This window comes from Carassius carassius, chromosome 19 (assembly GCF_963082965.1).
Source record: "Carassius carassius chromosome 19, fCarCar2.1, whole genome shotgun sequence".
NCBI lineage: Eukaryota > Metazoa > Chordata > Actinopteri > Cypriniformes > Cyprinidae > Carassius > Carassius carassius.
The window spans coordinates 11,347,301-11,462,923 of record NC_081773.1 but is presented as its reverse complement, the minus strand read 5'-3'; the positions used below and the strand labels follow the sequence as shown (position 1 = coordinate 11,462,923).

Genomic DNA, 115,623 nt, shown 5'->3' with positions numbered 1-115,623 from the left:
AATGCATTTAGGTGTGTGTTTTCACGCACAACCATTTCTAGGGTTTACAAAGAATAGTGTGAAAAGGGAAAAACATCCAGTATGTGGCAGTCCTGTGGGCGAAAATGCCTTGTTGATGCTAGAGGTCAGAGGAGAATGGGCCGACTGATTCAAGCTGATAGAAGAGCAACTTTGACTGAAATAACCACTGGTTACAACCGAGGTATGCAGCAAAGCATTTGTGAAGCCACAACACGCCCATTCTCACAACACGACATATGACATCAAAGAGAGTAGACGCTCCTTATGCTTTTGAATCGCTCTCGCAGTACTTTGATGTCATAAACCGATCGGTCTTGCAGTGTGCAGTGCCGGTTCAAGTCGAACAAGCCTAATTTCTTTTCTCTCACAATCTTTATAAAATATATATAGGCTATATAGCACAAAAAAAAAACTGAAAAAAACAGAAACAAGACCATCTATTGGCAATGTGAAAGGAGTGTATCTACTAATGTCAGAGGGGTTAACCACAGTTTAAAAAACAAAACAGCATGTCCCAATATAATAATACCCTACTAAAGCATGTTAGCAATATCATCTTATATAACTAGTAGCTAATGTTAGCATCTTACCTGCTGCACTGTCTGCTGCTTTCTCGTCGTCAGACCACTCCTTTAGCACTCCTTTCACTGGTGACTTTGTGTTTGAGGCCACAAATGTTACAAAGTTGTCATTAAGTTGAAGTTATCACACTGTCCTCGCTCAAGCCACTCACTCGCTCTGTTTCATTACAGAAACAGAATTACATTACAATTACATTACTTTCATTACAGTGTGCTCCTTAGCACTGGGAACTCCCTCTGCTGTCCATAAGGTGCCTCTGCCCACCAGCCATTTCAAACCCAGCCTCCAGTATTTGGGTCACGCCTCCTAATTTGCATACACTCCTCAATCCTCAAATGCCCAATCCTAAATCCCCAAATCCCCAATCCTAAATCCCCAAATGCCCAATCCTAAATCCTAAATGGCTAAATGACCAAATGCCCAACCCTAAATAGAAAATGCCCAATCCTAAATACAAAATGCCCTATCCTAAATACCAAATGAATTTTCGACTTGGACTTTTCAAATTTAGATTTTTAGTTTTGGTTTAAGACTTTTAGTTTTAGACTTTTAGTTTATAATCTGACCAAATAATCCCTCTATATAAAACAGAATATGGCGTTATCCAATAGAAGAAAAAAAAAATCCTTACATCTTGAATACATATGTGTTCACATCTTAATTGTTATTTTCAAACAAAATTAGTTTAAACTTTATAAATTATATATGGTTTATAAACATTTGCATTGTAAACATTATGCATTTTTGTTTTTTTTAAAGATTGTTGTGTTACTGTATTACTCTTCGAAGAAACGTGCATAATATTTTGCGCAATGCGCCCTCATGTGGCCTCAAGAGAGAAGCCAAAAGCTTTTTACCCCATAACTGAAATTATGTCTTTTAAATTTGAATATAATTCGAATTTTGATCATATTTAAGTACAAAATTCAAATTTATTTTTATCATTCATTTTGACAGTCCAAATCAGTCCTAACACATTTTCTCTCAATTAATTTTTTTTAATTAGGCTTTTTCTTCACAATTATATTGGGACAGTTTTTAGTTCTCTTCCCCAAAGAAACTTCAGTGTTTTTTTTAAATGAAATTAAACATGTATATTCAAGTCATTGTAAAGCAAAGACACAAAATGGCAATAATCTGGCTCAAGTATTCTATAAAGTACTGCTTTAGTCAAAAGCTCATCGAAGTTCATTTTCATTGTGAATTTTATGGTATTACTCACACACTTCTTGTGGTTATAAAGTCTTACAGCACCATATAACAGGGTATAAAACAGTTTGACCTTTAATTGCAAAACTTTCAAGACGAGAAATCATCCTTTTAGTGAAGCTGACATTTTTAAATACCGAGTGTCCTTCTGAATTGCTTTTTGTTGCCATCGCTCTATTGCCTGGTCTCACTGTATCAGTCCATTAGTTCAGAACCGTAAGCACCGGCGCTCGCTCATGACAGGGCCATAGAAGTAAACAATGCTGTGGGGTTTTAGCGTCACCCATGTATGTAGAGGACAAAACAGTTACCCGGGGCTCATGACCGAACCTATCAGTCAGAGTGGAGATGGAAGGAACCGATAAAGATGGTAGTCTCCTCTGGCCCTCTGTTTGTGCACCCTGGACAAGAAATCAATATCGGTGGCTTCAGAGACTGTTTTACAGTCAAGGCACCTCTCGGCTTAAATGTTTGTCTGTTTTGGTCAATGACACTTCTCTGCAAACTATTACCCAACGGGAATGAAGAACAAACGCGAAACAAATAAACTAGGCGGAGACCCATCTTGCCATTGTTTGCGCTTACAGATGGAATCCTGATAGCGTGGAAATTTTCCTTACGTGCCTTCAAAGAAAAATCTATCACAGCTGAGATCCAGCCCATTATACTACTGCCACGGAGGAAATATTGCATTGCACTCTGGCTTGTTTTATCCTGATCTGTTTTGTACGCCCATCATGAGATGGATCTGAAGGCAGCTCAAGAAAGCCATTGCTTTCTTTGTGCTGTGATAAAGGAGGATTTCCTGACCGCTATGTATAGAAGGTTATCGTTGCCTGTGTAATACCTCAAAACTGTCGAGCAACAACAACCAAAACAGCACCACTGCTCATCCTTGAAACAAAAAGATTACATTTACTTCTCTTAACTGATGTGATCGTAATTCTATTACAGCCTCATTTTTATGATACAGTTCATTCTCATTTTAATGGACACCCAGAGAGATTCTTCCAGAAGGACTGCTTTTATGGTAAAGACGTGGATTTAAATAATTAGTGACCCTTTGTATGTGTGAATGACGAAAAAAGGCTTTCTCGCTTCAGTCAAACAATGCATGTAATTGTTTGTTTGTTAAATTGGCTGCTCTAGCTGAAAGGTGTCCCACAGTTCCCGCATTCTCATTGTTGCAGATTCGATGTTGTACTGGCAATGGCACTGTTAACCTTTTTCTTCAGTCAGCCACATTAGATTTGAATTGGTTGCAATTGTATTCTCGCTTCAGAGTGTGCCCTACAAACCAAAATGCTCCTGCAGCTTTTAAGCAAATTATTTTTGCTTGTGGAACTTCCGTAACAAAGCTTCTTGTTCCTGACAAAAGATCACATTTGTCAGTTCAGTGTTTGAGAGTGGCAATGAAAAAAGGAAAGCCGAGTTTGACGTTTACTTGAACAGACATGCTACAGCTACACATCGCTCAGCCGATTTTAGTCAGGACGGAAATAGAAAAGAAAGCAGTCGCTCTCTCTTTGTAAATGTTGCTTTGTTCCCCCACCCCCCCACCATTACCTCCATAACTCTAAACCCACCGCCTGTCTCTCAAGGGAATACTCCAGTCATGGACAGATGTATCTTCCCATTCAATTGGGGCAGCCTGTGAGATTGGGATTGGTTTTTGCATACACCAAAAAGTGCTAAGTTAACTGGCTGTCAATCAACATCTTTCAGTGTCACTTTGAATACAACTAAGTATTTTATTTTCTGGCATTTACCCTGCAGGCTTGTGAACACAGAACATTTATTTAGGCTAGATTATCTTTTTGTGTTTCATAAAAAAAAAAAAAATTAGTAATAATCATTGTATTTTTTGTTTCTTTGCAAAAAATCTTGTACTGCTCTGTTCCTAAATCAAGTGAGCTGAAATATTTTCTAAAAGGTCTAAAAGGCGTCTTTCTTTTTAAGTAAATGATGAGAAAATTTGTATCAGCTATGCCTGCCCCCCCCCCCCCATCCCCTCCCCCCCACCCAATTTAATGACATGAAATGATATTATATTATATGATATTATGTTGTGACTATTTCCAGTGAGTGATGCTAAAATGATTTAAATGTAAATCTAGTTGTAGGTATTGTGGCAGTAGGTGAGTGGCATTAAAAAGTTAATGCTCCATCGCATTTGGAAATAACATGCCACCTTCACTAAACCCTACCATAAACCTAACCAATGAATGAGCAAAAGTTAACATGCAATGAGAATGTGTTTACTGACGCAGCCATGCTTTTATAGTGACTCATGTTTCACAGGACTCATACAAGTGCAGTGTTGTACCAGGTGAGCTATTGAGCAAGTTAACATACCTGCTTACAGTCGCTATGTGAGGCAAACATCAAAATGTATTACTTTACAATCCATTCAATATTGTAAAAGTTTATGGAGATTATAACATATTGTGAAAGGAACAGTGTGAAAAAGGTCTTTATTAGTTGCTAATCTGCCCCGTAGTCATAAATTTTGTAAAAAGGAATAAAAGCTGTTGGTGTTTTACTGCCACTAGTATTCATTTCAACTGGAAAACTGCACTGATGTTTTTTTTTATTGTATGTATTGGTGTGTTTTTGGAGTTTTGCTCTAACGTTTTATTAGGTAGAGGTAAAAATGTTTCCAGTAAGCTTAGTTGCATTAGCTTAGCAACATGCTAACATCAAACTCTTTGGCTATTAATCGTGCAAATCAGACATGAGGGTGTGTGAGGTTTCTGCCTTAGAAAGCAGCTGCTTAAGTAGACAGTAGGCAACGAATAAGCTCACTAGCGCAGAGCTCTTACACTGTCTGGCTAGTATGACACTAAGCAGGAGATGAGTAAACTGAGAAACCTCCCATCATGAGAGGTTGTTCCTCTGCAGGAGATTGATTGATTGGCCATTCACAGGATCTCACATGTCCTTCAGACTTGAGCAGTGAAGGACAGGCTGTGAAATACAGGGCTAGGCTCTTGACTGGATTGCTCTACCTGTAAAAAAAAAAAGAAAAAAAAGTTGTCTGAAACAAATCGAGTCTTTAGGAGACATGAAGTTATGATACAGAGTTTGTGCCACAATGCAATACAGACCTGATGCCACAGGAAAATCTCCATAGACAAATTGATGAAAGTATAAACCTTTAGAGACGGACCCACCATGAGCTTTGAGGTTGTTAAATTAAGCTACTAGTAGTTCCAACTGTAAATTCTGATTGGATGAGTCACGTTCAAAGCCAAGCTGTAAAATGACTATAAACTCACACCTGTGACTGCATATTCTATATTAATGTACCAAGTTGTTGTGTTGCTTGGCAACTGCGAATGGCTTAGAGCTGTAGAATAATTAATATGGAAGAACTGTTTATTCCAATAACTATGAATAATATTAATACATTTAAATCAATAAAAATTAAATCAATGACGTGTTTATTGAACATTGGTGTATTTTAAGGTAAAATCAATATAACCTCAAGTGGCTTATTGATATAACCCTCAGGTTGTGTCCAAAACACTATAACACTTGTGGAGTGTTTCTTTTCTATTTGTTCTTTTTTTTTATTTAAATAAATAATTTTCATATAAAATTGTAATGAAATAATATTTAAAATATATTTTTTAAATATCTATTTACTTTGCAAAACATATTCCATTAGCAACAGCAATGCCAGCAAAGCTACACTGTAAAAAGTTTAACTATTATTTACTCAATTTTATTGGTGAAACATTTTTACACTCAAAAAAATTGAGTAACTTTTAAAGCTGTGAAATCAATGAAATATACTGTATGAATTGAGTAAATGCAAGTAAAAAAATTAAGTAAATCTGAGTAACTTCATCTGGTACATTAACAAATAAAATTGAGTAGAAATAATTGAACATTTAAACATTTAAAAACAATATTAATGAGTAATATTAACTGTTTTTATTAATGAGTAATATTAACTTTTTATTTTCTCTAAACCTTTGTAAAATAGTACTCCACACAACCACCAGTATACATGACATTGGCCTTTTTTTGTCAATGAGTAACGTTACAGCAATACAGCACATTTTACACTGTATAAAATATTGCCTACATTTAAACTCATTTAACAAACATTTTATAAGTAAAAATTAAATATTTAAAAATTCAGGTAGCCTAATTCAAGTGTAATCAAATCAACCCAATATCCACCAGGTCAACGCTGGTCCTCGTGCCGGAGAGGAACTCGCCTCTGCGGGTGAACTTTGAACTTCATACCGCCGTCCTGCGTTTCACTCACAGCCGATAGATACTGCGAGTGACTGACATAACCTGCCAATAAACAAACAGTGACAGTTCTGAGGACATTTTATCATCCAAATGATAATAATTATATTTATTATCATTAGGAATGAAGTCATGTGTTTATGCAAAGCATTACAATCATGCAAAAAGACAGGCGCTACTCTCGTTTAGGTGTCGAATTACGCCTCTGTATGTTGTTTTGCATTAAATATGATTTAAAGCACAGTAAAGATTTTATAGATAAAATAAAACATACACAAACCTGAATTTCACAGAGGAAATGCACCAAATCTGCGACGCTGAGAAGAGAGCTGTTGTCTGGAGACTGGAGAGTTCAAACTGCCTGCGCTCACTGACTCAACCAACCGTCGAGTTGTCGTCACGTCAGAGGGTGGGGGAGGGGTGCATTGTTTTAATTGAGTAAACTTACTCAAATTTTAAGAGTGTGTTAAATATATTAATAATATTGATTTGAATTAAGTAATATTTTTGTTTCTTGAAACAGATCAGTTTAATTCAACATTTTCAAATATTTTGATAGAAATTTCACAAATATATTAAGTATATTATAAAGAAATAATTGGTTAGTGAAATACTAAATAATTTTATTGAAAACAACTTAAATATATCTGTAAATTTTAGATAAAATGAACTGTTGGATTTTTACTCAATTATTTTGGTATGTTTAACTCAAACAATCAAGTACACGATATTCAGAGATTTTATTAAGTTAATAAAGTTAAAAATTTCTGTAATATTTACTAAGCCACGGAATTATTTTTAACAGTGTACTCTCATAAGTGTCGTTGACCTTTATTTTTTTATTGATTTTTTTTTTTGATTTTCTATTGAAGATTTTGCTTCCAATGTTGTAATGTGATTCATCCCAGGGGGGTTTGGTTTGATTCAAGGTTCAGAGCTCTCTTCTGAAACACCAATGGTAAATGGGTAGCAAGTTTAAAAAATGCTGTAATCTATTTTAATGTCCTTAACACCATTGCGTTAAAGAATATCCAAAATCATAAATTGTATCAATTATTGTGAGAACACAGCTGTGGATTTTCTGTACTTGTTTGTACTATTTGCAGTGTCCCTTTTAGTTTCTCTGTAATCTACATTCTGCTTGTTGGAATGAAATGTGTAGCAGACAGTACAGGACAAGGCCGAACAGCATGAGTGCATTATCTCACAAACTGTTACGCAAATCTTATCCTCTCTCAGATGGACGCACTTCACACAGACTTTGTTTAGGGACCTTCAGACAGAGTGACTGAAATTTCAAATGTTAAATGTAAAAATGAATGCACAGTGTGCCCGTAGAGACAACAGGACATTCCTGACTCTCCCTTTCATTCTTATTGTCCAGAATTTGTCAAATATTTGCTAAGTCTCACAGCACACAGGGGCTTGTGGCATCACTGCCATCTCCAATGAGCTGATTCTCATTTTAAATGTTAATTGCCTTCCCTGAGCCTTCTCATTACACCCCCAGTAAATGATATGCTGCAGCCTCACTGAAAGAGTTCTCATTTATCCTCAGAATGTGATAAAAGACCCATGCAGGTTTACCCTGATCTCCAATTTGGCTATGGAATAAATGCAAATGCTCTGCATAATTGTCAAATCTATGCATATACGTATATATATAACTAGTACAATGGGTTTCATATAACGACCGATTAAAAATACTATTTGTAGGATTTGTTTTCTGAGCGATGATTGCATTTCATTTATTAATGTAGGATGTCTATTATTTGATCTATTGATTCAGATAGGATAAGGATTGCTGTATTAAAGGGATTGTTCACCCAGATTTTAAAATTATGTCATTAATGACTGTTCGTCTGTTTTTGAAAATGTAACTATGAACTCCTGTATTCCTGCATTTGGTGTCTTGATTTACCCGGTATATTTTAGGTCACTTAAACTCCTGCAGTGACTTTGGAGACAGATTTGTTCTTCGCTCTGTGTGTTGTTATATAAGCATGTTTCTGTGCAGATCTGTTTGGGGTGAGGAAGGGGCATAATGTCAAACTCATTGCATGGAGAGAGATGAGTATGCCAATCGTCAGAGCCTGAGGCTGTGTACCTCCATCGTCAGCTTGGCTCCGAACACCACACACTGTAATGCCATCTGGCAGAAAGGTCAAAATAGACTGATCCTGAATCAGCGCTCTGGCTTTACAAAGCTGAGCTCGGGCCTTACGTAAATTCACAGCGCTATATCTCTCAGACTTACAGACGAAGTGTTAAAGAGTTCCTCAAAGTCTCTGTGTACAGCATGCTGAGAGTTCTACAAGAATCAGGACCATTTAGTTGTGCATGAGCACTGTAAAAACAGACAAAATGTCACTTTTTTTAAATCAGGATTTTAATTTTAGGTGATAGTGTTGGCATGAAACCCTTATTATGTCTCATGGAAAAAGAATGAGATGTAATGTGATTATTATTGTTGTTGTTGTTATTATTATAGTAAATATAGTGAATTGTTACCGTCTGAACATAGCTATAAAAATATTAATATTCAAATTGTGATATAACTACAATATCAAAATGTTAATACATAAAAAAGAGTAATAATGGAAAATTATTATTATTATTATTATTATTATTATTATTTTATTATGAGTACTGCTACTACTAATGAAGTTAAAACCAATAATAATAATCATAGTAGCATTAGTACTAATAATATTTAATAATAATTGCAAATTTTTTAATTTTTTATATACAAGTTGTGTAAGTTGTACATAAGTTGTGTACATTCAAGTTGTGATATTAACAACTATATTGTTAATATATTTATTATTATTTGTATAATAATCATTAATAATTATTTCCTATTATTATTACAGTGGATATTAAAATGTTAATAAAATGAATGTAATGTTAATATTAACATTCTATTGTTCATTTTATAAACATAATAATGTGTTGTAATTATTATATTGCAGTAAAAATTATATTTATCTATGTTATTATTATTATTGTAGTGATTATGCTTATGATTATGCTGAATTGCTAATAACTAATAAATTGCTATTAAAATCGTGATATGTATAATAATAACTACTGCTTCTACAGTAAAAAAGGAAGAAAAAACTAATAATAATAATAATAATAATGACGATAATAACTACTTTATAATTATAATAATAAGTGAATATTAAAATGTTATTAATAAAATGAAAAAAATAAATGTTGATTAATAATTGTACTATTATTATAGTTAGTACAATCTAATATTCAAATTGTGATGCTACTAATAATTATGACATTTATTTTTTACTTATTATTATTAATACAGTTAATAGTACAGTTTGTTATACAAAAAATGTTAATCCCTTAAATCTTAAACTGAAGGAATTTTACTCCCAAAACTTGTTTTTTTTCCCTCTGTTTTCATGCTGCTACCATTAATGGGCAAAATACCGTGACACTGGCAGTATTTCGAGACTTGAGTACTACATTCTATGCCACACAACACTAGTAGGCACTGCATATTGTTTGAACTTGACATCTGCGCCTCCGTAACTCTCACTCAGCTTCTCTGTGTTTGGATGCATTTGATTCTCTTGCACATTATTCCTCCATTTTGCATCATACAACATTTCTCGGTCTTTTTGGAATGAGAGGGCTGTTACTTTCTCAAATGCCTGAAGGTGAACCGTGTGACACCCCACCAAAGTGACAAAAAAGGAATTGTGTCACTGAGTGGCGCCTTTTTAAGATCCCAAGTGTGCTGCAACACCAGACCTCAAAGAGTTCATTGTTAGCAAGATAGTGTATAAAGTGGCTTAGTTTTATTTACAGCAAACAGTGTCATGTGTATTAGTCTGTGATATGAGCTGGAGATGCAAAAGAATAATGAGCCGTATTTGCATTCGCCCTCTATATGCACCGTGTCTTATGCGTAGATAAGGGGCGTCAAGTACTTTACCTGTGATTGGTTATTAACCTGGTTGAAGAACTGGTGTTGTGATGCTGAACTAGTGGCTGGTTGCCTTGGAAACCTGGGATTTCAAGCACAGTGCACTGAACTAAGTTGATGTTCGAAGGGGTATCGGTACAAGAGGGCAGCAAGAAAAAGTTAATTGCTTTTGGATATTCAACCATAACAGCACCAGGAAGAGCTTTCGCAGAGGCTGGAGAGACGGAAAACATTTGAAAAGTTTCCTAATCCCTCCCTCGCCCAGAATAGCAGGTCTTTCACGATGTTCCTGGGAATATGCTCCTCTGCTGTTGCATGGACGCCTGGGATTGGAGCTTAAGTCTGCTTCAATATGATCACACAATAGATGGATCTTAGGTGTTGGATCGGGGGATCTAGAGTGAAAAAGCACTTACGAAACAGAAATCCCCGCTACAAAGGAACGGGGTGAAAAGCCAGTAATTTAACCAGATGCCCCACTCAGCAGAGGAGGGATTAAAATGCACTGCGGCTTATCTTGCCCCTAAGACCTTGACTGTTGAATCGCAGGTTTCGCAAAAACACTGCCAAGGTCACACCTTCATTAAGGTTCTTTTATGTGTTAATGAGAACGCCAGGCGACTCGAAGAAAGGTATTTAGGTTCTCACCCTCTGTCCCTCCTTCAGGTTTTACTGTACTAATAAAAGGAGGAACAGAAATGTGATGGGCATGTCCTGTTTGACAATACGCAGAGGTGAAGTGAGCGAGGACTTTAATGTGTCAGCATCTTAGAAAGGTGAAAGCTGAGCACATGTCCAAGGCAGCCTGAATGTCCAGGGGGAGATTGGTAAGTGATTTTTTTTCTGCACATTTAACAGAACTTTTCCTGTAATCCTGGACAGACTGGAGACTGAAGTTCTGTTATAGTTCGTTTCGGACCTTTTTTCTGATTGGGCAAGCGGGACTCCTGAAATCATATTTAGTATGACTAGTTGTTGTATTACTGGTATGATGATACTCCTCATATAGCTGGGGCTGTTCTGTTGTCTGTTGAATTAGTTCTTTACAATTAGTTTATTTAGCCCAATTATGTCATTAGTTACTCTCTCATATATATATATATATATATATATATATATATATATATATATATATATATATATATATATATATATTTGTTTTGTTGAATACTAAGACAGACTTTTAGCAAAATTACTATGCTCTTTTCCATATGATGAATATGAATGGTAATTCAAACACCTAATAGGGCAAAAAACTGAAAAAATAAAATAATAAAATTTTTGAACAATAGATTAACAATCTAGTAGATTATTTTAACTCGTTGGACAAGCAACAATTCAAATATCATAATTTGTTTGACTAGTTGTTGTATTACTTGTTTTATTATGATTCCCATATAGCTGGTGTTGTTTCTGTTTTATGGAATTACATTTGGTTCAATAAAAATGAACGTAACTTTATAAAACTGAACGTAACTTTTTCAGAAACTATCAAAAATATGCCATTAAAAAAGAAGAAAAACACAATGAAAGAAATTTACTTAGTCGCACAAATTTAACAGGCTCTTCAAATATGCTTCATTCTTTGTTAATGTTTTTCAAAGATTCGTTTTCGCTAATCGTGGATTCTGAATGCATTGCCACAGATTTTGCTTATGCTTCGCAGTTTTTCGTTTGGTTGTTTTGACACAAACCTCTTGTGGGGGCGGGCTTAACAGTGATCTACTCTGATTGGATAATGAGCTTTTGATGGACAGGTGCTCTTTGACCGGGAAGTACAGATGTCACTCAGTGGCGCGCATATTGGAAAGCTCTCGCGGTGATTAAATCTGGTCTCTACAGCAAAAATTCATTTACACAGACAAAGTGAAAGACATTTATTTTAAGCTCATACACAGGTTCTACCCGGTAAAGAAGTTTATACAAAGATTTAAATCTGACATTGATCTTACATGCTCTTTTTGTTCGAGTTCTGAAGAAACTGTACACTTATTTTGGTGATGTCACTACACTCAGAAACTTTGGGATGATATTAGTGTGTTTGTCAAGTGTAAGATTTTGCCAGGCTTCTCAGTACATATGAAAAACATTATATTTGGGTATTATGACTCTGACCCCACAAACGAAAATATCAGTTTTGTTATTAATTAAACATTTTTCCTAAACTAATTTCAAATTCACAAATGCAAATTCTCCAACTGTAAACATGTCTTCTCTGTTTTCCTAAAAGAAATGGAAAACTATTTGAATGTCATCTCAGTATCTACTAATAAGAAAGCTATAAGGATTGTTAGAATTTGCTCTGCCTTTGATCTCCTTGTGTAATTTTGTTTTGATTTTGGCCCTCTTTTCTTTAGTTCTATTTTATTCTTTTTTTTTGTGGTGGATATTATGTGATGTATCATACTTTTGTGTGTTTTTGTTCTCTGCATTAATAAAAAAAAAAAAGCTTTCGCCGTGATTTGTATGAAATACGTCGTGCCTTGTATTACTAAATATGTAAATAATATTTGACCTTCGATCGTGTCAGTCTGTAAAGATGAGCTCTCAGGAGAGACACGGAGCGGCATCGTCTTCCTCCTCCATTGTCCTTCAAGGCAGCCTGAAGTAAGCTTGTGTTACTGAAGTAACCAATAACATCGTTACAAGTTTTTCATACAGTGTGCAACGGTTTGTTGCGGGTTATTATTGTCATTCAGTAACACAAGCTTACTTCAAGCTGCCTTGAAGGACAAGAGCACATCTTTACAGACTGAGACGATCGAAGGTCAAATGTTATTTACATATTTAGTAATACAATTTATACAAATCACCGCGAGAGCTTTCCAATATGTGCGCCACTCAGTGACGTCTGTACTTGCTCACTATCCAATCAGAGTAGATCACTGTTAAGCCCGCCCCCATGAGAAGTTTGTGTCAAAACACCAAACAAAAAACTGCGAAGCATAAGCGAAATCTGTGGCAATGCATTCAGAACTTGATTAGCGAAAATTAATCTTTGAAAAGCATTAACAAAGAATGAAGCATATTTGAAGAGCCTGTTAAATTTTTGCGACTAAGTAAATTTCTTTAATATTTTTGATAGCTTCTGAAAAAGTTACGTTCAGTTTTATAAAGTTTCGTTCATTTTTATTGAACCAAATGAAATTCCATACTGTTTGTATTAATTCTTTACATTTTACAAAAATTATGGCCAGGTACGGCCATTTCAATGAATGTATCTGGCTTCCGGTCTCATCTGCTTCCAGCTATTTTTAGCTGCACTAAACAGCTTGTTTGCTGGCTATTTTTGGAAAAACTGGTTAGTCTTACCATATTATTTGAATGTATTATCTTAATTATGAACAGACTAGTTTGTTATGGAAACAGTTTTACCGTTTACTGCACTTTGTTCTTCTTCTCGTTATTCACCTAATAGTGAATAGTAATAGTTTTTTAAAAATGTCAATCACAACCATGCCGATGATTAATGCGCATCTTGTCAGTAAAGCCGGTTATCTTATCAGCGGTAAATACCATCAGGTGTGTGATTTCACATAGAGCAGCTGTTACTACACGGAGCCGTTGTTAACTGACAAGCTGCGCAAATCAATGCTGATAATGAACGTGGATTTGCGTAGCTTGTCACTTAACAAAGGCTCCGTGTAGTAACAGGTGCTCTATGTGAAATCACACACCTGATGGTATTTACCGCTGATTAGATAACCGGCTTTACTGATGAGATGCGTTAGAAGCATTAATCATCAGCCGATATATGTATATCGTGCACCCCTATGAATAACTGAATGATTGTGAGTGTGATTGAGGGTTATTATAGTTATTATAATATACTTTTTTTTTTTTTTGTTTGTTTGTCAGTTTTTTCCACATTTGAGTTTTTTTAGTTTAGTATTTGTTAGGTTTCATTTCATAATTTAGTTTACAGTTTGGTTTTTAGAGATCTTGCCTAACTAGTGTATTAGTATAAATAGCTGGATTCAAATTGAAGTTGAATTATTATAAATTTTAAACACTGTTATGCCAGTCTATAGACATTATGATAAGTTATAATTCGTACTATAACATTGGCAGTTCTTATATGTGACACCATTTGACTTGACTGTTTCTTAAATTAATTTATCAGTGGCTTCATGTCTGTGGCTCGTCATTCTCCATATGACAACAAAGAGGCAACCCTCTAATTTTGTGCCATGTAGGGTTTAAGTTCAATATTGACTGCTTAGAAGCATCAAATTCCATGCATTTCAGAGGAATCTTTTAGCTCAGTACACTGGCAGATTGGGGGGCTTGTGACCCATGTTCCTGTTTCATGTGTACATGTGTGTTCCAAATTGTGGCCTTTTCCTTTCTGCCACTCCATCTGTTCCCTCTGTTCTTTGCTCTGTAGTTAAAGTACCTTTAGGTCTCTATTGTCGGGGAGGATATCTATGGTGACTGAATTTCCTGCAGTGTAATGGGGCCTGTACCTACTGTCTAACTATATGGAGGCTGATTAGAGTCCTATGGACATGGAGTATCAAATCAGAGCTCCATTCATATCACTGCCATGATGCAATTCCATGGTTTTCTCCCCAAACTCAAGTCCATGTTCTATTTAGATTTAAGGTCCCTGTCACTGCACCTAGACTGCTGTAGGACCATAATGAAATTCACTAAGATTTATTAGCTGATTGGGATGTCACCATATTCTAATTTGTTGAGATAGTGAATTGGTGGGTTTTTGTTAAATGTGAGCCAAAATCATCACAATTAAGGCCCCATTTACACGTACATGGCTATTTAGAAAAACGGAGAATTCCCTTCGTTTGCGCCCTTCCTTTACACGCAAATGGAAAATTCGCCTCTGAAACCAATTCTTTCTTAAAACTCCGGCCAGAGTGGAGATTTTGAAAATCTTCATTTGCATGTTTGTATGTAAACTGAGACAAATGAGTGTTTAGGCAGCCAACGTCACAGTATGCGCCAGAGCTCGCACGTACGTCAAAAGTGCGACCTGTTTACATGTGATTTTCGGGATTCTGATTGGCTTATGTGGGCTTGAGCTTCTCGTTACACCCCCACCTACAGGTTTGGCATGCTCTTAACAGCATATATACATGGGTACGTGTAAATGAACACTTTTCTGAAAACTGACATGTGTGGACGATGTTATTTTTGAAACTGGAGAGGTTGAAATGTCATTTTATGAAAATAGCCGCCCACGTGTAAACGTAGCCTAAAAGAACCAAAGACATAAACTACTTCTGTCTGTGTGCATTAAATTGATTTAATACACGAGTTTCACAATTTGAGTGGAATTACTAAAATAAACGAACTTTTCCACAACATTCTAATTTATTGAGATGCACCTGTATTTATTTTGCTTGTAAAGTGTCCTTGTGTGTCATTCAAGGCACCAATAAACAGTGTTTTTATTTTTAATAGTATAACTAGATCTAAACTAAATCTACTCACCCTTATTTCATTCAAAAACATTTTAGCTGATTACAAACTATGAGCAATTAACACTGTGAACACCCAGCCTTGACCAATGAGGGAGAAAGTGATGATGTTCTTTCTTTTAAAAGACCTTATCATTTATACTTGTTAATTTGTTACTTTCATGTGTGTATCCTATGGTTTCCAGCAAAGGTCTAGCGCACACAGACACTCTAAGCACAAGGACAGCACAAACATCAAAGCTTTACTGCGGTACTAAGAGAAATTAGTATTCTCTCCACTCATGCAATTGGTTGTAAGCAATAGGCTCTGAATTATGGGCAAGGTTTATGCTCTAGGTAAAACCGGGAACCACATTTATCTTTCATGTTCTGTCAATATGTTCTGATAGAGGAAGGCCAAAACAGGTGCTTGTTAACAGCAGAGAAACTAAAAGCATGAAAGATTTTGACATTCCAATTGATTTGGATGACAAAAAAGTAGATTCATTTGTCATCAAATATGTCATCCAAATCAACTGGAATGTCAAAATATTCTACGCTTTTAATTTCAAGTGGGTAAAAGAAAACAGTCTCAAAAATATCTATGCATGTAGTAGATTGTCAAGAAGTTGTCAGTAAGGGATGAAAACCCTTTGGCTTAATGAATTGAAATATAGAAATATTGCTTGAGTCCAGTTTATTGCTGAATAGTGATAAAGTAATAAGTAAAAACACTGGTCAGATCACTTCTCACTATACTTCAGAAATTAGGAGACCGTAAGATGTGGAGTGCATTCAGGTTTCACCAGAAGAAATGAACTTTAAATATCATTTGGGCTTTTGAACCAAGACAGTAATCAGTATGGAAGAAAAGGGAAAAGCACTCTCTCAATTAATATCAAAGTACATTAGTCATTTTTTCAAACTCTACTTCTTCAAGCATTTTTTTTAAATTCTCAAAGGCCTGAAAGTGTTTCAGTTGAGTGGGAGGTGAGAGAGTGGGTTGTTTTCATGAAGCCATCAAAGAGAGTGATTGGTAAAATAATCCACAATTACAGTGTTTCCATCCTGCAAAACAGAGCAAAAATGAATGCAGTCTTTCAGTGGAGGGAAAAAAAAATAAATTGGTGTAATGTTGAAGCCAGCCTTGCTAAAATGCTCCTGACTTGCTTTTTAAATGCTACTGTCTCTGAAGTCTCATTGCAAACTGGCTGTCAGCCTTCCCAGAGAGTGTCAGGACTGTTTTTGGAGTGTTTTGTTAACAACTCAGTGCACCATTCTCTTCTGTGACCTCGGGAGGTAGGGTGTCTGGCTAGTGGAGGGACACATTTTCTTGTTCATTGTCTTGACAAGATGAAAGTCGGTAAGAAAATCTTGATATTGTGGGACAGAGGCACATACAGGATATGTTATTCTGTTTTGGTCTACATGTAAAGTTATTTTATATGTATTTTTTGCCGGTTTATAGAACACAATATTTGAATTAATAAAAATAAAGGTTCTTGAATGGTTTCATCTTGAAAGGCTTAATCAATACCATTGATTTGACAGAAATCATAATAATTACCAAGAACCATCTTTCTGTGCAAGGTTTTTAAAGGGATGGCACATGAAAATTAACATCATAATTTAGTTTGTTCCAAACATGTATGAACACATACAATTATTTTTGAAAATATTTTTTTTATTTGAAAAATAAATGGGTTCCAACATTGTTCAGACCCCAATGTTCTTCAGAATATCTTCTTTTATGTTCATACAAGTCATACAAGTTTGCAATGACATTAAGGTGAGTGAATTCATTTTTGGGGGTGAATTATGTCATTTTTGTATGTCATTTTGGGCTTTTATGTATGTGTGTGTGAAATTTAGGTTTTTATTGTTATATTTATATTAGTCTCAGCCTCAGACGTCACGCCCAAGAACCGCTTTTTAAACAAAGTTTTAAACAATGTTCTGTTATTGTAGGAACATTACACGCCCCTAAACATGACGTGGCACAAAGCGAAATGTGAATGGTTTAAAAACGCCAGTGCCCCCCTCCACATCTCCGAACCACTTAAGACTGCTGAATTCCCACATCACATTTAAATCCAAGAACACTCATTCAGCCCGAGCGTTTCCTTCCGTTTTTCAAGCCCACTGCACAGGAGGGAGTCCATGCAGAAGGGATTTATTAAATTCGGCTATTGTACCTGCTGTAAGTGATAGATTTGGAGAGAACTAGCAAAACTGCACAAAAATAATAATCTCCCAAGCATGAGACATGACAAGTGAACAGCCATGAAAAAAAAGAAAGGGGGCCAAGAGAAAATTGGATTTTCAAGAATGCCTTGTTTCACAAAAAAAAGGAAAAAATGACCAGTCAGAAGGTGTTAGTGAAGCAGACTGACTTTCATTAGTTGAGTCATTTAGCACTATTGAACCATGAAGATGGCTCAGTGATATTATGTTAACCTCCTGTTTCGCATGCAGGCCGAAGATTAAATGTAATTAAAGGGCTTTTGTACATTCAGCACGGCTTCCGGATAATTGATGAGTGGCAGGAATTATTCTGTGTTGTGCGTGTGACATTCAGAGCTCTGCGTCTGAGGGTGTCTCTGAGCCTTACAGTATTTCGGATAGTCGATACTATAGGCCATCTCTTTGTGATGGCCATGTCATCCACTTTGCTTTGGGATTGTGGAAGAAATAGCCATTGGTATGTGACATTCGTAATAGCGTGTATTTTGGACTGTCATGCTCTACATTTTCTTTTGCTTTGTGCTTTTAGATCAATAAGGCTGGTGCTGTAAATGAAATGGAAAGGAAAGGGGAATAAAAAAAAGAGGCCTGGTGACAGATGTCATCCCAAGTGTATTTGATTGATGAATGATCATGTTTGTTGCTCCATCCGAGAGCCAGGCCTACTGATCTGTTCATCAGGGGTTCACCGCCTGGTGCATTCACAGCACGCCTGGAGGAGCCATGAAAGCTTTTTTAAAAATGCAGCGCGGATATAAACATGCAGGCTGGAAATAAAGCGATATGCAATTACGTAAAATGCTCTTTAATGTCTGTTTGAAAAGTGAGAATGAAACCCAGTCTCGACGCTAGATCGCGGTATACATGGGGTTACAGTCCCTGCTGTTTTTTGGATGGTTCACCCCTGTCGTTTCTTGTACTCGAATTCTATTCAGGTCCAAGCATTTGTAAGCCACTGTGAAGTTTCAGAGAAATCTTCCGCACTCCAGCAGTGAATTCAATGTTTCTTTGTACGTTTCTGAAAGACGGAGAGTCAGGGGCAGCCCTAGAAGTTCAGGACCATCATCTCCCCCCCGGTAACTCACTCACCTCTGAATGCACCATCATTCCCACCCTGCTGAAAGCGCTGGATCTGAGCAGAAAGCTCCCTGCTGGGTGGGTGAGTGAGTAGGCAATAGAGTGGACATGATTGACTCTCCTCCATTTTTATGTCCCCTGTTGCAGTCCGAAAGACAAGGAGAGACCTCTTTCTGCATTCCCAGCTCCTGTGCTAATTAAGGACTATTATCCAACACAGCAGGTAGTACCTGAAAGATAATTGTCCACAGCGACAACTAAATGTCCCAATCTGGAGGCTAAAGCGCTGATGGTGGTAAAGGTCATCTGGTATTATATAGTCCACTCATCTAATTAAAGCAAGCAGCCGCCAGAAGGCACGTGTTAATTCAGAATCAGGGTGGTCTATGTTTTTTTTTTTTTTTTGCATTGCTGATGACACAATGTGTTTTTTTTGTGTTTTTTTTTACGTTTCGAACTTTTTTTTGCAAAAAGTTAAAGGCCAAGTCACCCAGAAATTAAAATTGTGTCATAATTTAATCACCCTCTTGTTTTTTCAAACCTGCATGACTTTTTTTGAGGATAAAAAACATTATTTTCCATGCAATTACAATGAATTGGAACTGGGGCTTTTAAGGTTCAAAAATGGGCTAAAAAAGCATTATAAAAATGCCATAAAAGTATTAAATTCTACTCTACTTGCAAGCACTATATTTCAAGTCTTCTGAAGCCATACAATTTTAAGTTGTTCACTGAACATGTTGCACTCTAGTGAGCTGTTAGCTGTTACAACCACACTGACTTGGTGAGTCTCAATTGACAAATTATTCAGAGTGGTTTTGTGAACCGAATCAATTTATTAAAGTCTGACCCAAAAGAAAGTGACTAAACGTACAAAGGAGAGCCTATGAATATGAGCTTTTGCAATATAGAGCACAATTGAATGGACCTTTTGTGATACAGTTATGTTGTTTTCATTCACTTCATGGTGTATTTATTCCCAGTGTTGGGCAATATGGTCATTTTTCAAATCGTCATATCGTCAGCCTGTGGGATCGACGATACACGATATTATCGTGCATGGGTGGAGCAAGAGAGTGACTCTTTTTTCAACTCTCTGGAAAAATATACTTGCAAACATACTGATAAACTAACGTTAAATATAAAAATACTGTATTTAAAACAGCTAGTTCATATATAGCCGGAAGAAACTGTCATATCGCACGTCCTGTGACAAATCTGCCGCATCTGCGCATGGAAGTTATCAGTCTAAATGTTCTGCAAAATCAGTCAACAGTGAAAATCAATAGTAGATTTAACACTAATATTGGACATAAAAGAACACGTTCAATATAAAGTATTAAAAACAGGTAAGTTCATATATTTGGAGTAAAGTTGAATTGAACAGATGCATCAGTCATACAGCGCTCCGGACCACATGCCTCATGATGAGCTCGACGCACCGCTACAGAAGCAAGAATGAGATGCATTCTAACATAACTGTGGCATTAAACTCAGTTAGTGAGGGCTCGTTTAAAATATTGCACACATATAGGCCATTCAGATTACTTGTTAAAGTGCAATGAAAAACCTTTATCTGCAGACGATATATGTCTGTTTGTGGATGGAGACATTGTAACTGCCAAAACTATGTATTTTGAATGCATCACATGTGGTGGCAAAACGACCTTATCATCCTTAATGGTTCTCACATAGTCCTTCTACGTCATCACCACATAGTGAGTGTTATAAGTGATCAGTCTTTAAGAGAAGGACTTTGTGAAAACCACTTTGAATTCACTCTGCCGCCTTGTTATTATGTTGTCTTTACTTTATTTGTAACGCCTAGAAAGAGTTAATCTCTCATGAATGAGAAGAGAGCGTTGCCGTGTTCCAGCCATTATGTGTGTGACACCAACTCTATATTTTCTATCTCTTTCATTTCAGCGACTACAAGCTTTAACTCTCGTTTGCGCGGGAGCGCTGTGTGTGTGTTTGTGTGCGAAATGCGGTGCAGAAGTGAAATAGCTGGGCAGTTTGATAGCTGATTTATAATAGGCCGTCTAATAAAAATAAAAATAATAATATTTATTATTATTATAATCTAATACATTAATAGGAGAATGAGCCTCATATCGTCTTGACTATCAACAGCGACATCTGCTTACGTCGATATCTCTGACTATCGTCGATACACGATACTATCGTCTATCATTAGTACAACCCTAATTCATTCACTTCAGTTTGCCTACATTGAAAAGAAAGACCAGGATATTCTTCAAATGTTCGTCATGAGGTAGAGTAAATCATTTTGGGGTGAATGTTCACTTTAGGGCTATTATTTAGAAATCCAAAGCAGTTTCGACCGTATGTGAGTTTGTGTTTAAAAAAGCATTTCACACTTGACTTAATGTCTGATATTAAATCAAACATATATATATATATATATATTAGGGGTGTAACGGTACGTGTATTCGTACCGGACCGTTTTGTTACAGGGCTTTCGGTACGGTGCACGTGTGTACCGAATGACCGAATGCAATATTTTGTTTGCGGAACATAGGTACATTTTGTTTCCAAACGAACATATTAAGTGGCGGAAGTCTCCACGTTCAGCGCAAATCCCGCCCTGCAGCTGATTCTAAGGCCGGTGACATACTGGCTGCGTGGCGTGAGCGTGGCGTTTCTGCTGCGTGTCAGTTGCTTCGCGTTTTCTGTGTCTTTAAACACCAGAATCGTGCCTGACGTGGCGCTGGTGCGCTGCTGCTGCTGTAGGTGACATAGAGGGAGGCCCGCCTACATTCTCATTTACTGTATTGTTTTTTTTTACAATCCACCTAGAGTTTATCTGCAAAAACAAATACCATAAAATCATGTTTTGTATTATGTTATCATTTTTTGTTGTGTTTTTTATTATCTTTTTTAACCTAATCAACATAACTGCAGTTTGATTGAGATTAATTGGAATGCACAATGATAAAAAATTATTTTGCAAATGTATTCTTCAAATACATATCCACAGTCACACATTGATTAATAACAGTAAGAGGCTTGCATATAGCATGTGTAACATGGAGTCTATAGAGCAATGGAGATTGCTCTTTTCATAAAACTTTGAAAACTCATTTGGTCTAATTAACATGGAGTGGTGCGTTTGGCCTTCTTGTCAACCACTCACTCTCTCATGTTAATATGCTCCAGGTGCCTGTTCTCCTGTCTCTAGGATATCATGAGTTGAGACAGACTTATTGATCTAGTGAGATTGATCTGGACATAGATGATACAGCAACATTATATGATTTATTCAAGTTGTAATATCTCATGGCAGGTCAGTCCCACCAGACACTGTTCTGTAGGCATGTGGTACTTTAATCACTGAGGATATCAGAGGATCATTAAAAAGTGCAAACTCTTCTTGTTTAGTTATCAAAAGGTAGCCGCTGTACATATCACTTAGACTAATGTGTGCATGTCATGTCAACACACGTTTGAAATTCATTGATCTACAATGCCTTAAATTATGCACATGCAATTTACTAGTAGCACATACTTATATTTATTTCAGTACAAAGTTTTACATTGGGGTCTTAGTTTGTGGATTTTTTCTTACCTAAAGCTCTACATCCAAATTGCACTTCCATATACTTTTCAACAGCTCTTTATAGCATCTGGCATTTTGGACAAGGCAGTACCATCTGATCAACCCTGTTCTTCCACCAGGACAGTCAGCAGCTGCTCTCTGCGCAGCGATTGAGACATTGCTCAAACTGAGCTGTTTCCATTGCTCTCTTCCAAAACCCACTGAGCTGCCAATGGAGGCGGCATTTTAAGATGTTACAGTGCAGTAGATGTTCCAAACGGAAGGCAACTTAATTATTCTTCCACCTAAGATAACTAATTTTGGACATTTTTTAATATGCTTTATTTACTGTGTCTTCCAAATCAGTACAAATCTAATTGCATTCTATTAACAGTACATTCCTTTCCTTTCCATAGATTGTATCTTTGTTTCTTTCTTTCTTACTTCATGCTTTGGTTCTTCCACTTTTTATATATTAATAAAAAAATAATGTGTACACATAGCTAGATAGATATCAAGGTTTTTAAATTTTTTTCTTGTGAAAATGAATCTAACACTCGGAGATTTGAGGGAGGAGGCTGTTTGTGCTGCTGATGGTCAGCGGTTCCTCCCAGGCTGCGGTCTGCAAACCCATCTGTCCAGACATTGACAGCCAGTGAGCACTGGAGCAACACAGCAGCTGTCCGATAATGAGCAACCCCCCCCCCCCCCCCCCCGACCATCGCATCAAGACATCAAACACAAACAGATAGATAATTGAACCAGGGAAGAGATGTGAAATTAGCCGTTTAAGGTACTTCTTTAGTCACTGTGTCTTTTGATGTCTTGGGAAAATAGAATCCTCACATCTTTGCAGGCTTCATACGGATATATGCATAAATACTTGTTTTAGTCGTTTGGTCGATACATTATTGACAGAATAAAATGCTTCTGCTTTAAAAATATCTCTTGGTGGTGCATGACCTGTTTGTTTGCGTGTTGTCTTTGTGCTGTCCTGCCTGGTTGGAGAAGGATTGATATTATTGCCGCAGGAGGTGAAGTGAAGGGATACAAACAAAGGGCCCTGGCCTTGCTCCCAGAGGGATGCAAGGCACAACCACTTCAGTTCACACTGGGCTACAATGACTTCCAGTGAACCTGGAATGGAAAAGACTTTTTATTAAGAAGTGCAACAAAAGAGAAATGCATTTATTATTTACAGGCAGCTCTGTGTTGTAAAATATGTGCATGAATGAGTTTTCTTTTTCTTTTTTTATTATAAAAAATAAATAAAGAAAAGAAAATCAGCCTGTGACATTTAGGTTTTGTTCCAGTTGAGAGTGCCTTTCTTTCCCATTTGAGGTCTTAGAAGGACAAAGTGAAATGAAATGAAACAAACGGGGGGAAAATAATTCCTACTATTGGAAGGCAGAGTAAGAAAGGTTACTCTCAAATTTGCTTTGTTCTTGCTGTATCCTTGAGGAAAATAGAAATCAGAATTTGATCACACTGTATTGTAGGTCAAAGCAGAGAAGTCTGTTATATTAATTCTTTTGGACGGGATACTTCGGACAGGTTTGGCTCAGTCAGTAATTTAACAAAACTTAACAGAGGCTGACAATGAACAATTGGGGAAAGCTATTATTTTAGTTGACACTGATAGCTCTTATTAGAGTAGTAGTTCCATAGTTATAAAGAGGTTTATTTTGCGAGAAGGATAGTATGGCTGCCTGTACATTATCCTGCTTATTACACAGCTACTTATCAAATAAATAGAAACATTACTTTGAGTTTTAACTAAAGCCTTATGTGTCATCTTAAAGCTTTATGTAAAAAAGTACATTACAAACAATCAGCCTAGCAACAATACAGTAATATTAATGCAGTAGTTTTTTTTTTTTTTTTATGCTACAATAGTTTGTAATTGCGTTTGTATGAAACAAGAGAAAGTGAGAGTGTAGTGTTATATGAGAGACATAAATGATGAGAAATATTAGAAAATACAGTCATTTGGGGTCAGTAAGATTTGTTTATTTATTTTGCTGTTTTTTTTTTTTCTCAAAGAATCCGGTGGGTGGGGGCGGGGTGACCATTGGTTTCCACAAAAATATTAAGCATATTAACTGTTTTCAACATTGTTAATGATAAGAAATGCTTCTCATGCACCCAATTGGGAAATTATAATTTATAATTATAATAATTTCTGAAGGATAATGTGACACTGAAGACTGGAGTTGAGGAAGATTTACATTTGCCATCACAGGAATAAATTTATAAAGTTATAGAATAAAGTTATTTGTAATAACGTTTCACAATATTACTATTTTTACTGTGTTTTGATCAGCCTTGGTCAGCATAAGAGACCTCAAAACCAAAAAAAATCTCACTGACCCCAAACTTCTGAATGGTAATGTACAGTATGTGATCACCTGATGCTGCAGTGTTATATGTTATTATGGGCATACTCTGAGTTGGAGTAATGGAAATAATCTTACCACAACATAAAGTATCTTGGGAATTTTGAATAGCTTAAGGCTGTTTCCTTAAAAGGGCTGCCATTATGCCATTACATCTACATTCCTCTTTACATGACTGCCAGTGAGATAATGATACAATCCTTGGCTATATTTCAAGGGCCAACCCAAGCTTTTCCATTTGATGACCTTTCACCTCCTCGCCATCACCAGTCAAACGTGCCAGAAAGCGTGAAAGAAACAAATCGAGTTGTTCTGGACCATCTGCTGGACGAGAAGCACTAATCACATTTTGATATATTGAGTGGTTTCTGTACACTTCAATAAAACATTCTTCTTAGGTTCAGAAGGGTCCCAAGAGAAAAAAAATGAACCTTGACCCTTCCTCTGAAGTTCGCAGAGCGAGTCCGTTTGTCAGTCTACTGAAGCTCTCTCTGCTCTTCAGGGCAATGCATTAACACATGGTGCAAACTGAGTTTCCACATACTTGATGTGAAAACGGGCTCAGGCTGTCAATGAAAGCTCTTATTATGCATTGAAACCTCAGAAGATCATGCAAGGTTACAGTACCAGAGCAGAATCTGAGCATGCCTGAAGTGAACTAATGTACCTCTCAAATCTTCCACATCTGCTTCAGTACATCAAAAGTAGTCGGAAGAAGCAGTTGCATCTGAGCATAAAATAAAAATGCAGTTTTGAAGAATTTACAGTAAGGGTCTTTCTGCTTGCACATAAAATGATCATTAGATTTAGTTACTGCTACACAAAGGCTTGGGTGATCGTTTGTCCTTTTTTTACTGATCCTGTTTTTCGTGTGCTTAGTTAAAAAGGCAGTTCCGAGACAGCTCCACATTGCCCCCCAAAACAATTATGTTTGGGATCAACCAAGCACCAGCTCTAGCATGAGAACCATCACCACTTTTGTGGAAAAGGTGTATTAGATGAGAAATATGGTGCTGTTCCTTCCCTTTCGCTCTGTTAATCTGTGATGAAACCTCATGGAACTGTCAGTCTAACATATCCAGAAATAAACTTCACCATGTCTTCAGCTTAATGACTGGAGAGCACCAGACCTGGTTATTTATTTGTTTATTTATGTTTTATTTTTGGTGTATGCAGGATATAAAATTGTTTGGCCTGGTTGTTTTCTGTCTTTCACCGAAATGCCATTTCTAGAAATTTTGGAGAATTATTTTTGAGTGACTTTGTGAAATGATTTGTCATTCTGAAGTAGGATTCCATCTGGTTTGTACATTGCTTGATTTATGCATATGTTCATTCATTAATTCATTCAGCATATCGCCAGGGCTGCAGACAAAAGGTCATCCTCTCAAAGAATATGGTAAATGTTGTATTAATATTATCAGAGATTCATCTGATGTATTTGTAGTATTTTTTGTATTTATTTATAATTTATAATCTATTTAGCTATATTTTTATTAAATTTCAGTTTTAGGCTTGATGGGTTTGCTTCAGTTTAAAAGAACTCTGATGCAATTTCTCTAATACTTGTTGGGCACAAAAGAAATGGACTGGAATGCGCTGACTTCCAAACAAACTGTGGTGGGGTTTGACTTATATATGTACACAACACGAACCAAAGAATCCAAAAACACGAAGTGGTGACCCTAAAAAGGACAAAATAATCAGGCATACCCAGTTCTTCACCTAGGAGGACACATATTTTATAAGCATTTTGTGGTTTATAAGCTTACCAATACCATATTACCATACAACGAGCACATTGCATTGTTTTGATTTTCTGTAAATTCGCAAAATATACATCATAAAAGCTGTCCAGTTAGGTACACTGTTAAAAATGTGCATGAAGCAGACTAAATTTATCAAATTAATTTCTTTGGTCTGGACCAAAAGAACCAAGAGAATGGAACTACGAGTGTAAACACGCTTTGTTTTAGTAATTTTACTTAATTTTAAACAACATTTGTTCATTTAATTTTTTTTATTTTGTTTTATTGTAGCTTGATTTTAATTAATAAAAATGATCCCAACGTTTTTAGTTAACAATGACACTTGTTTCTTTATATTTACCATGATTCACATGATGTTCATATTATGTCCATTTTGCTGTTTCTCTGTAAATGGGAGAAAGAGTCTAATATCCTCTCGTCTATAACTTCATTGAAGCAAATCTATAGCAGAAATGTGCTAGCCAAGATGATGTCTGTGGAAGCACTTAAGGGGTTTTCAGGAGGTATTCCTGACACTTCCTGAATGAATATCCCTCACAGGAGAATTACAGTATTCTCCCCCTCACACTTTTCCAAATTTACTGCACCTGATACAATCTGAAAATATCTCGCCTTCAGATCCAATGCAGAATAGAAATGTTCATGCAACTTCTACTGTGAAAACATTCACAAATCTATAACATAAGTAGCCTAACATGCACATTTGAATTTGGCTATATTCACTGCATATTATGAAATAATATTAATTGGTTCAGTGATATATTTTGTTAAAAAAATTAAGTCCTACTAATTGTACTGTATGTTTTCCAGAGTTGTAACTTAATAACTGCAAATCTTTCTGTAAAGTAAACACTGTTCATTGGCACATCAGGCATATGTCCATGTTTTGTACCACATGCAGTATAACAGTATATATTGGTTTAGGAGCTTTCCTATGCCATATGACAGATGTGTCCTCTGAGCATGTTGCTGTCTCATATCACTGGAACAAGGTTAGAATTCATTCCTCACCCTGTCCTCCCTCCCCCCGCAGTGCATCCATCAGAACATGATGAAGCCCCATTTTGCTTCCAACATGTCAATGAAAACAGTCTCCTCTGGGGAAGACTTTTTAAAGACATCAAATTCAGATATTTTACTCAAAACATGAGGTTTAAATTTGAAAAACCTTATTAGGTTATGAACTGTATGCAGCGGGTTTGGAAGCTTTGAACATCCCATTTTTGACTGAGCATTAGGAGGTTGATAGATGCATAAATAATGTTTGAATGGCTTTGGAGAACTGTGCTGCTCTGGGGGAAAGGGAATCCCAGAGGCTCCAGCACGCTCTAGAGGCTCACCATCAAGAGACTGTTGTATGAAGTGTTGTATAGATAAGTACACATTAAAAAAAATAAAAAAATTCCATTGTGTCAGAAGTCAGAGGCAGGGGAGATTCTAGTGTCAGTTTGATATTCAATGCTTAACCCAGACCTCTGTGTTTATGTATCGGGCATCCTTTGAAGTGGAATGTTAGAATATGATAAACTCTTTTAAAAAAAATATTGAAATATTATCAGTGAGGAGTCACATTTTTTTAAGTAATCTGTCAATATTACTGGAGCTAAAAATAAAAGGTCCCATTAACATTTTTGAGAACATTTGACCTGGCATGGAAACTGAAAAACAGAAGACTTTCTACTGCTTCACAGCAATCCTGGATTGCATAGATGTTGGTGTTAAAAGAAAATGACACATTTAATTAATGCACATGCTTAACATGCATTATATGCTGTATATGGCTGTAGGGCCATGCCACAGAGGGAAATGCTTTATTGTCCCATATATTTATTTTCCCAATAAAGTCTCTTATAATTAACTGAAGACTCAGTTTCATTACAATCAGAAAAATACATTTGCATTTGTCAGAGTTACGGATATTAAAGTTCCTTCACAATCATACCCAGGGGTAAATGTGTGTGTGTCACATTCAGATAGTCTATATATAGATCTTCATTTACAAAGAACAATACTGAGAATATAATAGGAAAACATACTATACACAAATACAATCCTAGTTCACTCACAGATGACATAAAGCATGCATCCATCCGTCATCATTTACCTAACCTTGAGTTATTCCAAATCTGCATGACTTGTAGAACTTGTAAATGCTGGACATAATGTCATTTTAAATGTCTATATGATCTTAGTAGACTCCAATATGTGAAATTAACAATTTTTAATGATTGATTTTATTTACCATGACTGGATAGATGGAATACTAGACATTGACTGTACCAACCAAGACTTCAGAAAGAAAATAAATTAATGAAGAAACAAGACTCATTTGCATAGACTGTGTATTTTAAATAATTTATTTCAAAATTAACAGTTTTGGGATGTGATTTCTGAGTGATACATAGCATATATATATAAAACTGTAACTTGTTGGTTATGCTTAATAAAACTCCACTAAATGTACAAGAGAGTTTGTAAAAGAACCAATCTAAGTTTGTTTGGGTCTTGAATATTTAAAGCCTTTCGATTAGTCTCAAAATACTGCTTTTCACCAAATGTTTCATTCCACAGAGATGTGACCTGTAAAGCTAAATTCATTTATAGCAGAAAACTATGCATTAGGGAGATGAATTTTACATAATTTTGTTTGGCAATAGCAAAAGGCTATTAACAGCACAAGAGTGCTCGCTTATGAAAGAAGCTAAAAAGTGTTAAAGTATGGTCAAAATCAATACATTATTTCTGTGTCTTCAGTGTCATCAGAACCTAGATTGGGAGACAGGCACTAATTTAAATTCGTGCCAGAGCCCGGTGATGCTACCATTAATTCCTGATAAGAAAGGACCATTGTACTGCTTTCCTTAATCTTTGACTGATGCTTCTGCACGATCAATATCCTTTCTTTCTCTATTTCCCTTTTTCTTTTTTCACTTGAAGATTGATCGTTCAGAGTTGTGAGCTGTTTACGCTCACTCCTCATGGCTCATTATTGTCGCAATTAGGATGTCTTCTGGGACTAAGGTGGGGTTGGATGAGTGGGGGCCGACATTAAAATCCACTGACCCCCCTGATGTTCTCATCTAGTCCGGGATGTTCAGTGAAGCAGCCTTTGAAATAAACTTATTGTTGTCAAGGGGTAAGAAAGCTTCTCAAACAAGTGGATTAAGTGAGAGAGAGAGCAAGCGAGGGGGGACGCGAGTGTATACGTACGCATGTGTGTGTGAAAGAGAGATAGAGAGAGAGCGGGAGACAGAGAGAGAAAGCGAGAGGACGAGAGCTTTGGGGGTGTTTGAGTTGCCGCTGCTTGTGCCGGTGAAGAGGAAATAATCACAGTGTTGCTTCCTCATGAATTATTAAGAATACCCCCCAAGCCTCTTTTAGCTTGAGTCAAAATGCTGTATTTTCTTCTGTGGCTATAAAGCAAGGAGATTTGTATGTTTTTTGTTGTTGTTGTTTCTTGTTTTCCTAGGTGTATCACAGCTGGTAAGCAGGACTCTTAAGCGTGCCGAACAAGTGCTCAGATGAGCAGTCCGAGCGCAGCACCAGGAGCATCAGCACTGGAGAGCTGGAACTGAGAGACAGAAGCAGTTCCCTCCACTGCACGCGATAGCAGCGGCCGCTCTCGCTCTGCATGCTTTTTTTCCCTTCCGTTCTTTCTGGAGTTGAGATCTTGTTTGTCAGAGCAACGGGACTTAGTGAATACTGGGGCTCCAAGCTGTTATCCAAGCATCCCAAACGCAGACCTGGCTGCCCACATGCCGATCGAATTTGTTTGCAAAATCAAATTTGCAGAGGAGGATGAGAAGCAGAAAGGCAACCAGGACGGGGACAAGGAGAGCCTGATTGAAGAGAGCTGCAGCCCCCCAACCAAGGACCTGGCAGGCTTCGCCAATGCCTGCTCACTCCATGGGATTAACCATATCTTTGTGTCGGGCCGGCTGGGTGTCAGACAGACCCTCTGGGCTATCGCGTTCCTGGTGTCCCTGGCACTCTTTATATACCAGGCAGCAAAGTGTGCCATCTCCTACCTGGAGCATCCTCATGTCACGGCGCTGAACGAGGAGGCCACCCCAGAGATGGTGTTCCCCGCCGTGACCATCTGCAACATCAACCGTTTCCGCTTTTCTGCTCTTACCGACGCCGACATCTACCACCTGGCCAACCTGACCGGCTTGCCCCCCAAAAACAAGGATGGCCACAAGCCCACCGATTTGGAGTATCCAGCGCCGGACATGCAGGACATCTTCAACCGGACGGGTCACCAGCTGGAAGAGATGCTGAAGAGCTGCAACTTCAGTGGGCAGAACTGTTCGGCCGAAGACTTTACAGTGGTAAGCTCGAGAAAAGTTTCTGTTATCGGCTTGCAACTTTTGCTTCAGGAAGTTTATTTTAGAGAAAAAGTTAATGGCAAAACTACGTTGAGCCATTTATTATTAGAATCGAGAACATGTTGCAATAAATGTCCAAAATCCTGTATTGGAACTGCTGGAATAGTGAGTTTATTTGCACTTTAGAAGCGGTTCTGTTTTCAGATGAAACTGGGGAGTCTGCAGATGTTGCAAACAAATTAAATTTATCTTTACAAGGGACACACTTTCTGTCAGAGGTGAGGTGGATAGATACCCTTTCTTCTCTGGTTTCCCCTGTAGTGACTATTCATTTGGACATACAGTAGTCTTTGTAAATAGGGCACAGATCTGGCTTGCTACCATCATTGTGTTCAAAAGAGAGGTCCTGTTTCTCTGTACTCATGATTTCTTATAACATACCGACAACAGCAGAGGATTCAGCTGTTCTCCTCAAGGGAGAAAAGCAGGGTGCATTTTTATATTTACTTTTCTGTTGTTTGATACCGCCAGCAGTGTCAGCTGCTGAGAGAGTGCATGGCAACAATACTGCCTTGTAAAAACTCTCACTTACTTTTTATACCATCTTTGCCAAGAGTGAAGTTTTCTCAGTGTTGTATTTCAAACCTGTCACTGTTGGAATTAAATATTTAGAGTCTGAAATCATACATGATTTTTGCATTAGCTAAATTGGTTAAAATGAATAAAACAAATTTCATAAGCTGACCAAGTCCACTCCAGAAGGTCTTATATGTGTCTGTCATGACGTATTTATTGAAGTTATGTGTACTGATGGATGAATGAATATGGCTTTGGTAATAGCAAAGAACATTTGTCATGTCTTAATAGGATGTGTTGGACATACATACCTTCCCAAGATGGATACGTTCTCCATTTTCATAACATGGAGTGACCCTTTGATGTGGTGTTGAGTTTTAGTCTTCTGCTACACTCAAGGTATACATATGTTTGATCCTAAGTACCATTCATGTGATACAAGAAATTAAAAGTGACGTCTGAGACTCTCTCGGCTTCTCTCTTCCACTGCTACTTTCTTTCACCCCTTCATTACAGTCTCTCTCCCCATTGGCCACAGCAGGGAAAATGCCATGCTTCTACCGAAAGATAAAAGCAAAGCTGAGAAAAGCGGTAAAAGTTGTGACAGCCAAATGTGGAGTGTTGTCCTCACAGTTGTTTGTGCTTGCTGTTTGTTCAAGAATTCAAAGATGAATTCAAGAGGCACAAGTTATCTGCATCAGAATTTAAAAGACCATTTACTCCCTCCATGTCGTTCCAAACCTGTGTGACTTACTTTCTTCTGTGGTACCCAGTTTGAGAATTTATGAAAAATGTATTTCAGTGTAACAACATTGAATTGGGATTAGAGCTTTTGAGCTTCAAAAAGAATGCGAAAGCACCTTGAGAGTGTCATAAAAGTAGTATGTAAGACTTGTGAACTACTGTAGCTGTGTGTGACAAATGAAAAGACCAAAATTTAAGGTTTTTATTATTATTATTATTATTATTAATAAATTAATCTGCCTTTGCTCTCTTTAACATGCTCTTAGGAGGTAATGAGAGAAGAAACAATATCTGATTCACAAGTGATATTTACATTGAATCAGTTGATATGGTCAAAGTGATTCATTCAAACCAGGTAAGATTTGGTTCTTTTGATGCACTTGTTTCATTAGCAGTGGTTAACTGCTTTTAGAGGAAATTACATTTTGCTGTTAAATTACTCACCATGAGTTTTTTTAGCTGAAACCGTGGTTCTTGGTGATTCATGAAATGCAAGTAAGTGGCTACCGGCACTTGACAGTCAAAAAGAGCATACAGGCATCACAAAATTAAAAACCATGGCGATATATTGAAATCTTATGAAGTGAAACGATTGGCATGTGCAAGAAACTGAAAATTATTTACAGCATTCAGCTAAAAAAAAATCATCTTTACTATGGTTACATAGCAGCAATTACATAATGCACTATTTGTTCTAGCCTTATGATCATTTTATGGTGGTTTTGCATCACTTCCATCAGTGCCATTTGTGCATTACTTCAGAAAGAAAGTCATACAGGTTTGGAACAACATGAGGGAGAGTAAATAAGGACAGAGTTTTATATATACATACATAAATGTTAAGTTCCTTTAATAAGTACTGTATTTGTTTCAGAAGATGGGATGGGCTATCCCATGTCAGCATCTGCCTCTCACCAGTCACAGAAGGACTTTTTTATAAATTAATCTGCTTAAAGTTCCCTGCTCCACCATTCTCTCCCATCAGGCCTGTGATCTGTGTCTGAGAGGCTGTCAGTTAGATTAGTTACAGGCATCTTGCTGTCTCCACGCATGACGAGACACTTCCTCCATCCCACGGGCTGCGCAACCCGGGCAGAAAAAAAGGAGTGATTTTTGAGAAGCATCTCTTTAGCCTCTCCAGTGTGACTAGACTGCAGATGTAAGAGTAAACGGGATCATTGCGACTATCCCGGAAGCTTCGTATTAACAGCAGACCGGCTGATATTTTTAGCATAAAGTGTAAGAGATGACCTTAGCTGTGCTTGCTGGCCTCTGGGTGCGTGTGGATCTCTAGCCTGAGGAAAAGAGCACACAGCATGTTCGTGTCTAGTCTATTCCAGATGCTGCGTTTATTTAATGACTGCATCAGCAGGGAAAGCGGTATATTTTCGATCAATCACATCCCTGGCATTTAGCCCCACTACTTGGTTTCAGCAATTGCACTCGTAATATGAGCTGTTCATTTGTCATTCCCACGCCCAATGTCCTAGAGCTCTTCCCGTTCAGAAACACTGCAACAATAATCATTATATCAAAAGAACAGAGGTACTTTCAAATGTCTGCATCATAGATCATCACACTGTCTTATTATCAAACAAAAGGGCAAAAAAAATCAAAGGCAAATTTTTCAAATTGGGTGTGCATATTCATTTCATATCCGTTCATTGCTAAGCACAGATGTTTAATTTATGGTCTTTGATTTATGCTGATGTTAATAAAAATTGCATTTCCATTTCACCGCATTCAGTTTAATGTAGCATTTTGTCTTGCTCATGACTATAAGAATTTCCTCTTCCTAGAAAGCTTATAGCAAAAAGACATGCAGGACATGTATTTAAAATTGTATGAACAGCAGTCTAGAGTGTTCATGAAATCTTTATTTTAAATGAGTAGGTCTTTGAATTACTGACATTGTCAAAGGTTAAAAGGAGTACTAATATTTCAAGGTAGGGCTTAACAATTAATTGTACTTTCGCCGTGATCACCATTTATGCTTCTTTTGATTAATTAAGTCATCTACAATATTGGCACACGATTATATTTCTGTTAGCTTGCATTGGTAACACAAATCCTTCATTCAAAAGCTTTCATGCTTGGGGTTGGTTGCCAGATGCCAGAGTTTAAATCCCCCAAATAAAGCTTTTCTCTTACATAGAGACATTTTCTGCACAGCTCTTCAAAAAGTGTTGATGATCCGAAAACTCAGCTGGAGTTTAGCAATCTCAGTTGTAATACTCGAAAGTGTAATACAGCAAGTGTGTGTTCATCACATGACAATTCTTTGCCATTTTTTTTAAATCTATGAGCAAAGCTTCTCAGTGACAAACTGTCATAAATTCAAGAATATCGATGGTACTGTTAGCAATTATGGTCACTGAATAAAAACACTTATGCAACCTCTGTGCTACAATACTTTGTACTTTTTTTAAATAGAAAAACACTGACATAATTTTGAATTATTGGAATTAATTTAGTAATATTAGGAATTTCACTCTACACAGTGGGAACCAAATGTCCCAGCAAGCACAGTAAAGCCTGAAATGAGCTTAATAAACAAACTAAATACTGTCTTAGTAAAATAATAGACATGCAAAAAGGTTTCTGTGAGAGTTAGATTTAGGATTGGGAGGGAAAGAAAATATTATTCGTTTAGTATAAAACAATAGAAGTCATTGGAAAGTCATTATCATGACAAAAAAACACGTTCCGCCTGCATGTTTGTACATGTGTGTGTGTGTGATTTGCAGCATTATTTGCTTTCTGTTCCCCTCGACATGGGGTATAATTAAAACACTCAGCTGTTATTGACTCATGATAATTGCTCACAATAGATATCATAATAAGATGTTTAGACATAATTGAATATAAATAGCTGTGCCTCAATTTTCCTTTCCACCTAACTGTCAGCTCCTGGTGGTGAAGGGGATTGTGGGTGGTTTTGCTCAGTCCAGCAAGTTCATGGAGGTCTTTGGTCCTTTTAGCTGCTCCACTGTGTGTGTGTTTGCTCTCCCGCTTGCTCTGTTTGCAGATGCACTTTCCGATTTAGTTTTAAGCAAGGACACATCCCTTGTGCATATATTCCTATGGATAACTGAGTGACACTGACCTAGAATGATTTAAAGCCCAGGGTGAGGACAGGCATTATTAAAGGGCCACTGTTGGCATTTTTCATGTCAGTCTGGAACAGAAATGTTGAGAGGTACATGCTTTAATAGATTTAAAAGAACTGAATATGTGAGTGAACCACTCCTGGGGTTTGGTGACATGCTTTTAATAAAACCTGCCACTGCAGAGTTTTCAATATGTCAGGTATCTTGTCTGCATTCTGCAGCATTGCTGCTTCATTATGGAGTACATTTTCTCCATTGACCGTCAAAGTACTTGCTGATTCTCATAATTTATTTATTAATAAAAATACATTAAAAAAAATTTTTTTTTGTTTGTTTGTAGAAATTATGTGTAAATATAAACTAGAATTCAGAATTTGGGGGTTGGTAAGACTTTGGTTTGAATAAAATATTGAATAAAATAATATTTGAACAATTAAAAAAACAACTTTTGTATTTGAATATGTTAAAATGTTTTTGTTTTATTGTGATCTTCAGTATCACATGATCGTTCAGAAATCATTCTTATATGCTGATTTGGTTCACAAGAAACATTTATTAATATTAATGTTGAACTAATGTGCTGCTTAACCATAATTTGTGTACTTTTTTTAAAGATTTTTTCCCACCTTGTTACGCTTGTGGTGGTCAAAACTGAGAATGAAACCAAGTTTTGGTGATAATAGCTTTAGCGTATTAGGAGATTTATGAGCAATTTTTAAATTGCTTGTCATTTTTGACCATGAACACCAAATCCAAAAAGGATTTCATTATTTCATATTTGAAACAGAATTATTTGTAACATAAAAATATCTTTGCTGTTGTATTTTCTAATTTTAATGTGTCCTTGTTGAAGAAAAGTATTAATTTCTTAAAAAAAAAAATATATATATACTTTCTGACTCTTACTAAAATGCATTTACATTAATTCATAATTTTTTAAATATATATATATATATATATTACAGTAGTTATTTTTGGAGGGCTCTTAAAAGTGTAAAATGCTTTTCTGCCGAGTTTCATGTAACAGTTCAGGACTTTTGGTAATTAAATGTTTCGGAGTTTAAAAAGACACGGTTCTCTGCTTTTAGATGCCAACTGAGCAAGTGTCATTGCTGCATGTTAACAGATAGCTTTTTCTAATATTATAGACCTCCATGCATCGGACACATTGAGCCATGGTGATTATGTGAGAAACGTGGGTTGAATCCAGCTCACATCTTGCCCTCGTCCCACAGTTTCATCTGTCTACTATACTAAAACATAAAACAATTTAATAAAAAATAAAACAATCTTGTTGAGGCATTGTGCAAAAGTGCAGCATGAGTACAGTAGCTGCAGAAGCAGCCAAAAGTTCTGGAGATGGAGCGGTGTCGAGTCAGCTTGAGATAAGAGACATGTGAGGACTTTTGGCAGTAACAGGTGTTCCACATTGTGTTAGCGAGGAGCTGGCACTCTTCTCTCCTGAGGTAGGATGTCTTTCTCTCTGAGAGTTCTGTGCTGTGTGAGTGAGATCAGGTCCCCCTGCGGGCTCAACGTCTGGCTCTTCTCTGCGTTCCCCCCGCTCCTTCTTCCGTCTTCCTGACAGAAACACAGGACTGAGGGAGCGTGAAAGTGACCGCGTTCCCGCAGCTCTGTCCAAACAGCCCGTCAATTAGCCGCCCAGTTCCGCTGTCGCAGGTCTCCACAGATTATTAAACCGCTGAACTACCGATACAATAAAATCCTCAGCTCAAAGCCTCAGCCTTCAGCTGCCTGCATAACAGTTTATCTCTCCTTCAGCATGCCTGCTGATGCACGGAAACGCAATTGCATGTGAGAGGCATAGCTGTAAATATACTTATCCTCAAGTCATTCCTGCTTTTAGGGGACATGGGGACTATTGTGAGTGTTTATGTTTGTGTGAAGGAGACAAGGACAGACAGAGCAAACACACACACACACACACAACCAATCACAGCGGGGCTATTCGAATCCCTGGCAAATAGATCAGCGCTCTTTACGCTAAATACATCAGCAGCAGTGTTCCATAAGACAACCCACACCTGAGACTGATCGCTGTATTATGAATGCAGAGGCGGCATTTCAAATGCAGGGATTTTTTTTTTCCTGTTACCGTTCCTCTCATCATCCTCCGATTTAGCAAGCTGACTACATCCGAAAAGTCTGCCGCCTTAAGGGATAGCTTTAAACTTGTCGAAAAAAGCAGAACCCTAATGTTTGGAGGCTGTAAACTCCCTCCAGAGTCCACAGAGACATTAGTTCCCACTTACATTTGTCTCTTTCTGACAAGCTGTCCGGCGAGCTGTTGGAACGAGTGGATGTGAGCGAGCACGCATACGTGCTTCATCATATACTGATAGACTTGGAGGAGAAGATTGATAGTAACCCCTAACTTCGGCTGTTTGCTTCACCCTCCCTCCTAAATCAATATATTCCTGTGTCAGATTGCTTCCCAGGCCCTAGCCCGGCATGACTAATTATCTTGTTTCTCTGGTTTTGGCGGGAAGTCTGCTGTGTTTGATAATGAGGAGAAACCCATCCGTATGGATATGTTTGCAGTTTTGCGTAGAGCTAAATGCATGCTTACCAATAAAATAAGCTAATGCAGAAAGATGGATATACTCTTTGGCATGCTGTTTACATATGCTGCAAGAAATTCTGTTCCAGCTTATTTTTCATTCAGAACTTCCTCTTCCCCGTGGCTTAGAGGCAATAAGAAAGTGATAAGCCCTGAAGAGGAGCACAGCGCTCGTCTGTCTTTGGTATCTGACTGGATTTTAATCGGAGTGCACAACGATATTCTGTGGCCAGTTTCTGAGCCACATCAAATGTCGCCACAAATCATAGCTGTTGCTAGGCTTCGTCTAGGAGAGGTTCAGATCCATGTCTTTCATCTCAGCCTCTCTAAAAGACTAAATTTCAACATTGTTTAAATAATTTTATTATGTATTTATATTATGATTTAATTTAGTATATTAAAAACAATATGCTAAATATTAGTGATGCACGATAAATCAAAATGGAATCGAAATCGCAATTCAACAGAAGCTGCGATTGTCATGCATATCTTTCAGTGAAGCACAGTTCTGTGATCAGCATTAAATCTCCATCCGAAGGCCAGAGGGCGCTCTTGTGCTGAAACTCCAAAGATGCCTCAAAGAAGAAACCCAGGAAATGCCTAAAGTGGTAGCTGGATAAACAGAAGATTTAACTGCTTTTATGGATTCAGCGTAACTAATAAACACACGACTATGACAATATATGGGTTAATAAACAGTTTATTACGGAGTTGTTATAATTATAATTTTCATTAAAATAAAGCATATTTATAATGCAATGCCTTTATCCCTGCTTAGAATACTATGCAATATGTTGTGTGCCTCAAAATGGGTAAGAAGCCACATCATCTCACAAAAGGATTTATTTCAAACACTCGACTGATGTTATGAAGGGAGTTTGGAGTAAAAATTGTATTAAATGTGGAATTTTCCCATGCTTTCAGATGGAACAGTATTTACTACACAGAGCCGTAGTACACTGAGAAGCAATGCAAGCAGCATGAATTATTGCAAAATATTTCTTCGATTTCATAATTATTTCAACTCTAATAATGTGATAATGTGAAATATTGAAGGTGTCTGAATAAATTTTGGTTTGACTATCTATTTAATAAATTAAGTTAACCAGCTAATATTATACATACTCTTTTGGTTTCTGTACCCTATATTTAAAAAAATTACGAATGCAATAAAAGTATCAGTATCGGTATTCAGTATCGCCAAGTACCAAAAATAAAAGTATCGGTATTGGGGAGTACTGGAAAAAGTGGTATCGGTGCATCCCTAGTCTTATGCCTTTGTTGGGCAGTACGGCTCATATGTAGTAAACTTTTGTAGTAAAAATTGCTGCTCCATCTAGAGCATGTGATGATGATTTACTGCTGATTACAGAACTGGCTTTACTAACAAAATGCACATGACAGTCACATTCGATTAATCGTGCAGACCTACTAAATATATTAAAAACATACCCCCCCCCACCCCCTTAATTGAGTGATGTGAAACTGAAAACTGGTGTAATGATGCTGAAAATTCAGCACCATCTCAGGAATAAACTAAATAATTTATATATATATATATATATATTCAATTCAATTCAATTCAATTAACACTTAAGGCTTACTGCATAAAATTATAATTTAACTTTATTTTGAGTATTTCTTTATTGCACAATGCAAATATCTTAATATTATGCCTAAAATGTGTTTTGCAGATTTAAAAGCCTGGTTTCACATACAGGGTTTAGATTTAGCCAGGATTAGGCCATAGATCAATTAGGACATTTAAGTAAAGTTTATAAATGTGCCTTAGATAAAAACACTACTGTACATTTTGAGACACAACAACAGAACTGACATATTTTAAGATCAGTTAGTACAAGTTTCTTTTAGTTAATACTTAGCACAAAATAAATTTTTTTATCAAATAAAGGTTATCTTGGTGGGCATAAGAGACTTCCTTTAAAAACATTATAAAAAACTTACTGACAGCAAACATTTGAACAGTAGGTCCAGTTTGTGTAGATGTTATAATGAAGATAAACAAATGGAGTAAAAAGGTATTGTTCATTGCTATTTAATGATACCTAATGCATTAACTTACTAATGTTAACTAATGTTAAGTGTAAACATATTGTACTTCCAAAAATGCTGCCATTACTTATCACAAATATACTGGTTATGAATAACAAATTTTACTTTCACATATGCTGCCAATACAGATTTATATTAGCTAACCAAACTGAGATATCATTATTTTTTTTAATATTGTTGTATCATCATGCTGGGGTAAGAGCTTGAATCTCCCTAAGACTAAAATCCTAAAATCTAACCGGCTACAAATACATGTTAAAAAGTCATCAGGCCTTGCGAACGGGCTTGTCCGGGTATGTGCTATTCTCCTCTGTCTTTGCTGCCACGGTTTAATTACTGTGTGAAAAAACAGCATATGCTTAAATATCAAATGGATCTTACAAGTGAAAATCTTTGTTCTGCTTAGTGCATGGAAATGTCATTGCGGAGAGGGTAAGGCAACACTAAAGTGGAAAATAAAAGAACATAAATGTCACTCAGTGTATTCTGGTCTTTGGTCTAACAGAGCATGAAGGGCTGGCATGTTTGCTTGGTTGGACGATTACCCTGTGCTCTGAATTATGTCGAATGTCACACACTTGGCACTGCCTTTTGCTGATCTTTGGGGTTTGTTTGTACACTTGCACGCATTATGAAGCAGAGTGTATTGTTTCGTAAAATTTGTGTTGACATGTCCAATACGAATAGCAATCAGCATCTCCAATTCTCTTTGAATTGCAATGGCAACATGAATTCAGTTTGTTTTTTATTTATATATTTATACGGCTGCTGTTATGCTGTGGTCTTCTTTATAATGTAAGTAAATAGAATTGTCAAACTGCTATGAAACTATGAACGCACAATCAACTGCTTATCAAAAATCGCCTGTATACAATGAATCCAAGTCTTACAGTCAAACAACTGGTGAGTATTTTCATTTGGTGCTTGCACAATGAATCTAAACCTTCCTAGTCAAACAAAGAGCGAATATGTTCATCTCTGTTTTAAGCAACAAACCCCTTTGCTTTAATCCTTCCCTCAGGAGACGAATGCAGAATGCCGCACCTCTTCACCCTCTTTCCCTCTCGCAGCACAAATAGCAGAGCTGAAGGCTCTTCAACACAAGCTTCCACAGGGGAGTGTCATTTTGTTTTTCTTCTGCGAGAAGCAGTGAAATGGATACATTTTGTGGATTAGCAGTTTTAGTTAATTTGCATTAATTTAATTCTTTATGGACTTTCATTGGTCCATTGGTAGAACTGTTTTGTTTGATATTTGATAGGGCTTATGAAAAATGCTCAGGGCCCTTAGCTTGTAAATGAAAACACGTTTTGGTGTGGGTATTGTAAACTTAGCTAGATCAATTTGGTTGAAAGTAATCTCCAATAACTCTCTAGTGATTTTATTTGGTATGTTTATTTGTTACAACTAAAAAGCGTTTGGTAAATGATACTGAAAGTGCTCCTGTGTGACTGTAATTATCTGGCAACAAGCGAGTCTTAACGAGGAGCTTAGAATGGGGCACTTTGGACAACCAACTATCTATAAAGGCCCTAGGCACTCGTAAACACACAAAATGATTCCTTTACACAATTAAAGAGACTCATCCATTTGAATACAAAAAAATTATATAGTCTATATGTACACGAACCTCCCTATGTGTTTTCTTGCCAGCGGACAATGAGGTTCACAAGGAGGTATGCGGTGCATCAGCCAGTCATACATCTCAAGGTTTCATCGATGTTGACAAACCACTTGACCTTCAGATGAATGGAAATGTCATCTAATTCATCAAGCTCTGCTTGATTCGGCACCCCTCATTTTCCCATCCAAGTACTTTTTGGTTATGAAGTGTCCTGAAGAACACATTAGACTGTAATGAAGCCACTAGAAAGGACAAAATTACTTTGCATCATGCTGCACAGTGAAATGAGGTGATGCAGCATCTATTTATTCAGCTGTGTTCTTTAAAGACCCATAGTATGAAAATTGCATGACTGTGCATTGGAAATGTCCTTGGGGAAAGTAATTGTTTTGTAATTTGGCAGAATAAACAAAGGTAGGAATGGATGCTATTGCTAACTTTTAACCTGTCTTCTTTTATCTTTGCAGCTAAGGTTTGTGTTTGCAATGTGGCAAGTTATGAATTCAGTTATTAAAATAAATGGTCGCGTAAAGCACCTTCAGGAGAAATTCGGGCGAGTTTGCAGCAGCCGGCAGGATTTCAGTGTTGATAATCAGGGCGCTGACATACTGAGTGAAATTTTTCTGACACCTTTGGAGCACTAATGGCTGAGGCTGTTTACTACAGTAAGCTGTAGTCACACATGCTGTAGGCTAAAGCTGTTTGTGGTCACAGAACCAGCCAAAACAGAGCCCTGATGTGAATATCTCAATCATAATTGTGGGTACCTATCCTGTCCCATTTTCTTCTTTTAGAATTCAACCGAGTTTGAAGGACAGGAAGAAAATTGTGCTTTTTTTGTAAGTGATTAGCTTTTATTGTAATACATTTTTACTCCCAGACAGTAGATGTATGTAGCTCAGTCTTCTCTTAAAAAAGGTTTCCCACATTCTCCCTCAGCTCTAAGAGAGTACCGTCAGTTCGGCGCCTGTGTGAAGTCTCTTGCTTTTGATGTGAAATTTGCTCTGTGTGATTCAAGGCCATGGCGGACATTTGCAGTATAAGAACTGCTGGCAGCAGCTGGGACCCACTAAACGGCCACCCAGTGTTTATGACACATTCATAACCAACAGAAGGAACACATTTCAGTGTTCAATATTCAGCTAGACTCTGCTGGACTTTTTTTAGAAACCAGTTTCTATATACAGTGGCATCCCACTACTCTGAGACCACTAGTGAATATGTTTTGATTTCATATTTGTCTGTTTTAATACTACTACTTTTCATTTTGACAAACATAGACTTCAATTCAAAAGTTTGGGGTCAGTATGATTTTTTTTAATGGTGCCCTATGTTCAACAAGGCAGCATGTAATGCTCAAAAATACAGTAATACTGTTACAGTATATAATATTAATACAATTTCACACACAAAGAACACTTTTGTATCTGAAAATTTAATTTATTGCTGTGATAACAAAGCTGAATTTTCAGCAGCCATGAAACATTTCCTTATTATCAGTGTTAAAATACTGTGGTCACACTTTATTTTAAGGTCCAATTCTCACACACAAAAAAAAAAAAAAATACATATATATAAATATTAACTATGATTTTTGCATCTATAAACTCCTAATTTGCTGCGTATTAATAGCTGGCAAGGTAGTTGTTATACGATTAGCGATGTAGAATATGCTCATGCAGAATATGTGCTTTTTAAATATTAATAAACAGCCAATATGTAGATAATATGCATGCTAATAAGCAACTAGTTAATAGTGAGAATGGGTCCCTATACTAAATATGCTCTAAATATTTTTTATATGCTGCTTAACATTTTAAGGAAACTATGATTTTTTTTTTTAATCTTTGATGAATAGAACATTTAAAATACAATGATTTATTATCATATTTTGTGAGAAATGTCTTTCCTGTAACTTTTGAAAAAAATAATTTATAATAATTTGAGTGACAATATGGATTTTTTTTATTTTTTATTTCAAGTATTTGCAGTGTCAACATGCACATCAAGCTGACACGAACATATACTTGTTCTTATTTGATTATTGACCTATAAATAATGTGCAATATTACATATTTCTTATTATGCATTGGTAGAATGAATATGCATATGAATTTGAAAGATATATTCAGCTCAACATATTATAGAAAGTTGGTAAAAATACAGAAAAGAGATCAACTGAGTATCAGTAATGCATTTTCCCACAACCCAGGTTGTGACCTCTTTCAATCACAGTGTTGTCCTTTCACCTGACAGTGCCCCCAAAGATTAATTCTGTTTGTCCTAATGTATGGTAATGAGAAAGTTGTGTGGATTTGATTGTCAATAACTTGAAATACAGCCCTGCTGCCTAAATGCTTGTGCCGTTCAATAACCTATTAAAGTTGAATCACAGATAAGTTGGCGTGCATCAGGAAAGCAATCTGAAATTTGTGCTGACATTGATCCAGCAGGAAAGGACCTGATGGCTCCGATTAACACTTGTGTCCCGGGAGAGGCAGGGAGAGAGATGCTAGGCTGTTAATATCATGTCATGTCCCTGGCTTTCCCTGGCAGAATGAGCTCCGTTTATGAGCTCGATATAAAATCTAAAAGCAAACAATTGTGTGACTCGCCGCAGAATTGTACAAAGAATTTGTTCTCGTTTTTATTTTTTATTTTTTGTAGTAGGAAGCAGAACAAATGAATTGACTTCTGTTTGGTAAGTGTTTCACGGTGAGTAGACCTGTTCCTTTTAAAATAGGAAATCATTCGAAACAAAAGAAGTCTAGTCCTTTAATTCATTTCAAATTAGCTTCGTAACTCCTGGGAGTTCTGAGATTTTTGTTTGGGTCTACTTTTAGGGAACTTTGCATTAATGCTGCTTTCATTATAGTGGGTTTTGCATTTTTGGCCACATGAATTTGCCAGAATAGAAGTTGCCCTTATCCATGTAGCATATTTCCCAAAATGCATTTCCAAAATAGCAAAATGTCAATGAGAACTGCAAAACTGAAATGATTCCTCATCCCTCCTTTGTTTTTCATCCGTGGCCAATGATAAAGGCATCATTTAGAGTAAATACATCTTTTAATGAGGGATAGAACTCTGGCTGATGTTTACAATTGCCCTTGACATTCTCGTTGGGATTAAAAAACAGCTAATGGAGCAGCACAGGAAGGATCCGTTAAAACCAGGAATAAATGTCACAGCTGTTCAGTCACAAATCACGGTGCAGTTTTTCCCCTCTCTTTTCTTCCCCTCTTGACCTTCATGCCCTGTTCTTGGGAAAATGAAGAACATGTTAACATTTCGTTTATATGCATAAGCCCCTTGAATGAAGCCCAGAATCCCATTTGCCAAGTAGAGAGTGAATGTGTGTTTTCAGAAGGTGATATTTTAGTACCAACATCATATTCCACAGTGTGAGCAGAGTGGGTTCTTCCCATCCAGCCTCGACTGCTAAAAAAGATCAATGCTGAGGAAGGACCTTTGAAACTAAATGCTGCTTATAATTTATAAGCTGTAGTTGAAAGACATGTGTAAGGTACAGTAGCAGGCTACACTGCAAGTGTATCAGTATTTTTGTGTCTTGTTTATCGGTTTAAAAACGGTGAATGGACTTTTGAAAAGCAAAATTCTTTATGATATTAAGTAGGGGTGTAACACTTAACAAAATTCACGGTTCGTTTTGATATGACAATGATTTAAGATTTTTTTTTTTTTTAAAGCTTGTTGACTTTTGACTTTGTTGAGCTTGTTGAATTTTGAGTGAATTATGCTAATGTAATTAATATTAATCGGTGACAGTATCAAAATTGAAACAGATGAAATAACACTTAATGTAGTGCTGCTACTTGTGTTGGTTCTCCCAGCAGTGATGCAGAGGAATCCTTCAATCTCTGTAAGATATTCTAATTGTTCTTAAAACGCATCCCATTTTAGATCAACACTCAATGCATTTCACATAATTGTGTCCTCATTTAATGTGTAATTGAGATGAAACTGAGCCTGAGGCATTTTCTTTTTTTTTTTTTACCTCAAGGCCACTGCAAATTTCTTAGACAGAAAACACTGCATATTTCAGTCTGCCTTCACATGTAATGGAACCCCACAACATTCACAAAGTCCCTCTTTGACAACTTTTGAACCAATAATAAAACCGCATAGAAATGAGTCAGTGAAACTGAGTGGAAAGCTTTAGATTATACATGAAAAGGCAGCAACGCAGCAGGTGTAATGAAGCGCACGGCGAGGTCACCTCTCTCTCTTTCTGTTTCTCTCTTTCTCTTTCTCTTTTTTTATGAATGCAGCTCTTGGAGTGTGGCTTGATCTCTGTAGACAGAACATGTACTTGGATGTTGCATAAATAAAAGCATTTCCAACCCAAACAGTGGAATAACTTGCCTGGGATTAGCATTTCATTAAAAAAGGAGTGTGAGGATTTGCAGACTAAAGGTGTGAACCGCGGAGCAAGAGTGGGACCTCGTTGGTCTGCCTGCTTGGAATATGTAAGAGCCCGTGAACTCTGGTTTGAAAAGCTCATGATGAATTAAACATGCAGTGTCTTTAAACTGAATAGAAACAACTTTGTGCACGTTTAGGGATGTCCACAAGGTTGTTGACTCGGAAATTAACTTTATATCACAAGCTTGCTCCACATTTGTTTAAATTATTTATTAGACATTTTGCATGTGATGTTATTAGTGTCTTTTCACTGTTAACCAAAAAGAAAAAGGAAACAGCTCAACACAGCATGATACATTTACATTTTTAGATTATCTCAACTATTGCCACAAATCTTTAACATTTAGAGCACTATTGTTCAGTTTGAAATTATTTGTTGATGGACTGGAAAATGTGTTGCTTATTTTTAAAGTGTGAGAATGTATCAAATTTGAGTGGAATTATTTTGAATGTCTACATGATCATGTGGTGGACCTCTAAAATGCAGATTGTCTCTTTGTTTCGGTTTGTAGTCCATTGTAAATTCATGTTCCAGTTTCATTTGATGTTTATGGGTTTATGGGTTAAAGCCATGGGGATCACCATTTATATTATTAATGATAAGGAATTTTTAATTTTATTTATTTAGTTTGTTTTTGCTTGGTTATATCAACACACTTTTTCAACTATTTCTTCTATCTTGAATATGTTATTACGAACTGTTGTTCGACATTTTTTTGCGGACCATTAGTCATTAAATGCTTGATAAATGCCGCATTTGTCATGAAGGTCACAGACACAGAGGTGATTTAATTTACCAAACTAAGTGGTTTACAGATCACCATTTTAAGGTTATTTCCATTTAGGGCGAAAGTGGTGATAATTTTTTTTGTGGGTGAGTTGTTTACTTTGCAATTCAACTGTCCATGTTTTATCAGTTTGACTATTTTTGAAAATGATAGGCAGGTATTATAACACAGACAGAAAATTCAGCCAATCACAGTGACTAACGCAGTACAATGCATTTCCTCCCCACATAACCAAACAGATGATGGTATCACTGCTGGACCTTGTCACTTATGAAAAATAAAAGATTTACACATGATTTAATCTCGAATTTCATAATATTTGTTTTTATCTATTTTTGCACTGTTGATTAATTTCACTGCACTGCATCTATTCTCACAGAAAATGCCCCTGGCAAGTACATACGACAGAAACAGAGAAAGATAGAGAGAGACTTACTGAGAGAAAGATTTGTATTAAATTGTACATACGGAGCGAGGAAAATCTTCTACAGGATGTTTAACAGAACAAGTTGGAAGCAGACTGTTAGCAGGATAATTTGGCGAAAGGAAGGAGTCTCCCGCTGTCTGGTAGTTGACGTTTTCTGTGGCATGAACATGCAATTACCCTTGATTTCATTTCTCGCAGATAAGTGTCCCTGCTCACCGGAGCAGCAAACGAAAGGAGTCAAGGGGCTTGTTGACAGCAGGGCATGTACAATCGCAAGAATCATATAACCTGCCCATCATTAGGGCACAGAGCCTCATAGAGCAGTCGACACTAAGATGAGCAGATACTGTAAATGCGATGCTTCTTTCATGCTCTCAGCATCTGTTCAAATTAGTGCTGTTTCGCCAGATGAAGTGAATGTCAGTCCACCCCAGTCTCTAGTGGTTTTCGTGTCATGCTAGGCCTCCCAAAGAGGCTGTATTGCAAGGACTCAGCATGGGGTATGAAGAGATAGTAATGGTGGATATGAGATTGGCCCAGCGGTATCACCTCTTTACTTTGACCTCGATAACTCGACTCGACAGTCTAGGGTTTTCTGCGAAAGGATGCTAGGCATAGATGATGTTGCAAACAAGCTTTGAAGCAGCTTAATTTGACCATGCAAGACAGATTTCTCACCTTTCTCATTAACAGAGAACCTATAATTGAGGTGAGATTTCTCACTCAATTTTGTTGTCTTTTCTGTGTATTTCATGGGCCAAAAATTACCTCCAAAGACAGTATGTGATCTTTCCATTTGGTTGATAAAATAGTGTATACAGCACTGCACCCAGAATGTTTTTTTTGGCTGGTTATGATCAACCTGCTCAACCAAATCAGTAAAAGCAGAACGTGTCGTGTATGCAGGTTTTAGCCTTTCAAGCTAAACCTAGGAAGCTGTTATTATGGAAATGCTTAGCTATTAAAAATCACAAAAGCATGCACATCCCAACAAATCTAAATGTAGGTGCTCAGTCAAAAATATAAATAAAAATATAAATGTATAGGGGAAAGTCTGCATATTTCAACTCTAAATAAATATATCATTTATTATAATTCCATTTGGAAGACCATTATAGACAACTTTTAAATAATTAATCACACAACTGAATAATAATAATAATAATAGTAACCTATAAATAATTATTATTTAAATCATATAAAAAGTAAAAAATAATATTTTATTTAATAACAAAAATTATAATAATTATTAGTGTGTGTTATAATCTAATATACATTACAATATTATGTTTATCATATAACATTAAGTATCATTGGTTGGTTATTTCTAATGCTTACATATTTGACAGCACAGTTCTGAATTATTCTGTGCAGTGATATCAAGTACACACTTTATAAATTTTAAAAATATTTTGATTCTGCATTTTACCCTATTCATTGTCTGTGTGCAGTCAACTTAATGTCCTAATGGCCATATTTCTTTTACAATGTAGAAATTTGCAAACCTTTATATGTATGTGTGTACCTTTATATGTATATAATGCATTTGCCTCTTAGAAATGTATGCAAAATTTGACGTAAAACAAATCTTTCTTAACAATAACCGTCCTCGCTCACAAGAAAAGATAAAAGAGTGTGCTCTGTAACATAATGATGTCAGGATTCGAAGCAAGCTCATTCCAGAGAGTCCCAAACTTTAGAAGCTTTTTAATCAGTTTGCTCAGAGACTCTGGCTAGGCTCTGTCTGCTATCGGCTCTATCATCTATCTGGCGAGAGTATATTTGGGATTCTCCTTATATACTTAATCATCCTGATTACAACAGGTGCAGGAGCCGTCAGGCCTGGTGAGAGGCTGGAAGGGGTGGGAGAGGGTGTGCTGGGGTTTCTGCGCTGACAGGGGAGCGGTATTAATTCCTGGCCTCTGAGAAATTAGGCTCTGTGTTCCTTTCCTCACTCCTGGTGCTTTGATCAAGCCCTTGCGTGATTAGAGACTGACCCTGACATGACAGTCCCGAGAACTTGTAAAAGAAGCATGAGGGGAAAAAAAGGGAAACTTTCTCTGATGTGCCCAGGGAAGGCGGGAGAGAATAGAATCCGAGTTATTCTGAAGCTGTCGCTCCACCCCTGCCCGGTGTCTGGTGGGTAATAAAGATTTCATGTATTCATTTTACTCAGGCAAAAATTGCAATCTATAATGACCTGACATTTCTTTTTTAAAACTAGCCAGAAGCCTCACGATTTGAATGTTAAGCAGTGTCCCGACTGACTCCGAGCCGGACTGGAACCTGCTTTGAATTCTATCACCTCACCTGTTAGTGGACTTGCGAGAGGCTACATTAATGTTGTGGCTTCCATACTAAAGGAAATGTGTTTGTTGAATCATTATAGAGCTGTGCAAGCAAACCTGCCTATTTGTAGGGCGGAAAAAAGATAGAATAGCGAAAGAGTTCTTAGATTGTAAGGGAGAGAACCACGTTTGGTAAAAAACAGATAAATAAAAATTGGATGCGGAGTGGGTGTTCTGAGAGCGGAGTACAAGATCTGTTGATCAAGTCAGGTCTGTAATACATCTACCTGATTGGTGTGTTCCCATTGGAATTTGAGTTAAATTCCTCATGTCACCCCAGACACTGCGTCTGGGGAAAAGAGATGTGCCCAAACTTCAGAGGCTGGCTCGGTCCTAGCCTTGTGTATTAAATGGAAATCTAATACAATTTATCAGCTTTAGCATGGAGAGTCATGGAGATTATGGAGTGTGTGGGGGCCTGATCATTTCACATTCTCTGTAGGTTCTCAAACCATGCCTGGAGTTGCTTAAAATGCTTTAAAGTCTGTCAGAGGCGCTTTAATGTCGAGTTTTGTAATCACAGGGTACCTCGGCGGCATTTACCCTTATGTCTATCCGGAGTTTATATGTGCGCTCTGCAGGGCGGTATGTGATCTTGAAGGTGCAAGATAATGTTTACTATGCCACATTTCCCAGGCTGTACTGTGGCTGTTTTCCGAAGAATATGGCCAAATGCACTGGAGAGCTGCAATCAGTATGATGAAAAGAGAAACTTTGCAATCGTACATCGTATTTCAGTTCCTTACAAATTAGTACTAGAGATGTGTGTGTTTTACTCCGTGCTTTGTAGTTCTGTCTTTTCAGGTCTTTGGCTTAATGGAAATCTTTTTTTGGTCATTTATGCATTAACATTTCATGTTCTGGAGCACAAGAGAGACTCACATTAGATGACAAGTGGGGGAGATGTGTTGCACACCTGGCAAGCAGATGAAAATCCCTTCCTGAGAGGCTCTCAGAGACAAGCTTGAAGTGTTCCTTATGGAGAACCAGGTTTGTTGAACCACAAAGTTCATGAATGCAGAAAGCCAAACCCTTGTAACGCTAAGTTGCTAAAGTTCATGCCGCATGCTATTGATGTGCTGTACAAAAGGCCTTTCAGCAAATTAACAACCACTTCATATCTTAATTTCCTGTCCCAAGCATTTTGTTATTGAATTGCCTGAAATTAATTTTTTCACCAAACTTGTTTAAAAGATGAATGGAATTAAATGAGTCAGTGCTGCATGTACATGCATCAGATGGGGAAACCCATCTGTTACCCCCACTAGCCAAGGCACAACTCCCCAGACAGAGCTCTGGCCAGAACACAAAGATTTCTCCATAAAGGACGAGGCTGCTCTCTGGCTAATCCCATCTATTTCAGACCTGGTGGAACCCATCTGTTGCAGAACGCACCCACATAGGTATCACATCAATTATAAAATCTTGTTTTGGCATATGTTAACGTATACAGAATAAGCAGAAAACAATCAAGTACAGAAGTGCAGATTGCTCTTCCTGCATGCAATGAATTTCTATTAAACCTGCAATCCTCTGGTTGTAATTTAAACCTGGTTGCACTGATACCATTACTGTGCATACTGTGCCTAGAACTCGCTGATACTGATACCTGTATTTTTATGATGTAGTGGGAACTTTTTGCCAACTTCATATATCCATATATTTATTACCTCGAAATTACCTGAAATTACCTTTTTAAGCTACAGTAATAGTGGGATACCTTTGTCCATATTACGGATTTCCTGCATCTCATAAGTTATTACTTCTGCTATGCTGTTTTGGACTTTCTGCGTGAGAACGCCCTCCGGCTTCGAGTATGAATGAAACATGCACTGCATGAGAGTGTTTAGCGCTCCGTAATGTTCACATTGTCTCGTTTTGGATATGAATAAATCATCCGGTCATACATAGACTATCTTGTTTATACGCCCATGTGGTCACACATCCAAAGCATGCACACAGAAAAAGTGATTTTAAATGCATCTAATTGACAGATAAATCATGGTTGATCTATCAGCCAGATGCACTTAAAATGCATGCTGTTTTATTGTAATGTTGTTGTTAGTGTTGAGGTTATTTTAGCTTCGTACATTTAATTTAACTGCACTGTTAAAGAGGGCTGATTTTACCATTCAACTGAACTATGTGCATGCATTTTAGACACATTGTTCTTGCTCCATCCATGCAATAGCTGCGTCCTTCTATCATCCAAGTGTAATATCGATGATATGTCCCATTTCAGGAGCTGACAAAATTATGATTTAAAGTCAGAGCATTGCTCACATTCACCAAAATACTGAAACACTAATGATGCTGATTCAAAACGACAATTCAGGTGATTGACAGTCAAAGCATAGCGTGGTTTGAACTGGAAGTTTTGATTAGTCAGACCTGTCTGTTATTGGCTGAATAATTGAGTTACTTGCATGTAATTATGCATAATTTGTTATTATAATAGTAAGTACATGTAACATGTAACAAGGACTCCTTAAAATAAAGTGTTACCGAAAACGATTGTGGGTAAAAGGGTGAAATTTAAATAAAAGTTTAAGTTGCAGCTTTAGAAGTTATCCTCCTGTCATCCTGTATCCAGAAATATAGCATCCTGATATAGATGGATGTGACTTTCTGTTGTTGTTGGTACCGTATTTTTCGGACTATAAGTCGCACCTGAGTATCAGTCGCATCAGTCCAAAAATATGTCATGACGAGGAAAAAAACATATTTAAGTCGCACTGGGCAATAAGTCGCATTTATTTAGAGAACCAAGAACCAAGAGAAAACATTACCATCTCCAGCTGCGAGAGGGCGCTATATGCTGCTCAGTGTAGACTACAGGAGCAATGAGCAGCATAGAGCGCCCTCTCGCGGCTGGAGACGGTAATGTTTTCTCTTGGTTCATTTCTCTCGGTTCATGTCAAATTAATTTTGATAAGTCGCACCTGACTATAAGTCGCAGGACCAGCCAAACTATGAAAAAAAGTGCGACTTATAATCCGGAAAAAGAAGTACTTCAGATTCCTAAAGTTAAATAGCTATGTTTTGAGTGGTGTTTTTATAAAGTATAAAGTAAAAGAAGATGGGGAGGAGAGCTAAATTTCAGGTCCTATATAGCAGGGGCTTGGTTTGTATTTCCACATTTATATTGACTGGAGGGTCCACATTAAGGCAAAACAAAAGCACTCCTTGTAAATAATTTCTCTCATCATCAGACTCTCCTGGTTTTCCTCAAGCAGTGCTGTAAACCATCAATGTTCAGCCCAAACACAGTTTATCCCTGGTGGAAAGTCAATCAAAGTCTCTCTGCAGTGCACCCAGCTTCAGCATCTCTAACTGATAATTTCCCCTCTCACATCCCCGACTGTGCTACATTGAGGCTTATCAAAGCCACTGAAAATGGAAGACTGTCCAGTCCATCCGCCAGCAGCGGGACAGCAAAAAACAACCCAAACTGATGACATCGTAGGAAGTCTGGAGATGGGAGGCATGTAAAGTGGCCCTCCCTCTCCGAACGCATTTTTTTTTTTTCGTGGCAAACGAATTAGCAATTCAGAGTGCAGCCCGGGGGTGGCGAGTGTTTATGTGTGTGCCCAGAGTGATGAAGGCTCACATTTGTATCTTGTCACCAGGCTGTCAGTCACTGTGCACGGGCTGCAGGCGACTTTAACTAGAGCTTCTGATGTATTTACTCAGATGCCACTCTCAACTATGCTATGTCAAACAATGACGAGTCAGTTCACCTGCATTATTCTCCACATGCATCTGCAGCCTCAGTCTGTGATCCAGGCAGGGCCGTCCTTAGTGGGGTACTAGTGCAATCGTACCGTGCACAACGCTTGAGGGGGTTCCATGGCGAATGGACCAAGGGGGTACCCCCCCAACCCACCTCCACCCCCATCCCCACGGAATGTGATTGCAAACGTGGGGGAAAATCTTTTTGGACATAATTTCTTATTTTTTGAAGTAATTTATCATTATAATATTAAGTACAATGTTATGATTAGCATGTCTGAAACACCCATATCTAAATGAGGATTGTATTTCAAGTTCCTCCTTTCTTAATACTGTGATTATTCGAACAATTTTTTTCTTTTGCTGTAAAACATACCAACACAAAGTCATCTGCTGTATAATTTTAGCTTGTCTCTATTTTTCAAAATAGATACTGCATTATTGATGTTGACTGTGTTAGAGGTGTGGATGCACATGAAGATGTCAGTGTCAAAGAGGATAGAGGAGTTTGTTCTGATGCCTCTGTTTTATGACAGTGTTCTGCAGCTGAAAGTAGCAGTATTGGCATTTCATAGCAGTAAAGAGACCTCACTGCAGTGCTGTTTTTATTTGTATCTTTTTTATGGTCCATGGAATCAAGAGCAGAAATGAAAACCTTCGAAAGAAGAACAAAAGGCAGTTTACACAGCAAAACAGCTTTGCTGCAACTGCCATGTTTAAAATCACAGAGGTCTCCAAAGACTGGTGACAAAAACTAATATAGCCTCTCAACAGCAGAAAGATGGCAACAAAAGAGTTCTCTGAAACACTGAATGTGCTGAACTGCTACGGTTGTTATTGGTAACTGTAAAGTGGTTAGCAGTGAAAAACGTGCTTTGTGACTGCTGGTTTTCACAAAACCCAAGAGATTCTAATTTACAGTCACTCTTAATGTGACCTGATTAGTATCCATAAGTGTTAATATGTGGTGTGGTTTCAGCATACGTGTATGTTCAGGCAGACAACAAACCTACAAAACCTGCAAAATCTCAAATTTGGGCACTTGTAAATGTGTAAAATGTTTATGAATCTTTTGAGATAAGTAGAATATTGAATGATTAAAATTAGCAGAATGAATTAATGGCACTTTTTCAGAATTTCAGTTGCTTGAGATCTCAATATACACACAAATACCACGTACCTTCAATACCACGACTTGGGTGCCCTTGAGCAAGGCATCGAACCCCCAACTGCTCCCCGGGCGCCGCAGCATAAATGGCTGCCCACTGCTCCGGGTGTGTGCTCACAGTGTGTGTGTGTTCACTGCTCTGTGTGTGTGCATTTCGGATGGGTTAAATGCAGAGCACAAATTCTGGGTATGGGTCACCATACTTGGCTGAATGTCACTTCACTCACTCACTCACTCACACTCACTCAAATACAATAACATGTTAATTGCATTTTATTTGTTTTGAGCATGATAATTGATTTCAGCCACACAAAGAGTGCAAATCGCTTTACTTTTATTAGTCCCACCTGGATTTCATTTATAAAAAAAATATGGGTTTTGTCTGAGTAAATTTGGTTCACCTGTGGCAAACTTTCCCACTATTCCACTTCTGACTAATTCTCAGAGGATTCATAAACATTTGCAGATCTCTTAAAGTGTTAAATGTATTGATACTGTGCAAAGATAATAACAGTTACGTATGAATATCTACCAGTATATATATTAATTGAGATTATTCTGCTCATAGCTTTATTGGGTAGTTTGAAAAGCTGATATTTTGTCTCACTTTGACCTTGCTCTGTGTGTGTGTGTGTGTGTGTGTGTGTGTGTGTGTGTGTGTGTGTGTACATGTAAAAAATTATATTTGCATCAATCTTGAACAGTTTTGTGATTTCTGGTTCAGTGCTACTGGTGTAATACATGCTTTAGAGAATAACTTTGGAGCACAAGATACAGGAGCCTTCACAAGCCCTTAATAAAAGCAAGAACTCTCAAAGCTATTCTTCAAACATCAGCAGTCATAAAAGTAGCTCCCCCATCTCTCAAATGATTGACAAAAAAAGAAGTGGGGGAAAAGCCTTAGAGCAGTCTGAGTGCAAACAATCTTTATGCTACATTTGTTCTGTTCTTGTTTTGATATATTTGTTCATAATTATGTATAAGAGCTGACAGTGGGTGTTTTCTAATGATATGTAGTGTGAAACAGACTGATAGCTTGCCAATGTGAGAATGATACCTCTTATAAGTGTTGGTGGGTGGTCTGGTTTTATAATCATAATACATGTGAAACTGCTAATTATTAGCTGTTGGATGTGTTTTGTCATAATACAGGGAAATATGATTTGACCATACTGTGGTCAAAGTTTGCATTTGTTTTCACTGGTGCTAATATTTTGAGTACTCGAATCTTGAATACATTGGATTAAAGACCTCAGATCCTCAAGGAGCATCTGACCTTTTGAATTTAATAGTATTGACAATATGGTGAGCAAAGGTTTGTGGTTTAACCACTCTACTTTCCTCGCTATTGTGTTTAAGCATACAAAACCAACTAGCCAACTGTAATCAAAAAGACCTTAGAAGAAAGAGCTTTATTTGCCAAGTATGTTTGCACATACAAGGAATTAGAATCTATACCAGCTGAACATTTTGTTCCAATAGCAATATGTTATTGATACAGCGGTTTAAATCGATAAGTGGTCTATTTGATCTTTTGGACTAATGTCTTTAGGCTATTGGTTTATCAGAACCAATAACCAAATACTTTCTGATACTTATTGCAATTTACAGTAAATAGTAATTTAACTATGCTTACCATTTATGTAATACTATGTTTATAGCAATGATAGTGTAAGATGGGGAAGAATGTCGCCCCTTTTGTAACATATTTCGATATAAGTTTAGCATGTCCAGAATGCTGATGCATCAGCCAATGTGTTATTATAGGAAATAAATAGAGACATTTGCTAATTTAGTTATGGCAAATATTTATGTATATATATATATATATATATATATATATATATATATATATATATACAGAATTAACATAATGTGAATAAATGTCACCACTGGGATGCATCAAGATTCTTCTCGAGGTAAACTTGACCTTCAGCCTCCATGACCTGACCTTATGAATCAAGTTCGTGATGATCGTCTGTTTTAATAATGAACTTTGTTACAAAGCAGTTCATTATTAAAATAATTTGTAGACCTCAGTGATCAATGTCTAATGATCAGTGTCAGATATGATTGTTTATGTGTAACAATATTTAAGCAGCAAGGATGCATATCGCATGCTCTCTCTTACTTTTATATGGAACTTTTTTTGCAGGAAGTTTTTGTCAGTTTCTGACCCTAATTATGCAAATATGTTGTTAATCCCCCAGAATCCCCAGGATTGTGGTGCTGGATGGGGGTCATGGAGAGGCTAATCATTGCATAAGTGTTTGAGGTAGTTATCATCGGTCGCTGATCTGGTTTTGGTGAGCTGTTTTCTGGACCGCTGTGCCCTGTAATTATTACCGTCCTCTCTGTTTGTCGGATGATCTCTTTGGGTTTGCATAGGTCAACAGCATTAATGTTGTTCACCTCTTAAGGCATGAAAGAGCTTGGCTGCAAACACAATAAGCTTGAACTGCAGCAGAAATAATGGAGCCAATTTTTCGCCAGGAAAAAAACAATGACTTCTGTGTGTATATATATATATATATATATATATATATATATTAATATCTTGCCTTAACTCTCAGAGGGTGCTTTCACATTTTGAGCTTTTGAATTGACTCGCAAAACTTTGAATCTGTTTCTCATTGACGAGATAACAGTTGGGGAAATTACTTCCACAGCAATGCTGAAGCTGTTTTCCTGCTAGGCTTTTATATTACAATTTTGTTTTATAATACACTGTATGATGTTTGGCATAGGCCCTGTCTCGTTCACAGTAGGCCCGGAAGATTTCACAGTTGTGCCTCTGTTTGATACTGTTCAGTCATGAATATATGTGCATATTTCAGATCATGCTTTCTCCAAAAGGTGTGAAGTTTAATAAAGCCATATAACCGTTCTACCCTTGGGATGTCCTGTCTTACGAACACTCTCTTGTAAAATAAAAGAGGGATCATGTAAATGGCAGTGATTGTAAGACACTCGTTGTATTGCATGATGCCAGTTACAGGCCCTGTGACCCGTCTGGCTTATCGGCTGTAATGCACAGCAGGCGGGAGCGTGTGACTATGCATAAGCAAGTTGCCGACATCATCTGTAGTACAGAACATGGGCCTCCTGGGTGCACTTGATATTGTCATGAACATAATGAGGTAATATAAGAAAAGCCGGCCTGTGAGACAGATAAAGAGCACATCACAAACATGCCTGGCCTTTACTGGTAGGCTAGAGCAGATCACTGTATGAAGCACAAACTCCACACACTTCTAACCTGGAGCAGCTACATGTGCCTTAGCAGCCTGATAGCCATTTTACCACAGCTGCTTTCTGAGAAGATGTCCTCTCTGCTTTATATGGGATGGTGTGAAGTCTGGTCAAGCCGGATCTTCCTGGGGAGGCTGAAGCAGTTTTGTAAGCAGCTGACAGAGCATGCAGTCATGGCAGGTGTGCGGCCTGTTTGATAAGTAAGGATGGTGAGCACACACACACACACTTCTCGTTTTGGTCCTTGAATCTGATTGGCTGAGAGGAGTGTGGTGTTCTAGTGATAGCAGAACTCCAACTATTTCACCGTTTGTATCACTCCACTCCATATTTCTTAAATATGTACAGGTATACAGTATGTGTGTACTTATATATCTATATGAATATAAACAGTATACACTAATATTATGTAAACAAACTTTTATTTTTTATGTTGTGATTGATTTGACAGCCCTAATTTTAAAATGTAAATAATTCCTGATGGAAAAGCTGATTTTTTTATTTATTTATTTTTTAGCAGCCAATACTCCAGTCTTCAATTTCACATAATTGTTTAGATTTTAGTATGATGATCATTGAAGCAGTGAAAGTTTTTTATCTCTCTCTCAGAATTCTTTGATGAATAGAATGTTCAGAAGAATGGGATTTGTTGGAAACAGAAATATTTGTGTAACCCTATAAATGCTTTCTAACACGTTTAATCAATTGAATGCATCCTTGCTGAATAAGTATACTAATTTATTTATGAAATGGTTGACTGTTATTTTTTTTCCAGGCTTGATTATGTTTATGGTGTTCAGTCTAATGTGTTAATGCTTCATAAAAAAAAAAGCAAAAAAAAAATTTTTAAGATTGACTGCTTCATAGATTTGCATGTAATCCTTTCGCATGAGCCTTCTCTGTAATGCTCCAATGAGTTCCTGTTTTTATTAAGCCCCTCCTTTAGAAATATGCATTGGGCTCAGATTGGTTAGCTGGTCCAGTGTGTTGTGATTGGCTGAACCGCCAGTGCTCATCTAAACATCCCGCCCCTCACCTCAGTTGCATGTGCTCTAGTTCGGTTGTATTATCAAAAATTATGTCGTCAATATCACTTCACAGTTTGAACCCGATTGAGACAAAGAAAATATTAGTGAAGATGATCATGCAGAACCAATGCAAGCACGGTTCTTAATGGTATGGTTTTTGTTTGATGTTGTTTCATACTTTTAGATATGCTGTTATTTGTAAATGCTACTGCTTCTGTTAGCTTTAAATATACGGGTTTATCCTGATTAAACATTTAATACAGCAGGGTAACCACACGCGCATACATGTTTAATGCTTTCCATAGCTATGTGAAAAATATCTGTCTGTCTATACACAGTTTATTGGAGCTGATGAGATGATGATCGAGAGAGATGTAGAGCAGGGGACAGGATTAAGAACCACTGCTTTAGAAACTTGTCAATCCATTAGAATTGTTAGAAGACACTTAAATGTATTTACATTTATGCGTTTAGCAGACTTTTATCCAAAGCAACTTACAGTGCATTCAGGCAAAACATTTTTTTTAATTATTTACCAGTGAGTGTGTTCTCTGGGAATTGAACCCACAACCTTTTGCTCTGCTAACGCAGTGCTCTACCACTGAGCAAAAGCATTGCGATTCATATATGAATAGATATTTTCTTTGTACCCCTAGATTTGACGGCATGGCAACATCTCTTCTTTTTCTCTAAAGCAGTGCAACATGGCCCCGCCACTTTTGTTGCATGTTCCTGGGGGCAGCGTTTATCAGGGTTTGTGATGTCACAAAGCCAGAAATTAACTTGTTGTAGTCCCTACGAGCTGTTTTTGTAGGAATTAAACTGGCATCATTTTAAAAGATGTTTGTATAGTTTGCATTAAACTTTCAGCGTTGTAACTTTGCATATATTTTTTATGCAGTCTTACTGACCCCAAACCTTTGAACAGTACTGCATATCATTATTAAAACTGTGTATTTGGAGGAAATTAAATACATAAAAATAAATACATAAATTCACACACATTCATAAATAGTACATCAAAAATAATTTAGATGATTTAACTTCCATATTTTATTTATCATTGACACTGATTAATAAATATTAATGTTAAATAAGAATTATCCATTAACTCTTTATATTTGAATTTAGAAATACTCACTTTTAGCAGTCTCATAAAACCTCAGTTTTTCTCAACTTTCCAACCTCTGATTTTTTACCGTTTCTTTTGGCCATGCCTGAGGCTACGATTAGTGAGACCTTTTTAAGTTCCAGTTATATTAAGAGATTTAGTTCATCAAATGAAACACGTTCTGATATCTCATCAGAGGATATCCACATATGCATTTACAGACACCCAAACCATTGGCTGAGCCTAGAAGTGTCCATGATAAGTAGCCGGATGTGTTCTGTGGGGGGAGTGACGGAGCAGTGCTCCTCCCTCCGGGGTGAGGAGAGGTCTACAGCAGCTGTATCTTTACGCCCTAATGCAGGATGTGTGTATAGAGGCAGTACTCACTGTGACACTGAGCATGGTGGAAGTGTAAATGACTTTCGTGTTGAGCCCCAAGGGAGCTCAAGTATGCCTGGTTTCCATGTAGCAGCATGAACCTAAAACACCACAGTTGCCATCTTGATTTTAGCGTGTACACGTGAGCCATGACATCCTCTACAACACACACAGCAAGTGCCTCAAATTAGCCATCTGCTCCCTCCGATGACTAACTGGCCGAAAAGGAATCCAACGTGTTTAAAGGTGTAGAGCCTTAGTGAGTTAGTCCCTTTTGCCTTGTATTTTTAGTGTAGAGATGACAGGAAATGATGAGGAATGAAAGAGCGGGAACAGGATCAGGAAATGATCCGAGCCAGATGAGCTAACGACATGATGCAGCTTTGAACAATTAGTTTGAGTTATGCAAAAACTACAAATAAACTAAGATTAAGATAAAGCTTTCTAGTCAAGGCAAACTCTCATGCACTTTAAAGCCAATGAGCTGGTTTTGTGCATGAAAGCATCCAATTTCTAATCCTTGTTGTTCGTTCATGCACATATGTAATTATTAAATTAAAGCTTACAAGGCTGATTAAACATTTAAGACTAAGATATATTCATAAGTTTGAACCCTGTCAAGAAAATGAAATTAAAGTGAAATGTATTGATCCAAAGTGTGTAAGCTATTATTATAGGCCATTTCACTCCTCCTGAGGTACAGATGTATATTCAAGAAACATGCCATTACTTCCCAAGTCATAACATCTATCCATAGGATTCATTTCCATGATTTTTGTCTTTGTATTTGATTTGTTCTTTTTTTTTTATCTTTACTTTATCAAGATTGAATTTTTTTGACAAACTATTTTACATATAGTATGTATATATATATATATATATATATATATATATATATATATATATATATATATATATATATATATATATATATATATATATATATATATGTATGTGTGTGTGTGTGTGTGTGTGTGTGTCAAAAAAGATTTTACACAAATTATGTTTGTATATTTAATTGATAGTTGTTATTTAAACACACACACACACACACACACACACACACACACACACACACACACGCACACACACACACACACACACACACACACACATTTGAGTAATTAGATTTTTGAATTAACCCTCACTTACTAAGATATAGATCTGGTGACAAGTTCCTCATGTGACAAGTATTCCTGGTCTTCCCTATGTAGTATGTTCTAGAAAAACTATGTTCTAGAAAAAAAAGAAGATTTTCTGTAAACTTTGTGAAGCAAATGGCAAGACACTTTTCTGCGAGACAGAGACGCTCCACCGGATGAGTAACTCTGTATTATAATGTTCATAAGTTATGAGCCAGTCAGATTTATGTTTTATATGGAATGATGTAGACTGCTGTAGATCATCCCACCTGACTTGAGGCTGCAGATTAGAAATGTCATTTTCAAAAGTCTAACTGTGTTTGTGAATATATGGCCTGTGATTGGGCCAGCGTGTGGACCGGTTACAGGGTGAGTGGAGGAGATCTGCGCCAGGGCCGAGTGGACGCGCTGAATATAAAGCATGGCTGTTTTGGCTGCCATTGACATGGTAATAAACCACCACCCCCACCTCTGTCAGCGGATGGGCATCTTTAAAAAGCGCCAGTGTGACTCTGCGTCCGCCGGCCCTCCATGGTGCCTGAGCCTTTGTCTCTTTACCCAAGATGATTTTGAAACATTGCATCACATCAGAGGAATATTTGCCCCTCTTTGGTGAGGCGTAACAAATGTCATGATGATGAAGGTGGAGACGATAATACTGCATAATCTCTGCCCTCCCATTCGCCTGGTATTGAACGAGAATGATACTTGATTAATGACCCACTCCCATGTAGAGACTCATCTGGATGAGGATTTTTCCACCGCGTACACGATCACGTTTAGGGATGCAGCTCTAGCAGTAGCAACTGTTCATTTTCGTTATCACCAAACATAGCAGAGGATTTAAAATGACAAGATGATATGATTTTAAAATGAAAAGATTTGGTAACGTGAGACTCACATGAAACTCATTTGGCAGCTATGAAATCTTGTTAATGTGGCGACTTGGAAGCGTTAAGACCCTGACTCCTTCGCAAAACCAATAAATACGTTAGACGCATGCTTTCTCCTCAATCTGTTCAGCTCTGTGCTGACTTTGAACACCTGTTTCTTATGGATCTAATTTTGTCGTGACTCTAATGCAGCTGGGACGATGTAATCTTAATGGAGCTGAGGGTATCACGCACACACAAACACACTACCTAGGCTGATTTTGAGATGGCACTCTTGATTTTCAGCCCCAAAGAGAGACTTCCAAAGGTCAACTAAAAGTAGGAGATAAAATTGGCCATTTGATTTATCTCGGAGAACTGTTTTGTTGCCAGATTAGTAATGCATAAGTGAGGACTCATAACTCACAACACACAGAGATCATCTAAAGGACTTCTGTAAAGCTCTAATAGCCAGGTGCCATATGGCTTTGTGAGTTTAGCTAATTGGACAGCGCAGTTCTGGTGTGGCTCAGCAGATCATTACTAACTCGTACACTTGGGAGGAAAGTTCCTGTGTCACAAAGCAGAAGAAATAATAATGTAATACATTGACCTTTTCCACGGCCCCTTTTAAAGGCAAGGCTCTGCTGACAAGCTCTAATTAACATTTGCTTCCACTGGCTGCTGTGTTCGGCCAAGGGATCTGTGAACAGTGAGAGAGCCATTGAAATGCCTTGAGAGTACAACCGCAAACGGCATCGCTGGGTCCCCAACACCCTTTATAACAGTGACCGGCTGCTTCATCAGTACATATAAATAGTCTTTCTTTCCTAATTTAAACTAAAGAAGATTCTTTCTTGTCTCTACAGTTAGTATTTCCATTTTCAATCACACTCACATATAGGATATCCCTATAAATTTCAACAGCTTAATGATTTTTAGAGAGGTTTTAGCTTTTTTTCCTCAACACCAAAATTGCAAAGTAAACTGCATTATATAAAGAGATTCTTTTCATATCAAATATCACTCACAAACGCCTACAATCTACAATGAAATGAACATTATCTGACATTAGTTTGTTCATATTGTGAAAGTTGGTGAGTGAGCACGTAAGGAAAAGACATTAGGACATAAACGTAGTATAAAATTAATCCATTAATTCTTGTATAATCTAAATATGATGTTCTATGTTGAACAGATTAAATGTACTGCATGCCATCATTCAATCTCAAATCAAATTTAAACACTGAATAACACTCGCATACACAGACCTTGTCAAATATGGTAACAAAGATCTTAAACGTCAACTAACATTGAATATTATAGGTTCTTGCATTTAACATGACAAAATAAAAATTCTGTCATGATTTACTCGCCCCCATTTCATCCCAATTGATCTTTGTTCATCTTGCAACACAAATGAAGATTTTCTCTCATCATTTTTTTCCATCCATTGAAAATCCACAAAAACCAACTTAAAAAATAAATAAATAAATATTTATTGGGATTGGTCCACAAGCCAGGAAATCAAACTCTAGGAAGTCAACGGTGCTTGCTTATGACGCATGAGAACTAACAAGGTTTTTTCACTATTTATGTGAATTAAACCACTCAATTAATATGGATAGCTTTCACAGTGTCTTTTTGTAAAAAAAAAAAAAAATATATATATATATATATAATTTTGGTTTCATGAACTTTCAGAGGATGGACAAAATATCTTTATATGTATTCCAAATATGAACAAAAGTCATATGGGTTTTGTAATGAAATGATGACAAATTGTTATTTTGTGAATGAATCATTTTTAAGATCCCAAACACCAAAATGGCTTTTATCCATCACTGTAGACACTTGACTGCATCTCCATTATGTAACAAAGCAGTAATATAGAGTGTAATACATTTTAAAAATATTCTCCTCAGGAGAGCATTTCTTTTGTATGAAAGCATGTGTTAAATCTATATTTTATCTTGCAATTGTCAATGGAACATATAATCAGACACTTCTCTGCTTGTGTACAGTCTCTTATCCTTCTGTCTGCTGTTTATGATTGTAAAATCAATAATAATTTATCAGCTGCAGCAGGGGCACTCGTTCCTTCACATCATCAACTCATAGTCTTTACCTTTCACAAAATTATTCCCAAAACATATCATAACATGAACCAGCTGACTTGCTTTCCATCCAGCCTCGAAATGATCATAGAGTGCTGGGTTAGCCAGTGTTGTGTTAGGATTGGTTGCTTTCTGCTGACAAGAGCAAGGTGCTGTTAATGCCGTTGCTTTTTTTAGACAAGAGCGTGACGGGGTTTGCCTTGATCTCCACATCTTCAGGGCATCATCAGTGTCAACTGAGTAGTCATAGCAGGTGCATAGGTAAGCTAAAACTGTCCACAGGGAATTTCACATTCTTATGATAGGTGCTTTGTTGTTAGGTGTGTATTTTATCAGAAAGAGCATTTTATGACTTGTGTGTCAATTACTTAGGGTTTGCATTACATGACTGTAATTTTCAATGCTTTGCATAAGAAGGTCATATACACACTGAGAGAGATTAACACTGAATGTATAAATGTAGCTTAAGGCCTGTGCTCACTGATCTGAGTTTATTGGCTTATTTTGCAGAGGAACATTGCTTGGTGGCAGTCATACATGCATGTCGAGTCACTCATATTAACCCCCTCTAGACCCATTATGTCTCATAAAGTCAGATGAGTGAGTAATTGGTACTTTTTTAACCCAGGTGTAATTTGATAAAGAGTTTATGAGCTTTGATGGTAATGACTGTGTATATTTAATTTCTATGTTTGGTACTATTTTAATAAGTATGGTAGTGGTAAATCATCATCATCATATCATCACCCCCCAGATTTTTTAAATGTTTGTTGTAAATTGAAAATTCTGTCATCATTTACTCGTGTCATTCCAAATCCAAAAATTACATCGTAAAAGTAATCCATATGAATTAAGTTGTTTAACCCAAGTCTTCTGACGACACATTATCACTTTATATAATGTAATTTAGGCTTTTACATATAAACAATGATCAAATCACATACATAAAACACATCAAATATGGTCAACAGAAGTTCAAACATACTTACTTGATGTGCAAAAACAGGTTTGTTCTCTATGCATGTGAAGTTGTATTATGAATTTTTCGTGCTTTTTAATATGTGAACATTTTGGTTGAATGTGCTTTCCATGGATGGATAAAAGTGATGAGAGAATATAAAAAATATCTTCATTTGTGTTCCAAAGATGGACAGTTGTCTTATGGGTTTGAGTAAATGATGACAGTCTCACACATTCTCTAATGTTTTCAGTCTCAATGTAATTATCAACTGCATCTTAATCAAATCTTTATTATGTTAATTTAATCCGTATTAATTTTGTGTGTGGTATCAACATTTAAATTTAGTTAGAAAATTTGTATGAAAGTGTAAGTGTCACCAGTTTATCTTATAGTACTACAGCTGTTCGCACTATTCATCAAGAGTGTGGTACACTTCTAAGGAGAGGAGTCAATCAATGACTATTTTGTACAAGAGGCCCATCAGAGAGGTCAGAGAGCTGGGTACTAATGCTATGAAAGAGGCAGACATGAGAGAGAGTGAGGCAGAGGGCAGAGAACCATTGTGTCAAATTATGTTAGGGCTGTAACTGTCCACTATGTGATAAACAGAGGTCTTATCAAGATAGAAGCCGCTAAATTAATGTAACAACCCTGTCTGCAAAGGTCAACTGCAATGTCAAGCCAGTCGTACTGTAATAACATATTCTGAAAGTTTTTGTTCATTTCAATACAGTGAACCATGAATGGATTACAGAGTACATTAGTTCAGGTACTTGATACCCAATTTTTAACCGATTGATGATAAAACATTCTCTTCTACTATCATACAAACCTCAATTAGTTAATAAACTTTTTAATGACATGGATAGATAGTTATATGCATTGGTTTTATGTCAGTTATAAGCAACTGTGGTGATGGTTTATAACAACAATGTAACATCTTGCATCCAGGACCTCATGTGTCTTGCGCTGTTTTTGTCTAAATTTAAGAAACATATTTTGTTTCAGAGCTTAAACCAGATGTTGTCATTAAATGAAATGTTGAAACATTTTCAACCATAAAACAAGTTTTGAATAGATTTAATTTTGTTTTCATTTTGGAACATTACTACAATTTTAAATTGCTGTTTTCTATTTCATTTTCTTTCATTTTTCAGCAGCAATTACTCTAGTCATCAGGATCACATTATTTTATTGTAATTGACCAGTTAGATTTTATTTTTTATTTTGGTGCTCAAAATAAATTGTTTTTTATTATTATCAATGTTGAAAACAGTTGCGCTGCTTAATATATATATATATATATATTGTTCTTTGATGAAAAGAAAGTTCAGAACAACATTTATTAACATTATAAATGTCTTTACTATCACTTTTGCTCAATTGAATGCATCTTTGCGGAATAAAAGTAGGCCTATTATATATCTATTATATTGTATGTATCAATATATGATTGTATCAGCACAGCCCTGATTCAGTTTTTAGAAAATTTACCACTTGACAAAAAAGGACCAACTGTAAGAAGCTACAGAATGTACAGTATCGACAATGAAAATTAGCAACTTCAGTACAGAAGGACCAGACAATGAGATGAACCATATTAACATTTGTGAGTTACCATGGCGACCGCATCATGACCATGTTTCCTATGTTCATCATCCATGGCCACATTTGACCATGACTCATTAATAAGCAGCTCTGATGACTCTCTTGGAGATTAGTAGCCAGCTGGCCAATTACGGTAAAGCTTTCAATCTGACAATTACACTAATGGTGTGGGCAGCTTTGTCTGTCTGCTAGTGGCAGCGGCACAAAGTCTCCCCACTAAGGGTCTGATGGATCCAGGGTGTTATCTGGGGCCTATTTTCACACTCTCTTATCATCAAGGGACTGATTTTGGCTTAGTCCAGTGGCAGAGCCCCCTCCCCCCATTAGCTCGGAGACTTACATTGAGGCGCTCGTGCACTGACTGACCTTCTCTTACTTCCTGTGATGTGATACAATGTGACATCCAAGTATGTCCCCTGGACAGAGCCTCCGCTCTGAGTGCTGTTGGGTCTTCTTCTATGTCGAGCACTCGTCAAGAGATTGACCCTGCACTCCACATGTCTTATGGTGCCCACTCCATCTCGACAGCTTCGGGAGGTTGAAGGGCAATGTTTCATTGACAGGAAAAGATATTAGAACACCAAAAAGGTTGAACTTCCTTCACACCAAGGCGTCTGATTTTCTTGAGGTGGTATGTGTGATATTTTTGATATCAGATGGTGTGTAACAGTCAAATTAAACACATTTTACACTCTCTCACTAGGGCTGTGTACAGTTGCAGCATATCTGAGTGCAACAGAGTGTGTTAGGAGTGAATGTTAAAATTTCCCTGGCCCAACTCTGGCCAAGAGACATGAGTCACCCTATTGGAAATCAATGAAACCACTGGCATTTAAAATGAGGCTTGATGAAATGTGTGAAGTGGCCAAGAAAAAGGAAATGAATTGATCCAGGAAAGTAAGCATATTGACAGCTGAAAGTCAAAAGATGTGCTTCTTGTGTGGCTGTCTGCATGGCTTCAGCAACCCAGAGCTTCTGACTGTCTGCTTTGGGAGCCCTGCTGATCCTGAACAGGTCTCCCTAACAGATACTAATGGCAAATGAGTCAGTACAATGCATCTTCATCCTGTTAGACAACAACGCTTGCTATTAGGGGTGTAACAATGCATTGATTTAAGAATTAAATAATCGGTTAAGAAGACTATAACAATACCCAATGTGTTACAGGAGTTGTCTCATATTACACAAGCATTGGACACACAAGATTGAAGAAATAATTGCATTTAAAGGAAATAAAGGAAGTTCATGTTGTTGAGTTCAGATTTTTGCATTGTTATTCATAATTGGCATTACATTTATCCATTTGAGAAAAGAAAGTTATTTTTTCCTCTTGCATTGTATTACAGATATTGCATTTTTATTATGTATGTGTTTTAACAGACCTTAACCACAGTAATATATATATATATATATATATATATATATATATATATATATATATATATATATATATGTACAAATTTTCAACAGAAAGTTAAACTTTGTTTAAAATGTAACTTGAAAAAAAAACTTTTTTAAATATATTCAAATAGAAAACATTTGTTTTAAATGGTAAGCATTACTGTTTTTACCATATCTTTGATCAAATAAATACAGCCTTCTGTATTTACATCTGACATTACAACCCGAATTCCGGAAAAGTTGGGACGTTTTTTAAATTTGAATAAAATGAAAACTAAAAGACTTTCAAATCACATCAGCCAATATTTTATTCACAATAGAACATAGATAACATAGCAAATGTTTAAACTGAGAAAGTTTACAATTTTATGGACAAAATGAGCGCATTTCAATTTTGATTTCTGCTACAGGTCTCAAAATAATTGGGACAGGGCATGTTTACCATGGTGTAGCATCTCCTTTTCTTTTCAAAACAGTTTGAAGACGTCTGGGCATTGAGGCTATGAGTTGCTGGAGTTTTGCTGTTGGAATTTGGTCCCATTCTTGCCTTATATAGATTTCCAGCTGCTGAAGAGTTCGTGGTCGTCTTTGACGTATTTTTCGTTTAATGATGTGCCAAATGTTCTCTATAGGTGAAAGATCTGGACTGCAGGCAGGCCAGGTTAGCACCCGGACTCTTCTACGACGAAGCCATGTTGTTGTTATAGCTACAGTATGTGGTTTTGCATTGTCCTGCTGAAATAAACAAGGCCTTCCCTGAAATAGACGTTGTTTGGAGGGAAGCATATGTTGCTCTAAAACCTTTATATACCTTTCAGCATTCACAGAGCCTTCCAAAACATGCAAGCTGCCCATACCGTATGCACTTATGCACCCCCATACCATCAGAGATGCTGGCTTTTGAACTGAACGCTGATAACATGCTGGAAGGTCTCCCTCCTCTTTAGCCCGGAGGACACGGCGTCCGTGATTTCCAACAAGAATGTCAAATTTGGACTCGTCTGACCATAAAACACTATTCCACTTTGAAATAGTCCATTTTAAATGAGCCTTGGCCCACAGTACACGACGGCGCTTCTGGACCATGTTCACATATGGCTTCCTTTTTGCATGATAGAGCTTTAGTTGGCATCTGCTGATGGCACGGCGGATTGTGTTTACCAACAGTGGTTTCTGAAAGTATTCCTGGGCCCATTTAGTAATGTCATTGACACAATCATGCCGATGAGTGATGCAGTGTCGTCTGAGAGCCCGAAGACCACGGGCATCCAATAAAGGTCTCCGGCCTTGTCCCTTACGCACAGAGATTTCTCCAGTTTCTCTGAATCTTTTGATGATGTTATGCACTGTAGATGATGAGATTTGCAAAGCCTTTGCAATTTGACGTTGAGGAACATTGTTTTTAAAGTTTTCCACAATTTTTTTACGCAGTCTTTCACAGATTGGAGAGCCTCTGCCCATCTTTACTTCTGAGAGACTCTGCTTCTCTAAGACAAAGTTTTTATAGCTAATCATGTTACAGACCTGATATCAATTAATCACTAGATGTTCTCCCAGCTGAATCTTTTCAAAACTGCTTGCTTTTTTAGCCATTTGTTGCCCCCGTGCCAACTTTTTTGAGACCTGTAGCAGGCATTAAATTTTAAATGAGCTAATTAAGTGGATAAAAGTGTAAAATTTCTCAGTTTAAACATTTGCTACGTTATCTATGTTCTATTGTGAACAAAATATTGGTTCATGTGATTTGAAATTCCTTTAGTTTTAATTTTATTAAAATTTAAAAAACGTCCCAACTTTTCCGGAATTCGGGTTGTAAAAAAATTATAAAAATCTCCCCAACAAACACTATTATTTTATTAATATTCGACTATCATGTCTTTTGTCTTTGCAATTAGTTCCATTTGTCTTTATTTTTGCGAGAGAGAAAAAAAAAACATGAATCATTTCAAAGTAATTGAATTCATTCAGTTAAAATTTTGACCCTGTTTTAGATTTCACAATGTGTTGCAATCAGAAGGTAAAGAATCGAAATCTCAGTTGAAATGTTGTATATTTACACCCCTATCATAAGGAAAACAGCTTAACTTGTTGTAGTTCTAAATGTATGAGGGCAACTATTACCAGTGCTGAATGAAACATACTCCATCACAGACATATAAGCAGAAGTCTTGAAGACTGTTGCATTGCACGATGGGTAGTGATCAGTGAGAGACAGTTATCCACAGAGCCCTCAGTAGGGGGTGCTGACCTTACACCATGTGGGTGTGTGATCAGTTTGAGTCTCTTTATCTGAAGCCCTTTGAGATGCAGGAAGCGTTCTCTGTCACAGGAGGAGACAGGAACAAGTGCCCGGCTGACAGTATATGTTCACCACCAACATAAATCTCAACTCGCCGTTTAAGCACTAATGATTCTCATTTTAGCATCTGTTTTTGTTCGAGACCATCTATTGTTTGTCACATTCTCCAAAACTCCGGCAACTTCTGTCAAGAACTATTTCAAATGTAGAAACAAGTGTTGTTACCCAATGTTAAGCTAATGGCTCTTTTCACTAGTGCCTTTCATTTCAAACAAGAAATGGTGCTGTTTCAGATTGGTATTCATTTAGCAAAGTGTTTGAAGCTGCAAAGAGTTGGTCTTGGAGGTTCATAGCCGTCTCTCAGATTGGCAAGATGACAGCTGCTTGGGCTATTTTCAGCTGCTCATTTTAAATAGATGATCTCTACAAGTGTTTGAGACTTAATGGCCATTAAAAGCTTATGATCACTTAATATGTCAGCCATTAGCCTTTGTGGGTGCGTTAACCGCTATAAATTGCCAGGGACTCTTGAAGAATACAAAATAATTGTATTATTGGCATGAAGTTTGAAACACCAGCTGGGGAAACTCGTTGAAAACAGCATGTAAATAACACATGTGGTGTGGATTGTCAATCATGTGCACAATAGTAGTTACATAAATGTTTAATTATTTTGTAGAATAATAGTGTCCCTACTGAGTAAATGAAGAGAAATGCTATATGGTGGTATTGTATAGCTTGAGGTCAGAGTTCCCTTATGGCTTAGGTGACCGTTTTATTTTTTTCTGTTGTTGCGAAAATTGATTCAGGGAACATTTCCCATTTGGATTTAACACTGTGCCATTTCAGCTTAACTGGGGACAATCTTCTCAACCCATTTAAATTGAGCTACTGAGCATATCCAGTAATTCATTATCAACATTCATTAGCATCCAACCAAATCCAAACGTGATTTGCCCGCTGTTTGCATTTTCACAAAGCAGGTGGTTAGCTTGGAATGCCTCAATATTTCCATCAATGTTTCTTCGTTTCATTTGCTGGGTTTCCACATGCGAATCTTGATTTTGTGCTGAGGAAATCCTGAATGGAAATGGTTTCTATGTTGATGAACACTCAAAATGTACAATACATTTTCTGCACTAAGCTGAGGTGGATTTTCTGGATTTGTCACAACTGATGGAAACATGCAGTGTTTGACATTTTCATGTTTGAATGGGAATCCAGCAAATAAGAGATATCCTTCTTCAAGACAGGCTAAATATTTGACATACATAAATTGTTTAGCCTTAGCACTTCACTATATTCTCAGAAAATTGTCCGTTCCTAGTTAGAAGTCTTTGAAGGCTTTAAACTATGAGTTTAAGTATAAGGTCAAGTGGAAGGCACAGACAAAGAATGTTTCGAAAATCATTTGTTCATTGTCCTTGGTAATGAGAAGATGGTGCAGGCCTTTTTAAAAGAAAGCTGATGTGACATTTCTTCCTTGGGCAATCCACAGCATTAACCTTATGAGAAAACCAGGCATGTACACTTTTTTTCTCCTTCTCATCCACCCCCCCCCCCCCCCCCCCAAACCTTCTCACTCTCATCTCTACACTCATATTTCATGCTCATCCTCTAATCAGAGTTGTAAGGTTAATGTCAGAGTGGAACGCTCGCTTTATATGAAAACAAATGAACAGGTACACAGCGAATCGAGCCTCATTTTTCCACCCAATGAGTTTTTTTTGTTTGTTTTTTTCAACACAAACTTTGTTTTTATCTCACAGGGGAGATGGATATATCCTCCCGCTCCTCTCCCAGACTAAAAGCCAAAGAAAAAAAATGTTTGAACACCATATGTTGGCATTACCATTAACACTTTGAGCAGGAGGCTTCATTAGAGGCCACAAAGCACCTTTAAATGGATGAGCTGAAAGTGACATTCTGGACGCTTTGAATTGACAAGCTGTACATTTCAGTCATTGCTTATTATCCAGTGGCAGCTGCTTATTTCTCCACTCTGATTTCTGGAGCCCATGTGTGAGCTGATGGCGAGTTTTAGGCCTCCAGAGATACTCCCTCATCATTCCTACTGAAAAACAAACAGCCCGAGGGAAAAACACCATGCTTTTAGCCCGCAGGGCAGCCGATAGCATCAGCGGTGAGGTTGTTCGTGCTGGGGTCTGGGGCCTGGCTGAGGCGGAGGGACTATCATAAGGGTTGGCAGTCAGCCCTCCCCTGCCCCTCCACTGAGTGATCTCGGCCAGTCAGCCTCGCTGAGCAGAAAGTGTGTGTTGGCACCAGAAAGAGGGAGATAAGAGCTTCCCATACCCTTACAGATTAAACAGGGGGATTAAACTCCCCTTCCTCCACCAGTCCTTATCTGCCCCCCACTTCTCAGTCTGCACCAACATTTGCCACCATAAATTTAAAAAAGGCATGATGGACATAATGATGATTTTTAACACAGGATGACTTGATGATTTCGGGGGGAAAACAACTTGCTATTACTGTACGTGTATTATATACAGAACCACTTTTTTGTAAGCATTTGCAACCACTATAAAAACAAATTCATAGAAATAATTTTCACTCAGAAATTTCTAGTAAATTTCACAATCAATAACAAAGAAACAGCATGTAACACTGAATTGAATGTGAAATTTAGAAGTAGAAGGACTGAAATAGCATTCTCCTGTAAAACATCCAATTATCAAATCCAATTATGTTTATTTACGACTTAAAAAAAAGTTTAGCAACAACAATCAGCAAAGTTTCTATGACATTTTTACTCTTTAATAATATTGATCTCAACATTTACTATTAAACTGTAAATAATTATAAAAAAAAACATTTTAAAGTTGTAAATAAAACTAAATGTATTGGAGTATATTTTAGAGGAAAAGTAATACTATTTAAGGTTTTCTAATTCAAAATTAGATTTTTTTTTTTATTCTGTTGCTTGCATTTTTATTGCTCATGAAATTTACTAGCATTTTCAAAATTGTATGTTTAATTCAATGTGTTATGTGAAATTCACTAGAATTTTTAAGAGCAAAAGTGAATTATCTGTTAATACTAGATAATGCACTGTGAACTAACATGAATATTTTCATTAACTAACATTAACAAAGGTTAATAAATGCTGTACAGATATATTGCTCTTTGTTAGTTCATGTTTATGTTAGTTAACTAATGTTTACAAATGAGACTTTATTGTAAAGTGTTCTCCATACCAGTATAATTAATTCTAATAGTGATAAGAAGTGCAAAGTGTTATTAAAAGCAGCTCAACAAATAGTATATAAACATACTAAGAAAAAAGGGTCTTGTTTTAAACTTCCAGAAAGGAAAACTGACTTAAGCACTGGACATTGGATTGATGATTCAATTTTACTGAATTACAACATTGATATCTATTTTTCTTACATATTCACAGAATGCAATAACTTTGAGGATTCCGACACACATTTGAGTTATTCATGTTCACAGTAATGAAGGTGCCGGCAGCTCCAGTAAATTGAGAATGTTATAACACTGTCCTCAGCTGTAGCACCCTGAAGCCACTCGACTGAAATGATTTGTAGATATTTATTTATTTTACAGCCTCAAGGCTCTCCGCCATAACCTTAACCAAAGAGTCTGACTGCCCTTTTTAAAAAAAAAATACTCACTCTCATCTCTGCTATGCAAAATGTTATCTGAAGTGAATTCACTGAAATGAAGTTATTGTTATTTACATAGTTCTGCTTTTGTAGCTTGAGGTGGTTTGTGCTGCATCATAAAGTGTGGCAGCAGTGTGTGCCAGACTACTGCGACATACTGTGTTTGGTGTGACTACATGGAATAAAATGTTTAAAAAAAAGGTTAACATTAAAAAATGTGTAGTTTAATTCATTTAAGTAATCTAAATAAATGTTTTCAGTTAACTTAGATATTCAAACTTTAGAGTGTGAGCAAATGGTGATTGTTCATGTATAATTTTTTTCATGCATTTTCTGGAGAAAAAAAATGCACTCTGGGTCAAAATAAGCAGTACAACATGAGGGTTAAAAAATATATTTATGTTACGCAATTTATGTTCCACAAAAATGCCCCACACTGACCTCAAAAGTTTGTACATGAAACACTACAAGGGTCACAATGAACTAATGGAACGTTTTAATTAGCAACAAGCTCGTTCGGAATTCACAAGACAATAATTTACTAAGGGTTATAACTAAACAGCAGCAGTGTACATAAAACTGACAAATGGTTTAACGATGCAATTGTTTTTATTATTCAGTCCCACTGCATGCTAGAAAGACTGATATTCTGAAATAGACCGAAATAGAAAGACTATATTTTTGGTACGTAATATATATATATATATATATATATATAGAGAGAGAGAGAGAGAGAGAGAGAGAGAGAGGGAGAGAGAGAGAGAGATCCCTCAATCAAGCAAATAATGCTGAAAGCAAACATGAAAACAAATATATTTCTTTTTTTGTATACTACCTGAAAGCCTTAAACTTTGGCCCTAAAATAAGTATATTTTAATAGAAAAGCTGCACTACTTTCTTTAAAAATATACAGTTTATGTATTTAAAACATACAAAAAACTACAATAATCAAGTACATCTTTAGTATTGGGAATACCATCAAAATATGAAGTGAAATAGCAGTGATAACATGGCAACAAATTCAATTGGTTTTTCCTTTTTTCCTCTGCAGGTTCCTTTACTTTCATCAGTCAATACTCCGTGACTCACATAGCTTCACGATACTTATAGTTTCTAAATGCTTCTAATGAGGATATTACTTGGACATTTTTAGAGCAGCTTGTGGGCTATTTAAGCAATTTATCAGACAGCTTAATTCTACAAAATGATGCTGTAATGTTAATATGCAATTAGTTTCAAAACGGCAATCAAAGCAACAGAAAATCAGAACACAGCTGCGTATAGGTTCCCATTTTAACATGTTTTGGTGAAAACGACTCGGCCTGTTTGCTGAAATAAACTCTCAAGTAATATTCTTTCCAAAATCATTTATAAAAAACTTCTGCTGCTTCGAATCAGGACAATTTGTGCTGCGCTAATACACCGCACTTCACCGTCCAAACGTCAGCTATTAGCATAGGCACACTCTCTTGCAGCCACCTGCGATAAGAGGGCTAGTGACCAAGCCAACTATGACATTCCATTGATCCAGAAAATTGCTGCGGAGCCAGCCTTGAAATTAGTTTAAATTGCTGAATCAAAAAATGTTATCCCTGATTTTGGCAAGGCCAGCGTAAACCCCTCTTCCTTAATCCCTGGCTGATGTGAAAAGTTGTCAGGGATCGTGTTTTCTGCCACCCAGCTGATGGGGGAATTTGGATTGCCTGTGACAGAGAGACACACAAGCAGGCAAGCCAGATTTGACGTAGAATTGCACTTAGGGCTCGCCGGGGTCGTGACTTGCTTGCAAATTTGTGGGCTCCGAGTAGTTTTGAATACGATCCGCAGAGGATTCGTGCTTTTCGATTCAATTATATGCCATCTCTCTCCTCAGATCTGCTGTTAGTCCTGTGTTGAGTCACACATGTGGCCCCGGTGCACTCGTGATGTTCGGCTGGAGAAATAATTCAATGTCACTTATGCTCTTTTATTTTTCCGCCCATTTTTGGTCTCCTGAAATAGAAGGGAAATTGAGGTGCTGGTAAGCTGGGTTTCCTGGGCTGAAAACAGGGCTAATGTGGCATAAGTGCTCCTAAGAGGATTACTGATGCAAACTGAGTGGGGTGTAATGCCCAACTCAAGCCACATCCATCTAGGAAAAACCTACCTTTTCATCATCCCATGTCCATTACCGAGCACACTCAGAGAAATGAAATTTTTAGACACATTTTGCCTTTTTTGTCCTCGACAATATCCCGAACCGCTCGCCTCATGTTTTCCTTGAGAAATGCTCAGCATTACAGTTTCAAAGAGTGTGTAAAATCTCAGCTGTTGAGAAGTTGAACCCCAATAACCCTTTTTTACCTTGTCCATTACAAACTCAGCATTTAGTAATTATCCTTGTTCATGATTTCTATTAGTTATATAACTCTATTATGCATTAATGCTGTTTTTAACCAACAATGTAAGCTATGTTACAGTGTCCATGCACACATATTTTTAACAAAAGCTATGTTATGTTAAGGCAATTTTAAAATGGCATATAGTTTGCATATATTAACTGTTGTACAGTAAATACAGATAGAGATGTTAGTTCTTCTGTGGCAGGAATTAAAGACAGATGCTTTGTTTATTTCCATCCTCCTCCAGATTGTCATGTATTCAGGTACAGTGCAGTAGTTTCCCTTCCAGTGAATCATTTTACATATTCACAATTGGAAAAATGTCAGCGTTAAGTATAACAGATGGCTTTCATCTGCCAGTCTGATATACTGTAAGATTGGTGCAATTGTTACCTTAAGAATCAATTTCCACTTGACTTAATCTAAAAATAAATTTTTGTGTGTGTGACTTATGTAATCAGGTCGATTCAATCATATTAAATTATATCTCAGACTTTTATATATATATATATATATATATATATATATATATATATATATATATATATATATATATATATATATATATATATATATATATATATATATATTTACATTGTAATATTTTTCCCCCTTACTACCCATTTTTATTTGTTTTTATGTTGTTTTCATAAATGTCAGTGTGCTCTCATTACAAAACTTGTCTTGTTTCGCTCCAGATCTTCTGGCTGATTTTATAGAGGCTAAGGCTCTAAATCTATCACTTAATCCCTCTTTACAGCTGATGGGAGTAAGACGTCCACTCTATTGCCACTCAGCACACGGCGGTAAGGAGCAAACTGGAGGATAAAAGAATGCCCAGCTGGATATTTAAGGATTAGTATGTCCTATAAGAACATATTGATCAGTGTCATCGCTAACAGCATGCAGTGTATTACGCATGGATTAAGACATCATCTGCCAATGATTAAACATACAAGCAGGTATTTCAGGGTTTATTATTTGTTTAAGATTCGTAATTTACCCAAGGCTTGGGATGTATAAAACCTACATAATATCAAAATCGACCAGTCTATGGGTTGTGTGGATGACTAGTTGACCAATCGGTACTTAGAACCAGGTTTACCCAGGTCAGAAGCATTTCTAAAAACATTATATTTTCTTCTTGTGTTCTGAAATGGCTGAAAGGAACACAGCAGAATATACAATGGCACAATGGAAAAACATTATGAAATAATTATTCAATGCATATTCAAATTATTTGATATTTCCCATCCCTTTTTCATTCACTTACAGTTTGCATATTTTTCCATAGCCATAAAGGAACATCCCATTGCTCAAGTTAAAGTTTATCCCAAGTTCTTCTTAAGTAAAATATTTTGTTGTTGTTTGTAAGATATCTTCCATATTTTGTAATGTAAGATCATCTGCTTTTTTTCTGCAAGATATTGCTTTAATCCGATGATCTCCTCAAAAAGATCCATACTGAGTGGGTGAATTGCATGAAATCTTCTTCTTTATATGCTGTTTGTCAATAGAAAAGAAAGCCTCCATCAGAACACAAGCTGCATGAAAAGCAAAGATTTGGAGCGGCTAAGCTTTCCTCTGTGAATTGCATGAATTTCAGCTTGTATACATATCATTCACACACCTCAGACCTCAATCCCCACATGAATTCTTCAATCAGCTCTATGTATGGAACACTGTTTGCATTTGACACAAGTCTTGTGATCGATTTAGTATGATATTTGCTTTTGCGCATTAATAAAAAATGCACCAGGCCGGGGCCTTCGTAATTGACCGTTCTGTTCTACAGCAGCAACGTAAAGCCCAGAGGAGTCAAACGCTCTTCATGAAATACATGCATCAAACAAAGAGCTCTAGCTCAGAGTAAAACAATATTTCTCCTGAAGGGCCAATATTGCGTTCTGCATGGTGTTCTATCTAACCAGATGTTGTTCTAGTGAAGATGGATTTCAAATCTAAGCAGCATAACACCATAAATGACCCTCTTCCCATGAGCATTAGTTCATTTTCTCCACCCAGTAGAGCACATTTTAGATTCAGTCATTGTACAGGTTGAACAAGATTAGTTACGGGATTTTTAGCTTTCTTTACACTACATTTGCATTGAGAAGATCACATCACTTCAGCTGTTACTTGAAAAACCAGAGTGCAAGTTACATTTTATTTATTTATTTATTTTTCTTAAAAGAACAGAATTTTTTTTATTTACCAAATAATTTAAAATGTAATCAATTTAATAAAAGCAAGAATGTTGTATTTGTCAGTGTGATATAGCTTTTATACATTTCACAAAAAAATGTTGAAAATTACTTTTTTGCTCCATTATTGAAAATGGTTTTGAACAAAGTAAACTTAGTCAACAATATTTTGTTTGCACTGTTTGCACAGTGAATGATTCAAAGACTCATTCTTAAATAATTAATCTGTGTTTTTGAATGAATCTGTAAGTGAATGTAAATTAATCAAATTACTTAATCAAAAATAAATTTGCTAATTGCCACCTACTGTCTAACAAGTGTATCTTGCTGAAGAATACAGAAGAATTTCTCTTCTGTATCTCTTTAATTGTATCTCTTTAATTAAGTCAATGAGTGTATAAAGATTTTTTGGACAAGGAAGCACAGGACGTGACATGGCATGACAACAGATAGCAGATAGAAAAGGTAACTGACATTGGAAAATCCCTCTAGTTAAATGGCAGAACTAGGAAAGCGTAGAAGCACATGAACTAATCACAAGCACTCAGCACCAGATCAATAGTGACATGGGTCTACAGCACCACAAAAGACCCCAGACTGTGCAAGAAAGCCCCTGAGACCATCCAACAGGAAGTTTGATGCAGGTGGGAACAACATATACAGTGAATGTCGCAAACAAGTCACTGGCATACATCAGTGCTGAGTCCAAAATGACAAGCCTGAGATCCGGTGGGATTTCAACATCCAGTCACAAGCAAGCACAGGCAAACCAGCCCAACATAGTGATCATGAACAGGAACAGGACATGGATGATAGATGTTACTGTCCCAACTGACTGTAACATTGAGTAGATATACAAGAAACTGGAGAAACCAGGAACTGACTGAAGAGTTAGTAAGAGTTTGTCAAGGTAGATTCAATCGTGACTTTGAAACCCCAGTTGGAGGAATGTTTTCTGTGCATTCTATGGAAAAACAAGACCATTTTGATCCAAAAGTAATAAACAATCCTAGGAAAAGCACAGTGCCAAGTCCAAAAGCTCTTAAGCATCTGGTAGGAGATTGAGAGAACAATACCACCCACAATATAAATTATATATATATATATATATATGTATGTATACAGTACAGACCAAAAGTTTGGACACACCTTCTCATTCAAAGAGTTTTCTTTATTTTCATGACTATGAAAATTGTAGATTCACACTGAAGGCATCAAAACTATGAATTAACACGTGGAATTATATATGGAATTATATACATAACAAAAAAGTGTGAAACAACTGAAAATATGTCATATTCTAGGTTCTTCAAAGTAGCCACCTTTTGCTTTGATTACTGCTTTGCACACTCTTGGCATTCTCTTGATGAGCTTCAAGAGGTAGTCACCTGAAATGGTCTTCCAACAGTCTTGAAGGAGTTCCCCGAGAGATGCTTAGCACTTGTTGGCCCTTTTGCCTTCTGTCTGCGGTCCAGCTCACCCCTAAACCATCTCGATTGGGTTCAGGTCAGGTGACTGTGGAGGCCAGGTCATCTGGCGCAGCACCCCATCACTCTCCTTCTTGGTCAAATAGCCCTTGATGCCTTCAGTGTGACTCTATATATATATATATATATATATATATATATATATATATATATATATATATATATATATATATATATATATATATATATATATATATTGATACAGAGCTCTAACAGTTTGCTCTGCTTGCGTACAAAAGCACCCAGGCTTTCTCCGGTGGAGTCTATTCCCTCAGCACCACATCTCAGTCAGGCTCTGACTGCAAAGCTTTTCAAAGAATCCATTGTGCTTGAGGTGCAAAGCCTTGCTGCATAGTTTATGCATTCGGAACTGGTTTTGCCAAACCCTCACTGCATTTTCCCACATGAAGGCTATATTTACTCTGACCACGTAGGGGTTTGTCCGGTGTACAGTGGAGGTGATTCCACACATGCATTAGCATATTTGCACACTGTGCATGTTTTAGAAGGCAGAACAGATTGATTTTTTACTCTGTGGCCCAACACAACCGGGCCCTTTTAGATCAGAGTTGGGATACGGTTTGTATTGTACCGGAGAGTTTTTTATGGTCAGTTTTCATGAAAAGTGCAATCCGGCAGTAAAATACTGAGATGGCTCTCAAGTGACGTTGGACTGAAAAAGACCTTACCTTTTGCTTACACACTGTGGGCTTGTCCCTCCCATTGTTAAATACTTGCTATGCCATGGTCTCATGGGAAATTAAGCTGTATTGTTGCGAACTGTTTCCCTCTGACTGGAGGACTCTCTGGAGAGGACACTTTTTAATTTTTTTCATTGTTAGATTTTTTTTTTTTAATAAAGGAGACCTTGAATTACTGTATGACAGACTGGGTTTGAATTAAACTGGGATATTGAAAGGGTCAAGGTTGAGTTTGTTGATCTGTTTATGGAGTATTGCACACTCAGAGCTAATGTGTGAGGTTAAAGGTCAATGAGAAATGAGCAGCACACTAAAACAGATACACTGTACATTCTGTGTGGGCTGGGAAGGAAGTTTTCCTCACTAACTGCAGATCACAATATGTTACATTCAGTGTGATTTACCAACATATAAAATGCTTTAATGAATGATCTTTATCAATGGTTAATGCGTGTGATTTGGATGATGTTTCACATGTTCTGGAGTGATAATGACATTCATGGCCAAAATTCAGTTCACGTTAGCCTTCACGGTGTCGAAAAGGAGCCAGAAAGGTTTAGGCTGTCCAATATCTTTGATCCAATTTGCTACTTGCATTCTTTGATATCCTTCAGAGAACTTCAAGACGTATAAAAGAGGAAAGAAACTGGCGCATGCTTGTCCCACCTATTTTGTAAATTAATTTTCTGTCTGGAGATTTCCCTGGAAGGGTCAAACTTCATTAAAATTTTGAGCAAGACCGATGCAACTCTTTGTGGTTTGTACAGTGAAAGGTGTAAGGTTTAGGTTATTGTGCAGACCATAATTGATTTATGACAATATGATTTAAAAAGAAAGAAAGATTTTTGATCTATTTTTACTGTGAGCATAAAATTGAATTCAATATTTCTCATATTTCATGCGATTCAGAAACCTCTGTTGTTGTTTAGAATCAAAAGCACTTTGTTAACAACATTTTGTTTGTTGATATAAAAAAAATGCACAATAATATATAAGGATAGCACATCCTTAAATGTGTGGATATTGGTAATGAATTTGAATCTTGCAGTCTATGTAGCATTTTATCTATCTATTATTTTTAAAACTTTTAAAACCATAAAAAAAATACAAAAACTGGAGATGATAACAGATATATGCAAATTGAGACAAACTTTAAAGTGTCAGTTAAGGGGTTTAAGATTTATAGCTAAAACAGAGAATAGTGGGAATGATGAATGGAATAACAGCAGTATTGCTGGTGTTTTTTGTTCCCTGCTGTGTTTAAAAATGACCCATCAAGAAAACCGGAGGGTGGCTGCTGGTGGTGGACTGGAGGAGGTGGACATGGCTGCTTGAGAAATCTTTTAGTTCTTGAACAGGCATCCCTGGCTTGAGCAGAAACTCCTGGACATCAGTATCAGATGTCTGATGTTACCCTCCTGGGTGGGAGCAAGCCTGGAGTTGCCACCCCTGCACAAAGCATTACCACCAGACAAAGAGCAGCTCAGGGACTCTAACCTCATTGATCTATATATTCACTGTCTCCCACAACCTACCCCAAACACAAAACACACTCAAATGCATCAATAGAGATGCATACCCTCTAAAATTTGCACTGTGTGTGTGTGTGTGTGTGTGTGTGTGTGTGTGTGTGTGTGTGTGTGTGTGTGTGTGTGTGTGTGTGTGTAAACCTCAAGGTGTAGCCTAGACCTTGAAGATTCATTGAGGTAGATTGATTGCTGTGGGTTTCACCTCAGGGATGCCATGACAATCTAGATGATTGTCAGTTTTAAAGGAGAAGTGTGCTGTTTCTGCACTACTTGCGTCACCAAACGAATTGGAAAAATAATGGCTGTTTTCAAACAGGTTTCACAAATACTTTTCTTATGTGTCATTGACTGGTCAATTACTTTATAATTTTCTTTTTATTTTTATTGTATTTATTTTTCATTTGTGTTTTCAATTTAATTCAGTTTTGTTTTCATTAGTTTTCAGCCTGTAAAAGTTTTAGTTTTAGCTTTTTTATTTTAGCTTCATATTTTTCATAGCGCTTTCTAAAGTTATAGTGACATTTTCCTATTTAATGCAAGTGTGTTATGAATTGTATAACCCTAACAATATATTTAGTTTCATATATATATATTTTGAAACTATATATAATATAGTTTCAAAAATGAAAATATATTTTAATCTTTTAGATTTTGAGTAATTAAAATATATTTAATTTAGATTCAGTGTTAATTACATACGTTTTTTTATTTCAGTTAACAAAAATGTTTTTACTTTAGTTTATTAAACATAACACTATGCTATGCTATGCCCCTTTTGCTCTGTTTCATAAAACTATTAATAATAATAATAAAAATGTGGAAACTTAGTACTAAAAGTACTAAAACTAAACATTTAATTAAAATACATAAAAAATAAATAACAAATATTTTACAAAACTGCTTAAAATTAAAGAAGCACATAATTTTTACTAACAAAAATGAGAACTGAAAATCTAAAATAAAAATAAACAAAAAAAGTCAATAAATACTATAATAGTATAAAATAAATGATACTAAAATAACACTGATTACCAATTTGTCTGACTCTTCACATTGATCACTTAGAGTTAAAAGGAAGGTTAACTTAAGGACACACCCTGAATTTATTGCTAGATCTCTAGACCATGATTAATTCTGTTCTTTCATCTCAGACACCAAGCAGTCACATAAAATTCTGCCAGCTCTCCTTTTACTGGACAGTATGTCCCCATCAAGAGACAGAGATATACACTGAGAGAGAGACGAGCTCGCATCTGTCTGACCGCTTGATAATTTATTTTGTCTCGCGTTCTAAATCAAATTTTTATGGATATCCGGACCTCTTTCCTTTGTTTATACAACAGTCAAAATAGATTCAGGTTATTACTGAAAATAAATTCAGCAAAGACTAATTGATACAGTTAAACCATTTAAAATGACAAAATCCCTCTTACTTACAAATTCATGCCCTCGCTATTTACATGTAACGGGTCTGTGTATCAAGATTACAATCTCAAAGCATCAACCCGCAGTATTTTCTTATCTCACCGCCAACATGCTTTGCTGTTTACATATATAATGTTTGCTATTGGGAATTGTTAATGCATTCAGTGATGAAACGCAATATTTTGTATTCTGCTTTGATTAGGTTCAGCTGTGCAACTAGGTAGAGTAAAAATCTGTCAGCTGCTGTGGTGGATAGCAATGGATAGATTTCCATTTCTCTGGTCCCCTTTTTCACGACCTTGAGATTTGATTGAAAAAATAATCAAAACTCAAAAAAATAATCAAACTCTCTGGAATTCAACATGGCACATGACTCTGGCTCTCACCTTGCTCGCAGTTCACGTCTCCATTATGAATTTGAGTGGCGCATCAGATTAATTTGAAAAAATCTTAATTTCATTCTGTCCAGATAAAAGGGCAGATATTGCCCGGCTCACTCGGCTCAAGGCCGTCTGGGCCTCATAAGGTGAATCAATCAATTAACTTCCCTCTCATGTCGGTCTTTGAATAAAAAAAAATAATAATTCCAGAGATGGAGTTTATGTCATCAGCGAGGGCGTCTGTGTCACTTTTACCTCTCCGGATTGCAAAGGACACTGGTAGAATCAGGGCTAACCAGCTGGAAATTAATGTGTCATTGCGACCGCATATGCAAAACCATAAAGAACCTTTAGAAAATGAAAAATTCAAATGATGTTTGCGCTGAATGCAAATGCCAAGCAACAGGCAATTTTTTTCAGATGCACATTATTTGACACCCTCTTGGCTAGAAATAGTACAGCGCTATTGATGCATCTTAACAACACATGAATTTGACTTGAAGCGAGACAGTCTTTACACTGGTAAATGGGAGGAGATTGGTATTTACCTTCATTTTTGTTGACACCAAAACAAATTCTTAAAACTTTGTTGTTTTCTGTTTGCATTTCTTTTGAGGATTTAATGAAATTGCTTAACAAGAGCAGTTTTCTGTCCTCCGTTGTATTTCCCATTGAAATAAGACATATCAAAGGACTAATTCCATAAAAAAAAGAGCCATGTCATAGCCATAAACCATGATTCACTAATTATTTGTTGGAAGAACATTGTATGTAAAATTGTTTCTGGATGGAATAATAATAATAATAATAATAATAATAAGGAAATTATATAAATTATAACGAAATTATGTCTTTATATCTTACTAAAAGGTCTTTGTTCTTATTATTATTATTATTTTAATTTTAAATTCATTTCCCAGTTTTTTTTTTACAGTAGGTGGAAACAGAATTGCTTAACAATCAAGAAAGCATTTGACAAAAAGTAAAGTAATATGCTTTAATGTTCAAAAAACATTATTTTTTAAAATACTATGCATTACTGTAGGTCCTTTATACCCTGCCTCTCTCAAACATGTTGATTTCTACATCCCTCCTTCCAACAAGCACAGTCTGCTCTGTGCCAGTGCATTGTAATTGGCCGAACTCCACAAGCACTCGTCGGAAATGTAATGCCCCTTTCCATAATTGTGAGCTTAATCTTTCAAAATAAATGTATTGTTTTACCATCAGGTACTCTAGGCAAACCATTTTAAAGAGTGGTGTGACACACAGTAATGAAGCTCTTATATGTTTGCAGTACACTAGCCACGGACGGTTAAAACAGCTGACTCCACTGTATGACCCTGTCTATCTCTCTCACACACACACGTGCACATGCATGCATAGGGCTGTCACGATAACAAGTTTTGCTGGACGATAAATTGTCCAAGAAATTATCGCGATATACGATAATATTGTCGTTCTAAGACCAGTTTCAACTAATATAATGATAATGAAATAATAGCTCAGGTACACCTTTTCAAAGATCAATAAACTTTTATTTTATTTTATGGCAGATTCAGAGCAAGAAATACCAACATGTTGGTTAAATTAATTTTGTATGTTATATTATGTTTATATGCCAGTAAGGGATGCTCATATTAACCGTTTAACCAACCGAAAGTAAACATTTTGACTGATGAAGGGGCCGTTCACATATCACGTCTTTTTTTTATTTTGTGCTCAAGTTCTTTATTTCAAATGCGGTATGGGCGCTCATAATGGAAGCGATGCGCTACCATTATTCCTTGTTGTAATGGAGATCGCAGGTGATGAATGCTTAGCAACGACAGACGCCTCAGGATCGCAACTGCCCGAGCGCTTTGGAAGGAAGGAGAAAACGACGCGCGCGGTGTGTGTGTGTGTGTGCATATGTATGTGTGTGTGTGTGTGTGTGTGTGTGTGTGTGTGTGTGTGTGTGTGTGTGTGTGTGTGTGTGTGTGTGTGTGTGTGTGTATGTGTGTGTGAACTCACTGGGAGCGTTGACACACGCAACTACACACCTACAGACATATTTAACTGAACAAGCAAATGAAGTGAGCGAAAAGTAGGCCCATTTCGAGAGAAAGGGCAACGAAGTTACTTTCAAAATATGCTATGCGGTATTAAAATAAAGCAGTAGTGCAAGTACAATGCAATATCACTTGCGACGCAAACATTCACAAGCAAATGAAAGGCACTTCCCAAAGCTGGTCACTCTAGCGAGACGTTATCTCTTTATTCCCGGGACATCTGTGCCATCGGAGAGGGTGTTTTCTGCCATGGGCTGCGCTCCAGCCTAACCCCACATTATGACATGTTACATTTTTTGATTAAAAAAATTTAAAAAAGAAATTATCGTGGCTGGAAAAATTTCAAAAAGCTCTTTTTTTATCGTGCGATTAATTGATTTATTGACTATCACGTCAGAAGTGATTCAGAAGTGTCAGATTGTCATAGCAAAGTCAGAACTACCTCCTCTCCTAGATTCACGAAACAGTCATCCATAAAATGCATTGCTGTTCTGTTGTAAGTAATCATAAAGATTCCTAAATGCATCTACTTTCGGAAGGCCAAATAAAGTGTTTTTGCTTTCGCCTGGATACACACGGCATCTCCCTGACATGACTGCTTCAACACTAGCTGCGATTACTGAAACCATGCCATATTTCTTTGCATGAACATTTTGGCGGCATTACGAAAACATTCCCACAAAGACGTAGACACCGCTTAGCATTCTCACACCTCGGAGAAAACATGTAACCAGAGGGTGTCTGTCCACTGACTGGCCACCGAGAGAAGGGCCTGCAGGAACTCCAGAACTGTACAAACTGGGCAGTTAACTGGGTTGAGCTGGTGGTCTCTGCACCAGGAGGTAAAAGGTTTCCACCTCAAGGCGTACAGTTTCCTCATGGAGGGAGCTCTGGATTGGAGGATGGTCTAAGCAACCTCGGTTGAGAGACTGGAAGCTACGAGCTGTGCTCCCTCAGGGGCCACACCCATAACTTCCAACTCCGGAGTGCCCTCCGCCTGTGAGAGGAGGTCCTTCCTGACAGGAATCTGCCCTGGTGAGCTGTCTATGAGGGAAATCAGGTCAGAGAACTATACTCGGCCAACTACTAACAGCAGAAGGACCTTGTCCTGGTGCACTCTCTCCAGAACTCCCGGAAGCAGAGTAATCAGGAGAAAGGCGTACAAATGAAGCCTCAGCCACGTCTGTACCATGGCATACAGCACCAATGGAGCTGAATGAGTCAGAGAGAGAGATCCAGATGGGACAGTGCAATGTCTCTCGAGTCGCAAACAGGTCCACCTGAGCCTGGCCAAACATTCTCCAATCTGCTTCACCATCTCGGGGTGAAGGATCCATTCCAATGAAACTGGAGGAGCCGTCGCCGTCCACCGAAGTGTCGTGCCATCCGCCGAGGGCCGTCCAGTGCCACCGCCAGGCACCGCGGAGGAGATTCACCCAGCTGGTGGAGGGCCGAGCAGCAGTGCGTCTGGGAACCGGAATTTTTTTTTTCTCCCCTCTCTCGTCTCTGTCGCTCCTCATCCTTCCATCTCCTTTTCTCTCGCCTCGTCTGTCCTACCCCCAGGTTCCAGCAGGTCCCCATGAGCGCCCCCCTCCCTCCCTTAGAGCGCAGTCTTGAGGGTGACCCAGCAGTCTGGAACTGCTTGACAATAAGTGACCGGCCTTCTTTGACTCTGATGACTGCGGTAAGGATCAACTCGATCTGAGCAGGAGACATACATTAAGTATTAACCCCAGGTCTTAAGTGTGAGTGTGACGAGTGGGGTGGGGCCGAGAAACGTGGGAACAGGAGCCTCCCACGGAGGAGATGGAGGGATATAAAACCGTAGCGACGACAGTGACGGACGAGAGAGGACCAGGCCTGGACTTTATTTTGTATTTGGTTTTTATATGTGCACGTCAGTCGTCCGTGACGGGCTGACGTGCTGTTTTGTGTTTATTTTGATTATTAGGAGAAACGGGCACCATGTAATGTGGTGTACACCGCTCTTCCCCAGAGAAGCCTGCCCTCCGAGGTCCTGAGCCACAGCATCAGGACTCTCAAAGCTGAAGTCTCCTATTAAAAATGACGTTCCTCAAACCCACAGTCATCTGCTAGGAAGACTAGCCCATAGACTGCTTGGGGCAGGACCCAATAAAACTGTCACAGTGTCTGGGTTGTGTTCCCTGGGTTTCCACTAGGTGTCCTCCTTTCTCACGGTGCCTGTCTCCTTATCACTTCCTGTTCCCTTATTTGGTCACCTTCCTCCTGTTTAGTAATTGATTGTTCCCCACCTGTCTCCTGTTCCCTCATTATCCTTCTGTGTATTTATACCCGGTCTGTCTGAGTCTGTGTTACGGAGTCCTTGTTTAATGTTTATAGTTATTCACGTCCGTCGCTTCTTGCCTTGCCTTGCCTTACCTTGACTTCGTGTCTTGTTTATGTTCTGTTTGGATATTCTGGTTTTGACCCTGCCTGGACTGTTTACCCCTTTGGATTACCCCTTAAATAAAGGACTTACCCGCACTTGGTTCTATCTTCTGGTTTCCTGTATCAGCGATCGTGACAGAAGGACTCCGTCACACTAGGAACCAGCGGTATGTCATTTTTCCGTTCCCCAGCCAAGATGGCGGAGCGGCGAACCAAGTACCTTCGGCTGATCGCCCTCCGCCAAGAGGGCAATGAAGTGGGGGCCCTGGCTCAGGTGTTCTGGTCCCTGGCCGAGGGCATGGGTTACAACGATGTGGCCCTAAAGGACTATTTCAATGGCGGGCTGGATGATCCAGTGTCTCAGGAGGAGATGGCGCAGTTAGAGACACTGGAATTCTGGGAATTCGTGCACTACCTGCAGCATCGGCTTCGGTGGGATGCCCCAGCCACTTCTGTCTCTTCCGGCGGGGTGGTCGTCAGCCCAGCACCACTGCCCAGGATGGCTACCAGCCAAGCGCCACAGCACAAGATGGCCACTAACCCAGCGCCAATACCCAAATTGGCCCACCGTTCCAGCGCCACAGCCCAAGATGGCCGCCAGCCCAGCGCCAATGCCCAAATTGGCCACCGGTTCAGCGCCACAGCCCAAGATGGCTGTCAGCCTAGCGCCACAGCACAAGATGGCCGTCAGTCCAGCGCCACAGCACAAGATGGCCGTCAGTCCAGCGCCACAGCACAAGATGGCCGCTAACCCAGCGCCAATGCCCAAATTGGCCACCGGTCCAGCGCCACAGTACAAGATGGCTGCCAGTCCAGCGCCACAACCCCAGATGGCTGCCAGCCCAGCACCACAGTACAAGATGGCCGCCTGTTCAGAGTCATGGCCCAAGATGGCTGCTTGCCCAGCGCCGCTGCACAGGATGAGAGTCTCAGCTGACCCTCCGGAGTCGATTCAGGTGCCAGTTGACCCTCCAGAGTCGAGTCAGGTGCCTGTGAACTCTCCAGAGTCGAGTCAGGTGCCTGTGAACTCTCCAGAGTCGAGTCAGGTGCCAGTGAACTCTCCAGAGTCGAGTCAGGTGCCAGTGAACTCTCCAGAGTCGAGTCAGGTGCCAGTGAACTCTCCAGAGTCGAGTCAGGTGCCAGTGAACTCTCCAGAGTCGAGTCAGGTGCCAGTGAACTCTCCAGAGTCAGGGCTAGTCACCGCTGATCCTCCAGAGTCAGGGCTAGTCACCGCTGATCCTCCAGAGTCAGGGCTAGTCACCGCTGATCCTCCAGGGTCAGGGCTAGTCACCGCTGATCCTCCAGAGTCAGGGCTAGTCACCGCTGATCCTCCAGAGTCAGGGCTAGTCACCGCTGATCCTCCAGAGTCAGGGCTAGTCACCGCTGATCCTCCAGAGTCAGGGCTAGTCACCGCTGATCCTCCAGAGTCAGGGCTAGTCACCGCTGATCCTCCAGAGTCAGGGCTAGTCACCGCTGATCCTCCAGAGTCAGGGCTAGTCACCGCTGATCCTCCAGAGTCAGGGCTAGATCTTCAAGGACTGAGTCAAGTCACCGGTGATCCTCCAGAGTCAGGGCTAGATCTTCAAGGACTGAGTCAAGTCACCGGTGATCTTCAAGGACTGAGTCAAGTCACCGGTGATCTTCAAGGACTGAGTCAAGTCACCGGTAATCTTCAAGGACTGAGTCAAGTCACCGGTGATCTTCGGGAACAAAGGCAAGTCACCTCTGATCTTCGGGAACAAAGGCAAGTCACCATTGATCTTCATGAGCAAATGCAAGTCACCAATGATCTTCATGAGCAGTGTCAGGCCAGCACCAATTTTCTGGAGTCCAGTAAGGACACCAGGGAATTACCAGAGTTTCGTCGTCCCGTTGGTCCAGCTGCACGGAGGTCTGCTCCGCCTTGGGGGGCTCTGGTCCTGACCACATGGCTGTGGTGGTCTTCTGCTCCACCCTGGGGGCCTTCCGCCCCGACCACACGGTTGTGGGGGTCTTCCGCTCCGCCCTGGGGGGCTTCCGCCTTGACCACACGGCTGTGGTGGTCTTCTGCTCCGCCCTGGGGGGCGCCACATGATGTCCTTCATGGAATTCTGTTTTGTGTTTCTTGGTTTCTGTTATGTTTCTGTCTGTTCCCCTCAGTGAGTCTGGCCCTCCGTCCCTCCCCCTGAGCCTCCACCTGTCCGCCTCCCTCCTGGTCTGTGTCGTATCTTGTCGTGGAGCGTCTGGGAGCCGCTCCGTAGAGGGGGGGTCCTGTCACAGTGTCTGGGTTGTGTTCCCTGGGTTTCCACTAGGTGTCCTCCTTTCTCACGGTGTCTGTCTCCTTATCACTTCCTGTTCCCTTATTTGGTCACCTTCCTCCTGTTTAGTAATTGATTGTTCCCCACCTGTCTCCTGTTCCCTCATTATCCTTCTGTGTATTTATACCCGGTCTGTCTGAGTCTGTGTTACGGAGTCCTTGTTTAATGTTTATAGTTATTCACGTCCGTCGCTTCTTGCCTTGCCTTGCCTTGCCTTGCCTTACCTTGTCTTCGTGTCTTGTTTATGTTCTGTTTGGATATTCTGGTTTTGACCCTGCCTGGACTGTTTACCCCTTTGGATTACCCCTTAAATAAAGGACTTACCCGCACTTGGTTCTATCTTCTGGTTTCCTGTATCAGCGATCGTGACAAAAACACACTTGGCAGAGGCTCACGAGACTGGCCTCTGGTGTGCCTAGAGAGTGCCTCGGTGCCCTGAAGCAGCGGGGACGAACGTACTAGCTGCTCTAGAGACGTCTGTAGAGGAAGCGAGCCTCTTAGTACTGCTACGTTTGCGGGCAGTAACTGAAAGAAGCGCTTGCCGGAGACTGCTGCACCCTGGAACACCAGCAGGGTTGGCAGATCGATCTCCTGAGGATCCTAGGTCTTAGGCATCAGGACATTTTAGACGGAGACTATCCAGCGAGAATGGCGGTCTGCAAAACCGCCTTCCACTAGAAGACTTCGGCCTGGGAGCACCACTCTGACTCTAGACTCTGCGGAGTACGAGAAGTGACACCCCCAGCACGAGGGGCTGGAACAGGATAGGGTTGGGACTGCTCCCACCCAGCGGCCCTTCCTGACCGCCTCAACCTCCTCAGAGGAAAAGAGGTAAAAACGTGCTCTCACTCTAAAAATGTTATCCCAAGAGCCCCTGTATATCTAAATTCTCATAATCAGATAAATATTTCATTTTATTCCTCAGAATTAAATGTAGTCTAACAACCAGAAGAGTAAACATGGTCTGGTGTACAAAGATTCACATAAAGAACCGAAATGATGTAATATAAGTAACAAGCCGCTCAGTCACACAAACAACATCAATCTCCTCAGAGAAAGGTGGCCGCTGCAGCGAGCTCTCGCTCAGAGGGGGAAGAGTGCCATCTTCCAAGCCTCGAGAACGAACTAGGGAACATGGGAGGAGATAGGAAGAGCCGTCTCCAACCCATCCAACAGATCATGTGCAATCCCCGCAATCTTGATCTCCGCCGTACCTCAGCAGCAGCGGGACCACGATTGCAAGATCACATGCATGGACACACTCCTCAGAGCATGCCCGGCAAGAGCAGAGTGCTTAACAGTGGGAAAGCAGAAGAGCTCCACTCCCCATTAATGCTGCTCATTACAATATCAGGCATAATATGCTTGTGTAACTGATGCTTGAGCAACTGGGGAGTTCATCGACACCCTCCATATCAATCTCCTCAGAGAAAGACAGGTAGAGCACAGCGCCCTCTTTTCATCATAACCGTTATATTATCATCAACGTCGGAAACAGTTGTGCAGCTTAATATTTTTTGTGGAAACAGTTTTCTTCCCACATGATTCTTTGATGAAAAGAAACTTAAAAAGAAGTATTTATTTGAAATATTTTATAACATTTTAATTGTCATGATTGACGCTTTTGATCAATTTTATGCATCCTTGCTTGGTGAAAAAATAAAAATTCATTCAAAGAAAATAAAAAATGGAGTTCAGAAAGTTGTTCATTTAGATGTTATTTTAGAAAAAAGTAAGGCAAAGAGTATAGCAAACGTGTCTGTTCTGCTTTCATTTTGTCTGATACACTCAGGATTTACTTGTAAGCTTGTAAGCAGCTCTGATGTAGAATCTTGTACTTTTGCCATACAATGCATCAGAACAACATCTGTCACTCATTCAGCAGGGGATGAAAAAAAAACTAAGACATGTTTGCCAGATAAACTTGCAAATCAAGCAGCTGCAAGTCAGCAGTGTGAAACTTTTGCAGTCACATATTTGAGAGAGCTAAGCATATTAGTTGTTCTTTATAGTGGGAGAATATTGACCATCTACTTTGCCTGGATGTTGAGGAGTTGGACTGGCCTCGCTGGAGAACCTTGCCGCCTTGCGATCCCAATTTGGCAAGTGTGAAGTCCACATGCCGAACAACTGCGAGGATGGCCCTGCTCCACATCACTAATAGCACACCAGCAGTTCTAGATACATCTCTTCATTTAGAAGAGAGAGAGAGAAATGGAGGCATAGTTCCCATGGAGGACTTGTGAATGCTCTGGACGAACAAGCTGATATTCATATTTTATAAGGTTTTCGAATTTTGTCACATCAAGTCAGACTTTCAGGTTTTCCATTTCATTTGATTAAACAGTGTTGTGTTCAGTCCCTTTTGACCTGGACTTTTTGGATCCCAAATACTACTTTTTTTTTTTTTTTTTGCTTATATGGTATGTTATTTTGTGGCTATTGCACCACCTTGTGAAAAAAAGTGTTGCATGTCTTATTTAAAAAAAAAAATAGACCTGTTTGAATAGTGTTTGCTATGCAGTTTGATTCCAGAGGCCGTAAAAAACACAAAAAAACTTAATTCACTTATATTTTTCTACCATTATAATGAGGACATGGTGTAATACTGATAGAAAATAAGGAAGTTATTTTGCTTTCCTTTTCGGCTAATCATAGTAAAAGATCTGTTCTGTAGTGCCAATAGGGGCTGATATTTGACTGAGTCTTGGTGAGATGCTGCTTCTCCGCAGAGATAGACTGAAAGCAGGGGAAATGGGGCACCTTAATTAAAGCTCTAGGAAACAAAGTGCGTCTCAAAAACAGGCAACAGTTAGACTAATGCTACTGGCAGGGTGTTGGCTTATTTGCAGATTAGGTCAACAATCACTGATCGTGCCATAATAAAAATGTGAAGAAACGGGGACAAATAAATTCCAAGTGTCCCATATGGCAGATGGGTAATAATAAAAAAAATCATTCTAAAGGTCTGCAGAGCCACACAAGCCGCACAGCTTCAGATTTCCCCGCTCAGCTGTACTCCGGTCCAGGTTATCAAAGTTCAGGTAAAATAGTCAGAAGGTTTATCTGACCACCCTCAGGCAGAAATTGTATCATCAGGTTTCCAAATACCTATTGCAGCAGGACTGTGTGTACAGTAAACAGATGACATATGTGATAGCAGTATAATATTCAATACTCTTAGCCTAACTTTTTGGAAAAGGTTGGGAAATAAAAAAAATACATAAAAACAGGCCTATATGAAATAGATAACCCTTTTCATTTTCTGACGTAATATATTGTAAATATTCTACTATTTAGACATTTGAGATCTGTAAGATTTTTTAATGTTTTTGAAAGTAGTCTTTTATGCTTACTAAGGCTGCATTTATTTGATTAATATATTGTAAAACATTTTAAAATTACTGATTTTTATGTCAAGATATTTTAATGTGTTTATTTAAATGTATTAATGTGATGACAAAGCAAAATCTTCAGCATCATTACTGCAGTCTTCAGTGTCACATGATCCTTCAAATATCATTCTAGGGCCACGATCACACTAGACTTTGAGCATTTGTAATTGTTTCATATGCTGCAACGGTTTTGATATGATGTCTTATGACAGCAAACTTAAATTCAACGTATAACAAATTATGATACATCTAAAATGTAAAAATATACAATCTACTCCACTTTTTGGCTGTTGGTCAAATGGTTTCATGTGATGTGAATTCGCAGGTCAGAGTTCACCAAGCATGAACTTTGGAACGCAGTGAAATGCAAAACTTTACGCACGGGCTTGTATTTACGATTTGACACATTTGCATGTGGATGAATGGAAGTCAATGGAATGAAAAGTGCAGTGTGACTGCCCATTATCATGCTAATTTGCTGCTCAAGAAACATTTCTTATTATCAGTGTTGAAAATAGTTGTGCTGCTTAATGTTTTTGATGAAATTGTTATCTTACCTTTTTTATTCTTTGAAGAAGTCTTTTTAGGTGACATTGGATGAAAATTTCACTTTTACATACTGTATGTGTTTGCATGTAAACGTCTTAGCAATATGTGACCACAACCACCCTACAATGCTAAAAATCCATTCACTCCTTTTTTTAATCACCAAAAAACCTAAACACTATAAATTATCAAGCTGACATCATTCTGCTTAGGCCCCGCCACGACCAGTGGCCCCACCCACGACCACGATACAGTGGATTAGCTTTGTTTTGGTTGTAATGCACCACTGAATTCATGAAAAAAATAAAATAAAATAAATAAATACACGGAAGAGACACTAAATGTCTGTACTGTCAATTTTAATCAATTTATAATAGTGTTGCTGAATAAAAGTATGGATTTCTTTTACACAAAAAATTATTATTTACCCCAAACTTTTGGACAGTAGTGTGTACTTCTCTCTAGAGCTTGGTGGATTTTAAGAGAGGGGTAGTTGGGCATGTATTTGTAGTTTTGGGTCAGAAGCATTGTGGACATCCACAGTTCTATCACAAACTGGCATGCTCTAACATGTACAAAGAGGAAGAAAGGAAAGAGGGAAACTCACCTGGTGGCCCCTTGAGATTATCAGCATGTGCCTTTTAATGGTGTGGCAGCACAGAGGGATGCTTCAGCGTTTCATCCTTTCCATTTTTCTGTCTCTCTGGAGGTCTGAGGGAAAGTGTTGAGGAGGACAGTAATAATTTGAGAATAAGCCATGGTGACATCCCACATTGAAAAAGTGTTTGCAAGACATTAAAATCTACTATAGGCATACCATAAAAACAGGCAATTACTTGGCATCTGTATTGAAAGAATAGACGGAAGCATGTAAGTGCATTATAATTGCATTTCTGTTCACTGATTTTTGTTTTCACAAACTGAGCAAAGAGTGAGAATTACTGTCTGTGGTAATGGACAGACAGAGCTTAACTTGTTTTGAGTCTGAAATATTCCTGTAGGGATGTGGGCTAAAATATTTCTGCCAGTATTCTCAGTTCGTAGCACTGTAATGGAAAGTTTTGATGCTATCTTAAAGGATTTCCCCATTATATTCTTATCATACTCCCATGCTCCATTAGACCTGGAAATATTAGACTGATAGTCCTCTTTACTATGATTACTTGATATATTTTCAGTTTATGAATGGTCACAAAAGAGGGACTCTTCTCACTAGAGAGGGACATGCTTTTGCGCCGATACGTCCCATTTGAGTTTACGATTGTGTTGGATCTCTGAGCATTTCTATCTCAGATTGATGCCTAAAGATAAAGAACTGTGATAATCCTCTCGGAACAAGTGTAAAACGGTGTCGATGATTCCTTGAGACGTGGCCAATTTTTCTGTATGGTGTGCATGAGGGATAAGCTGCTTAGGAAAAGATACTGCCAGTCAGTTGTTTAATGAAGTTAAGAATTGATACAATAAATGTAATGTGTTTGATAGCCTGCCAAAGAGACACCATAGATGCAGAGTTGAGCGGCTGCCCACGAGAGCTGAACTAATGGAGCATAGCGCAGCATGACACTTTCTGGCTCAGCTGTTTAGTCAGACTGTTTAAAAGTCTCCATCGTTTACTCTGAAGATTTTGATGTGTTAGGTAAAGAAAGACTAGGGCTCTGTTCGAAATCCTAGTGAGCTGCAAATAAAGGCGGTATATTAAGACATAATTTATAGTAATAAGACAATATTTTTATATGCTTTTTATTTTTAAGCTTAATTCAGCATTAGCTTAGCTACATGTTAATGTCAAAATCAAATATGAGTCAAGTTTTCTGCACTAGCAATCCCAGAATACATTGCAGAGAGCTTGTATTCAAATAAACATTTTTGGAATTTGCATATTTTGGGGAAATATGAGAGACATAAGTTCTGCTCTCTGTTTCTGTTCATATGTTAAAACACATTTACCTGTGTGTAAAACTCCTGAAAACATTAACAGCTGCTATTTAGTGCTGTGTTTTATATACAACAGTGTAACTCTCTGCTTTACCATAGTGCAATACAATAATACACAATATAGTCACACAGGACGTGCAATAATCTGCAATTAATCTTCATTCAGTCTGTGTCTGGGGTACTAGAGCACATACAGACATGCACACTCACTTTTATTCTTTTGATAAATTAAAAGAGATGCAGTACACTTGTATTAAATGCTAATTGCATGTTAGTCTGTTTTCGCTCAAGAGCAAGAAATGTGTAATACCATGTAATACTAATAAGAAACTATGCTTCTAAGCACAGGGCAAGAGCTGAAATTCCAACCACACAACTTTGTGATGCTGTTTGTGCTTTGTTGGAACTATGAATTCAGGGAACGCCAAATTATTGAACTGTTATGTCGATAATGATAGAAACTGTGACTATAGTTGACTAACAATGCTTTTGTGAAATGCACCACAGATTTACCTTCAAATTTAGCTCATTTAACATTGAGATTCAGTCAGCAATATCTACCTTTCAGCTATATCTCTTGGGTTAATACTTGAATCACCATCCTGTCAATCAAAGCACCATGTTTGACTGCACCACACTTTACTAGAACCAGGGAACGACTGATACATTTTACACTCTGAGTACTCTGATCCTTACATGTTAAAAAAAATAATAATAATAAAACTGAAGTTTTCTCATGTAGAAGAAAACATTTTACATTTCTCATGTAAACTCATGTAGCTTCCCTGGATAATTGAAGAACAGCCAGCAGTGGAATCTGTCAGATGCCTGGCATAAATGAGAGGCTTTGGGTTTTACTTCATCTCTGAGCTGAAAAGAGAAAGAGAGTTAAGACACATCAAACTGAGTGGAAGGGGAAAGAAACAAAGCAATTTAGAGGGAAAATAGTAGCTGAGGACAGTTAATGTCCAGACATTAAGCCCAATTAAGTTGGGTGTTAGTGGAAAGGGAAGATTTATGCAAATGCTTTGCAGTCAGGCACTTCTCCAACCAAGGTTGTGGCTGAAAGCCTGTATGGTAGTGGTCCACTGTGAAAGGGTTTCAAAGGTAATCAAATATTGTGTTTGTCAAACAATTATCCACTCCTCCTCTGAAAAGCTGTATGACTGTAATTTCAGCAAATTTATTACATTTTATTTAGCTTTTGCAGGTGGAGTTGGTGTATAAAAAATAAAAATGATATTCTGTAGTGACATAAGCATTTTGTGATGATATACTGTATTTACATTTGTGGAGAATAAATGGGTTTATTCCTATACACCAATGTGTGTGTGTGTGTGTGTGTGTGTGTGTGTGCATATACATATATGTACAGATAGTGGCAGGTGTGCATCTGGGGAAATTCAGTAACACACTCGGCTGGATGGCTGTTTTTGGAAACAGACAAAAGTTGGACTGTTTACCTTTGCTGACTTTGGGCAAGATGTTACACGAGAAAATGGTCCATCAATCAGAGGTGCTCTGGGCACTGGGCTCTAAAGCAGAGAAATGAGGCAGAGGAGACTGTGCCAGCAGCCATTTCCACTGCTGCATGACAGGAAAGCTTCCATTGCCCTCCCAAAAATCATTTGTGAACACAAAGTGGACCGTCCCCTGAAAGTTGAAGTTTCAGAGCAGAACTGGAATGGAAGGTCTTTGCTATTGTTTCTTTTTATACAGTCCCCCGGTTTCATATTGGACTGTATTAGAGCAGCAATGGAAACTAAACATGTCAATAAACAGGACTGAATCGATTGTTGCTGGACCTCTGTCTCCACTGCTGCTCCTCTGCCCTGTCTCACATTAATAGCTCATGTCAGTCAAAAAGCAACATTATGCTGAAAACCTGGCTGTGATGCTGACTAATCTGACTACTTTAAATGTCATATTTAACACTTGACCTTTTTGTTGTTAGCGCAGTGGATAAGACACATTCCTTTGGTGTGAGAGACCAGGGTTCGAATCCACTGTGAGACACCAATGTGTCCCTGAGCAAGACACTTAACCCCTAGTTGCTCCAGAGGCGTGCGACCTCTGACATATATAACAATTGTAAGTCACTTTGAACAAATTTAAATGTAAATATGTAAATGTAAATGTTCTCTTATAAGATATTGGAATTGATTATTACTTTATTGTGTTACATGTATGTACCGGTGCATCTCAATAAATTAGAATGTCATGGAAAAGTTCATTTATTTCAGAAATTCAGCTCAAATTGTGAAACTTGTGTATTAAATAAATTCAATGCACACAGACTGAAGTAGTTTAAGTCTTTGGTTCTTTTTATTGTGATGATTTTGCCTTACATTTAACAAAAACCTACCAATTCACTATCTCAACAAATTAGAATAGTTCATAAGACCAAAAAAAAAAAAAAGTGAATTGTTGGCCTTCTGGAAAGTATGTTAATTTAATGTACATATACTCAATACTTGGTAGGGCTTCCTTTTGCTTTAATTACTGCCTCATTTGGCGTGGCATGGAGGTGATCAGTTTGTGGCACTGCTGATGTGGTATGGAAGCCCAGGTTTCTTTGACAGTGGCATTCAGCTCATCTGCATTTTTTTGGTCTCCTGTTTCTCATTTTCCTCTTGACAGTAGCCCATAGATTCTCTGGGGTTCAGGTCTGGCGATTTTGCTGGACAGTCAAGCACACCAACACCATGGTCATTTAAACAACTTTTGGTGCTTTTGGCAGTGTGTGCAGGTGCCACATCCTGATGGAAAATAAAATCAGCATCTTCAGAAAGCTGGTCAGCAGAAGAAAGCATGAAGTGCTCCAAGATTTCTTGGTAAACGGGTGCAGTGACTTTGGTCTTCAAAAAACACAATGGACCAGCACCAGCAGACATTGCACCCCAAATCATCACAGACTGTGGAAACACTGAACTTCAAGCAACTTGGGCAATGAGCTTCTCCACCCTTCCTCCAGACTCCAGGACCTTGGTTTCCAAATGAAATACAAAACTTTCTCTCATCTGAAAAGAGTACTTTGGACCACTGGGCAAAAGTCCAGTTCTTCTTCTTCTTAGCCCAGGTAAGACACCTCTGACATTGTCTGTGGTTCAGCAAAAACCTTGACACTTCTGTGTGTGGTGGCTCCATTCTTCACTCAAATTCTAGAAATATATTTTGCTTGACAATCCTCATAAGGCTGCGGTTCTCTCGGTTGGTTGTGCATCTTTTTCTTCCACACTTTTTCCTTCCACTCACATTTACATTACATTTACATTTATTCATTTAGCTGACTCTTTTATCCAAAGCGACTTACAATTGCTATATATGTCAGAGGTCGCACGCCTCTGGAGCAACTAGGGGTTAAGTGTCTTGCTCAGGGACACATTGGTGTCTCACAGTGGATTCAAACCCGGGTCTCTCACACCAAAGGCATGTGTCTTATCCACTGCGCCAACAACAACACCCCCAACACTCACTTTTCTGTTAACATGCTTGGATACAGCACTCTGTGAACAGCCATCTTCTTTGGCAGTGAATGTGTGTGGCTTACCCTCCCTGTGAAGAGTGTCAATGATTGTCTTCTGGACAACTGTCAGATCAGCAGTCTTCCCCATGATTGTGTAGCCCAGTGAACCAAACTGAGAGACCATTTGAAGGCTGGGAAACCTTTCAGGTGTTTTGAGTTGATTAGCTCTTTGGCATGACACCATATTCTAATTTGTTGAGATTTGGTGAGAATTGGTGGGTTTTTGTTAAATGTGAACCAAAATCATCACAATTAAAAGAACCAAAGACTTAAACATCTTCAGTCTGTGTGCATTGAATTTATTTAATATATGAGTTTCACAATTTGAGTTGAATTACTGAACCAAATGAACTTTTCCACGACATTCTAATTTATTGATAAGCACCTGTATTTGACGTGCTGACACACAGTTATGTGTTTTTTATACATATTTTACAGTAGTAGTGGTGATGTGTGTGTGTTGTCTGTTTGCAGTCTGATTATATAAAATTATGTTTATATCTATGCTCTTTTATCCCGTTTGACCAGCGTCTGCTTGTGAAAATATTGGCCGTCTCCAGCCTTAATTACAGCTGTATGGTGTGCGGTGTCCACAGCTGCAGCTGGCAATTACTGCACGCCCATATTGCTCGAAGAGCCTGCTTTGATTCAGCACGGAGCCAGCTGAGATCAGACTCCATACGCAGGCTGCTAAATGAACAGCCATGTGTTTCATACAAGTGTGGCCCCTAAAGGTCCCTTCTCATCAGAACAACACTCACTGGTGGAGAAATTTGGTTGATTTATAACAATAAATTTTAATGTCAGCCTGCCCGATGAAAAGATCATCTTATACCAGCATGAATTTCTTTCTAGCTACTGCTTTAGTGGGTGGATCACGATAACCATGCTGTTTACATGTACATTTTTTGAGTTTAGCAGAATGTCTAAACTGCTCTTTTCAGTACAATGAAAGAATGGCACTATCAAGCAAGACTTTCAGTGAATAAGAACTTTCAATTAAACCTGTTTCTTATGCAAAGAAATTGTATGATTTTAAAGGACTTGAAATATGTAGTGTATCAGTTGTATATTACATTTATTATGAATAGTGTTATTTATACTATTACAGTATTTCGATTACTAATATTACAGTATTTATTAATATTAGCTTTTATCTTTAGATTTTCAGTTATAATATCATTAGTTTTAGTAATTTTGTAGTGCTTTTTTATTTTTATTAGTTTAGGGTTTACTAAATATTTCTGTCTAGCTTTTTTTTTTATTCTTGTTTTAGTACTTAAGCTTAAACTTATTTATATATATATGTTATTTTTTAAGTTAGATATTTATCTTTTATTTCAGCTCTATTCAATTAACGTAAAAAAAAAAAAAAGTTAACAATAACAACATTGTATGGAGCTTGAAAGCTCTGGTCCCCATATTGTCTGGACAAGAGCAGCTAAACATCTGCTAAATGTCTCATGAAAGAAAGCCATGGAGGCTTGGTATTTTATGTGGTTGAATAAATGATGACAGAACTATAATTTTTGTAAGGAACTATCTCTTAATGATGGAGACATCAGCCAGCAATCCCTTGTTGGGACCAGCATCCAAAACACTACATATGTTGGAGCCCAGCTATATGGGGTTTTCACTGTGCCAAGAGTCTTCCTTACATGTCTTTTTTTTTGTTTTGTTTTTTTGTCTGTGTTTTCAGTCAATCCAACATTTTAAGCTTTGTTTTTATTTGTGGTAGTGATTCAATTTGGTGTGTTAGCTAAAGATTGGAACCAAAAACATTCTGAACAAGAGGTTAGAAAGAGTTAATTTCTAGATCTTTCGTGACTTTTTTAAATTTATTTTTATCTGCTTTTTGAGTCACTGGACACCAATTTAGAGTCCTTCTTAATTAGGGTGACCATATGGGCCATTTTTCTATATTGCCTAAAATATACAGGTTTTGACTTTTTGAACTGTGCAGATCAATCATTGTATGACATGCACAAGATCTATCGAGAAAAGCAGATGGCTCCTTATGTTTTCGAATCGCTCTTGCGGTACTTTGGTGTTATTCAATGACCAGTATATTGATTTTATACAATACCTGCATGTTATTGGTCAAAACTACTTTGGATGTTTTAGGCAGTATAAAAATCCTGGCCACAACGTGTCCCTTATGAACAGCACATATGCCCACCCTATTCTTCATCCACCTGTGCTTTTTGCTGATCCATTTCCTCCTGACATTTATTTATAAGTGATTTTGTCTTTTATTTTTAAATATTTCGTTATGCAGTCCTGTGCGTCAGCCTACAGAGTTCCTGAATAATAGTCTTTTTGTCACTTTTGCTTGAAGTGAGACAGAGTCTATAAATAACAAATTGCATGCTTTTTAAAATGTATTATATTTTTTTTCCTTGTTTTTTTTTTATTTTTTATTTTTTTTTTTGAGTGGCTGCATTCTATGTAAGGATATTAAGTCCAGTTTCAGAAGTTATTGCTTTTGATTTTGTCTTCTCTTATCAATATTACCCATGTGGAGCAATTATTTTGATGTGATGATTTCATTGTGGAGGCGGGTATGTTTCTCAGAATGTGGACTATTCATTTTCCTCTTGTTTGAGGAACAAACGCATTTCATGATAATGCAGCATGGTTTGTAGAACTGTCTCTCTCTCTCTTGTCAAAATGAATATGACAGGAATGAGACAGAGAAAACATTGTTTGTTATGCCACCGAATATAAATGCCCACTGACAGAATGATAAATTGTCAATTTTTAATCAGCGTCTCTTTTGGTTTTTCATGCGGGTTGGAAAATCTTCTATGAAGATTTGAATGCGTCAGAACTTTTGAAGTTTAAAGTGACCTTTTCTCCAATTAATCCTAAGCGCCTTAAAAGTCATCTCTTTGAGGATCAAAAGGTTCATTTTGAAAGCATTAAATCAAAAAGAAACAAAGGTTATGTTTTCCAAAGATTGTAGCTTGTTGTGGCCTCCTCATTAAGGGAATATTACATTTTTAATTAGTCATTGGTGTTTTTGTCATAGGTCTACACAAGATACGGGAAATGCTATACTTTCAATGGGAACAAAACAACCTCCAGGAAGACAAAGCAAGGAGGGATGGGAAACGGGCTAGAGATCATGTTGGATATTCAGCAGGATGAATATCTACCTATTTGGAAAGAGACAAGTGAGTTATAATGCCACACAGAGATGATTTCTAGTTGGAAAGTTGCAAAGTCATTCCATATTTTATGGTTCTCAGATCTGTTAAGATAAACATGTTTAAATTCAAGGTTTATTTGTGATGATGTTTTTCCCATTTGTATTGATAGCGGGATATTGTGAGGCTTATCTTTGTGTTATCATTCATATTGCTTGTTGTGCTTTCTTACCCTGTATCGCTCATCCTCTTTTTATTTTTTTGCAGATGAAACATCTTTAGAGGCAGGAATCCGTGTTCAGATCCACAGTCAGGATGAGCCGCCCTACATCCATCAGCTGGGCTTTGGAGTCTCCCCAGGATTCCAGACCTTTGTATCATGTCAAGAGCAAAGGGTATAACACTTCCCTCAAATCACTCTCAAACTTTTCAGTCTAAGCACCACATATAATGAAATCAGACTGTCCAAGTACAGTGCCATCTAGTCAAATCAACATTCCACCAATTTTTTGATAGCTTAATGGTCTAGTATTCTATAATTTACTCACCATCATGTTGTTCCAAACCATACATGTTTTTTTTATTTTTATATATAATAAATTTATAATAGATTTTTATAAATAACTGTTACACAGCTTTTGCCATACTGAATTCCATAGAAAGCATGCTGTTTCTTATTATATTAAAGTGAAGAAGTAAATAAAAATAGCAGCCAGTAAGCAAGCAATTAGCAGAGGAAAATTTCTTTGCAAGTGTGAAACACACTCAGAGTTGAGAAAGTGACTGGCAGTTGAAGGGTCACCAAGCATGTGAACTATAAATGTGTGTATCACAGTATTTCTATATCCATTCAAATATCCCTAACTGACTTCTAGTAAACTGGCTAGTAATCTGAACTCTATCTGTGTGCTACAGTATATGATATCAAGTTTATTTATTTATTAGATTTTTTTTTCAGGAGAATATAGCATATTGAATGAGTAAACTTAATAAACTATAGTCCTGAAAGATGAAACAGAAGTAGCAAACTTTTTTTTCCCTGCATTGTAACATCGAGGGGAAACAGATTTATAAGAAAAAATGTAGGTTGGGGACAAGGTCCTATCCATCAGTTGTTAACTGGATGGAGGCAGTGTGTATAAATGATTAATAATAAGCGGAATAAATGATTGGAGGAGTCCAGCTTTTTCCATGACTGACCATTTTGATAAAATATATAAGGGAAGAAAACAATTTGGAATGTATGCATGGTTGAATCTATCGCAATAAAATAAATAACATGCATTCAGAAAATAGATAAGGTGGAGTGTGTTCAAAAGTACTTTTACACTACAAAGACAACATTTTGTCCTTTAAATATTGAAATGTAGGAACTGAGTAAACTGAGCACTGAATGCAATATTCTTGTCTCAAAGGCAAACCGCTCATTAAACTTTCCTTCTGTAAATCAAGCCACATACAAACAGAATTGTGCTCTTTTGACAGCCACTTCAGTTTTTATGCTCTTTAAAATTGTGAGAATGCTGCTTATTTGCATACTTAATTTACATGGACTAATTCTCTCTTTATATCTGTCTCTCTCGCTCTTACAATCTCTCTGTCTGTCTGTCTGTCTGTCTCGCTCTCACTTTATCTCCCTTGTTCTCTTCACTGCTCTCCCTCTCTGTGTGTAGTTGACCTACCTGCCCCAGCCTTGGGGGAACTGCCGCTCCACCAATGAGCAGATGATCCCAGGTTACGATACCTACAGTATCAGCGCCTGCCGCCTGCGCTGCGAGACTCTTGAGGTTCAGCGTGTGTGCAAATGCAGGATGGTGCACATGCCGGGTAACGCTACACTGCTGCATTCATTCCCCACTCAACCTAATCAGCACACTAATGTATTCTGCTAATTGCTAAAATACTAAATGAATAAACTCTTCTCATCTAATTTGCTCCAGGCAGTGGAGCCGAAAGCTTAATGCAAGTCTCTAAATTAACTTACTGTCTAGTCACACAATACGAAGAGCTGAGGTAGTTCATTTGGCATTTGAAGGGAAAACTCAGATGATGAACCTGGACCCACTGATTCGTAACATTTCACTCGAAGTAGCTGGGAAACCACAGGAAAAAAGCAAATACTTTTATTTTCTCTTTTGAAAAGCGACGACGTATAGACTTGTGCACTTTCTCTGTCCCCAGAAACCTCTTTTCTTATTAACTCCACCACACCTGAGTGGAGAGCATGTGACTGTTGGTGGCCAGGCTATAATGGAAGCTTTGCTTCTCTCCTTTAATGTTCCTAAATCAATCTCACATAATGCAAATTGAAAAGAGAGACTTTTCCAAAAGCATTTACTCAAAGGCCATTTTCTCTTAGGTGCCATATGTATTTCCTCGAACCGGTTGCTCTCTTGATGGATTTGGGTGGTGAGGATTGTGTGTTGGTGGGGATTGGGTTTTAAAGACTTTATAAATGGGCCTTTAGGGAGGGTTTGGATCAGTCCATTTTGGGTGCAATTAGGCCTAGACTGATGGTCATGAGGGAGGCGTGTTGAAAGCGAACCCATCTCCCTCAGTCACACGCTGCCTTCCATCATTTTAGGATGAATAACAAAGCAGAGGCGCGCTGTCTCTTTCTCTGCCGCTCATGCTTTTTCTTCCTTGGCTGGCGGTGAAATAACAGCAATCATTTTCCTCGTGATTGATCAGAATCATTATGTATTTTGTTTCTCAGGAGATGCCGATATCTGTACTCCCAGCAATATCAAATGTGTGGACAAAGCACTTGGTAAGCAAGCATTTCTCATTTTTGCTAACGCCCTGGAGTGTAATATCTCTGGAGGTAGTGGGCACGAATAATTAAATCCCAGATAAACAGATGTTTCTGAGCGGGGTCTGGGGTGGAAGACAGAGGATAACTCAGTCAATCCGTGGAGGAGAGTCAGCACTTTGACATCCCTTACAGAGCAGCATTAAACTGAAGATCCCTGCAGTGCATTACCCTCTGATACCCTCACAGTGTTATCGCCCGCTGTAGGTGTCTTGTTCCACTGATTTTATGACACACGTAAATGGAGCGGCTCATGAAAAGTTGATGATGAGAGATATAGCGGTACAATTATGATAGTCCTTATCTAATAAGCCAGAAATTTAATTATCTCCGCAGTCAAAAGGAAACCAGACCCCATTTAATGGGTGGTTAAACTAAATCCAGATTTATCTTGAAAGAATGGACTGTACTACCATTCACTGGATTGACCTATTCAAATATTCAAACTGAAATCTCTACAATGATAGGTTACTTTAATTAATTACTTTCTGATATAAATATATCACACGCATAATAACACAACATAGCCTATTAACACTTAAAAAAAAATAACACTTAAAAGAAATTTGGATTTCTATTTATCCAAAAATACTGGAATAAATGTCATGGTTTAACTGTTTTTAACATTGATATTAACAAGATATGCTTCTTGAACACCAAATCAGCAAATTAGATGTGACATTGAATAATAGCTACTGAAAATTTAGCTTCGCAATCACAGGAATAAATTACTTTATATTAAAATAAGAAAAATATATTACAGTTGTAATATAACAATTATAATAAGATATTGTTTTAGAAACATTAAAACATATTTCACAAACATTTGAATGGTAGTTATACATACTTAATAAGCACTCTATATGAAACACGATGATACGGCTTAATTTCTATGTATCTGAATAACTTCAGTGTTGCTAGTTGAACTTGAAATTATGAGAAGCTTGATAAATTTCAGTAGCTTACCCAAAACTGCAAAATCTGCAGGTAATAATGTAAATCAAATAGGCGGTGTCGTGATGTGTGTACTCAATTTTATTCTAAAAATAGGGAATTACTGTTAAATATGTGGTGTATTCTGTGTATACTCTGCCAACTGTATAAGCATGAGTGTGTGTGAGTGTGTGCTCTCTTCTGGATGCCCTTCAGAAACTAAATTAAATCTGAACAACATGCTGAGTGTGTTTCAAGCATCTTATGGATGATTATTTAGCACTGGTGTTATCTCTCCACATTAGTTTGATGAATGAAGAATGGCTGTGCAGGTGTGTGCTGGAGCACCTGCTGTCTCACACACACACACACACAAACACACACACACACACACACATACTGTACACATCTGTCTGCTGCTCTAAACTGACGTGTGTGTCCTCTTCGCAGCACTGCTACAGACAAGTTCAGGTGACACATGCTTGTGTGAAACTCCCTGTAACCTGACGCGCTATGGTAAAGAGCTGTCCATGGTTAAAATCCCCAGCAAAGGCTCGGCTCGCTATCTGTCTAGAAAATATGACAAGTCTGAAGACTACATCAGGTGTGGCAACCTATCCACCTTCAGAATAGTTCAAAACAGCTATAACTGCACTGATTCTGAAAATAATATGATTTACACATAAATGTTTTATTGTCCTTTTGATTTAGAGACAACTTCCTTGTTTTGGACGTTTTCTTTGAAGCTCTAAATTATGAAACAATAGAACAGAAAAAAGCATATGAGGTTGCAGGATTATTAGGTGGGTCTTATGCTTCATTTTGCCACTTCATTCTATCTTAAAGTAATTTTCAGTGCACCTAAACTTGAGCATTTCTGAGCTTAAATCAATAGGAAATTAAAATATTATGAAATTGACTTTATCAGTTGTTTTTTATGCGTGTGGTCTTATTGTGAATAGTTTATTGGTGCTCAGTCTTCCCCAGAAACAAAATGTTTGATTTTGTGTGTGTGTGTGTGTGTAAATATATATATATTTTTTTATTTTTTATTTTTTATTTTTTTTATAATAAATTTTTCTTTCTCTGACTTCAAATCACTTCAGGCCAAACACGCTATTGGATCACCCAAAATCTTGTTCCTTTCCAGTGTTATTTTAGTACTATTTATATACCATTATAGTATTTATTAATATTTTGAATTAGCTTTTATTATATTTTTATGGTTCTTTTTTATTCATTTTTATTAGTTTTATATTTGTATTTAACTTTAATGTATTTTTATTTCAGTTTTATTTTTAGTAGTTTTAATACTATCTAATATTTTAGCTTTATTCCAATTAAAATAACAGTTTAGTGAACAATAACAACGTTTCAGTCAGAAATATGCCATTTTTAAGAAGATGTGTTTCAAATGACAATTTATGTTGAAGAAAATGTGCAAATCATTCTTACTCGTTCTTATTTTATATGTTTTCAGGGGACATTGGTGGGCAGATGGGTCTTTTTATAGGAGCCAGTGTTCTCACCATCTTGGAGATTCTGGATTATGTATATGAAGTAAGCATGCATTGTTTTAGCCCCACATCCCACATCCATTCATTTTAACCAATAGCTCTTCTCCTGCAGTGTTTTTTTTTTACATTGTGTGCAGTATTTGCCATAAGAGCCGATAAGACCGGACCTCTGAGCTGAGCTGCAGAATTGCTGATGCTGCTAAACTCTGTTTATAGCCCTCATTTGTCCTACTTTCCCTGCTGCCCTCTTCACCCTGACTCCCCCTCACTTCCCTAGGTGATCAAACACAGGTTGGAGCGTTTGCTCAGATCACAAAGAGATGACAAAAAGCAAACCCAGCAGCAGCAACAGGCCAGCACAGTCGCCACAGTAAAGCTGGAGGAAATGAAAGCTAAGGTGAGCCACATGCTAATCTCAGGAGCGTTACTGTTAGGATGCAGCATAGATCAACTGAATAGGAAAAAAGCCCAGAGGGAAATATAACATCAGCAGCAGGATATTAAGCCATGATTGGGATGCCAGGCTGTCTGCTTAGACCAGGATTGAATCAAATCTCCCTTGTTCTTATTGCAATCCGATCTTCTGTTCGTGGAAGAACAACACAGTTTTTGGCAGAGCACACTGTGTTCATGAGAAACGAAGTATGCTCAAAACTAATTCAATTCAGCGCATAGCCAGTGAGTCCTGACCCAAGATTGTTCGATCATTATAAAGTTGCCAATTCCAGCTCTAAAATCTCAGTCATGCTGAAGCTAGTGTTAAATAGGCAACATATAGGCTATACTGACCTGTGACCTTTAGTTCTATATTAATTAAATTCCTTTGTAGTGTGCTGAACAATGTTGTTTTTTGGAATGACACATAAAATGATTTTGCCATTGTCGGATATCACTGAATGAGCTCTGTGAAATCACACCTCTCAGTGACAACCTTAGGTTCTGAAATTAGGTTCTGCTAAAAGAAGTTTATGCTCACCAAGACTGCATTTATTTACGGTAACTAAAAATACATTAAAGCAGTGATATTGTGATATATTATTACAATTTCAAATACCTGTTTTCTATTTGAATGAATTTTAAAATGTAATTTATTCCTGTGATGGCAAAGCAGGAGCCTCAGCAGCTAGTCAGCAGCTAGCTCCAGTCTTCAGGGTCACATTGTTTTATTCAGAAATTATTTTAATATGCTGATTTGCTGCTAAAGAAACATTTCTGATTATTGTCAATGTTGCAAACAGTTGTTTGTGTTTTTTCCAGGATGATTTTTTTAAACAATGTATTAATATCTTAAAAAAAAAAAAATACAAACAAAAATCTTACCCCAAACTTTTGAACAATATGGTATACTTTATTTCTTTAATTTTCCTTGCACACTCCAAGGATCCATGGACTTAAATAGATTGTCCATTTCAGTCCGATAGGAAGCAGCTTAAATTACTTACAGCTATTTTAGTTCACATAAACAGCTTATATATATATGAAAATATGAGACTACATGGAAGAATACTTTACATTATGATATTATTAGTTAAAACATTCACGGTGTCTTTAATCATGATACTGTTTCCACCATTTGTAGATGCAATAAGCCACTCAAGGCGGTGCATAACACTGAGTTTACCATGGTTAAAGTGGATAAACCACTGTAACACTCAGCCCTCGAGTGGATTTTCACTTTATCACAACACAGATTAAACAATGAGTCACAGCCTTAGTCATAAGAGGCATTTTATTTCCCAACCCAACAGTGTGTAAGATCCTGTCTGACATTCTCTGTTCCTGTCAGGATACTGGCGAGATGAGCCGGAGCCACTCAGAGGGAGCTTATGCTAACACCAATCTCCCAAATCACCATCACCACCACCGTACCCACCACCGAGTGTTCGAAGACTTTGCCTGCTAGGAAGACTCGTCTGGCGGGTGGGTCTAGTGCTGTTGACGTCTACAGAAAGAGTTCTCTCAGTGCTGAATGTGGGCTCAATGAAAGACCCTCAAATCTCAGTGCTAATCTCTCTCGCTGTCACCAGTTAAAGCTACAGCCAAAGCCGAACTCTAAACCCTCGCTTCTAGGCACGGATCGGACACTGCGGTCCAGCAGGAGACTCTCTGGAATCCCGTCCATCCCCACCCCCCACCTGCCTCCTGTTGCAGGAAGTGATATCAGTGGCAACTCTACGATTTCTACACAGAACACCTTGGTATTGGCCTCTGCTATATCAAGGCATAAACTGCATGACATCTAGAGCCACTTTATACTCCAGATCCTGTTTGAAGCATTACATTCTTACTTTATAGTTTGTCAGCTGTTAGAGTTTAATGCGGTGAGTTCTCATCTTGTGAAATAGTATTATTCAGATTAATCTACAAATGTAAATGATGTATTTGAATCATGGCTATCAACCCTTAGGCTCCAGAGCGTAAGAGAAATAACTTTACTCTGGTATACTCTTTTTCTGAAATCATGAGGATGGTGTAGAATAGTTTAAGTGTTTCAGAAAAGTAATGTGTATCCATCTCTACTGGGTATGTCTGGTAAATGTTTCCTTTATCTCAAATGGCTTATGATTAAGTTAACTTGAAGTATATTGAATAATCCAACAAATTTTGTAATGTTATTTATAGAGCTGTAACGTGTGAGTGGTAATGGGTGTCATTAGCAGTAACAACATAATCTTCTGTGAGGTTACTTCCCAACGGAGAGCCAAATGATGTGTACAGTAAAGCCCACCAGCCCACCAGAGCCATTGCGGTAACCATATGGAAAAGGTTTGTTTCATCCATCCATCAGCTGATGGATCCCCTCTCCCAGACCTCCCGAAAGTGTTTAATGAAACAGACCTTATGTTCCTAGTTCCACTTTTGAATGAGAAGGAGTGCAGCGGTCCCCCAGAGAATGATAAACCGGGTTTGCTCAACACACTCGCAAAGTATGAGAGATCTGATGGACCACAGCATACAGCTTCATGTTTAAAAGTCAGTCGATGAGTTTTTCTCAGGGTTCTTAGCTGCGAAATGTCTAGCGGTCTCTTTGACAAAAGGCCAGATGTGCAAAGCATTTCAATCAGAAACCACAGACTTTTCTGTGTGCAAAATTCAGCAAGAACTGATATTCAATGACAATTCAAAGATGAAAAACTTTTCCATTTGAGCTAAAATCCTAATAGCGTAAATACCAGTATTGAATCTGTGGTTTCAAATATGGCTAATATTACTGTAAGTCAACCGTGTAGCGCCCCTAACTTTTTTATTTTATTTTGGGCTTTTTGGAAATGCATTACTTTGTAACCAGACATTTCAGGTGCAGTTCTTGTATAATTAATGTCTGATGATTTTATTAGCTTAATGGGTGTTCTAATTTATTTTGATGTGTGTAAGACTTCACTGTTTAAAAGTTGTGGTATTAAAATGAGCAGAAATCATATATATATACAAATAAATTATTTATATAGTACTATATCTTATAACATTGCACACATATATTTATTCATATATATTGTGCAAAATTTTCAAGACTTATTTTCATTTGTTTACCTACATTCACAAACTACAGAATTCTGTTTTAAGTGACATGGCTGTTTATCCTCTATAGATTAGTTCCTCTGCTGTGTAGATTCTGTCGACAAGAAAGATTTAGCATTTTTATATCTTCTGGAATGCATCTCATATTTGGATGTCATATCAAAAACATGCCGCATATATTCAAAAAGTAATCATGGCTAAAATGGGCTTTACATATTCATAAAACTGTATCACAGGGGCATTTTAAAGGTTCCCAGTCAGAGTTCTGATGGCACACTGAGCCGGTTATGCATAATAATACAGTTTACTGTTATAAATAACTTTGCTGTCAGCAGAAGAGCTGACATACCAGTGCATGTCCAGGAATTGCACTGGAACAAATCACTCAGATTTGATTTGGCATTATCTGTCAACCTCATGCACTCATAGTTGTATATTTCTGCATTCGTGGCCTATCTTACCTGTGCAGAAGGAATTGCTCCAAATTTTGAAATGCAATTGCGTGTGCATGACTCGCAGGTCTTTTCAAAAAGCACTATCTTCCAAAGTCTTTGCCATTAGAGTGGAAGGTATTTTCTATATAGCAAATGGCAGTGATCTTGTGCAATCCAAAAGGCAGATCTCTCACACTAATTAAACATTTCTCCAAACTGAGGTCTGTGTTGCACCATTGTCAAGCAATTAACGCAGCTATCTTTTCCTAAATAGGCTGTATTTATTCATGATTTCTTACAAATTGCATCATTTTCTTGAAATACTCCAGGTGGAAGATTATGAGAGAGAACTAGAAGAGAATGTAGGAAGAGGAAAAGGAAAAGAGAGAGCAATATCGAAGGCACAGCAGGAAGAACCGGAGCAACTTGTGGTTTGGGACAATGTCCAATTCCACCATGTTGCGCCGGTGCGTGAGTGGATTAAAAATCACCCACATTTTGTTATAGTGTTTCTTCCAGCAAAATCTCCATTTTAAAATTCAGTTGTAGAGTAATTCATGTGGGGATGGAAAGAGTTTACAACCACAAGGTCTATGACAAAGTAACTGTATTTAAATGGATTTAATATTTAAACCTTGCTTTTCTTGGATCCATAACTTGGAATGCTTCAAGCCGATTCTTCAGTTGTGAAGTTTGTACAACTCTTGCCTGGTGTTTGGATGCCTGCGTTAGTTGTTTTAAATACTGAGCTTAGTTTGGAGAAAAAAAAATGATCCAGAAAACTGTAATGTAACTTCATGTGATATTATTTCATCTTCAGACGTCAGTTCCATTCTGATCCAAATGGTCTATGTGTGTATTTTTAAAACTGTGCTACGCTGCTTTAACTTTGACATGCTGTTCTTTTCCACCCGCTTTTGCCAGCCAGAGCAGCATTTAGCTCCGAGAGGGGGCCATAAAACGAGGCACTCAAGCAGCATATAGTGCAAAAAGACTGTTGAGATTTTCACACGATTAAAGGCATCAAGACTAATCAGGCTAATTACCCATTATGCTCCAGAACCTAATGGACTGTATACCAGACTACAGAGAACACATAATACACTTTGTACAGAGGTCTGCTGTTATGACCGTGGTTTCTGTTAGAGCACATTTTATAAATGTAACAATGGTACATACTGGAGTCCAAAAATAAAATCTTGATAGATTAATCACTTCGGTTCTGGTCACTGAGAAATAAGCACTCCACACCGTGTGCTTTTTGATGGTCTCTGTCTCTGATGGTCTCTATGCTGGACATTTTGGTTTATAAAAACAAGATCACTTATGTAATGCATAACCCAAAGGCTAAAATGTTACTTGAGACAACGTTACAGCTTAAACAACATTTCTTTACTTTTAGAACCATATCTCATTTTAAATTTTTTTTTAAATAAAGACAAGCAGCAAAATTATTAAAAAACAAATGTTGCCTCTAAAGATAGATAATACAACATTTCTAACAAAAGTTCTAACAATGGAGGTAATTGCTATTAATATGATGTAGATTTCAACTACAAAGTCCAAAATGAAGCAGTTTTAAGTTCGTGTTGAAGGGATAGTTCAGCAAAAAAATTAATAATAATAATATTCTCTCATAATTTACTCACCCTCATTTTGTACTGAACCTATATGACTTAATTTCCTCTGTAAAACACAAAAATATATTTTGTAGAATGTTGGTACCAAACAGTTTTGGTGTCCATTGACTTTGGCTTTCTTTCTTCTGTAGAACATAAACTACATTTTGTCATAGTTTGGAATGTGAAGGTTCAATTCAAAGTTATTTTAAGGTCCAATTCTCCCTATTAACAAACCCTTAACTATGCATTTTGCCTCAAACTCCTAATTTTCTGCGTATTCACAGTTAGTAAGGTAGCTGTAGAAAATATGCTAATAAGCAACTTGTCAATAGAGAAAGATAAATAAATTATTTCATTTTGGGGTGAGCTGTCACTTCAAGATGTTAAACATGTTGGGTTTATATATCAATTTGTTACTAACTGAGAGTGTATTGCTGAATCTCTAAGAGTCTGTCACCTACAGAAATTCTGTTAGCTATCAAATATTTTACTGCTGACACGTTTTATACATTTTAGTCTAATTTTGTGCTCAAGACCAGCATCCCACTGATAATGATGTATCACAATGTCTGGAGTGACAAAATGCAAGGGATTGTTGGATATAAATTGTTATATAAGTGATCTGCTGGGGAAAAATTAGGCTAAAATAAAACTCTAGTGATGTAAAAATATGTGGTATATAATTAGATACTGCTGACTTCAGCTGCCTGGTGCTTATAAGGGTTCCCCTGTGCCCAAAGGCAGTGTGTGTGTGGTTCAGGGCTTTAAAAGAGAGGACATATAAATAGAGATGAAAATTTACAGCATCTCATCAAGACTGATGTTGAAATCTGGAACCTAAAGGTCTTGATTTGTAACATTTGATTTATGCTGCAGTAACGGTCACAAAAAATAAATGCACTTAACTGTCTTATTGGTTGCTTTGTGAGAAAATCTGAAAATCCTTACAATAAATATCAAATGCAATATAAACAATATCAAGAAGTGGACTGACGAAAAGGAATGGAGAAGAGACGCACTCATGTTTATCTGAGCCCTAAAATAAAGTCTTTATTAAACATTTTGTACAATAATATTAAAACAATCCAATAGATTTATAAAGAATATTTATAGTGACA

The 115,623-nt window shown here is 37.6% G+C and overlaps 1 protein-coding gene across 1 annotated transcript; it reads left to right on the top strand.

Moving 5' to 3' along the window:
• Positions 1-29,753: 29,753 nt before the first annotated feature.
• Positions 29,754-111,532, top strand: asic4a (acid-sensing (proton-gated) ion channel family member 4a). Its single transcript, XM_059499823.1, has 10 exons — positions 29,754-30,823; positions 103,551-103,695; positions 103,936-104,063; positions 105,342-105,495; positions 106,385-106,438; positions 107,864-108,017; positions 108,125-108,216; positions 108,894-108,973; positions 109,208-109,327; positions 110,717-111,532. Exons 1-10 carry the CDS (start codon positions 30,248-30,250, stop codon positions 110,831-110,833), a joined length of 1,620 nt encoding a protein of 539 aa, XP_059355806.1. The 5' UTR covers positions 29,754-30,247; the 3' UTR covers positions 110,834-111,532.
• Positions 111,533-115,623: the final 4,091 nt, after the last annotated feature.

Excerpts from the sequence above, each read along its gene's own strand:
- asic4a (XM_059499823.1), top strand. The coding sequence starts at position 30,248 with ATGCCGATCGAATTTGTTTGCAAAATCAAATTTGCAGAGGAGGATGAG. Across the intron at positions 105,496-106,384 it reads CAGGATGGTGCACATGCCGG|GAGATGCCGATATCTGTACT; the intron begins GTAACGCTACAC and ends TTTGTTTCTCAG. Across the intron at positions 109,328-110,716 it reads TGGAGGAAATGAAAGCTAAG|GATACTGGCGAGATGAGCCG; the intron begins GTGAGCCACATG and ends TGTTCCTGTCAG.